The sequence below is a fragment of the Synchiropus splendidus genome, chromosome 5 (assembly GCF_027744825.2).
Source record: "Synchiropus splendidus isolate RoL2022-P1 chromosome 5, RoL_Sspl_1.0, whole genome shotgun sequence".
Lineage (NCBI taxonomy): Eukaryota > Metazoa > Chordata > Actinopteri > Syngnathiformes > Callionymidae > Synchiropus > Synchiropus splendidus.
Genome location: NC_071338.1, coordinates 17,848,521 through 17,975,923, shown reverse-complemented (window position 1 = coordinate 17,975,923; position 127,403 = coordinate 17,848,521). Strand labels below are relative to the sequence as shown.

The window sequence follows — 127,403 nt, the reverse complement described above, 5'->3', positions numbered from 1 at the left end:
GTTGACCTCATGAGACCAGAATCATATGGAGAACTGGCCTATGAACACTTTAAATACTCAGCCTTGTCAATCTGAAAGCTACACAATGAGTCTGTGCCTTCGTCAGAGGACCAGATCCATTATCTGTAATGGAAAGTGACACACACACAGTTGCTGCTGAAGGCAGGTGTGGGGGATGAAGGTAGGCAGTCAAAGGAAGAGGATGGATGTGAGAGAAAAGAATACTGCAATATATTAGTTTCCTCTGGAGTCTATTATCTCCTTTCTAATGCAATTCTACAAGGGGTGAATTGTGCTGCTGGCGCGGAAGGAGCTGCCTACCTTCACCCAGTTGGAGGTCCTGTTGGCAGATGTTCACTTCTGAAATGGGAAACCCATTCGTTCCACATACGTTGCCTGTGCGAGTCAAATATTCCTTCCACATATAGAACTGCATTTGTCATTGTATTTGTGTGTCACTGTAGTCCATCAATCCCCCCAAACACATGCCTTTGTTGTGTTATTTCAAGCCTTAAATTTTATATTTTAAGCCTTTAAAGCCTTCATTTTATATTATTTATTCCATTTGATTTATTCCGTGTATTTTATTTTTATTTGCCGTGCTTTTAATATAGGTTAATATTAATAAATTAGTATTTTCATTCATTTTTCACGCCACCAAATTTCTTTTTTCACTGTATATGAAACCTGCTTAATTTAATAATTTAAAACAATTATCTGACATAATTTTGCAAATAAAAGTCAACTCTGCTATCTACAGCAGTGAAGGATTACAGTAAGTATCTGCTGAATGTGGTGTAATGTAGGAATTATATGAACAATATATACAATATATTATATTTTTTTGTCATTGCTTCCTCGATTGTACTGAGTCAGAGGAAATATAAGTGAGAACTGCATGTCAACAGAAAAAACAGTACAGAATTAAAATGACACCACCACTTTTTTAATGTTACCTTATAAAGATCTATGTTAAGATATACATTTTATTCGTGTGTAAAATGGTGTTTTCCCCATTCTTTGTTTCATGTGTGGTGGATTGAAGTGAAAAGTGTTTAGGTGAAGTGTCACCCTGTAAACTCACAGTTGGTTACAAGCATTAACCATGAGCTCCTGATCTTGTGACCTGAAAATCAGACACCACAATACACCCTCATTTCCAAACCTCTTTTTCTTCTCCTACTGGATGATTCCCACTGACAGTCATACTTATCACCTTCATGTTAATTTTGAACTTGAGCGGATGGGTAAATGGCTGTAATCGGGGTGATAAGACGCAGCCTGCACAAAGCCACTGATGCCTGCAGGCTAAATTTAGCTCAGCTCAGTTTCATATTACGTGATTATTATGGTTGTCTGGATGCAGCTTGGTGATTCGTGCGCTGCTGCCAAGATCAATGTCACGCATCAACATCCAGGTAGTTATTTTCTGCCAGGTAGACATCAAAATGTACCAGTTTTAACGTGTGTCAGTTGCGTGCACAGTGCATCCAGGGACTAAATAAGTACATACTATTATAGGAATCATTTTACATTAAAATGATTGAGACCATCAGCACACAGGACAAAATATGGGGGTGAGGAATACACAACGTATCTCTTGGCATATGCAGATAAGCAGTGAAAAATAGTGTCTTGTTGTGGGGACCCTGCTTGATCCCTGTAAGGTTTGTTGGCCAACAATTGGCCTGTGACACGATGAGTCTTGGTGGAAATAATAATAGTGAGGACACTTGCACTGCAGGAAATCACTCCCACCCTCATCACTAAATCGTTGCTTTCCCAAATAAAGTACAACCTGAGTAAACTCTGTGACTTTCCCCATCAAAACACCGATCAAAAGTAATTGTTCTGCCAGTATCTGGACAGTAATTCACTCCCGATGACAAGACCATGAAATGAATTTATGAGACAGCCTCTTATTATTGAATGGCTCCCATCTCCGCGGCTTTAGTGCTGGAGTGGATCCAATTCCAATGCACTTCGGTGTCGTCAAAATTACTCTGAGGTGAAGTCTCAGAAACCTTTGTCTTTAGAGTCTTTTTATCTCTGCATAACGGAGAACAGCTCCCAGGACGGCGTCAAGGTAATTTTTCTCAGCGCTGCTCGGACGCATAAAGAGATTAGTTTCATGGTCCCAGCGAGGTTTCTGTTCTACTCCAAATTATGACGGTGACCTTGACCACGGCGAATATTCACCCCCAACTTCAGCAAGAGCTGTAATCTGGCTGTTCAGAACCAGACAGGGCTTTGTGTGTCCCATGTTTGTTTTGGGGGATATTAACCCAGCGCAAGACTTCAAAGCAAGTTTTGGACAGATCAAATTCCTTCAGTATGCTGAGAATGTAAAGTGGCTGCTACTCATTGGATCATCTGTCCGTCCATCTGGAAGCAAAATACATGTATGATGTTCAAGATGTGGATATTGAGACCCGGAACCTGCTTTTTGTTTTCACATCATCCTGCGGGTTTTCTAGTCACAAAGTAAGCGTATATTTATCAAGAAGTCGCAAGAATTCAGAAGTCAGAATTTGATGGACGTCATTATCTTCTCTTCTGTCTTCGACAACTGGATGCACCAAACTCAGCTGTGATGTCATGGACAGTTCCCACTTCCCACTTGGAGCTGGAATGTAGTGTATATGCACAATGGTGCGTCGATGCAGTCCCAGGAAATAATCAGCCCATTCACTTCCTTCTTGATTATATTGGCAGTGTAAAAAAAGACTGCAGGAATATATTCGTATTTTGAATTTTAATACCAGTTTTGGGGATACAGCGCGCCTGGACGTGACATTACGCCTGTATGTACTTTATATTGTTCGAAACGGCGATCTGCACGTGCTGTTTTGAAAACCAATCCTATCTACAGCTGCCCTCTCCAGTTAACATATTGTAGCAGTGCAAGAACCAGATTGAAAGACGGACCAGCAAGTTAGTCAGCAGACACTGCCCACCTGCACGTTTCCTCCAAAAACGTATCTCTAAAACTGCATTGTTGCACACACTGAACGTTACACCAATATGCGAATGACATGCAAACAGCGCAAAACCCGCCCCTTCTCACTCTCCCCTCTGCCCCTCCACGCTAAAACAGTGCCACCTTGAAGATAATTTGAAAGATGAACATTGATACTGAAAAAACGAATATTGGCTGAAAAAAATGGATGGAAAAAATTTAAATTGTGACATTTTTTTATTGAGAAAAATAGAACGGCATTAAAATAAAAAAAATGTATAATATATAATATATAGAATATATTTCTATATTCTTCTTTTCAGCCAATATATTTTTTTTTCAATGCCAATGTAAGTAGTCCCTGGTCTAACCACATACTGTGCCCAAAGGTGACTCCGTACTGAAATGTCCTGCAGAAGTAAAGGGGTGGACTTACCAGAAAGCATGAAGGAAGGACCAAGCCAAACAAACACACAATGAGTGTGTTTCATGAGTCAGGAGCATGTTTCCTCTTGGAACAAAGAAGTTAAAGCTGTTGTCCATTATCTGCCGATTTTGTTCAAGATTTGTCATTTATTAGGTGTGTAAAAACAATTGTGACATTGGATGTGGCAGATTGATTCTACAGTTCTGTCTCTATTAACCCCTTGATGCCTGTTTTCAGCTGTGGGCATCTCACTAGACTGTTTTTCAAAGGTCCATTGAGCCGAATGGATATAATGATACAGTCATTGTGGGTTATAATAATAATAATAATAATAATAATAATAATAATAATAATAATAATGCCAATTGGGAATGTCATATGGCAATAAGGGGATATTAATAAATCCAGACCAGCACACTTGTTTTGTCCTTCTAGAAAGACAAGTCAAAAACTTTCGAAAAACCGACAGCAAGACCATCATATAAGTCCAGTTCTCCATTCAAGTCTTCTTGAATATCACATGCGCTAAAACCGAGCCAGAGGCTCATACATTCTTGAACAAGACAAAAGCAATTTCAAGACCTCAAGATTAAGCACCCTCAACTATTTATTTTGTGGGGCTCATTATTAAAACATTGCAGCTGTTATTTACACCGCAGTGGAGGCAGCCGGCAGGAGTGTGCTCCTCCTCCTCCTGTGCCTCACAGCTTTCTGTCTTTATTTTTCCGTTCTGGTGATGTGCATTTTGATCTGCTAATGGGATGGATGATTCCTCCATGTCTGCCAACCCACTGCTTCCAAATGAGCTGGCTGGAATACAGCAGAGGAGCCTTTGTAAAGTCTCTTATTAGCTCCAAAAGACTATCTAAATATCTCTTTGTGTATATGGCAGGTGGATGCTTGACCCTGTCCACAGGTTTGGCACTAACAAGAGAACACTATCCACTTTCAAAATTTAACCTGCACTGGAACCTTGGAAAATGTATTTTACATTTCTTTTCCCCCCTTTTCTTTGCCCACTTACTTCCTCTGGTTCTCCAGGCTGCTTTGTGTTTTCCCGACTCAACCCTGGCAGATGTCTCCTTCATGCTCCTACTGCACCCAGGGCTGCAGTCAGTTCCAGATATGGCACAAGCAGGTTTGTTGTTCACGCTCCTTCGCAAGTCAGACAAGCTGCCTCTTATGAGAGAGAGCGACACAGAGTGTTTATTGTGCCCCAAATACATTTTACATTGCATTAATTATCCCGCAGAAGTTCCAGCACCGGAGGCATGAATGTGGCTTTTTCATATCAGCGTGGTCATAATCCGAGAAGAAAATGCAGGTGACTCAATGACACTTTAAATACACCAACCACTGGGTTTCAATTCAAGCACTAATCTCCTTCTGTAGCCGATCCAGAACACGACAATCATTACTCAGAGATTAAGGAAATCTTTGGTTTTGGCAGCCAAATGGGCCGAGCATAGATTTGACCGAGCACACTCGTCTGATCCACTTCACACTCAATAGGAAAACATTGCCTCACAAAAATCCCACTCTGTGTTTCCTGCCATCAGCCTGAGCTGGTGTATGTCAAGAGTCACTGGCGAGTAAAATGGTTAAGGATGGGCTTCTTCCTGGGTGAAAAACTCAAAACAATATTTCTGTTTGAAAAAAAATTTTTTCGTTGCGACTTGTTTTGCCTGATGATTAGTCCTGTAAAAAAAATTTAAAAAAATAAATAAACAAAATATTGTTTATTTTGTATCAGTATGGCACAATAAATCATGATGGTGGCTATATTCAAGTTTTTATATGAGCTCTATATAAGCTCTATAAGAGCTATATATAAGCTCTTTAAATCTCTTGAAAATATTTGTATAAGAATTTCAATTTCGACCAGCTAGATCATTTTTGGCAGATATTTAAAAAGGCCTCATGTTAGCTCAGTGATAGCAGTTTTCCATTTTATTTTAGAGCCACTGAAGATCTTTTTCTACTTTAATCCCTGCCTTTTATTTCTGTTAGAAATTGGTTATAGTATGACGAAATTTGGTTGTGCAACACCATGTTTACAAATAACACAAGATGCTTATTTGTTGTTTACCCTTCTCCCTATTTGGCATTTTTTCCTCATGTCCTGTAACATCCCTCAAAATTTGCCTCAAAAGAAGTCATAGTTGATGCCCAGTCTGCCCCTAAATGTCATGCTTTTCTCCCTCACTATTTTCCACAATATGAAATACCTCCTCAATTAATACATGAATGACCATAATTGCTGCTTCTTTTGCTAACAGTGCAGTACCAATGAATCAAGGTTGAACTCTTTAAGAGTCGTTTTTCACACAGAGTTTGGGAAACATATTGTTCATCCCAACAGCGTGTAAATCAAACCGTTGAGTGGCCAATATAAACTGCAGTTTATATTCATGGCTTTGCTCTTCATTGTTTTTTTTCCACGCTGAGATTAAAGTTGTATTTGGTGCTGTAATAAACAGCAGCTATTAGAAAGGCTGCTGTGGCTATTACTGGTCCTTTGTTGTTGCTCCTGGACTTTTACTTTTAAACAATATTTCTGCGAGATATGTGGTTAATTAATGGAACAAAAATGTGGTTGCTCACATTTTTGAAAAAACGAATAGACCACTTGTACATCCAGCAGCTAAATCACGACTGTTATAAACCTGATCAGGGTAAGAAGTGTACACTTTACGCATAAAGGGTGTCATGTTATCAAGGCTCAGAGCAGGAAAATATATCAGTCAGAAAGTACCTTGAAACTTAGCTGTGTTAAACAAGACTGGCGAAGGTTAATACGACAAAGGTCAACAAGGTTTAAGTGTGTAGGAGGCGTAGGAGGAAAGTTTCGAAAAGAAAAGTATGAAGGACAGATGTTAGCAAGTGAATGAACGGACAGGTGATGCTAAAGTCTTGTGAAAAAAAAGAAGGATTGTGGAGTGTATCACTGCTGGTGAATGAGTCTGAAGATTTCATTACAAGGACTCAACTTCCGAAACAAAAGGTTCAACAGCAGCTCCAAGTCTGTCACCAGTGTTTGAAGATGTAGTGTTTTTGGAGAGCCAGACCATTTCGACTCTTCTTGTCATTTCAGAGAGCACACCGTGCTTGTTGGCACAGGAATCATGGCTCAGTCACGTCAGTGTGCTGAGCCTTGTATCAATTGTGTTCAGAGCAGGGACAACACTGCCAGAGCGTTCCCTTTTCGGAGTCAAGTGGTGGGTCAGATCGGATAAAACCCGGTTCTCCTCTCCTCTGATGCATTCTAACACGCCGGCTGGCAGGAGCGAGCAAGTGAGACCCTGGGGAAAGCTTCCGCGATGAACTGTTTCTTGTCTGCGGAATGATCAAGCTGGGTAATCTTTGTCTTCTATGGAGGACTGTTCTGCTGTGTAATTCAGTATTTATCCTAAATCCAGAGAGAGGCAGATAAAAGCCCAAGACTGGGGCGGGAGGGAAAAATGTCATGAATAAAGAATAGAATATGACTGAATTGGGAAGAGGGTTTTCTGAAAATGCAATTTCAAGAAACATTAACGTGATGCTAATCTGGTCTCTGTGAGAATTTCAGTTTAAACCAATCAAGCAATGAATCTTATCTGTGATGCATTAAAGCCGTGCTGGTGACAGAATGGAGGCTGCAGATTCAGTTTGGAACAAAGTGTGTAGACCCACCTCGTGAGTGCTGAAACTCTGTCATGGTCACCAGAAAACATGATGTGTTACATCTCAAATGAAGCACATGAACACGCAACAGCCATGTTGGAAAAAATAAACAGTGAAAACCTGACATTTTCTTAAGCAAAGAGTGAATAAGAAAATGCAAGTGTGTGTGTGATGAATGGCAGCAATATTTAATAAAGGGAGTAGCAGCTACAATCACAAATGTAGTTACATTACTTTTTCCAGTACTTCCAAAGAAAGGATTTTTTAGGATTTCACTTTTATTTGGTGTGTTAATGTTCCAACTGCATCTTCAGTTGGAAATACTGCAATAATTGATAGTTTGTGTCCAGCAAAGATAAGAATATATTAGTCCGGTGTGAACCATGTGAGGGAAGCAACACAATTTCAACCATAAAAAAAACCTCAACGTCCATCTCGCTGAAACAGCACAGCAAGGCAGCGCTAAAGCATCGCGTACAAGGAGCAATTCCTTGCCTTCGATCTCATGAGGACTGCCCACTTGGAAGTCAAAGTAAGAGCCTAGAAAATGTTGGCATTGGCATGGAAGCTGATGATCCCAGGCTCTTTACAAAGGACCTCATCAGGGACAAGGTGGGATACAATGAAGATTTTGTATTAGATTCTGCTCAGAGAATCCGCAGTTTGTCCATTGAGGGTGCCAGACCACACCCCGAATTCCAACAGGATGTGATGTAATTCAAGGTTCTCAAGGCGGCATGACTGGCCTGAAAAGTCACAGTAAACAGTCAGACCAGGATCACATTCGACCATGATTATCCACAGATGGTTTATAACAACAGGAGGAAGCAAGTGGCAATGAAGAAGAGGGTCCTGAGATTGATGACTGAGTCACGCGTCTCTTCTCTACATAGCTGTGGGTTAAGTTAACAGGGAGTCATGTGGAGATCTACAAAACCCCAGAAGAGGCTTTTCATGCCCACTGCCGCATCACCAAAGGAAGCAAGCAATGAAGAGTACGACTGACTGAGAGTTACACAGGTAGAAACCTTCTGAGGTCATAAAGAATGGTCAAGCAAGTTCAACAACACGGTCACAGAGATGATGATCAGCTTCTGTGCATTACTGCATCACTCAATCTACACCCAAGTTTACTTACAGGACTCTGGAAATCAAAGTGGTAAGAGGTGCTCAAACCTGTCAGGGAAAAGGAAATAGGGGCAGAAATTACAAGAACTTTTCTTCTCTACGCTCCTTTTCGATCCCTCAGCTCAAGTTGATGATAAAGTTGTTGTATGGATGTTGAAGTGGGATTAAAATAAATATTCATTATTCTTCTCTATTATTATTGTTATTCAGTGGCGCCAGATGTGTTTTCTCTTGAAAATTCCATGTTCATATATGGCTTCTTGTTCTTTGTTCCCGCAAAGAAAATGTGATAGTTTGGTTATTTACTATGTAATTTCTTTATTATTACTTCAATTGCTCTGGAAGTTCTCATAGCTTTTCATTACGATTTTCGGCTAACAACACCAAGGAGTGTGCTCTTGGTCCAATCCTATTACGGCCAGCTTTACCGAGGTCTCTTACTGGCCGTCAAGCAGTGCAGCCAGTTAGCTAAGTGAAAATGGAGGGGTCCTGAATTAGCCACATAACTCACTTGTGTCAGACTAACAGCCCCAGAGCCAAATCATTTTGTTTACCCCAACCAAAGCTAGAAATGTTATAGCTGGCGTAAAGTAAAATTCTGTTTTGTCACGATGTGTGTTGATTTAATAAATAAACTCGGCAAGCGGAGACAATAAATGTCAACAGTGATTTGCAAAATGTCTAAAAAGAGGCCTCATTATGCACAGGATGGCAATTTATGGAAGATGAGAGAGCAAACATATGTCTGTGCTCCAAGGAATAAATACAACGTGTCATTTGTGTGGCGAGGCACTCGAGAGATGTTGACACCCAGCATGATAATAAGCATGCTATGTTTAGCGTCCGGAAAATGAAAATTGTAAACACATTGTGTTTGTGTCAAAATTTAATGTGGCAGACATTCACATATGGATTTCATTGATATTCATATTTTTTGTTTACCAGTTCAGAAACTTGGAAAAAAAAAAGCGTGATCCCATTTAACACATGGAGCGCACAGCCACTGAGGCTTGAACATATTTATGTCTTTATTATCCAGTAGTGGGTTAAATCCATTTAATTGCTCGGCTCTTGAGGGAGCGAAAATTGAAAAGCCAGGTTTATTTCATAGGTCTCTATTTTCAAGGGACTTCTTGCCGTCTCTAAAGCCCTAGCACCATTACTTGTCATGTAAAAACCAATTACAATCGGTGCCAGGATGAAATGTGTCATCAGAGAATCCATTAACACGACATGCTCAGACCTCAATATTTACAGTCGCCATCCTACTTTCACGGCAGCAGGGCCTTTGACAGCGACTGGAGGACAATTAAAAGACACTGGTTCACCTGTGGGGGCTGCTTCTGCAGGATGTTTGTGGAGATCAGACGTCTGCGGAGGTTTATACGATAAATATTTTGAAATACATGAATAAAAATGTGAGTGTTACAAGGCTTGCTGGAGTGTTAACGGGTGGTTAAAGATCTGATCCACACTTTACAGTGGGGTTTATTGTAGATCTGAACAGAGTAGGCGTGGCTGGGGTGAGGTGATGAAATGGCAAGCCCCTGAAATGAAGGATCTTGGGCCCCTTTGAAACATTCTTTTGGGAATGATCACAAGCACATATAAATGTAGCTGTTGCACAGTGCAATTCTAGGTACGTTCACACCAAATTGGTTTTAAGCGGTAAAGTCCATGTTTAGTCGCTGTAGAGTGGCGACAAACTATATTGGAGCAGGTTTAAGGCGGCATTTGTCCAAGAAGCGCTGAAGTTCAACACATCAGAGGCCAAATTTGAAAGATTCCGAGAGGGAAAATCCCTCACCAAGACATCAACTGGTGAAATGGAAGAAAAGCTGACCATGGTCGCTCACTCACTGAGCTTATATTTACTCAGAAGGATATGATAAACCTGGAGAATCTTTTTTTTTTTTTTTTGCTTTTGACACTTACTTAGATGACAAAGGGCTGCTGTGCAATTCTGTCTCTCTGCTCTGTGTAGCCGAGTTTCTGACTTTAGATCCGACATGGTGACACTAGTTGCTCTTATTGTACCAACAGTACAGTGGTCCCTGGCTATCATCGACCAACGCAGCTTCACCTGCCTCTGAAATCAGGAGAGGCAAAATTATTGGGCTCGGCTCTGGGTCCATTAGACCCTTCATAACCACCAATTTCTACAGAGTCTACCGGTAGTGGAGTCCGGAGGTGGGGGTGTGCAGAGGTTTTTCAAAAAGAATAAATGGTCAATTTGTCGATTTCCACTGACTGGTCAGCGACAGTTCTATTTTTGCAGAACTCAGCACAGCAGTGGAGACAACCGTTCAGACAGGAGAACAGCCGGTGAAAAGCCTGATAAATATGGTACGTTTTCACAATAAAACACTATGTGTAGTCATTTTACTGTGAAAGAACAGTGTAACCATGATATATATGGTGACTCTGCAGCAGAGAACGTAGCACTTTGGTGACGACATGGACGACGAGTTGTACATTTTGGAGTTTGAGTGTCAGCCTATTGTTCATGACACTCGTCATAAACTATAGAAAGACGTTGTGGGTTTGATGGTTCTGCGTGATCACGATTCTCATGTGGGCTGGAGAACAACCACTTGGCTCCGCACCGCTCCACTCAGCTTCCCCGTTCCCGGTGGAAATTGAAAACTCCCCTGTTGTACCACGTCAACTCGCCATTCCCTTCGCTACCACACCTGGTGGAAATTTGGGGTTAGTGCTTGTTGACTGGCGAATGCCAGCGACTGCTACTTCCATTTCACGTCTTCGTCTTTTGATGAATATTGCCTCACCAGAAAATCTGACTTTTCACCAAAGTCAACGCTTTTCAACTTAAAAGTTTAATGCTACAGTGTGCTGCTTGAAACGGGTGACACCCCTAAATGTGTCGGTTTAATCCCCAGATCTTATGTGACCGTGCGTCTTCACTGACTTTATTATGTAAGTCGGTTGCATCCGATGTATTTGGTGTGAAGACAGAAATCTAAACAAAAAAAAGTCAGAAAAAAAAACACGGAAAGCATTGTAGTATTAAAATGTTTATTATCACCTCTGTATTACTTTTCTGTATACAAGAATGTGTAACAAAAGCCAAATAAGCAATCCATGAATATTTTTTTTCTCCTTTCTTTTTTTTTTTTTTTTTTTCTTAAAAACGGTAAGGCATGTCTGCTTGTTTAACCAACAGCTTCTAGATCCCCAAACGCGCGTTGGACGGCGGCGTGCAACTGACGGCACAAGAAATCTTTGTTTGCTCATCAGATGCCCGAGTAGCAAATCACCACAGTACCACACTCACAGCGTTATGTTTTGTAGCAAAAGTGCGGCACACAAATAACATCAAAATGTTCTTGCATAACACATTCTTATAAAACCCCAACATCCTCTACTCAACAATGATTTTAGGAATTCACTTTGTACAGCAAAATGAACAAAAGAAATGAAAAACAGAAGGTAGAAACAGAGAAATCAGGGTGAGAGCGCTGAAGCATCTGAGACGGAGACACGAGTGTGGCCCGGAAAAAACACCTCGACTCAGACGACAAACAAACAAGGCTGTGTTTCCTGCTGTAATTGTTTGACTTGAACTGAAAGATGGGGTGTAGCTTCTATTCATTCCTCAAGGAAATCAATCTCAGGTCTGTCATGAGTACAGAGCTCTCTTCACAGTCATGCTCGTGACAGCTCAGCAAAAACAAACCAACCAAAAAAACCTCACCGCTTCATTGCTACAATGCATCATTGCATCTGTCTAACTTACAAACAACGGGATCCATTTTGGTGTGGTGACAATGACCAAGTGAAAATTGAAGTGAGGAAGTTCAAACTCTAATATTCCCACCTTCATGATGACAAAAGCCGTAGTCGTAAAGGGCTCAAAAGGGATTTTGTTTTAGTGGTGGTTTTGTCAGTTAGGTGGTCATCGACCATATTTCTGTTCACGGGGACGTCTAACAACTCTGGTGACATTTACTCTGCCATAATCATGCACCTCTGATTTTATTTTCTTCCATGGCAATAAAAAAGGACGATGGCTTGAACATCCATCAGACTGCATTGAAGATCCTCCTCTTAGCAGAGGCCATGTTTTTTATATGAAACCTCTCTGGTTGCAATTATCTAATATTCAGAACCGAATCCCTGGTGGGGGTGAGACAGAACAGTTCCGACTCTCAAAGGTTGCTGCACATCAGCGCTTATAGTAACTGACTGACTCACAGAGTGCTGCATTCAATATTCAAGGCCGAGGATAGTTGCATGTTTTCTTGAGATCGTTGCAGGATACGGTGAAACGTGATGTCGATCACACAGAAAAATGTCGCCAGTTAATGATGCAAACACAAAATAAAACACCATTGACTTGTGTGGATTCAGCACGGAATTCAGGCTGTGTAAACATCGCTCCCAAATCAAATCACAGGCTTTTTATCTGCACTGCTCAAATCATATAATCTCATCCCGGCGTTTCAAACATATGCACGTTAAACAATGTGACAAAGCGTCTGTCTGTTGCCATCAGTGAGTGATTGTCATTCATGTTTCAGTCGTGAATTCCCGACGAACTCGGCTGGAATAGAGTGTACATCCTGCACATGTCGACCTCACTTTTGATTTGCTATTCACCTGTTTCTCTGAAAAACAGGACAATTGAACTTGGCTAATGTTGCATATGTATATTAGTGGGTGTTTATTGGTTAGCAATAATGCATCAACATTCAGAAATGATGAGTATAAATTAGATGCTAACAACGGACAGACAATTTTTTGGTGACAGTGATCTTCTTTCTTATTTGATATTCACTGTCTCAGAAGGGCGCAGAGACACTCACCTGTCTCTAACCTCTCTGTGAGTGTTATATTTTAGGAGAGAACTGGAGCTCATCACAAGCACGTGTTAAACATACTAGCTTCCCACGGAAAAGACACTTCTACCCAGAGTCTGCAGCCAAACCTGCTTGCATTGCCCTTGTACTGTTAAGAGTCTTACTGAGTTGCTTGGGTTGCTTTACAGGGTGGAATAGCCTTCAGAAAGTGTGAAAATGAAATGTGTGTTCTGATAAGAAAATGAATAAATGAAAACAAAACACACCCTGGATGTTTTGTTTGAGTTTGGAGGACGACTATGTTGGCGTTGCTTATTCATCTTCTCTGTAGCCATTCTTTCCAAAAGTCACAAGTTCCCTTTTTTAAATGTATTTTAGGGTTAGTTCAGCAACCCACACAGACCTTCCAAATGAAATTTCTAGATCTCTGAAGAGTTTTCCCTGCGACTGATAGTCATATGTTATTGCTGGTCAGGTATTTGTGGCCCAGTTCGAATCCCATTTACCACTCTGACTGGGTATTGTGAATTTAATGAAAAGATGTAACTGATCAATGATGCTTTTCAATTCATCTCAGCGCTCATACTTCTGCTTTTACTTGGTATGAAGCGCATTGTTTTGGAGGAGTGTGCAGCAGTTTGCATTTGAAATGAAGGAACCCACAGGCGTAACAAAGCTGTCTTACTCATTTGTGTGAGACGTGTGGGTGGCACTGGGACTTGCAGGAGCAATTTCTCTGCACAAGGAAGGTCCACATGACGATGGCAGCAAAGGAAATTTTCAGCTCCATGGAGTTCCGTTTGAGTTCTATGGGTCTAAGCTGGTATGCTTGAGCGTCAAGAGAGCTCCAACTAGGAAGCATTGGTTTTTATACCTGTGCTTCATGGTATATTAAGAGATAAAGGGGCAAACAACATGAAGGGGAACACAAAAACACCCCTTTTGTTTTTAAAAAATAACAATGGATGAGTTTACGATTCCAATTGATGAGGTTTTGTTGAGTCCTTATCGGTGGAGGCCTTCTCTCTACGTGATTTGGGTCTGAGCTTGTCATTGAAGCATGATTTGAACCACTGTTATTGAGGATGTTTTTTTTACAGTATTATTATCATTATATATATATTTTTTTTAATAATAATAATAATTATTATTCACATTTTGTGTGTATTAGTGGAAGTAAAGTACTGATTGGTCTCTGGAACAAGTAAAATTAACTTTTTTTTTCATCAATGGTTTATAATTTTGTAGTCAAGACGGTGAGAACACAGAGTCCAAGAACAAGGCCGAAACTAAATAAAGCATAACAAGTCCATTTGTTTAATTTTTTCAAATCACAAATGGAAATGCTTTGTTTTGTGTCCAAACCGGTCTTCAACTCCCGCAGTTAGTTAGTTTATTTTTTGTTTCAACCAAACAAACACACATAGTTTCACCAGTCAGGTGTCTGTAAACAGTTGTTAGTCTGGTGCTGCTTGTTTCAGCTGATACCTGCTTGGTTAAACTTGATTGGTTGGAACTAAAACCAGCATCCACTGTGGCGCTTTCTGGAATGGTTTGGCACTTGTTTTTGTTCTTCCTACAGCTTGGTCTGGGTCTCTGTCTGCTCAACAGCACAGGTTCATAACGTGACCAAAAAGTATTTTGTTTAAAGCAGTATCACAAACAGAAGCGTTAAAAAAGACCCATCCTAAATATCTTTGTTATAATCGTGGAAATTGTATTCCCAGAACTATAATACATCATTTGCTCTGTTTCAGGTTTTTGATGTCATTTATTCTGACAACTTGTCTTAGGAAAATGCAATTGTGAGGAAGAAGGAAAGAAAGGTTGTTTCCTTTCTTTTTTCCCCCATTGTTTCCCAATGCACGGCTGCCAAAAATAGTGCGAGGATAACGCCTTTGGGCTCCATGGATTTGGGTCATGGATACACTTCTCATGCTGAAATGTCATTAAAAACTTATTTAATAAAAACAACAATGGGTACCAAAACATTTATGACCTGAGGCCTGTGAGTTCCGACTCTTGGGATATTCAACAAAGACTTGGCTAGTACTTGTGGGAGTGATACAATATGTCCTTCTGTTAAACGCTAAAACAATATTACTGAAATAGAAATCTTGTTGTCTTGTTGCACATGAGTTGATAGAAGTTTGGGTCACTCAACAAACAGAACCATGTCATGGCTTGTTATTCGTATTTTAGGTGATCAGATGAAGCCAGTAGTACTACAGTACAATAGACTCCATAAGTATTGGTAAAATACAATCAGGTAAATTATCTGAAAATATAGATCTTTATAGTATTAGTGATGTAGTTTTTCTATAGAATCATGATCCACAAAGACAAAATGAGAAAGCTGTGCAAATAAACATCTCCTTGTGCAGCGCTGAAAAGAGATAGGCAAATGTGTAATCGTCAGGTGGCTTTTGGAAAGTTTCTTTCTGAAGCCATGTTGATATGATAATTCTGGAAACCAGGTGAAGCACTCTGTGATCATAAACCAGCCGATCTAAAACTGCCATCTGGACTATAAACCTGAAATTGGTCGGCATCACTTCCTCGCATGCACACTTTTTTTTCTTTTTGAATGAAGGGGGGATGATGAGCAGTTTGACTTCAATTTTGTGGCAAGAAAAAAAAAGAAAACTCAAAGATCTTCACAGAGCCACTGGATGATTTAACCACCAAAAAGTGACAGGTTTAAAAGCAACTTCAAAACCATGAAAAAGCGCTACTTTTCTTTTCCAGAGATGTGGCAGCTGGTTCAGTGACGGCTCCAAGCATTCTTTGGGGGACGAGCAGGATGCAGCACTTCCAGTCCAACAACACAGTCAGCCATTGTTAACAAGGTTTTCAGAAGGTTCTACACAGACCATACTGTATGCAGCAGTATAAAAAAAATAGTGACCACAACGCACTTATGTATTATCTCCATCCAAACTGCATTGCAAATAGCGAAAGGGCGGCGGCGAGAAGAAGCGGCGGCCATGATCCGACGGCGCATGACCCGCCTGCGACATGTTCACCGCTTCTGTCATCTCCGATCATGGGAGCTTCTGTTCCGACATAAACAAATTCTGTCGTACATCCATCACTGCAGCCGCTGCCGCTGCCCGAGGTGCTTCCTTCATCACCTGCAACGACAAAGTGCCACAAATCCATGTCAAAACTACACAAACAAATGGATTCATGAAACAGAAGTTGGTTTTTTATACAGTGACAGTGAGGTCTGTTGCACTACAGAGGGTCAGTCAGAGGACAAAGCGTCTCTGCGAAAATGTGACAGCAACAACAAATTAAAACGAGACGCAGAATGCGAAGACAGTAGTCACGCAGAGACACATTTTATTTGCAGCCATGAGAGTCTTCAATCTTGTCAGCTAGAGCGGAGTCACAGATTGAGAAACAAAGCCGAAGATGACAGTTCCTCTGCCAAAACACAAGTCTCTTGTCAATCATTGTCTCTTTCGGCAGAAATACAGCATCGCATATCCTAATAATGTCACTCTCATTCTGAATGTGATTCACATGGAGGATGATCATATTTTGTACGGATGAGACGTGGCTGCCACACACTGACCTCAGACTGTCACGCATGCTCCCTATATACTCACTGGAGTCTTGAAAGTAGATGTCGTTTCCGTTGAACGCGTTCCTCAGCTTATTTGTCATCACGCGCAACGCCATGATTTGCTGTCGTATCAGACTGTCCGGCCGAGTGATGTCCACGTCCACCTCCGGGTTGTTCACCTGGTTGGTGAGTCCTTCTTTCACCACTTCAGGGAAATATCTGCCAAAAAAAAGCCAAACCGAAAGGAATATTCAGCTACAGCTGGCGTAAGGCTGAATCAAACCAATTCAAAAATAAATAAATAATGACTCTCGTGATGAGACTCAACGCTGCTTCTGACTCGCTGAACTATTTAAATGCTGAAGGGGAGGAACACAAATGAAAAGTGCCTTAGTGACATTTCTAAGACCAGTTGCATGATCTGCATCCCTCCAGATTATTATACAGATATAAGATATAATACAGATTATATCTTGACAGGAACTGAAAAGACGAAGGCTTGTGCTGAGGCAGATTAGCCAGCAATTGAAAGAAAGGAACTTCCTCTCCAACCTGAAGACATGTGAACATGTCGAGAAGCAAAAGCCACCGAGCTGTATTAATTTTGCACAGACAGAAATGATCCAGATTCTCTTGTTAATGTAAGTCACTCAACCGCAGGGGACCTGTCCGAGCGACTTGAGTGTCTTTTAAAATGCCGGTCCCCTATTGAGCACAGCAGAATGTGTCTGTTTGCATAAAACTCTCTGTGATTTGAAATATTTACATCCCAAACATGATGATCCTAATGGAAACTGCATGTGTCCTGAAGCACTGAAGTGACAGCTGACAGCAGGAACTTGTCGCTGCACTGTTTAACTCCATGGAACTGCTCACATGCTATAATCACTCGCAGCCAAAGCTCCACTACCTCGTAACATCCTGTCCGAACGCTCAAGACTCAAAACAAATTTGTGATCCTGAGTGAAGAAGGAGAGTGCAGTGTTTATGCTTTCTGTATTACTACAACCTGCCAGCAGAATCAATAGAGGAGGCTTTTAAATGACAGAGGAATCACTCAGTGTTGTGTCTCTCTCTTGTTTGTCTGCTTGTGTTGATGGACAAATCAGGGATCATTTCACCCCCACGCAGCGCTGTGAGTCTGCTGTTCATGCAGACACATAACACCTGTTAATAAAGATTACACCAATGACAAACGCTGAACCAACTAACTTGAATCGCACAACACATTGCACTTTGCTCTCAAAAAAAACCCTACACCAAGACTTCAGACGAGGAAGAAATGTATAAAGCAATAACTTCAAAACGGAGGATCATCTTGATGGGCGACTTACTAGATCACAGAGAGGTCAGACATATTGGAACTCGATGATAGGTGCTCTTTAAGTTGATAAATGTTAGGTAAAAGTGTATAGTAGTGACAGATAACAAACATAAGCATTCAAAAAGTAGGTTGCGATGGAAAAAAGTATTTTCATGTGATCTGTTTTGAGGCCGTTTCCCTTGGCAAACTAAAGCATGCTTCTGCGACGGGGTCTGTTTGATCATGTGTTTTCCTGCAGAATAACTCCAAAAGGCATGGTCGATAGTGGGCTGACTTTGAAATAGAATTCTACAGGTTGGTTTTGGTTTAACAGTATACATTTCCCCATTGATTCCTATTGCTTCTGCTGTCAGCCACGTGACCAGCTCTGGTAATAACCTGAAAAAACTGGAGAACTGAACTTTCTAAAATGCAATTGGGTCAATAAAAAATTAACTTTTAAGCATCTTTTATGACACGTGCTCTGACACATTCCCAGAGATGTAAGGGGTCCTGGATAATGCATGGCAAATAGCCATAGTGAGAAATAATATTCATTTCGTTGCAAGAAAATACACTATTTTAGTAATGCAAAAGTTGTTTCATTTATTCAAGTGCACGTTATGCTTTCATAAGGACTCGTGATATGCCAGAGGTGAGCGCTTTTCTTGTTTTACTCAAGCCTTGTTTGTGACGGTTGGTGCTGCAAGCAGCCAACAATGCGAGGCTGCGTTCATGAGCAGGGGAAACTGGAGCCAGACAGCAAGGGCAAGCAATTCTTTTCAGTGGATTCTTTGATTTGAATATCCGGCATGTTTGATATAGTAATCTGTTCAAGACTTTCCCACAGCATCAAGTGAAAGAATGCCTTAACTTGCTGTTACAACATCACTGTGTTTTATTATCTCCCAGAACTTCATTTACTGAGTAGATTTAGAACGATGGCTAAAGTCTGCTCTGGCATAAACAAGATGATTAACATATCTTTTATTGCACCATCTGTGCGTGCTGTTACTTGGAGAGGATGGAAGTGACGGGGAGTTGTATTTCCTCTGCCAGCGTCTCTGGTTTGCTGTCAAAGTGAGAACGACTTTCTGCACAATCTCGTGTGTGGCTGCAAGATACTTGACTTGCTGCAATGGTGATAAGAGGTGGCTGAAACTTCACAGTCCTCTGGGTATTAAAGTCTCGCGGCTTAAGTCGTTTTCCATATAAGCACCCACCATTGTACTCTCAGAGAGGGTGTTAATCTGGGAACACAGTGGGGTTATTTTAATCCGGGCTAGTAGATAACCACATGTGGTGGTTATAGGGTCGCTCGAGCTCCTACCTGCCCTTCGTGTGGCTGTTCCAGCACTGCTCCTCGTCTGACTCTGCCAGCTTCCCCTTGGCGCATATGTCATCCGGCAAGTTGGACCAGAACCTCTTGGACTTCTTCAGTTTCTGTTTGATCTCGATCACCTGCCGTGGGCCAAAACAGGGGGGAGGCAGAAATAAATCAGGGAGAAAATTAGTATTTTAATGCCTGCAAGATAAAAAAAAAAATTCAATTCCCAGCACTTTCTTCGTTCCTTTTCCTTTTCCTTTCCCCTTTTCAGCTTCACATTTTTACCTTGCCTCTGGAAGTAAGAGGAGAAAAAAAATAGCCAAAAAACAAACAAAAGAAAGCAGAGATTTCAACTGGGCCTGGACCAGTGTCCCCCACAGATCGGGTCAGACACATCTTCTGCTACTGAAAATGGAAAATATTCTGATGATCAGTCTCCTAGTAGCCAAGGCTAAAAAGGATCTACATTTCTAACTGGTGGAAAACATTCAGTACATTGTCTAAGATCTATCCATCCATTGAGACCACAACCTTCTCTTGGTAGGATGTGAGGAAAAATGTGCTTTTATAGATCAAACATGACTCAGAGATTTTTTTAAATAAACTGACCAAACAAAGTAGAGTCCAGCTGCCAAGCTTAAGACACTCACCTTGCTTTGGCTTCACACACTCATTTGTTTTCATGGAATCATAGTCAAGTCCCACAACCCCAAAACAATCCCTACACTGACACACAAATCCCCTTCTTGCCCCCTCCCTCATCCAACAGACCACTGTGGTTAAAAAACAAAACACATCATTGTCCTCTGAAGAATATTAAAGCAAGCCGTTCTTATATGTTAGTGCGACGTCATTTTTACTCAGGCATCTAATTGTGACTCATACTTTGTTCATCTGTGAATCCGGCAGTGGATTTGATAAGTGGCACGTGACGTTGCCACCAACTGATTCCATCTGGACTCAGCAGGAAGTCCGAGTGGGAGACCAGTAGGGAGGAGATGGAATGTGACGACTCTCAGAGCGCCTCCGTAGTTCGACCATGATAGTAGATTGCTTGAGTATTGTCTCAATATTTTACCAAATTTAACTAAATGGATCAAAAAATTAAGGGCTAATGAGGGTTTTGTTTTCACACATGGATGGTCACCATCGATCATGTTCATTGAATATGATCGAAGAATTCAACCTGATTCCTTTTATGTTGTTTTCTTTCTGTCCTATCATCTTACATAACTGGTAGATTCTATGTGTAGCTCTGTATTATTAATGTTTTGGGTGAAAGTCTTCAAGCCTCTTCCTTTTTCAGTGGAAATAAATCAATTTCAATGGTTAGGCTTTACAAAATGTTCACATCATAAGCGCTTGAAAACATGTCTGCACACATTTATTTGACAGAAAGACTGTCCTTTTTATTTAAAATCATTTTCCTGTGGGCTCCATCCTGCAGCACGCTATTGATAAAAATCCCTTTGCTCTTAAAGTGTTAAACTTTGTTATTTTAATTTTCCAGTCGGCACACAGTTCTTTTTCACACCCTGTCTTCACAGCTGGAGAGTTATTCCGTTTTCCTCTCCAGATAATTTGCTTTTTTACGGTCACACAGTTGTGGGTATTTTTATTTATTTATTTATTTTTATATTTTCTCTCCACCAGACATCCACATGGTCAAAATAGACCGAGTCCACATTTGAGAGAAAGAGTGTGCTGCATTCTAACTGTAGTTTTTCGAAGATAATATGGGTACACTTGATGAAAATATGTTTTTTGTAATTGAACTGAATTGGTAGTTGGGGTTCACGTATGGACAACTAGAAGAGTGTTGTCTTTACTGGACGTATAGATTCTAGAGATACGTCAATGTCAGCAAACAAGTATCGTATGTAAACAAGTAGTATGTAGGCTTCATATTGAACAGTTCCAAATCACAGCGTCTGCTTTCTAGCTACCTATATAACAGATAAAGACCATCTAAATCTAAATCTAAATGTTAACTTCTAGGTAACGTCACTTTCTCTTGGCGACCCAACAATGGGCGTGTCCTGAGAGTGATGTCACTGTCACCCATGTGACCACCTGACAAGCTAAGCGAACCCAGCGCCCATCAATTCAAACAAGATCTAGATATAAGAGTTACATTCACACCCTGGGAAAAAAACTGCTCAAGCAACCGATCCTCTTTGTCATGGCGCAATATACTGACGTTGGGAATGTGGACTTTTGCATCCTATTTTATTGTGTTCCTCAAGGTATTGTGTAGATGTAGCCAGCCAAATTATTTTCTTCTTCAGTTTAGTGGCTGTGGCTTGCAGATATATTGAGCTCAATCGTCTGAAAAGTTTGGTAGTTCAAAATCTTCACATTCACGTCACATATCGTCCACCGGTAGCCGGATACAGGACAGGTTTTTATTCCAAGCTGTTGCAGACTGTGCTTAACAAGCCCCCAGAAGTGCAGTGGTCAAAATCTAAAATAGAAGTTCAACAGTTATAGACGTTTGGTCTTTAATTTCACAATGACCTCATGAGTCTGGCAATCAGCGCCTTTTTGTGACCCAGAGAACGTACACATCTGAAAAGTTAAATGTTCATGAAGTTCATGAGATTAACTATTTATCACCATTTTTCATGTGAATTTGAACTCTCCTCCAGCGTTGAGCCTCATTATTTTGTTCTTCTGAAGATGGCTGGGGTTGTAGAAATATATAAAAGGATTGAAGTACTCTCAGGTGTCTGTTAAGAAGACAAAAATAGATCAAAGAAGTAAAACCATGGTACCAAAAAAGCCAGATTAGGGATTTTATTTTCACTGGGCACTGTTTTTTTTCTCTTTAAATCTGCTGGTGAAACAACAGATCACGAATGTATAGAATTAACTAATGGACATGGACACAAACACACACATCACTGAGGAAGAGCACACAGTGAAGCCTCAGGTCTTTGTAGGACATGAAAGGAGTACCAACAGGAGGCCACAGAAGGACACACATTTGAAGTGGTAATCGTGGCAGCGAGACAGAAAAGCCTGTCAGCTTAGACGCATGCTGGTAAGAGATCATCCACAGACGTGATGTCCTCAAGAGGAAAATGGATTTTAAAAGCTTGGTTTTGCTCCCGGTCAGTCTGAACATACAATAAGTCTGCACTATCAAACCTGAATTGTGTCAACGGAAATACTTTTTTTTTTAATTTAAAAAAAAAAAAAACTTTTTTGAATAAGGATGTTAAATGTTTAGTGCTGCTACATCAACTACTAGTAGCATGGGGAGATCCTTTTCGGTATTTATTCCATTTGAGAAAAAAAAAGTGTGAACTGCTTTCAATGCAAAACTTAAATATGAATAAATGTTGATTCAAATAATAACATGGCCTGTGAATTCGTCCTCCCAGTCACATCTCATTGACTCATGACTGTATCTGCCACACACCGTCTTCGAATGGTGGGCGGGTCACACGCAAATGATCGTCAGGTATCAGTCAGACGGCAAAGCGCTGACTTGTAATGTGTTTAATGTGAAGTCTCAGTGAACTGTTTGGTCAAACAGATCGGACATGCAAGAGGTTTGAAAAGTACCACTCCCACTGTCTCCAAAATTGAAAAAAAACGCAAGCATTTGGTGGTGACCTGGACCGATTGTAAGACAGAAGATCTTGTAGTTCAATCGTGGCAGAATCCGAATCCATCACTCAATAATGTATCTATTTTGTACAAAACTCATTATCGAAAACTTCTCTCCTGCATACTTCTCAACGCTTGCCTGCAGAGCCAAGAATCCAAAGAGGATCTTCGCTTGTTGTTTTTCTGCCCTTCAAGGATAATCAACTTTTAGTGCAAGACGTTCTTCTTCCTGATTTTTCTGCGGATAGTCTTTAGAAACTTTCATAACTTTGAGTCGGCGCACAGAAAAACATACGTCATTCAGGTCTTTCATGAGCATGAATGGAGAACAGATTGTTTTGAATGGTTAACATTTTCATTATCTGAACATTTAACCTTACAATCAGATATTATATTTCTGAAATGGTGTGTCTCATTTTCATGTTTTTTTTTAAATCTGCGAGATCAATAAGAGGTTGATTAACTTGTTTATCACTTTAGCATGGCCATGAAAAGTACGCAGTAATTCTGACTTAAGTAGTTGCCAAGGTTTTTTGATGAATCATATTGTCTGTTCTGGTAATGTTGAGGAAGTAAAGAAAAGTTACAGCTCAATGAACCATGGACTGAATATTTTTCTAAGTCGTCCCAGGGACGATCATTATGCCTCAGTTAATAACAGTGATTTTCTGGTCGTTCGCATGCACCCAAATGGTGAAAGAAATATTACTCTCAGTAGGCATTGTTACTTACAAGGGCATGATCTGTACTGAAATATTACATATATATTTTCTTTCATGTGAGTTAAACTGCAACTAGCACCTTCCCTCAGCCATTACATTGTGGCCTTGCCCAATGGCCTCCTCCCTCATGCCTGCATGGACAAAAACATTGGAAGAAAGAAAGAGGGTGAGATCCTCATAAAACCTGTGAAAAAAAGCACAGCTTTCCTAATTTCACAAGGAAAAGGTGACGCTCTGCTTATAGACTGATGCGTGACTTTAATCATCTTCCAAACAGACAGCTGAACCACTGCAAGGCAACACCTCTGTTTTAATTTCATATGGAAACTCAGGTCACACAGGCAGTGTAAGGCTATTAACCGCGGCTGAAGTCTGAGGAAGAAAGCACCCACCACAACGCACACAGGCTCTTTTCTATCTGGCTCGCGCTAGAAAACGGCATGTTGGGTCAAGGTAAATCTATCCACTGAAATATTCCTCACGCTCAGCCCTAGAAATTCTCTGCAAGTAATATTGAGAATATTAAACATGTTTTGAAGTCGGATATGTGCAGCAGAGGATGAGAATGAGAGAAACAGCAGCTCATCTAATGCACCACTGAGACTGACCGGCAAAATAAAATACTTGGAATCACACAAGGGCCATAAAAATGATGTAAAACACTAATGTTGACCGGGGAAAAAACACGACGGCGACATACACATTTCCATGCGTTTATATGGACAAATAGATCACCAGAGCCACATGGATATTAGGGACTGGCAGAAAAACAATAAAACAAATATTAATATATAAAAAAAAAAAAAATCCTAAAAATAGAAATTGTGGTTGATGGAAAAATATGTGGATAAATATAATATAATATAATATAATATAATATAATATAATATAATATAATATAATATAATATAATTTTTTATATTTACTCTCCATCATGGTTGTTTTGCTCATGACATCACATAGTACAGTGTGGTGCACCAGGAATTGCTTTTGTCAGATGAAATAATTTCAATGAAGTGTGAATAGTTCCCATCCCAAAACAGTACATTAGACATTGAATTCATAGGATATTGAATGATGGGAAAACCATATCAAAAGTATGATTTGTCTTTTTCAATACTTAGTAAATAGTATTAACCACAATTCAATCTTTGTCTAGTTCCCACTTATGTCTCTTCAATGTCATGCACTGACACAGTTACTTCACCGGGCTAGGGTTCGGCCATAATGCTTTCAGTCTGTCCCTGGTGGACTTGAGTTCAGCCACTGCTGTTGAGCTTGTCAGAGGCAAATGCTTATGAAGCAAACCGTCTGCCTTATCCACCCACCTATCTCCTCTTAGTCACACCCTGCCGGTGGCTCCAGTGAGGACAAGCTCTGGATTGAACTGCCAAACTGGAGATTAGTGGACTTTCTGCTAATCTCTTTCCATCATGTACATCCTGCACCACACACACCGAAAAGCTCTACCAACTATTAGGGCAGGAAATCAATGATGAAAAACAGAAGGTCAACAATAACAATTTGGTTGGAAATCTGATTAAGAGCAGGGATTTACTTTGAGCAAATGAAACATGGAATGATGAACTGTATCAGAGGGACACAAACCTCTGTATTACAGGATTGTAGCGCTCCTGAATGTATGAGCGGGAGGAAATAAGTCACTGTTCGCTCCTGTAACAGCTCAGTAGTGGGACATGGGGTTCACTGTGTAGAGGCTTCCTTCTGTTTCACAGGAGGAGGAGGAGAGATGCCATCTTCCTTGACTGCTTGTCTCTCAGAGTTGTTTGTAATGTTTTGTGAGCTGTGAAAGGCTGTAGGCTCCTGTTTGTGGAGAACTATTGAACGTACTGAAAAGTGTCAATATGCACCTACAGTTCTCATTGATACGGGTTCGTTCAGTGAGCAGATGCATCGTTCACCACAGTCTCAATGCATAGCCAGTGAGCACCTGCAACATTGCTTTAAATCCATAAACATAAACGAAGGCAGGATCTTCAAAATACACCTGGATTTTAACACTCTTCTACAGATTCCCCAGCTGTATAAAGACATCAGACAATCATCTACATAAAGTAGAACGTTCTCCGTGGGACGCTCTTTGTTTTAGCTCAACATATTCACGGTAAACAAACCGTGACTTGACTAATGTCAGCCCAGATGGATGTAGCCGATCCCAAGAGTAAACAATGAATTTCAAGAAATAGGTCTCACAAAGCAGGCCCTCTTTTCTGCTGTTTTTTTTTTTTTTTTTACTAATCCAAGACTGTATTTTTAATTCGACAGAGAAACATTGTGTGCAAAGTACATGCAACAAATCTGCCAGCAAAACTTCAGTGGAGCACCGACAAGGTGAGGCGCTCCTCCCATTTAAAATGAGAGCAAAACACTCCTTTGTTACCCAATGTGGTGACCCGTCCTAATAATTCAGTCAGACACCAGGAATATATGCTGCTTCATTTTGTTTGCCAAGCGAATATCAGTGGAAACCAAGGTACATAGAGAGGGATAGAGTATATTCAGATGATCAACAAGACTTTCACAGCCAGGCCACCCATTGCAAATGACATGTAATGATTTTGAGAGCAAGAGTGAGCTCTGAAAATGAGGACCCTGTTTCATGGAACCCCATCAGCCCAACACCAGGTCAAAATAATGCAGATCAACACAGCAGATGAGAACTCAAATATTCCTGCTTCTGTTTTGTCTGACGATCCATCGGCTGGATCTAACTGGTTGTTATCCAATTATACCATTGGCGAATGAACAATAACTGCTGCAAATAAACTCCGGTGAGGGAGTAGTAAATCACTCCTAGCAATGAGTAGTATGGTGCGTTATATTTGCGTATATTTCTTTTAGCACAATCCTTCCCTGGCATCTTACTGTACCAAATGTTAGAACAACAAAGCAAAAAAATGTAAAATGAATCTTGAATTCATCTGCAAAACTATTAGATGAACCCTACTGTACGAGTTACGATCACATCCACTTCTCTGACTGTTTGCATGTTATGAGAGCTGATGCATAAAAGATGCATGAAGTTGTTAAACGTTCCTTGGCTTTCAAGCTAAAGTCAAGAAGCGGGGGAGACAGAACTGCTCCGGTTTTAACCTCCTTTACCTCGGTAAACCCTTCCACTCAATGAAAATAAAAACTCAGGACGATGAGAGACACGAGGCTCCTGGGTATTTGTTTACTCAGTTTGTCACAATGTAGCCTGAGGTGAGCTCAACTCTTATCTTTTTTTTCCTCTACTGGTTTTGCCAAAGTCCAATTATACTTATCCATACTTATTCAACCAGCCTGCATGTTAAACTGATTGTGTTACTAGCAGGTCATCATTTTAAACTATTTATTGGTTTATTTGTTTATTTAAATCCTTGCAATGCTTCAGGTTTATGCTGCAATAGCATTCCTTTGTGTTGAAGGGGTCCAGTGGTATGTCTTTTGTTCACCTTTTAAATCAAATAGTGATAGAGAATCGGCATCAAAATGACCATTATGTTATGTTATGTCATGTTAGTATTTACAAGAGATGTTGGAAGTTTACAAAATGGGACACGGGCTAAAACAATGACATATACCTTGGAGTCTGCACTTCCGCAATGCTTTGCAATTTCATGGCGACACGATCAAGTTTTCAGTCATCAAAAATATCAATCGCCGAAGCAGTCTTCATTCAGCAAAATCTGCTACATGCTGTATATGTAGAAACTAAACGGTCTGCTGTGAAATATTTGCAGTAAAGTGACCAGTAGAACCTGGCTGCAGATGCCATCAGTCAGATCCTGACTGGAGGAAATATGTGGTCTGGCCAAACTGGGTAAAACAAAGTCTACTGAGCAGCCTGATTTTAAAACTTACTAAATAGATGAACGTTGTTCTTCTTAATACAGCTGCTTAAAAGGATATACAGTGGTACCTCGGTTTTTGAACGTCCCGGAATTCGAACAAATCAGAGTTCGAACAAAAATTTCGAGATTTTTTTGCTTCGGATTTCGAACGAAAATCCAGAACTCGAACACCTCCAAAAAAAGCTGGAAAAAACATAACTTGCTCGGACCGATCATCTTTGTTATTGTGTATAACGCAGCCTCTGAGTGCAGACGTGTCCCGTTAGCTACATTTACTGACTGTTTTTTCTTCATATTGAGGTGTAAAACCATTCCTGTCTCCACACTGGACAGTGGTAGAGTGTCACAGGGGAGGTGCTCGCTCTGCACACCTCAGAGGCTGGAGCGCTCACTCCAGGTTTTGATGTCCTGTTGTGGGCTGGAGCTGGGACAGGGATGAGGCGAGTCTGGGACAGAGCGTGACTTGGTTTATGACTTTGTCACAGCCAAACTGCACAGAAGCGCACATTCAGAGCTGGACACGCACCGGGCACCTCTTCACTTCTGGAGAGACGTCACTCACTCGGCAACCCCTCCCACACATTACATATTGGAAAAGCAGAGTAAAAAGGGTTTTCCTTCCCATGTAGTCAGCAAAGTTGCGAATAGCGGGAGTGACGGACATGAGGAGTATCATGCACAGGTGGGAAAGCAAAAAGCAGACAGAGATTTTGGAAGCTCTCTTCACTGAATTACATCGGCTGTCAGTTATAAATCCAATGTATACATCTAATGTAATGGTACTACTTTTCCAATATGCCTCATCTAATAAAAATAGGAAATGTATGCAAAATGCTGATGTTTAAAAATAGAAAAATGAAAAATCAAACATGACAAAAGTTTCCATGCTGAAGCTTTGATGTTCTGGATGAAGAACAGGAGGACCCTTTTTTTCAGCGCAGTCACAATCACAGCTACTTTGATAACTTTATTTTTACACTTGTCTCATTGTCTCTGAGGATTACGTCGCGCCACCGTCCTGCCATGATGTTAAATCCAACCTATAAATGTCAGGCATTACTGACATTGGAGCCTGTTTAAATGGGCGGAGCGAACATTCAACTGTAGTCCAACAGCCACAGGCGACAGAGGAACAAATACCAACATTGTAGAAAACAGCAGATGGACTCGCTTCACTGAAACAACACAGATGAGTTGTTTGGTGAAAAATGGAAAGCTTACACTTTGTTGCATTGTCCTCCAGACAACCCTCTGGGAGCAGCAGAGAAGTGAAGAAGAAAGAGATTAATTGGACGAGCGAGACATAAATTAGATCAAACAGCATATACAGGCAGCGAACAATAACAATCTTCAGTGATTTACTGATGTATTAACGGCTGTGTTGTCGCAACAATAACAAGGGTGCGTGAGTCCTATCAAGGTTAGTGCAGGTCAGTAGACGTCTGTGAGATGAAAACTCTCATCAGGAAAAGTAGTTGGAGGATTAAAGACACGATGAACAACACACATCTTTGGCTGTGGTGCGTATTTTTGTGACACACTTCTGGCTATACAACACAAAAGTTCACCGTGTTGAAGATTCTGTGTAAACTGGAAATAGTCAATGATAGTTATTTCTCTGTAAAACACTGTCATCAGGGTGATCAGTTCTTGGTATGGACTGAGAAGGATCATGCGCATGCCCAGCAGAAAAATGGTTTGTAGCGTGTCCTCCACCCTCCACAGCCTCCACCTTTCTGCAGGATGTGCAAGACAAACACGAGCAGACTTGCAGGACTTAACAGTTCTGCTGCTCCTGTCTGGGTTGACAGATTCCACAAGACACTCACAGAGGTCTGGAGGAGACCGTGCTTTTATGTGTGAGGGCAGCTCGGCTGAACAATTGTAGGACCGGTGGTCTCCATGTCGGGATTAATTGGCGCATGGGACATATCCCCTGTTTTATATTTGGCATATAAAGAAGGACAAAGAGAAAGGACATGTTTTTGTGATGGTGAGGAAATTCAGCAAGCCACTCAGGGGCAGCAGCAGGAGCAATACAGGGAGGCTCCGGGAAACACACTGAAGCAAAAACGTCTGCAGCTGGGATCGTGCTTGTGACTTCTCAGTCATAAAGGGACCGAGCCAAGCATCTGAGCCTTTCAAAAAGGTTTCAGATGTTCACTTCATTTCATTGTGAAACATTTTTGAGATCATTTATAAGAGTGAGATTTAGTGTCTCCACACCCTTGAATGGAATCTTGGCCTCTTGAATGCCAATTTTTCTGCAGAACACTCCCTCGTCTGATCGCTTGCTCCTGTTTCTGTAACTTCTCCCCCTTCATTTTCATGCAACTAGTCAGTGCTTCCCTTTCTTCTGAGCCACAATCTTTATGCTCTTACGCTTCATGTCTGTTTAGGACCAGTATTTTCCAATTTTCCAATTCCAATTGCAACTTTGCCTTTGAACGTTTTTTGTTACATTACTAATCTGTTTTTCCCACATTGATAGTCTCTGTAATTTTTTCTGCGTGGGATGATGCAAATTACCATGTTTACTAAAACAGGAAGTTAAAACTGCAATGACACAAAAATGTGTTTTGTTTCGAGACAGGTCCATTAAAAAATATTCCATCTGATGTGGGTGCATTTATGACACAATCTTATTCTGAAGTTTCGATTAACCTTCGCTCTACTATGTAAATGCAAACATCTCCTACAACTCCTCTGTGGTGACAACCAACTCGTGACAAGTGATTGTCTCTAACTTATTGCCATAGTGTGGCGAAGATCAGACTTTTAAAATACATGAAAACAGGCTATACAGTATGAGGGAATTCAGATTTCTCCAAGTCAGACTCCGCTACCTGGAAACTGTGAATGATAACTTGGCCGGCATGTATCATTCAACCCGGACCGGGCGATCTGCACCTGCGCAATAGTGAATTTATGAGTGTGTGTGTGTGCAACAAAACACTACAGGCCTCACGTTCTTGTTGAAGATTAGTACCTGCGGCATGTAAACTGGCACGAACTGCTACAATCAGTCAAGTCGAGCTATTGTTTGAGTGCGGCTATTGTCTTCATGAAAACCTGGTCACAGCCACATATTTGAGAATTAGTTTTTACACATCAGTAAAAGAGGAATGAGTTTCCTAACATACCAGTCTCTCCAGGCTGATTCCTGAGGCTGTCGTGGGTCTCTCCTTGGGTGTGTACGGTCGAAACCGACTGCTGAAAACGTCTGATATTCCGCGTGTTGATCTGCCAATCGTCACTGGTTTGGGCTGGCCACATCCTTGGAAAACCTTACGAGACAGACAACAATTAGAAATAGGTAAATGACAATGAAGTTCATTTTGTGATAGTTCATAATGTTCAATTTTAATGAAAGTTTTGCTTCCAAAGTTTGGACAGATTATCGACATTCTCTGTCCATAAGCGCCAGACACTTTCATCACAGCACTTGTCCTTCTCTCTGATCGAAAAACAATCCTGAGTGGAACTTGAGTGGAACCAATGCCGCCGCTGAGTGCTTGACTGAAAAAATGTGCCATCCTCATGGGAGAATTGAACTTGCCACAAAAGGCTGTTGATCTTTATAATAGATATTGATGGTGTCCTTTTTTTTTTTTTTTTTTTTAAACCAAGGAACTGCAATTCAGTTTTTCTACCACTGGACTTTTTCCAAGTACACGTGCCCCAAGATATGACCTAGAACAGAAAGCTGCGCTCTATAAAAGCCAGGATTTTTGCCAGGGTTTAGCAGCACAGCTCTACAGATCTGTCACTTTAGTTCATATCTTTTGTTTTAAAAGGAGTCGAGACAAATGTCAAACGTGGTACGCACCCAAAATGAAGCTGCAGGCGTACTTTATTTGGATTCTATTTCATTATTTTAACTTAATGTTCTCATTACAGATGCCGAGACTGTTCAACTCTGCTTGTCAACTCCGCTGTTGCCTCATATTTCACCATCTCCAAATGACACCAATCCCTAGGCCCTCGACGTCAGATACTTCATCACTCCTCTGCTGACCAGCATGCAAATATGTTGTCAGCCAAGAGGACCAGATAAAACTCAGCACACCTCTTCTTACAACACATCCTCATTCTCCTTGTGTAATATATTCACACTGGAAAAGTGGACTTTAGCCTTCTATGCTGCCGCCGAAGGCAGCCTTCATCGTTGTATGTTGACGTGTTCGGCTTTCAATTGAACCACATGTTTGCCTTTCACGGCATTTCCTGGGGGTTATAAATAACAATTGACATTGAACGTAATCCACTGAAGAGACCATCAGAATGTCTCCCCCCCCCTTCGCCTCCTTCATGCAATCCTCATCCCCCCTCTGAAACGCTGCATGGTATGGAAAGCGCTTTTTACTCCATTTCAACTCCTATGTCAACATGCAACATGGACGTATCGTCTTTGTCTTCCGTAGTAAAGTCCACTTTTCCGATGTCAATATATTGCACCATGGGAGTGAGGATGGATTGGTTCTCAGTAGCCCTTCACAGTTCACTGAAGCTCACGACTATTGCACATAGTATTGTTGGTCAAATACAGCAAAGACAACAGCAGCAATGTAATGGGATGCACATCTTAAAAGACCAGTTGAGATATGAGACCAGGATCACATGACCAGACTAGAATTTCACTGAATTTAATTCGTTCCAACAAAACTATAATGACAACATATGTGGCTGAGGCTTTTCATTTAACTGAGCCACAAAACAAATAGAGTTAAAATAAAACTTTGAAGAAGCAAATTGATATATTTTTTTAACTCACTGGAGATTATTATTATTGTCAACTTTCATTTTGAAATCCATGACTGTCAGCCTCATTGGTTCCATCACCTTGATGACCATGTACCTCATGGACTGACCGGGACACCTTAATGCCATCTCTCACCTGTGGTCATGTATTATTATGTCCTCCAAACCCGCCTATTTTTTGGTACTACTACATGCAGGGGGAGACAAGGTACTAGATCCCTCTGGAACTTGAAATAAAAAGAGCTTATTTTCTCCGTCACACCTTTCTATTCACACTCTCTGGCCTGGTCTCCAAGTAACACAACCAATTGTAGACACTGCTTCCCTCTTTACGAACAAATGCATCAATGCGAATTGCTCAAAACCAATAAACATTTTTACCTTTAATTTCTACCTGTAAAGATCCCAGCATTAGAAGTTATTTCTGTGCACCTCAGGGAGCAGTCGCCTTATTCTCAGTAACAAGAGCAAGAATGGCTGTTGGATCGACAGAGCAGGACCTCAGCACATTGATAGATTACTGCACAAATATGGCTCTTATTTTTTGGCCACTTACAAAGCAAGATTGTTTATGGGAATGAAAGCAACATGAGAACAAATCTTTTCTTAATTGATCTAAGGACTGATCAATATAAAATTAATTAAGTTTCATTAAGTGAATTGCTCCAATTTGATCTCTGAGGACACTGTCGGATCAAACCACATGAGAAAGTGTTCACACTCGTGTGTGGTCCTGCCTGCTGTTCCTCGCCTCAGGATGTGATCAACTATCCGCGGGTGCTGTGTCTCAGTCTTGACAAAGCCTTGTCGTTTCTGGGATATTTATCAATTCTTCATTACGACTCCTATTTCCTCCCCTCCCTGCCAGCAGACTGATTCTGCATGTGGAGCTTGGAATGAGACACAAAGCAACATATTCCCTGAAACTTTATGATGGAGTGAAGGATGAATATGGCTAAAATGGGAAGGAAAAGATTGTAATCTCAAAGCAATCTTAGGCCCAAACACAACCTTTCAGGGACGGAGCATCAGTCGCATAGACAATGACCAAGGTGGCAAATTGTGGTGCATTCGAGGTGAGAACGAATGTGACATGAAATTCATGCTGACCTTCGTATTCCATTCATGCAAGGAACTTCAACAAAACAAATCAGTTTTTCAGGCAGTTTTCCTTGAGTCCTCCTTCCCCACTGCTCCCTTTCCAAGATTAAATTGAACTAAATTAATGTTTTGGAACGTTTGAAACAACTCAGATTAAAAGCACATTATACAAATGATGTCCCATCATTTATTCCAACTGCAAATTGCTCATCAGTTTAACTACACGACACCTGGAAACTTTGGTGAGGAAGAAGATAGAAAAAAAGAATAAAAACAATAATGAGAGACAGTGTGAAAGAGAGTGTGAGTGAAAGAGAAAGAAAAACAAATCTGATTTGCAAAGTCATTTGGAAGATTGTTGCTGTCTCTTGTAATTTTTTTTTTTTACAGGCTGAATTTAAAAACAAAAAAAGCTAAACTCAATAACTATCCAATTTAAAACATGTGCTATTGTATTTGGTCACATTGATCACGATGCTGCAGTCCTCGTGCACAAACTTTGCTTTGTTAATTACTCATACATTTCTCTGTTTTGGATGAAATTCTCAGTTGTGTTTAGATTTCAAATGAGCCTGAGAGAGTTTGAGTTGTTTTTTATGACTGAGCTTGTTGGCGTCTACAGCCCTGCGAATGCACGGTATTGACCATGTTCTTCAGCACAGAAAGTCCACAGCTGGTCACCCTCTTTTCGATGCTCCTGTAGCAATCCTGTCAACCATGTTGATGTTTTGTCGGTCTTGTAATTTAATTACCATAATTATCGTGTCAGAGTGTCTGTGTAGATCCTTGTTGATGAGCCAGTCAGAGCTGGATATGTTGATCAGGCGATGAATGTTGAGCAGATGAAACTATGGCCAGTGCTGGGTTCCCACAGCTGTATGTGTTTTTTGTAAATCAACTTTATACAGACAAACAGTTGAAAAAGAAATATTGTTCAGCCATATTTAAAGGTCAATTTCACCTTTGTTTTTTTGTTGTCTTTTCAAATAGAAAAACAAAGAAATAGAATGGAAATTTTATGAGTATTTGCCAGACACATTCTTCAAGACTCCCGGTCAACGCTCTGGGAGTATGAATACATCGACAGTTTGAAATGGCTCTGTTAAGTTCCAACACTTGTTCACAGAGTTGGTACCTCCGGTTCCATCACAAGATGGTGCCGGTGTTCGACCCGGTTATGACGACCGAGCTTCACTCTCGACTGTGTTACAGTGGAATTTATGGTAGTACATTGAAACAAAATTGTACTGACATATTTTGTACACACATAATGAAAACGCTATATTTCTTTCTGATCATGTCTTAGTGGACTTGATGTTGATGCACCTTTAAGGTGCAAACATGCAACATTTCAATCCCCAATCATAATAAATGATGATGTGATCTCATAATAATAATCATAATAATCACAATATTGCTGCAACTTTTACTTAGCACATACTGTATACTGTAATCCTACATACAGATAAAGCCTCTGCTGTCCTTGGAAAGCAAAGAAAAAGTAATTCACAGTGAATATAGATGCGTTGTCATATATTTTTTTTTCACATTGAATAGTTTGGAGTTACTACTGTACATGTTTAGGTTGTGGCCTCGATTCATAATCCAAAAATCTTCTCCACTCCCAGCATTGTTATCATTCAATACACTAGACACCGTCTTTGACCTCTAGCTTCTTCCTGTTCTACTTTTTTTTAGTTTATTCTTTTCTTTTTCTCACAGTTGTGTCTGACTTGTTTGCTTAAAAGAAACATGAGCTGGAATAAAGTGGCACTGCAAGGTTGAAACTGATGCCAACATGAAATTTAATATATATATAATTATTGCGGGTGATGCAGTCCATTTCATCATTCAATATAGAGTTTTGTCAACTGACTCGGGACTCTTTTATTCAAAATACACCCTGACCAACATGCAGGAGGATGAATGAATTAGAAAAAAATTCAATACCTTGGCAGAGACTTGCATGCTGTTTTCCTGCATGTTCATAATTGCGTCAGAAATCTTGACATCCATCGGCTCAATCACAGATTCCATGTGAAAGGGTCCCACTAGTCTGTCTGCCACCAGCAACATGGCATCTGTAAAACACAACAGCATCAGGGGGAGTTAGCTTACAAACACAGACTGACTCAAACACACTCATGCTTCGAACCTGGTGCACTCAACTGTTGGCTCCATCATGTAGAAAAAAAGAGCAGCTGGTTTGCGTTGTTTAAATGTGTAATGTAAGGAGAATGTAATTACCATAAAAATGCTATTAACGTGTTTTGTGTTGTATTACATGTGTCATTCTGACATGGATAGGAGCTGTGAACCATGAAAACATACTTTGCATCAACTCACACCAAGAGTTTAATATTCACTATCAAAGGAAGGCGCATACATTCGTTTGACCATATTGCAAGTCCGACAGTACAGTTGCAATGTGGGTGTTATTACTTGAAGAGTAAATATGACATGAAACAGCCATGTTTCTCCTTGATAAATATCAACATACAAAAGCCGAGGAGATAATTTCACAAATTCACAGCAAACAATCAAGAATGATGTTTTCTCTCTGCACAGGAAGTGCCTTGACGGGAAACTCAGTCCCCCCTTATTTGAACTTAAATGAGTTGCTGACATTAAAAAAAAGAAAATCACAGTCTCAGGACTAACATTGAAATTAACTCCTCATCCAGCTTTGAGCTCAGTGCAAGGCATTTATCTCATTCAGGATCACTCATTCACACCCTGTTTATCGGGTGTGTTGTCAGAGAAGACAATATATGTAAAGGACAAACCAAGGCTGAACAGCCAGGAACGCTGCATCAAACCTCTAATGATTTTTGTGTTAAGTGAGCGACTGGAAACTTTGTCACTCAGAGAAAGCTTTGGAGCTTTCTAACATTGACATGTAAGATCAGTGGGGTTAGTCAGGTATTGCTTTCAGAATTACTGTAACGGCAGCCACCAAGGAAAACCAATAGCACTGACTGCTGCCCAGACCAAAGCGAGTTTGAGCTCATGCCCTCCGGCATGCCTCTCACACTGACTGTCATGAGACCGTGGAAGCAAAGTCTGCCTCCTTTCACCGGCTATTGACAGGGCCTGGCGTCAAGCGAGCCTGCTTGAGTGAAAGGAGAGAATTAGAGGACAGGTTGGGAACAATGGCGGGGCTCCTTGGCTGTTTGTTCAGTGTTAATTTAACTGTCAGTTTCCGACCATCAACCCCAAATGAACCACTATGTAAGAGAATGCCTGACAGAACATGATGAAACTGAGGATTAAAAGGACAAAAGAGATTCATGGCTAATGTTAATTTTTTTCATTCCTATTCAGATGGCAGACAGAGAAACGGTTAATTTTCTTTCAAGAATTAAGTTTGCTATATTTGTTACTGTAGTCGTTGGATCTTATTCTTGACATATTCACATGTTTTTAGTTTTACAGAAGTGTCCTTTGGCCTGAATAGTTTTATGATGTGGTTTAGCTACTTAGAAAAATGGCTATGAAAAACTGAGGACTTCGGGATTTTTGACAAGATAGAAGTCGTATAAGTGAAAGGACATCACCACAGAAAAATGGCTCCCCTTAAATCAGTGACCAAGGCAGGTTTACGATGCTGCTTACAATGCTAGGATTGATCAGTCAAAACCGGGTCTTGGGCACGCTGCATCGGCCATGTTTGTAGTCTTTGACACTCTTATCAATGTTAAATAAATAGTTTGATGCAAGGCTTTTTTGTAGACTTAAGTAGACTTTTGTAGACAGGTGAAACTGGCAAGGTGCTTAAACTTGCACCGAGACGATAGATTGACTGCGGTCAGTGAAGTGAGGTGAGCGTACAGTTTCTTTACCAAAAAGTGAACTCCCTTGGAAGCCATTTATTTTGTTGCGTTTGTCTTGGTATTGCCATTCATTTCAGTGCGTGTGCATGACAGGCTAAGTGAGTCAGTAAATAACATGGTGTAATTGAATTATTTTGCCTCTGGCAGCTCCCGGTCCGCACAGGCAGCAGACTAAGTGAAACCTGACCCAGACTGTATGGTCCAGTGAAAGGTGACGTTTTATTTTGAAGAATTGAGGGTTATGTGTACGGCTGTGTGAACGGTGAGACATGATGTATTTACAGCAGTTCCTGAATCGCATATGTTCTGAGGACATGCAGAACTTAAGTAGCTATTTCAACAGTGTAACTTACATGAGTGAAATGTTCACTGATGAATAGACAAATGTTATCTTTAGTCAGTAATATATTTTAGCACAGAGGTGGACAATTCAATTTCCTAAAGGGACACATTAGAAACTGTAACGGTTGTGAGGGGCTATCATCAAAAGAAAGACAGCGATGACTACAAAATACGGTGGAACAATATCCAAAATGCATACTTAAGTATCAAGGACTGTAAATATAAACGTATTGAAATGTTTAATTTCATATGTATTTATTTTGACTATAAATCCACACAACTACGGACCAGACGTTGCAGATAAAAAGAAAAACCCACAAAAATGGCGAATGAAAAGAAGAAAATTTTAGTCTTAAAACGAAAACATGCTATATTTACTGCTGAAGAGGTGGCGGTGACTACAAAAGTAAGTACCAAAAATAAAAGAAAAATATGATAATATATATTGTAAGAAAAATTACAACATATCAGTTAGTTTTAGTCTGACGTCAAAAAGGCCATGAAAGTACAGGCATTGGGCCGCATATGGCCCCCGCTCCACACTTTGCCCAGGTCTCCTTTAGCAGGACAAAATATGATAGTGATATTGAAGAATCTTTTAAACAGTTTTCCATGCATTAAAATGCTTTACTGCTAATATATTAAAACAGCAATTGGTTTGAGTCACAAAATGTCTTTGTGATGATGAAAGTCTGACCTTGTGATCCAGGCAGTTGAGGCTGATATTAACGCCTTGTTTAATGCATCATCTACCCTGTTGCCATGCGAATCATCAGCTGCAGCGCTGCGCCAACAGAGCCGCCACCTCAGTCTGTGTCTTTGAAGAACACTCTTGTTTGTTTACCCCAGAGTCTCAGATTGGACGTGCTGCTTGGTTAGATTTCCATCAGGAGCTCACTGCAGGTCATCGCAGGAGGCCAGCCCCAGCCCTGTGATGTCGCCGGCTGTCCAGGCTGAAAACATACCTGCTCTGACCAACTGCTGCCTAAAACAGCTTCGCGGGTGTCGGATCAAATCGACTCTTCTAATGACAATATTCATTCATGTGTTTGAATATGTAATTTGATATATTAATTGAGTCGGTGGGTTTGCCACATTTGATCATGACTCATCACACTGCCGTCTGAAGATGTTCAGTCAAAGTCAAATGATTCATGCAAGGTCATTACTACTGACTGGATTTGAATGAGCACAGTGCTCAAATCTAAATGGAATCACCTTCAAAGTGGTGACACATGGAGGGCTGTAGGTCAGTGAAGGTCTGCTGGATCAATGACGACCAGTGATATGGAGCTTCATTTATTGTTGCATTTTCTGGCTGTGATAAATTGAAGCCAAGTCAGTGATACTGAATAATAGACACAAAAAGAGAAGTACGTGAAGGAACCTGTGAATTAGCCAGCAATAGTGACGCAAACATTTTGTTAACGCATTAACAATTCTGCCTGCTGCGCTCGTATTCATTATTTATCTGCCGTTCTCAGTGTGTGAAGACCTTCAGAAAGTTTGCCAACACAACATTATGTGGGAATTTTCATTGGGGATTTTGAAGTACCCCATCCAACTACCTGCAGTCCCCTGGGAATTTCAACTCCCAGAGGTTGTTCTCAGAAGACGTCCTGGCCTGAGATAAAGTAATAGAGTCGCTAACTTGCACTGCACACAAGCTAGTATTGTGTTTCCGATCGGAAAATAAAAAACAACAATACAATTTGTATTGTTGTTACATGGTTTGATGCTCATTTAAATGTATTTAACATTCCAACTTACTCACAATTCTGTATTTGATATTTGTGTCACACTAGTTGAATTTTGTGGTTGTTTTATTTTGGTGGGCTTGCTCTGGTCTTCCTGTGTGCGCCGCGTCTGAATTGGCCTTGTCCCCCTCTACTTCCTTCATTTGATGGCCCCTGGTGTCATGCTTTGTTTCACCTTCATCTGCCCCTCCCTTCCTGTGTCCCAGTGTTGGTGCACTTTCATCTGCCCTCACATCTGTGTGTCACGTTTCGTCAAGTCCTCAGTCATGCCACCGTCTTCTTGTCAAGTTTTGTCAAGTCAGGCAACAGTCGAGTCCCGTCTTGTCTAGTCATGGGTTTGTCTTGTTGTCAAGACACAGTCTCCAAGTCAAGCCACGTTCTGTCCAAGTTAAGCCAAGTCTTAGTCTAGTATATATATATATATATATATATATATATATATATATATATATATATATATATATATATATATGTGGCTCATATACTAGCACATGAGCCACATTCCCAAGTTCTTCAAGTACAGATACACAAAATGTGTCGACTGGAGTCAGTATAAAGACAAATTTAAAACAGTTGTTCTTCAAACATAGATGTACAATAAAGAGCGATATAATTCATGAATCCTAATCCACAAATCTTGGCTATGAAAAGTGTCCTTCCAGGTTGAAAAATAATACGACCATCAGGTAGGTGTCCAGTTGGCACCCTAAAAAGCCAAGCAGATAACACTGACTTCTCTCGATGCCGAGGAGCAGGGCTTATACTTTGAGGCTCTGCTGAATGACTGAGCTCCCACCCAATCTATGGGTCACTCCAGCAACCAAAAGTTACTGCTGCCCTTCCGCTCTTCTTCTTTCAGTACAGTGGTCAGATTAGTTTTCCTAAACTCTACATCAACAACTGTGATTATACATGAATGGGGTGTTACATGTTGATGAAAGTTGTGCCATGTTTGCTGAAGGTAAACTGAATACCAGGCAATTTCATTCTAAACTAATGCCTTTACGTCATCCTTTTTCAGCATTTATTGTCGTTGGGAATTTACCATAGACTCCCACGATGTAGTTCCAAAACTGTAAATAGTTACTGTTAAGACACAAGTGAATCCAGGAGGATTATGGCTTTTTTTTTTTACTGGTAACTATGGCAATGCTTGAGTTGAACAAGTGGCAATAAAGTGAAAGATGGATGGAACCAAAAGAGACTGTGTGTGTACTGGGAAAGTAAGAGGCAGGTGAAGAGTCAGCTGAGGACGGATGTTGGGAAAAGTGTTTTTAGGAGTTAGTGGCGGAGAGAAATGAGGGAAAATTGGAATATTTTTAGCACGTGCTCCAATTTGTATACTTTTCTTGAGCAAGTGGTTTGATCATTTGGTCCAAAATATTTTGAATGCGGGTGCAAACACAGCAATAAATAAATAAATAAATATTGTGGAATCTTAGGCGAGAAAGACAAAAGTTTTGGGTTTGCATGTCGACCATGAAAGCCTGGAGAAGGAACTGATTTTTTCAATACAATCCGAGGATGAACCTTTTTGTGACAATCTGAGGACGGCACGTTTGGAATGTCTGTGGTTTGGATTTGGCTTCATGTCACTGGGATGATAATTCATTTCTGACCCTTGGACGACGAAGGCTGCTGCAGTGCCGTTCCATAAAGCTCATAGCTGATCCAACAAATTCACATGTTCAATGACGGCTGCTTTTGGTAATCATTTCATGCTCTGAGAACGCCCCGAGGACTCTAACTGGAAAAGCTGTGGATTAGCTTTTTCTCTCTGCACAGTCCTGTGAGTTCGCTGACCTTCTCTAATGATCCCAGGGGCCCAGCACAATGAGGCTTAGAGACATGCAATGAAAGATTACAAACATGTGTCTCCGCATCACCAGGGCAGTGATGCAGTTGTTCTCACACAATGGCTCGCAGATGTTCCAATCAACATGTTTTAGGAGCTAAATCTTTGCGGATCTCGAGCATCAATTTAGACTTAAAGTGCCGCTCCAGACTTCTAATGTGGTCACACAGATACAGACAGATTTGAGTTGCAGCAATGAGTCAAATAACTGGCTTCACAGTGTCAACATCCTTAGTGTGGAGGAATTTGCTGACTTGTAAGTGCTTACAGCTGTCAATGTTGCTCAATAACCTCAGCGACTAAACTAAGGATTGTTTGCAGATCTCTGTGCATTTTTAACCCGACAGATACGCCAGTTACCTTCTTAGCAAGATGAGCCCAGGTGCGTCTTTAGTGGCCAAATATTTTAAACTATTATTGGATTGGTTGTCGTGCATAACTGTCATGTTACAATCACAGTATTTGTTACATAACACATACACGCATACACACAAGTGTTGCATTCCATGCTAATCACAATCTTGTTTGCACGTACAAAATACATTTGTCCTTGGCATCGAGGGGGAAACATTGTCGTGTGCCAAACTCATTAAGACGATGAGTACTAACTGTGCATCTTAAACTGAAGCAAAGTGTTATGTGCTGATGTATATCGACTGGCTTCTAGGTGAGTGGCTGCACAGATATGGTGAAACACACATCTGGCACAAGGCAGGACCAAGGACAGCGCTAAAACGGATAACTTAACAAGACGGTCAGTCATGTCAGTATAGTCAATATATGAAACGAAAAAAAAAAAGGAAGCAAGAAGCTTTGAGTGGCTGTCTGATCCTTCAGCATGTCATATTTCAGAGTCTACATCAGTACAATTGAACAGTCTTGGCCAGAGGTGGCAATTACATTTCCTACAGGGCCACATTATAATCTGACCGTTGTGAGGGGCCAAAAAATACTGCGGAGCATTTGAATATAAATCCATGGCGCAGATGTTCATTGGAAGAAAGATTCATTCATTCCATTCATTTCCAAACTTTCTGTCAATGTATTCAAGGAACAAGAAAAACAAAAAATGTCAAATGAAAAGAAGGAAAAACAATGAAATTTTAGTCTTCAAACAAGAATGTTATGTTTACAGTTGAACTATAGGTAAAAGAAGAAACAGACAAAAGAAAAAAAAATACTAAGTATGATGAATAAGTATGACATACCAGTTGCATAGTTTTAGTCTGACCTCATGAAGGCTGTGAAAATACAGGCAAAGGGCCACATATGGCCCCCAGGCAGCACTTTGTCCAGGTCTGGTCTTGACTAATGAATTAATCCAATTTATCAGTTGGAAAAACAAACAAACAATATACATTTTGCAGTGGTTGACGAATGAATTTTCTGCTCTCCAAAGACACTAAAATAAGCGTAACCACCGCATCTCATGCCCCCAAAAGACATTTGCTTGGAATTTCCAGAGACTTACAATACAGTGCTGACATCCTTGAATGTAAACAAATAAACATTTTCACTGGCCTTAAATTCTAGAAGTCAAAATTATGATTGAATTGACTTTAGTACTAGATTTAAGGTCAAGCTGAAATATTTTTTTTCTTCAAAAAATATATTTTTTGAAGAAAAAAATCATATTACAAAGCAAATTGCAGGCAGGTAACAGTCGTGTCAGTAGTAGAGTAGATGCAAGAATATGAACTGTGAATAGCACATAGCAAAAATGCATATACAGGTAAAAAATGCTACTTAAGATGACGATTATCATTTAAAAGAAAAGCCTTTTGTTTTTAAATACTCAGCTTGACACAAAAAGGTGATCATTTATGAAAACACTGCGTTTAGATCAGGCATGAAGACACCAGGATCCAGTATGACAGATTGTGTGCTTAGTTTTGCAGCGAGCCATCTATAGCATTTAAATGAAAGCTTTGGCAGGCATATCTGTCCTCATAATTCTCCATCGCTGTCGGTGAGAAAAAAAACAAAAAAAAAACGATTGGCTTCAATTCTCACAAAGGAGGGGGTTGTGGTGAGATCCAATTACACTGGGACAGAATCCATGCAATTAAAAAGAAATGAGCAAATAAAATCAATGAGGATCACTTACACTGTAGTGTCAAAGAACTCAGCTGTGGCCAGAAGCAGCTTATAGCTTAATTATGATAAATAATGCGAGTTCAAAGACACGGCAAAGTGTGTGAAGTGAGGGAATACAATGGCAAATGACTCCTCATTAAGAGCATCTGCTCCACATATTATTAGGTCTTCAAGGGCTCCATCAGCAGTCCTTGTATGGATTTCAGGTAATGGTGTCACTGTACACCTTTTGTTCCACAATTATCTGACATTTACAGCGCAGATCATGTGAACACAAATCTATGTCAGACGTCAGTTTTAAAAATGTCATCTAAAAGATTCGCCTTGACTTATGATGGTGCTTTGAAAATGTGCATCAGAGCAGAAAGACAGTCGGACGTATGATGCATCCAGAGACTCAGCAAAAAAAAAAAAAAAAAAAAAAGACTTGATAATGATATTTCTAATGTGAGAAATCAAGATGGGGCCTCAGACTAAAATGCTCATGTGAGCAGCCCGTTTCACCTGGGGAGTAGACATGACTCATACCCCAGTAGTGTAACTGTCCATGGATGAACCGTTAAGATATCATTACCTGGGCTAAGGCTACATTCTGAAAGTCGAAAAGCAAATTATTAATGTAATAAGTTTGAAGAGCTGCATCAGAAATTCCAATTTGCATCTCCATAACCCAGACGTGGTAACTCAAAAAAGCAATTTGACTGACTGAGCTGTTCACCTTCAAGGTGTGATGGACGTCAATTTTCATTTATCGATTGTGTAGAATTTTTTTACTCCGTGTGAGTTTGAATGTTTCTCCTCTATGTAGCGCTAATAGGTAATCATACACACACAAAACACAAAAGTTACATGGGTTCAGTGATGATACTGCCACCTACTGTACAATTGAGCTCATTGTGTTCAATGATATTTCAATTAAAAAAAATAAAACAAACGCAAAACAACCATTGTGGGCTGAAATTAGTTGTAAGGTGGAGGAATGCGCTCTCTTGAGTGCCTTTATAGTACGTGTATTTGTGCAACAGAAAATAGTTGCCATGCCATCAGACATACTCCAATGGGATACCAATCATTTAAAGTGTCTTGTCACGGTAACTGTTTGACAATGTACATTGTAAACTTGGATAATTGTTTTTCAGGGCAACTTTGTTCATTGAAAAACTCCTGAGGTTTACCACCAACGGAACCTCGGAAACACAATTGTGAAAAATTGTAGCTACTGACACTTGCCTATTTTAGCATGTTATTTGCAGGAACAAAAAAAAAAAAAACTTATTTGTTTAAAATATATTTCCAGAAAGGGGTGGGCAATATGGCAAAAATACATCATGAGTTTATTTATTAATTATTAATAACTGTTTCCATTTTATCACAATGTCTTTTGAATGATTTTATTCTAGTTTGAGGAATTTCCAGACATGTCTAACATTTTTTGCCTCAACTTGCTTCATAACAACAATGATTCTTTTGAGTTTCACATTCTGGAGCGCATTTGTTTCATATACTTTGTCAATAAAGTTTTGAAGAGAGACGTATGTTAGTTCTGTTAGCTCTGCAGAGCAGACTGTCTTATCCTGGTGTCGCGGGTCCGCCAAAGAACAATCCATCATTCTTGAAGTTGCACATTTGACTTTTGAGTCACGTCAGCACAGATCTATAGTGTATTGAAAGAACATGTGATCTCCTCACCTTGGTGTATCGCCAACACGTTCTAATTGCTTGTTATTTAATGTCATCATATTGTCCACCTCCATCTCCGGACAGATTGGGTGAAACAGGCTCATTTCCTGCGGCACATTACCAGTTGAAAAACACTGACTCAGACAATCACACTGGACACAAAACTTCTCCCTGGAAACCTTTATATGTGTGAAATGAATGGTTGAGTCAGTGGGGTAACGGCATGTTTGCTCCTGAATCTGGGTTTCTCAAAACAGTCTGATCCTCTTCTGCAGAAGTACACACTGCGCAGGCAAGATGAACGGTGCGTTGCTATGGTAATTAGTAAAGGATGAGACCCAGCGGCCCAGTTTGTCATTTGTAACTGTCTACTTGGTGGAGAACAGCATTAACCATGGCTGTCTCACAAGCCTGTTCTGTATTCTGGACGGAGAGCCTTGATCCCTGAGGCTTTTCCACTCCGAGGTTTTTGACCACCCAAGAGACTTCCAATTGACAGTCGAACATCTTCATGCTTCACTTGCATTTTGAATTTGGTCGGTTTTCAGCAGTGTGACTAGGAGAGATCTTTAACTGAAGTCCTCCCAGTAACTTCAGTCAGGAATCTGCTATATTCACTGGACTGGTTGTAACTTAAAGTTGGTGATGTGATGAAGTTCAACTCATCTCGTCCATTTATTCTGTTCCTTTCCGAAACCCGAAATGGCTTTTTACTGCAAAACTCCATCAGGAAGTACAAAGACTCTCCGGAGCCCCTTTGAGGCAAAGCATCTGAACAAGGTGCTGACAAGAAAGATGATAATGATACGCGTGTCACGATGTGGCGCTGGCTAATTTGTCACAATAGCTGGTGACGGATGGTTAACGTCACTCCATCCTTGGCGATATTCTCTTTACAAGAATATGCAAAGGCACACACACACACAAAGGCATTGATATTGCAGTTGCTTCAGAGGACATGACTTAGGCTTTACTAACCTTCTGAGGCTAAAAAATATCACACTGGACAGGCAGTCAGTGCAGAAGCCTCCGAGCAGCAAGGTCTCAGTTCCGAGTCCAGCGTGTGATTGTTGGTTCACTAGAACCTTTGAATGTACGGTATGTTCTGCTAGTCCTTGCAAAGACCTGCCATGGGAACTCTGGTTTCATCCCACAGTCCAAAAATATGCAGCAGTTAATAGGTGATTGTGAGTAGGTCTAAATGCCCATAGATGTTTTTTGGGCTCACTGCTCAGGGTGTCCACCACTGCAGCTAAGACGTGGCTCCCATAACCTCATCCTAGAATAAAAAGAATGATAATGACTGTAAAAGAAAGAATAAAAATGTGATATTAATCCACTAATGGCCCAGCCAGGTGATGTTTTGCAAGTGTTGTCTGTGTGACAAGTTATTTTATGAAACTACTAACTATATATTTTTTGCCTGCCTTCACTAAATATGCAGGGATTTTGCCTCAAAACTGTTTCTAATTGATATCTATATATTTAAAAACAATTGAGAAAGACCTCATGATATATTTTTTTTCTTATGTGACGCCATTCTGCCATTAAATTATTTGTCATGACTGCATAAAATGCATAAGGTCGCAGCTAGAATAAATGAATAATGACTGTCAGATCAATCCTGCATCACATCAGTACAGTAACTGTGTGTGGCTGTTGTGAGCACCAATTTAACGCTCCATTGTGGAAGGTCAAAAGCACAGCAACGCCGAACCACTCAAAACACACCACATTTACCAGTCTTATTTCATCCAAAAGCTCAAACAGATATTTACTTCTACGTAAGCATTTTTATCCTGAAATGAACAATGTAACTTATGAGGATAATCACTGTAATTACTGTATAGCAGATGGTATTCACGATCTTGTTAGGGATATCAATGTGTGCACTTTTTTTTTTAAGATGAAAGACACAAAGGATAATCAGTTGTAAACAAACAACTCTTTGTTCATTTAAACAGCCTATGAACTCGTGCAAGCGACCTGACTGTTGTAGCGTGACTTCCTTGTTTGGCAGCTTTGTCTGAGGTAAATACACATGCTGTCTCCATGTTGTCACGGTTGTTTTATCACAGGGATTATTTTTAAAGCCACCGGGATGACAGTCACCGTGATCTTTTATCACCACTTTCAACACACAGCAGAAAACAAGTGTGATGTCTGTTGTTGAAGAGAGGAAGGGAGAAGTTTTCGTCTTCAGTGATTGTGTCTGTTGTGTCTTCAAGCACATCTGTGGAAGGCATGTTTCAATGTGAAGAATATGGACTGGTATTTGTACGACGTCATAATGACGGACGTTAACATGTTGTAGATGTTGATGTAGTACAAACATTTCTCTAGCTGGTGAAGCACTTGATCAAGAACTGATCATGAATGAACTGATGGTTAATGGATGAATAAACCGAAATGAATCAGACACTTGATAACCAGAAGCCTGTGTGTTGTGCTTGAGGGAGCAGTTCAACAGTTAACACAAAAACTTGACCACCAGCAACTGAAACTGAAACCACCAGCATATTGTGGGCTGACTAAAAACCATACAGCAATAGCAATTCATCACAATTTACATTACCATGTAATGCAGTATAGAGTATTTCTTTCATTAGGAATGTCATAAACAGTGTCAAAATAGTCAGAACATGAATGGAATGTTACAAACTACAAACTATAAAATTCCGTCTGATGTTTCAAAATACCAGTTTTCTACCCATGTTAAGCTATTTTTTAACCAAAAACACACGTATTAATAATTTCTTACATTCACTATTGATCTCATTCTCACTGCATTGTGTACTATTATTTATCAGTGTCTTTAACTCCATTTTAAAGTACCATTCTGTATGTATTTCTAAAATCATCCCTGAATTTTTTTCTTCAGAAATTGTGTTCCTATCATGCTTCTACATTGCTTGACGCATTGAAAAAAAAAGCAAAATTCTAAAACATAATCATATAAATTGTTGAACTGCCATTAATATGTAATTAGAATAAGTCATTAACTATTTTAAGATGCAATATCAGTCACCCTTACACACTTCAACCGAAGAACTGTTCTTTCCACCCTACATCTGTCTCACTGAAGTTCCAACAAGCAATATGTACGTATATTCAGCATACATTTCCAATGATGTCAAACTCCAAACAAAATGCCATCTCTTCTCTCCTGTGGTCTTTCCATTCAATAGTATTGATGGTGACATTTAAAGCATGGACCAACTCCCCGAGCAATGCCACTGAGCGTTCTTTTAAAATGGAAGCTGCAGCCTCTAACCCAGCCCCGTCCTGTGTCAGATGATGTGAAGAGATGACAGGGACTTTGTGCACGCAAATCCATAATTTTCTGCGCCGCAAAGATGTGCTTCAGTGGCAGGAATTGAGCTGAGGTACATTTAGAGGTTCTCTCTGAAAGGCAAATCAATATTTCTTGCAGGCTGCATAGTAAGCAAGTTGATGTTCTTCATCTGAAGATAATGTCAGAGAACGCCAAAGAATTTGTTGTATAATTTATCCCTGAGTTATAAAAATACATGCTAACAGAACAAAAACAATAAAACAAAACAAAAACAAAAAAAAAACAGACCAGTCACCTCAACACTGTCGTTCTTAAAAAAAAAAACCCAAGAAAAAACAAAACAGAGATTCATCGCTCTGTTGCCTTTTCTATTACTGTCAACCTCCACATCCCTTTACAGCGATGGATTTGCTTTTTCACAACTCCTCAAGACACTAACTTTTTAGCACGTGTCATAAAGCTGAGACATCTCATTCAGCAACAGAGGCCTCTGCTGATCTGAGACTTCAAACATGAAGCGCTATGGGTGCCCTCCATGACAGGCTCATCACAAATCAGCCAAAAGCTCACAAAAGTTCACTCTTTGAGAATGTCGTTCAAACTGTGTTGTTCCATTTAAAAAGCATTCCCAGTCATTGGGCAGAAGTGTTCAGCAGTAAAAAAAAGAAAAGACAAAATAGCACCGACCTACAGAAGATCCAGAGGGAACAATCTATCCGCCTTCGTGGGTTCCATTGAGCAGGAGGGTCTTACAGCTACAAGCTACTTGCAGTCTAACTGAGGCTCTTTATTACTCACCACGCTCAGCGGGAAACACCATAGAAAATGTGTTTGCCTAAGATCAGCTCTCCTCTATCAAACCCAAACAGCAGGGACCAATGCTTGAAGCGCTATACGTCAGGGCTCCAGCAATAGAAAACAACATTTCAAATTGGAGGGAAGCGAGAGTAGGGTGGCACAAATAAGATTTCTGTTTTGTCTCCGAAAATCCGTCAGGGCTGCATTGAACTGGCACATTCTATTGAATTCCCGCAAGTCCGATAAAAAGGCGCCTTTAAGAAGTAGCATGCAAACTTCAATACACTCCTTCAAAGACAGATCCCATACAGAATGTAAGTGGCACAGTCCAGACACACCAAAAGTCACGTTCTTAACTTTCTATTGGTTGTGTGACTGTATGAAGAGAGAGCCTGGGTTAAAATGAAAAACAATTTCCTAACATCTTATAGGTAAAAGCACAGAATAATGTCACAAAATTTCATTTTGACACTGATTATTTCATTTAAGGTATGCTATAATGAAAAATAAAAGTATTGTTTTGATAGCCTTATTGGCTCTGATAAATAAATAAAATAAATAAAAATAAATTGATAAAATTTTTACAATAAAATAAAAATAAATTGAGAAAAAAAAGGATTAATAAATATAATAAATATATATATAAATAAAATGCTAAAAATAAAATCTGTTTGATGGCTGGGTCAGATTACACAATCTTCATGACGTTCACCAAAGATGTTATGATTTATTCTGCCACACTTTTGTGTCATTGACGTTTATGATTCACCATGTCACACTGTGACCATGGGTGCACCCAGGGCTTCTTTATCGTGTTTGAGATCTCCATGGCAACAGTCGTAGAGTGAGTTTCTGGGCTTGTTCAGATGGTGTTGGAATCTCCATCCGACTCTCGACATAAATTTGAGAAGCCACACTCTTTGTATGGATGTCGTTGAAGGTTGCAACCGACAGGTAGGAAAGTAGGTCGCATGACCAGACCCTCTCCTCTGCCCGTCAATGTCGTGCGCCACCGTTCTAAATCTGATCCGATGATGTCAAGGCGTCAGTCACAACATACTCGGGAAAACATCGGGCTGATATGGTATAATCTGACCACATCATTACAGGAAGACTGCATCAGATTTACAGAGATAAAAACAGGTGGAAAGTGTTGCAAATGCACTTGCTTTGTACACCAAACTGGCGCGTACATGTATTGAACATGAGAAACATCAATGACTCAATGAATAATGAAAAAACTTTTAATTACCAATGAAGAGATTCCATTCGGTGTCCAGGTCGGCCTGGTTTGCCAGGCAGCCCCTCATCACGTTTTGACAGTAGTTGGGACACGGCTTCAGTCCCGGCATGCTGCGACAGTACGGACAGTAAAGCATCCTTGTCAGAGCCCGCAAGCAAGCTGGAACTACATTCACCTGCAAGCAACAACAAAGTAATAGTCAGTCATTGTGGACAACATCGAGACTCAAAAGCAGTATTGAAGCTTGAGGGCGTGACTCCATATGATTCACACATCTTGGTGAATAGAACTGAGGATGACTTCAAATGTGAGCATGTTCTTGTCATGCCCGTCAAAATGTCAGTGACATGTCAAATTTTTTGTGTGTGAATGCACTAAAAGGTCCCAGCCACACAAGTCAGCGCACCCGATGCTCAGATTGACAACAAATAGGTGCTTGGCAGGAATGTAAATTCTGAGCTGAATGAATGCGCTGCCTTCCCACACGGTCCCAAACTGTAACTTCAAACCCTTTAATACGAAACAGCATTGAACAGAAGCGCATGACAAGTCAGGGTTTACAGTGCAGCTCTGTCCATCTTGATACACTGTGAAGGCTGTGGCTTTTGTTGTTCAGCCATGTCATTGCGCAGGCTTGAGTGAAAGCGACAGGAATCTCACATCTGCTTCCTGTCAGGGGCGGGGAGGCAGAAGGAGTACATCTGATAATTGGCCTGTCAGCCTCCGTATTCATGCTTGCCTTTAGATTCCATCCAGCATATGCTTACAGAACTGCTCTAGTCAAGGATTCAAGGGATATTTACAGCCAGCACGAAGAGAGACAAGTTTCTGAGGCCCAGCAATGAGCGAAAAAAGCAAAAATATATAACTATAATGAGGCCGATAGTACAGTTAAGGATGTGCTACCCACGGTTCAGCTAGCTGTGGGGACAATCCATAGTCAAGTAGTTCTGCTCTGGACCATCTGCATAGCCTTCTCCATTGCAGAGTAGCTCCTATGCCACTTGGTGATGCAGTAGCTGAGGATGCTCACATCACATTACTGTGGAAGGACAGGGCTGATCCATCGAGTCCAGCAACAAGACCAGGCAGGGCATGTGCTCCAGATGAGGTCCGCAGCTGCTCATGGAGGTGCAGGGGAGAGGGATGATGCCTGCTACTTCTGTCGACAATATCTATTTTTTTTTTCTCCACATTGATGCAGAGGCTATTTTTCTACTCCAGTGATCCCGGTGTGCCACATGCTCTCTGTATTCACTCTCATCATTGTTGTCCATGGACCCCAGCACTGCTGGTCATCTGCAAACCTTGCTACATGACAGCATGGGTTCTTCGTGGAGCAGTTGTACGTCAGCTGGCGAACAGCAGGGGGCTCAGTTCTCAGGGTGTTCCTGTATAGATCTCAATATTTCTGGAACAATTCCAGATATGGAAGTATTTGAAACCCAGTTGACATTGATTTGTCTGGCTGCAATGTGCCTTCCTATTCAACATTAAAAGTAGACAGTGTTCAGTCAAACCCTTCAAAACACCATGTCCACAACGGCAGCAAACTATTGCAGCCTGTGTTATCCGTTGAAGAACACAATTACAGTCAAAAAGCCGATGGTAATTTTGATAGATGGATAATTAACACACCACATTTTTTGTTGCATGATATGTGTGATTGTTTGTATGTATTTTCTAACACAGTAAACTACAGGACTGTAAATTGTGTGTCTAGAGGCTGTGCTGCAGACATCTGTTTTTGTGGCAAGTCAAGGTATAGATTTGTCCAAGCATTCATTATTATATCATTATTATTATATACATATTAATATTTAAGATATTTATTTCAATGAAAACATGAACCTTGTGAATGAAACTGGCCAGGAAAATATGGGCCGGCTGATACTATATAGAACAGACAGCTGTTGAGTGGAGGAGTTTCTGCATCGCTAGATTCAATGCGTAGACATCCATTTAACATTTGAATTGACTATGTGCACAATTACATGTAGAGCAGAGATTGGCGATATGGACAGGACAAAAAATAATATATTACAATAAAGGTTGTTGGTTAAATTCATCTGTCTGCTGTATCTCATGAAAAACCTTTTCACAATTCTATCTCCAAAAATGGTTGTTTTTCATTGCCTTATTGAAGATATCAGTAATACTTTGACTGTTTTAGAATTTGTTGATGGGCCCTAACTGATGCCGAGGTGTAGCATTAGCACTGCCTGTGAGTGTGTGTCCACGATCAGTGAACCCGAATCGGGGACACGGAAGAGGACGATGCTGCCAATACTGGAGCAGATCTCCATCCAATATCCACCAATTTTCAACACGGTGTGTCGCCGAGGCGCCAGCACAGCGGGAGACACCAATGGTGTCGATATGAACCGAGGCAGACGACCGCGTCAGAGAACCTATGAGGACCACTCCATCTAATAAAATAAACACAGATCCAGAGACTCAGAGTCGACCAGTGTCCTCATCAAAGGTTTCCTGTATTAAAAATGAGCTTGAAACTACAATCGTGAACCAAAAACCACGTCCAATGCAGCAAGTGTGCCTTGGCGTTTATCAAATTTATCGTGAGATGCAAAATTCTCATTGCGGAGATTGTGTTTGGCGGTATACGACCAGGCCAGCTCTATTTCTTGTTGTTACCTTTGGAGTTAATAGGTCTTCATTCAAATTTATACTGGTGTTATAGATTTCCTCAATTTGTACATCATTTTTGGGAGATTTCAACCTATATTTAAAGAAAACATATATATATATATATATATATATAGTTATATAATTTATTTAGGGTCCAGAGTAGGCAGTGTGAAGAAAACATGGAGCTGCATCACATCCTACATTATGTGCCTCAGGACCTGCGCAAAGATTCTGTTTGTGAGCAGTCAAGAGGAGCCAGCAGGTGAAGCTAGGAAAAGTCTTATCCAGCTCTTGGAACACCAGCGCCCTGCAGGAATAGGTCTCCTCATCTCACTCTACAGTACTGTCTGCGCATCTCGGGGCATGTGACGCCAACGTCAGCAGCCTCATCCATATCAGTTCAGTATCTGCACGTCAACAGATTCCATGGCAGCGAAACACAGTCAGACTCTCAGTTTTAAAACAGTGGTCCATGCAGTCAACCCTGAGTGTGACTTGAACTCATCAGAGGTCCTCCGTGATCATTTCTTAGCAGTTAAACAATAACAAGTGTTATCAAGTGGACTTTTTCATCCAGTGTTGATGTCTTCCTCTGCGACTTATTAGGCATGAATCAATCGATCCACCCACGATGATCATGAGCAACCAGTTGGATTTCTTTCAACAATACACACACCGGGTCATATACTTTGAAATCGGGCACTTTAGGATTGCTGACCTGCGTTTTGATGCGGGCTTAACCGCGATACATGTACGAAGGGATGGACCAGATGAGGGCGGCTGCAGAATGGAGTGAGATTAACTTTTGATTATTAAAATGAAATTTTTACCACCGTCAATTCAACAAATGTCCAAACTTCCCCAATTGTTTCCTTCTTTCTCTTGAAACTTCTAGATTGGCTCCGTTCCTTTACACATCACAGTTCTTGGCAGGAGCGATTGTCTCTCCCCACACATTAAGATTTTTGGTCGGCAATATTAAACATGTTTAATATTTATGATCGAAGGCTTTGACCGTTTTTACAGCCAATCATCGGGATAAATTCACTCTCAACATAGGATTCTCCGGTGAGACAATCTTCCAATAATCGGGCGTCTACCATACTTGGTCAGGAAAGAGAAAAATCCGGGCAAAAACAGGCAGATTATTCAAAGTATTATTGTATTATTGCTGAGGGAATCATTTGCTTTAATCTGTCCTCTATCCAGGACCTGTTGTTTGAGTCAGGGAAAAAAAGGCGGGTCTTCCACCATAGACCAGCTCCTCATACGTGGGCACTTGTAACAGCTGAGAGCCAGGCTACCTGCCGCCAAGCTTCTTCTCCGAGGCCAAAGAGACGTTTAAAGAAACTTGCTTCATTAAAACCAGCATGGAAATTGGTCACTACCAAGAGCATTACTGTGGTTGTGAGATGTGACATGCAGGTAGTATAGTGAAAATGGAATTTATCGTCAGTACAGTTGGAGTTACTGGGGATAGATGTGACCAATTTATTTTCCAGGGATTTAACAGCATTGAAGTAATGCTATCTACAACTCACCTTGTGCCCTGCACAAAGGGGGAATCTGATAATCTTGTTAGCATTTATTTACAGTTCAGTGAGAGGGATATAACGCAGCAGGCAGGAGACAGGCCTGCCGAGAGTGAAGCCTCAGATCCCGATCCAGATTAACCGCCTTATCTTTTGGTTGACATGAAAATTCCGTAATGGCGGAGAGCTAAGTGTCCGCACATGTGTATCGTGTTAAAACACGTAGGTAGGACAGCAGGAGCGGCCATTAGCGCTGCCTGACTCGCTGCTTTTTACAGATTACGTTGAAGACAGGCTCCACAGCTACGCCGGGGCCCTGGTGTGAGCTCCCACTTCAAATACTGCAAATATCATTAGACAAGACAAATGGTTGAACAAGGTCGACAAATAAATAAACACAGAGGCCCCTTCCCTTTGTAATGGGAGATGAATTGAAATGACACTCTCAGATGGCATCATACGGGGTGTTGTCATGCACATATGGCCTCAACTCCCTTCAGGGGGAACGGAACAGCCAGTGCACAGATGATTGAAATTGCTTTGTGCCAACAAGTAATGGAGTCGTGAGTAATGGCAATGACTTTGCAAGCGGCCGTGGCCAATCAAAGGGAAGACAAGAGGGACAGCGATCGTCTTTGCCCAAAAGAAGGTGCCAATAGTTCTGTCATAATTATTCTGACGGTGTCAAATGTTTCACGACGATTAGGCACAGATGTAAGACGCCATGTCTTGCCCCAGCGTCCCAAGTCAATGCTACAGTCATTTGTGTTGATGACAGTAGAAGTCATCTTCCACCGTCTGCTTCGGAGACATACAAAGTTTGCGGCCATAAAAAAATATATATTTCACTGCGGGAACTCGGAGCAGAGCGAAACTTTCATTTTATTTCTTTCTCATGCTTTATGGAGTTAAAAGTCCACTGAACCAGGGAGACTTCTTTTCTCTTTCCGCGGCTTGAAGCTTGTACAAAACACCAAACTATCCAGGTTTATTTTGTTACAAACACACGAGGAAAACACCTTCATCTCTGCAGTCTAAATAAATAATGTGCACCTCTTTTTGGCTGAACAAGATGAAAACTTATAGAAACAGCTACTGATCTCAGTACTGATATTTTATTGGTCATAAGTGGTCCCCTCAGAAATTCCGAAAATGTCAACCAGTTCATTCAGCAACCAAGATCGTATGCGCAATAGCTCAGTTTTATGCATTAATAAAGTGCTAATTGACAACCTTGTTGCGAAATACATGTACTTGGCATCTGACTACTTCAGTGCTTAACATCCTGTTTCCTCTGCATTGATCAACACCTTTTTTCCCTTGAAAATGAGGCTGTCGTCTTGAGCCACTGTGACTGTATGATATGATATTATAGGCAAAAAGTAAAAATAATAAAATCACATGTACGGTACATTTCTTTGCAAATATTTACTTTAGAAAAGTGATTTGCCTTATATCCCCCCAGAACTATTATGTTAAGAGTTGTGTGTCTCTATTATGATAATAGTTTAGTGTAACTTGCTGTACTGATTTGTAACTTCACTAAACATGATTAGAACATGGTATTTCTTGCTCTCTTCTGTATTTTGTGACCAAAGTATTTGGTTTATTTTTGGATGAGAAGAAACACTTCATGTCACAGGCCAGGTTGAATTGCAGTACAAAGAACAGATGCAGTTTAACTAACAACAAGTAACAGTTAGTTTGTTAAGTGAAGTAGTTGTACAGCAGATAGTTTAAACTGACTAATGAAGTTGTGGCACTTAAATATAAAATGTTTTTCCGATTTAGAGTAATAACATCAGGATGGTGACTTGAATATTGCGTATTAACCTCTTCAGAACCAAGCTTTTCTTGAGTTTTGCTTTTTGCAATTTGAGACAGGAATTACTTAGAACAGTAAAAACTAGACTTTGTCTTGTAAAGAAAATTGTATTTGCAAAAAAGATCTTGTTAGTGGACAATTACAGTAATATTCACTTCTATAACTAATACACAGTATGTCAGATTTCTTTGTCATATGAAGCTGGAGACTCCATTGTACATACTGCATGTACATTGAATTCAGTCTCAAAACTAATTCTGTTCTGTTCCCAACTGGGAGTTGGTGTGGCATGAGTCCTGTGTCTTTGTATATGTCTGCATTCCTTCCTTCTTTTTCCTCACTGAAATAGCTCTAATGTTGTTGTGTCACTACAAGATGGTGCGACCGGTGTCCCTAAATGTGGCCAGTCGATCAACATTTTAGTACCGCGGCAGTGAAAGACTAAAATGTCATCGGCACATATGTGGACTGGGAACTAAGAGGTTAAAGATGTACTCCCTTAAATTCGGACAAAAAAGGGTAAGAGTGGCCATTTTGATTCTCAATACATGCTGTTTGTCTTTAGCTCTGGTGCTCCAAGATGAAAAAGCAGGGAAATATTCGGATACGTGACTACATTAAGTCATAAAAGTGAAGTGCCTGAACTGGGCCCACGGGGTGAGACATTTACATTGTCTTGGCAGTGAGACACAGCATTGACTTGTGCTTTGATAGTCTCTGTTTATTACTAGCCGTTCTACTGACACATGCATGAAATATTACATTCCAAAAATGTATGATAAAATGCATATGAATATAATGATGAACTGAGCATGGACACATTACATGAAAAATTGAATTAGTTCATTGATCATTACAACCTTGAAATGTACGTGAAAAAAAAAGAAAAAAGATGAAGCCAGTGGACTGCGCAATATGCAATACAACAGCTCTTACTATTTCCAGCTGGTTGCAAGCGCAAGGTGTGAATTCATTTATGCTTTTTACTGACTTCAGGGTTAAAATGCACCTGTACTATGAATGGAATGTACCTGCAGAGTGCAATGTTTCTTTTCATGCTAACACTGTACAGAAAAGCACGTCGGGCTGCACCATGACTTTTCACACTTTGCCCTTAGTTGTGAGAGAAAATGTCAAATGCAACAGTGAGAGTGTAAATGTCTCATGGAATCTCCTCTTTGTATGTCATGCTTTAATTCATTTATTTATTGAATGGAATTAGTACCTTCTTTGGTTTGTCATGCTTTTTGGGTCCGTACATATAATATAATATAATATAATATAATATAATATAATATAATATAATATAATATAATATAATATAATTTATTCAAACAGAGCTTATATTGACATGAATAACTGCCTTGCCTTTGCACTATGCTCATTGTCTCCTCATTCACTTCATTTTCTTCTTTACTATATATAATAATATAATATAATATAATATAATATAATATAATATAATATAATATAATATAATATAATATAATATAATATAATATAATATTATATTATATTATATTATATTATATTATATTATATTATATTATATTATATTATATTATATTATATTATATATGTTTCGGTAAAGCAACAGAGGAAAAATATATGAATACAGTTTAAGTTCTTTGGACTCTTGTATTTTCATTGTGGGCAAATCAACACATTTGACTGCATCTCTGTGACGTATTTTCACTCTTACTTAGCATACAGACAAAATCTGAAGGGAACCTTGATCTCAGTACTCATGGTGGCCAAACCGAGAGTCACACCAGCTTCTTGTTCAGCTTGCGATTGAATTGCCTGAACATCTGCCGGACGGTTTTTACTCGGCATTCCATTTTCATTTTATGCAACACACTCTTTAAGAGCCTGTTGCAGTGAACCATCACATTAATATACAGCAGTAACAGTTGTAATTTCAGGAATAATCTCTGGTTCATGTTTTGATCCCACTGTAGCTGAAGACTGGCAGAGCTAAAAATCAGTCGAATCAATGACCTGACAGTGTCATCCAAGCGTGCACATGTGAAACAACAGGCTGGTGGGTTCTTGTGGCAGTCGCTGCCGACACAAAATAATGTCCCCTGAAACGTTATCTACGTTATGTGGCATGTCCTGCGACACAGTAGCAACAGTTTCCTTTATTCACCCAGACAAGCGCTAACATGTTAGAAGCCATTTCCATGCTGAGGAACCACGAGGCAGAGCGTCCGATGGGCTGCTCAGCTCATCTGGGCCTTCAATCATGCATACGTTATGTGGTCCCACATCCCTGCTGTTAAAGGTCTGCAGTCGAGTACAGATGTCAGGCACAAACAGGTTTACTTTGGCTGACAAGTAACCCTTGGGCAAATGTCACAACATTACGTCTGACAACCCCACTAAGTGCATGCTAAAAAAAAAAAAAAATCCAGGTGCAAAAATTCAGTCAGAAGACATCATGTGGATTGAAAGAGTCAGGACTTGTGACAATCCAATATGAACATTTTGTCTGCATCCCATTGATTTTTCTCCTTCAATTTAAACCGACCCGAGAGAGAGTCGTGTCCGTCACTCCGCATGATCGCGCTCATTTTTCTCATGCAGTCTATGTCCACCGCAGATGAGAATCTTTTAATTAAAAGAGACACGTTTAGCGCAGCACATTTCGCCGTGACGTGCCAACCTTTTTTGAGCCAGTCGCCATCTGCCGTCACAGCGCTGTGTCGAGGCCTTATCCCCTGCAAGCTGTGTGAGGCTCGCGCCAGAGACGCAGCTGATTCGCAGGAGGGAGGTTCATTGGCGGCAGCTGCACAAGTTATTCCCGGCAGAGTTTTACAGATTTTCCTTTTTTGTTTTATCGTCCAATATCGCTGCGCATCTACACACAGAACTTGTGCTTTATGTATGACATCATGCATTGATTCATTAATCCAGACAGAAGCAAAGGGTATAATTTAATGATCCCTTTATATGTAAAACACGGTAACAACTGCTGAATTGGCAAAAATGCGGCCACAATAATGCAACAAACTTGAACAGGATGGTAAGATACAGAAACAGCATATACAAATATGCTCAATATACAATTTTTATCTGAATCAAAAGGACCGCAGACCTGTGTTGGGTTGAGCAACTGATTATATATTGAAGGAATATTCTCTCCTTTTAATATTTCAGAATTTGGAGTAGAAGATTAAACATTGCATCTGGCACAATATACAGACCTGTGTTGGGTTGAGCAATTGATTATACATTGAAGGATTATTCTCTCCTTTTAATATTTCAGAATTTGGAGTATAAGATTAAACATTGCATCTGGCGACTTGGTGAATTTGTGTGGTTAATCCTTCAATGTCAAGTCATGTAACATTGTCAGTCAGTAATAGACATTTAGACATTTACTGTAGTCATTTTAAAACTTTTGCATCAGTTAATAATCATCTTATTGCAACACGAAATGTATTTCTACGTCAGTGGCATCATCAATTGCAAGAGAAAGGAGTTGCCACGGCAGTTATATAAAGTGAGAGCCCAAAAAGTCTGCGACAGCATTGTCCAAAACAATAGCATGTCCTGCTGCCCGGTCTTTTCTGTTCTTGAAAGCTCACTCTGTTATCCACGGCAGAAAAACGTTCTGCCAAAGCGTAAGATTTTGTCGAGATGCCTGTAAAAGGGTTGTTCAATTGTCAGTTCTTTGAAATGGACGATAAATCTTGTGAACCAGTCCAGCTGGGAACTGGATTTATGTTCACCCAAGCAGGGGGGTGGTGTCGTCCATGCAGGCAGGACTATGATCAGATGATAGTGAAACCACATTCATGAAGACAAAATGACGTGACAATTTTTTCCTGACACACTAAAGTTGCATGTCAAGATTAGGAAGTGCCTCACAGCAATGTTAAACAACCAAACAGTGCCTGGCTGAAATGAGTCCATAACAAGCTCAAAATGACATTTTAAGCCATAAAATACACCGCACAAATCCCCCAGTCTAAAATACCCTGCTTCCTTCCATCATCATGACTAAGTATCTTCTGAGGACCGGACCTGCAACACATGCTGTCGCTGAGTGAGTGATAAGTGCTGTAAATCCTCAACTTTAAACCATTCAAATGCTCCAAATCCCCGCAATCTTCCCTGAGCAGGTTTTACTGTGGCTGGACTGTGTTTTAAGTGCCCCGAGATAAAACTCTTAATGGTCATCATAAACTGTAATCCAAAGAGATTCTGCTTTTAATCCAGAAAACCGTTCGGTACAAGTCAAGCGCAATCCCATTTTCCCCGGCGATATCCTTCGTACATGAGCGCGGCCAAAGCTTCTGGTCGGCAGTAATTATACGTGGCTCATCTTGTCGGCGTGTCATCTGGAGCACGAATACGTAACGGGTGATGGCTTAGAGTCGGCACGTCTTTTTGGCAGCATCACTTTTTCTTTGACAATTCTTTGATTTATTTCTCAAGGGAATTCAGAAATAGCCTTCTGAGCTTCACTGCTCATTAAATTCTGTCAAATATTGGTTGGTTTCAGGTGGGAAGTCTTCTTTATTGTGGCACTCAAAGGACAACCAACAGCCTTTTACAGTTTACAACGTGAGTAACACATGGTCATACCAGCAAGGCAGAAATAGACTATTATATTTTTGTGAGGTTATCAGGGTCTTTTTTTTATACACCTTACGTTACTTTTTAGTGGAAGTAAATGTTAGTGGAACACATGACTCTGCATTACAGCATACAGGAAGAACAGTGAAGGATAGTTCACCATTATTTCAGTCTTTGCAGAGAATTTTTGTATTTTATATTTATGTATTATCTGTTATTATATATTTTTATTATATACAACTAAATGTTATTTGAGGCTAGTAACTGATTTAACGTTATTACTTTTTTAGTTTTATTTAATATTTTTCATTGCTTAATTTTCAAACTTCAAATGCCCATATACTGTTATGTACAGGAGACTTTGCACACTGTTTTTCCTTTCACACTCAAAGGTGATTCCAGCAGACACACCTGCAACCTTGGTCAAAGTCATTTGTCGCGTTGAAACTTTTCTTCAGTGGTTTCATGATCGTGCTGCGCTCTGACAGTGCTCGGCAACGTCACCTCGCTTCCTGTCTTCACTTCATAATTGATGAGGAAGTAGGAAATGAGGGATTTGATCTGGAGCGAGGGGTTAACAGCCGGGGCGCGTACGACATGTAACTTTCACGTCACTCTTAATCCAAGAGGAAGGAATCGTTTGAAGCAGAAAGCTGGCCAAGAGTTTTCATTTGATAAGACCGGCTTGACTTGGCAAGGTCATTTCGTCTCCACTTGTCACCAGATTTTTGTCCTTCATTTGAAAGATAGTTTTATTCCAGCCCAATGGATGCCGTTCTCAGTTTCCATGAGTTAAAGTAATATAAATTACACGTCATATTTTCAATTTCAATCATAACATCAATGGCCAAGTCAACTGTTTAGAACACCAAACACCTTCCAGCGTTATCTTTTATTTAAATGACAAACAAAAAAGATTTCACTCTTGCGTTTTTTTAGGCACCTTATTCATGTCATTGTAGCGAAGTCCGAAGTGTATTCACCTCTGGAGTGTGGTTGGTGAAACCAGATGAATTAGCTTCACAAACAAAGAAGCTAGTGATGACTTCTAATACACATCCATCAAATAGAACTCATTTTCACAATCGACAATGGTGAAAACACAATGAGAGCATTGCGGATTCTGCAGACAAACTGTCAGCGGCAACCTCTGGAGAGCTGCTCTTTAATCTCCACTCCTCTGACCGGCTTTGCTCTCTGTGGGTGATTCTACTGCAACGCTGGATTCATGTAAGAAAAAGCCTGACACCGTGGCGCTCTACACATCCGTGGATCAATAGGAAAAAAGGAAAATCATAGTCATTTGAAATCAAAATATTTGTTCTTTATTTCCCAGTCTTTTTGATTAATTATTTGACTGTCATCAAAAATTGAAGCAGCACAGGCTTCCTATATGAGATGATAAGTAAAGATAAAAATGTGCATGGAGTTTTAACACACAGCGTCCTAACCCTACGATACATTAAATAATGTAAAGAATTTGCTCCTTGAGGAAATAAATACAAATATATATTTTTAATTATGTATCAGATATGTATTTCTTAATAGTCTATGGAAAGCAGGACATAATATGTAGAGCATCTTCAGACTGTGTAGCTGAGAGAAACATCAATATACTCCCGACGAATATACATGCAACAGAATTATTTATACAATCTTGAAGCATGTATTTGCTACAATAGAAGTGTCGTGAATGAATGTATCTTTGATTATATCAGTCTCAACGCTGTTGGTTTTACCGTTGTTTTTAAGAAAAGCAGTGTGTGACCTCCAACCGCCCTTCATTTTTAATGTATATTTTAGTACACATTCATGTTTTTTTTTTTTTGTTTTTTTTTTTGTGATTGGGACCCACCGATTCACGAAACACAACTGAAGAATCCGCACACACTGAAAGTGGCATCGGAACCCACTTTTTGCACATGATGATGACAACGTGTGTTTATTATCAATGAATTGTGAATAGATTTCAGTAAAACATACAGTAGCAGCGGCACCAAACGACGACAGCAAAAGCATTAGAAGAGAAAATGAGTCTCACCTTGGCAACTCTGTTGGCAACCTCCCGACCAACCATAAGACCTTGGACAAATGTCCGAGCAGATACGAAGGCCCTTGTGACCTGGGAGTTCACTCTTCTGGGAATATCTCCAAAGGGCTTCACTTGATCCGTGTATTTACTGACACACTCCAAGTAATCGTCTGTGAAGTGGTACTGGGAGTTGAGCAGTTGAAACAAGCGCTCCAGCAGCCGGGACCAGAAGTCATTGAGCATCTCCTCCAGGTTGACATTGCCCCCTGTGTAGTAGCGTTTCAGCTCAGTGAACAGGTCCTGGAACACCACAGAGTTCTGCCTGTACAGTTTCCCATAGGCCTTTTTAAACATGCTGCTGAAAGACTTCTCCGAATTGTCCAGCAGCTCCAAGAAAAACTCTGCATGGATGTTGGAAAGAAGAGGGGGAGAAGGAGAGCATTAATACTGGAACAGTGGATGTTTCAATCAAAAGCACAGCCGACTACAGCTACAGCTACAGTGATCTCATGTGAGTGTCTACAGCAGTTGGTGCAGATATGAATTGACATGGAACAAACTTAAGCAATGTAAATGTTTCATTAGCACATAGCAATAGCATATATTTACATCAACGTGAAACTCTGGAAGTCTGGCTGGAGGCAAACCAGACATCTGAATTCGAAGTGAAGCTTACAAAAAAACTTTTATTTAGGGCTTAGTGTGTAACTGATTTGGGAAAAAAAACACTTTCTTTTTTTTTTTTTTTTACAAAAATAGAGGAAACAAAAATGAAATATTCTAAAAAAAAAAAAAAATACTGGCACAAAAATTGAATCCCATGAAATCACACTCACTATCATATCATGATTTGAAATCAAACAAACAAAAAATCTACTGACACAACAAAAATGCATCTTGTTAAGTTGTTTCGAGATACATATTTGTATATAAAATCTGTGACAAAATTTTGTGAGCTTAAAATAATTCAAAAGATCACAAAAGAAACAAAAAAATAGACAATATGTAATATTATGTGAAAAAAAGATAAAGATAAATACAACATGTTCAACATTAATGTTAGATACAAAATAAAACATAGTGTGATGACATATTTACTACTACTGTAGTCTTTCAGAAATACAATGGTGAGAACTGCGCTAGACACTACAATGTTTACTAGCCAGTGCTACCAATGGTTAGCTGCAGTAGCCGGTATCATACCATTATATCAAAACAAAAACAAAACGATTTGATTCTAAGAGCAAAGAGCTCACACCTCAAAGGGCAAAAGTTTACATTAAGTTATCAGATCTGTCTTTGCATTTTAAATGACATTAAGCTCACAGGAAGTGTACGTCATAACACCTGTGTGTGCAGTCATTATATATATATATATATATATATATATATATATATATATATATATATATATATATATATATATATATATATATATATATATATATATATATATATATATATATATATATATATATATATATATATATAAAATTCTCCCAATGGGTGGATTGATTTATCTTTTAATTCTCCTCCTCTGTATTCCCTGTCATTATCTTAGCAGCAGAGAAGACAGAAAGGGAGAGCAAAAAAATGAAAACTCAAGAGACAAACAATTCTTATCAGTCTCTGAAGCATGAATATAGATGAATGCATTATCTATAGGTTGAAAAATAAAAACAAAACCGTCCACAAGTCCAGTATCAAAGATGTGGGGGAGCCTCACCAAGGCTTGTCTAATAGGATTGCATGTTCCCTGACTCTCATGAGTGGAACGGCTGTGAAGATCATACGATTTCTCTTCATGCACAGAAGTCAGGCATTACTCCTTGACTCGTTGTAAACAAACAAGGAGCATGATAATATATGCAGCTGTGTTTGCAGGGAACATGCTTTGATTACGGACCCATGCAAAAATACAGCACTGTATTATCCCTTCTAGCTTTTCTTCCTATTTTGCAAGTACAAGTGACACGGTCGTAGGGCAGGTGGCGATGCAGGCAGTTGGTAAACTGCAGTGTAGTTTTTACATTGGTATTTACCACTTCCCCGCTACACACAAGCCCAACACGCTTTAAATGTGGGCAGACTCTGGAGTCAAGGTTTCCTCCAGTCCTCATTAGTTTTAACAACTTGTTCAGCCAAAACCCTCCATCACGCCACAGAAATGGAGCCGGCTGTGAAAAACAGGTAGCAGACTAGTCCCTAGTCACTCATTCTAGTTTCGCGCTGCTGAATGACCTGCCATTACACCTACATTTGTTTAAATATTGAACGCCTGCAGGGCCCTTTTCATTCCATTTTTCCAATTAGGCCCAAGGACATGTAAGTCCCCAGTGAAAATCCCACCTGGAGTCATATCTTTGCTTCTATAGAGAGGAGGACAAAGTCTCATTTGAAAGAAACATGATATCAAAGATGCTAGACGCTGAGAATACATTTAAAACAGCGTAAAATCGCCTTTGTTTAATCCTTTAATTGTGGCCATATGGAATTGTAAGCACCATGAAAGACTTGTCTTTCTTGTCCAATTAAAAGTGTCCAAACAATGAAACTTCTTTCATACATACATCTGAGATAAGATTGAGGCAAAAGTCTAAAAAAAGGAACGTTCCAATTATCCCCACATGCATTTGTAAATCCAATTAATTTACTTTAACAGCTGCAAAATGAGGATCGGGTGATAATTTGAATGGAATTAAATGGGTCATGTGATTTTTCCTGCAACAGACAGAGGGAAAGTCACAGAGTGGAGAAGTTGAAACGGCCAACAGATTGATTGAGAAAAATTAGCAATGCAAAACCTTTTTCGGTTTTTAATAATGTGAAAGCCAAAAGTGGCTCGACTTGACCGGAGAAATTCCTATTATATTCCTATCACTCATCCTGCCCCCGCCCCCAAAATGACATCACATGAATTTGAAAACACAAACACAACTCTCTTATATAAGTAAAGAAAAAAAAAAGATCACACACAAAACTCTTTATTTGCCAACTTGATTCACTTTTGGTCTCTAGTCCAATATGCAGGTTTATTTTGAAAAATCTCACTCATTACTTCTCAGCCTTGTTTTGGACTGGCTGCCAGCTTCACCAGTGACCTCCTGAACATGGATGAGATCGCTCCCTCAGATACCAAGATAAGAAAGTGGATGGAGCATTTCCAATCCAGGCATCTTGGAACATGGAGATGATCTTGGCAAAGCCTTTTCTTTTTAAGAAATGGGCCACCTTGTGCTGTCGTCATGCACTTCCCTCTTGTACTGTCCACCCTTCGCTGGTTAGTTGAACGTCTTATTTTGATTGATAGACTGGATTTTTTTGTTCAGTGAAAGCACTTCATGCAACTTCTTCATGATGGGAAGTGAATGAACATTCATTATTACAAGTGTACGCCTTTATTTATTTATAAACAATAATTGAAGCTCATGTGAGCACAGGGTGCAAGACAGTTAAGACGGAAAGCTGTGTCTTTAGCAAAATAAATCCAAAGACAGGTTCATATTTCTCCGTCGAGCTGCTGGTGTTTCCAGTGTGTCAGTTTACCAATTTGTCAACGCGCTCAGAATCATTTAGATGAGCAGTCATGCACCTCCCCAGACTTGTCATCAGCAGCGTTGGATGCTGATGTTTCACTGGCCTCACCTTGAGCTGTCATGTAGGGCTGCAGCCATACGCATTTAGCCCCAGTCCATATTTTTATGATGCTTGGGTGCCAATTTGACTTGTATCGCGAGGGTGATTTATTCATTGAATACATTCTAGTCTTATTCTAGTTATAAATGCAATATCTTCTAGTCTTAACTAGAACACTGGAGCGCAGTGTCATGGGTGTATCATATTTCAACAGTTTTAAAACACACAGATCACCCGATAACACTGCAACACCTGAAGTATAAAGGTCGATGGATCTGAGCCAAACATCAAGCGTCTCGTGACAACATTTTTATGTTTTAATAATTTATATTAGAATTCACCATGAATGAACATGTCCTACCTGACGGTCTGGCTCGGAGCATGACTAATAAGGAGCTGATAATTCCCAGCACGGACAAAAGCGGTCTTAGATCTTGCACTGCTCATCAGCGTGTCATCTCAAGGGAGGAAAAAGCGGGACAGAATGTGGGCTGGATTCTCTTTTCTGCCTCATGAAATGAATTGAAATCATTTGGGAATGAGCCTCTAATTACAGATTAAGTGAAAATGGACTCATATACAGCGCAAAAGTTTTGCTCATCTCTTACACCATCCACAAATTTTAAATTTGGCTAAGTGTAACTATATATTTTCAATCTATTACGTGCTGGTCCCTTTAAAGGGAACATTTGTCAGAATTAGTTAATTCAGCAAAAAAAAAAAAAAAACCTCCAGCACCCTCAATTCATCCAAACGTGAGCACGGCAGTGGAAACTGATAGCACTTTTTTTTACAAAATGAATAACTTTATGGCAGGGTAAAATTCCTTTGGCCTTGAGGGATGCAGTCTGATGTGACTTTCTTTCAGCCACAGCAGAAATAGTGTGATCACTATGTCTTGAGCTGACATGCTGTCACCGACTTATCTTCTCGTGAGGGTTAATGTTTTGGGGATGATCCTGGCATTGTTTAATTTTAATATTTCAATAGGGATTAAAGTGACCAATAAAAACTGTCTTCAATTCATAACAAACTTATCATTGAGTTCAGACTATTCATCATTCTGTAGACATTTTTCCAATACCAACATCCATCTTTTCAGACAGATTTGTAAAAAAAAAAAAGAAAATGAAGAGGCTTCGCATTTTTACTTTAGTTATAATGAGGTCATAATCTTCCTTCTATGTCCTCAGAGCAACTGTGTTCTTGTTACATGTCCTTGTTACGGTATATACTTTTTTTCCCCCTTTTTTTAAATATAGCTAATATTTCCAGTAAACACAGCATGGTGTGCTTTTCTCATTGGTATATTCGTGAATAATTTCAAATGATCAGTCACATATTTGAAGGTTAAGAAGATGTGTGTTTTTGTGTTCTGCCAAATGACAAGACAGAGGAGTCTGGAATTAAATTTAAACAAGTCAAACAAAATGGGTTTTAATGCAATGGCATTATTTGTTTAAAATGTATTTTATTAATTATCAATCCATGTACAGCATATACTGTATATCTTTGTATATACGCTTTATTTAAATATTGTGACTACAAATAAAACCTTACAAGATCTTCTAAAGTGGAGAATATCTTGCCCACAAAACTATGTAAAATTCAAGTACAGATAAAATATTAAGTAGGGAAGCACCAAAAATTGAACCATCGAAAGAGAACACCTGATAAGATATGATATGATATGATATGAAACGCCTATGGGCAAAAGTGGGTCTGGGCTGCATATAGCGCTAATAGCGACAGTCACATCACAACAGTGGGGCTTAATAGAAAACAGTGTCTGTTTTGTTACTTTTGTGAATAACAGTTATATCTATAAATGCAATTGTGTGAACAATATTTTTTTATTTTGGTGCATCCCTTATATAAAGTTTTTTTTATTATTAAATTGCTTTATCCTCTATCCATCTATTTTATTTGCAGTTTTGCTCAGACCTCATGAGGGCTGCATTAACACCGGCAAAGGGCCGCACGGAGCCCCCAAGTCGCACGTTGACTACCATCAAAAGCAGCGGAGATAATAATAATAATAAGTTCTGTAATGAGTTCTGTGACCATCACTTTCAATAGATAGTGAAAATGTACCGATGAATATGACCTTTCTGAATGAACACCAGTGTGTTCCTCCACATATGGAGCTTAAGTAACAAGCTCTACAGCAAAAGCCAGTTTTCCACTGAATACACATCAAGTGAGATTTGCCCAGGACCATCCACCTGCGACACAGCAGCGTGGAGTGTTCATGTTATTTGCCTGTGCTACGTTCTGAGTGATACATTAATATCATGAGACTAGGTCACTCAGAGCCTCTAAACTTTGATGACAGCGCATCTTCTCCCGTGACATTGTGTGCAGTGATACTGTACACCTGAATGGCTGCGTGGCAGAATCCATTCTCCTCTCACATATGATGTATATCGCGATGAAGCTGACAACATCAATACCAGGCTCTTATAATTAAATGTGCCCGCTGAAGGATACAGGGCAAAGGGAGGGGGAGTTCTCACAGCCCATCAATCACAGAGTGGCAGCTCATTTAAAACATCTTTAAAATTAAAGTTGCACCCACCACAGACTTTTACCAAGAACAATTGTGTTTTCTGACAGCAAAGGGAATCTCTGCTGAATTCTCCAGGATTGAGGTTGAGTGTGGCGGACCTTCGTGGAGCAAGCTGACAAAGAGAATGGAGAAGGAGGCCGCTCTTAAAAATATATCACTTTGGCTTAAGTTGAGGCGCAGTGAGTGCGGGATGTATGAAGAGCCGGGGGTGGGTGACTGGGAGAATTGGCGGCGCGTCATGAAGACATCAGAACGGTGCTGATGCTCAAAAATGTCAGCTGGTTGCTAAAACATCTCAATTCAAAGAGGAACAATTTGTTCAGCAAAAACATTGGCTATCAATCACTGTGTCAGTAAAGAGGAAACCAGGTGGATGTTCACAACAAACGGGGATGTTGGATCAAATACACAAACAGAGGCAAGTCTGACCACGTTTGGGTGCACATTAGACTTTTCTTTCTCAGTCATCACATGGACACTAGATTCACAATTTACACACCCGATATCAATGTTTTTGACGGATTGGGAATTGCTGAGACGATGTCCAATTCAAGTGCGAAGAGTCAGAGCTTCATGTTTTCAGATGAAATCTCTTCACAGTCAGCTGCTCTGTGAGTTCAGTACAAAGCGTGGAATGGACTTCCTGAACAATTATAGAGAGGCAAGACACGTGCCTAAGGAAGTCCAGTCCACAGCAACAGCAGCCAGTTAGCAAACACTAATGCACCCGGAGCAAAAACTCCCTGACTCCAGTCCTGGGATGTGAGGCACTGAGTCAGTGAAAACCCAAAGTAGACGTAAATAAAGTGGAACACTGGCGTTCGCTGACAAAACATAACATGAGCGTGAGACAGTGAAGTGAGGCGTCGCAGCATTCGATTTGCAAACGCAGTGTGTCTCTTTAAATTAGTCAAATATCTCAGACGCTGGACTTCAGACGTCTGTTATACATTACTTGTCGGTCGGAAAATGGGATTTATTTATGCTCCCAGAGCGAGTATATGATGTTTTGCTGGTCAAATTAAACAACGTCCAGTATCCATTCACTTTCTACGTAGGTCTGTCTTGGAGTGTGTACAGGTCCAACTCTTGACACAAATCTAGATACTATGACACTACTCACTTCTATTAACATTACAGAAACATGAATTCCATTTATTGAAAAAAATTAAACAGAGAGCGCTATATGGGTCACAACCAATGTTGAGATGGAAAATGTAGTTTATATCTTCGAAAAATTCTGACAGGGATCAGGAATAAAACACTGGGTGTCATCCTCACAGTTTACAGATCTTATTATGCAAATATTGGACCTAAAATGAACCTGAGTATTAACACGGATCCATTGAATCATCAAATGATCAGTCAAGAACCTGCTGAGTCAAATAATCAACTCCATGCTTTGCTGAGTGAAATCGAAGGGACGGACAGGGAGTTTTATCCTTCCTACACTTTCCTATATCCCTATATTTCCTATATTTAGTCTACTATCATCAACAACCTTGACAGTCAATTCTTACCTTAAGCGTTAAGAAGAAGCCCACATATCCAGTGCATAATAAACAGCATTAAGATTCAGATTTGCAATAACTGAACATGCATGTGTTGCCCACACTGGACTGCATTGCAGCTCAAAACGGTCTGTCTTCATTCCTTTTTCATCCTGAGCACAACAAAGCAGCTATCTTGAGTTTTGTAACCCAAGTCCACAGACAGAGTTTGTGCGGGGGGAGGGATCGTCCACAGAGGAAGAGTGATGAGGCTGTCAGAGGGCAGGGCAGGTCTTCTGTGAACTGTGTGAGGTGAGTCGCTGACTGGCAGCTGTGGCAGGTGATGTCATCAGGGTGCCAGCATGCTGATGTGGAGGTGATTGGTGATGAAGTGTGTGGAGGATTGGTGTTCTGCGGTGGAAGATCACAGTCAGGGCGACAGAGTTCTGCCAATGTCACTCATATTGTACAATGAGAGGAAAAAAAGAATATACTTTATAGTAGTTGTTACACAGTTTTATATTATATTATACTGTAAATACGTGACGCACAAGTATCACATTTACTGAAAAATAGTGAAATAATGACATTTAATGGCTCTTCTGTAGAGTATTTTTCTCTTTTGAAAAATATATCAGGCTTAAAAAAAAAGATGATTATGTGCACATTTGGCTGGGAAATGGACTCAAACACCAAGAATTCTGTTCAGGAAGTTTGAAAGGGTTTTGTTCAATTACTGTGGTGTTTTGAAAAGCAGATGAAATGACTAATGCAAACAAATGTTAAACCCCGAAATCACTATTCTCTAAACCCTACTGTTAAATGTAAAAAATATAGCCATCATTTTGCACGCCCTCACACACACACACACCTGGCACGCACTGAGCGTTTTCTCTGGCCTGTGACCACCTAGATAAGAAGCCCACACATACTTCTCAGTGCCCTGTTATTAAAGCCCAACACTGTGTGCACTCAATTTAAAATTACACAGTGCCACTGCAATAATCTCCACACAGGAATAGATACATCCTACCCTGGTGACAGTTCAACTTCTACACAGGGAAGAATGGTGAGATATTGGCTCGACTGTGGCTGTAGTTCCAGAGAAATGTGGAGGAAAGTTTCCCTGGATAAAATCTGCCAGCCTGCTAAATCCTGGACCTGCAATTGGTTGAGAGTTTTGACAGTGAACAAGCTGCACGGTTGAAATATGCAGAACTTTGAACAATAAAACAGCCAAGTCATTTTTTCTTGATCAGGTTTACAGTCACGAACGGAGGATTATGCTGATGAGCAGCTCAGCAGCTGACTGCATGTTGATCATTAGCAGAATTAATGCAAACTTTGCCAGGCTTGTGGTGGAGGAATAGGGATTTGATTTTGGCTGATGATTCTTGATTAACATTAATTTCTCATTTCTTAGAGTTAAAATGTGATTGAAAAGCAAAAGAACGCAGGATGATGTGCAAAATAAGAAACTGCTGACACCGCTGGAAGATTAAGAACTAGCTACTGACAGATGAGGATGATTCAAAAATGATTCTTAAAAACTGAAACGTTTGAATGAAAAACTCCAGATTCATTAGATTATTATTTTGTGAGATTAATATTCATGAATGCATCTGAGATGACTGATATTTACGTACAGGGAAGCTCAAGCGTCTGCATGAATCCAAAGCTACAAAGTAAAAAAGTAAAAAACACAGCGAACTGAACATCATCGCTCTTTTTTTGATAATGCATCAATAGCACTTGTCTCCCCGCTGCAAGCACATTCTGCAATCCCATCCAAAACACCACCATTTTACTGTCATCCGGACCAACAGATCAGCAATCTATTTGCCTGCAAAGCACTTTGAAATTTCCCTCAAATAAAAGCTCCCTCATAAATAAACATGAATCGTCTTCTGATATGGTGAAGGAGTGTCATGATTAACAACAACAAGGTGAAGAAGGCACAGAGAGACCAGAGATCAGCGCAGTTACTGACAAAGAGGGTGATGAACAGAATCTAATCATTCATTTAGTCATCGATTTCCATGAACTTGTTTGCTGGAACTTATCAAAGCTGAGGGAGAGAAATCATGAGCAGCAGTCATGAAAATGGATTTCTCTTATTCTTGTCATTGTCAATACTCCTTATTATAATATATATTTTTTACATATAATTGCATAGTTTGATGATATTTTTGCCGCATGTTACAACTATCTGTTTTCCTTCTAGCTCTTATGTGCTTAGACTAACAGTTTTAAACGTATTCTGATAAAAATACATTCGACATCCGGAAACTTGGACCACTAGCGATCTCTCAGTGAAAAATTGATGAACCACTCTCAGTAGTTTACATGAGAACAAATTAATACCATGCTCAAAAACGTGTTGCTCTTGGCAGCAGCTTTCTGGCCCATCAGATGGATTTATTTTTTTGGAGTCTTCTTCTCCCAGACAAGGACTTCTGTTTGCTCTTGAGACTAGAAAAATTTAAGCTTCGTTTTGCCGTCTGTTCGGTAAGAGGTCCATTCTTAATACAACTAACATCCGACTTACGACCTGCTCGACCACGGCCAGCAGATGCTTATTTTTTTAAATTCAATGTCTGGCACCACAGCATGTAGCAGCCTGGCATGGTGTACGACAGTTACGGCAGCACAGTATCCCAGCATCTCACTCTCACACACAGCCATCTACCACTACAGTAGTAGCTAAGTCGGATTTTACTTTTACTGGAGAAGAAATACTGGTAGGTGCGTTAAATAAATGACATAATAAAAAGACACAGTTTATGGCTTGCTGTGTCTTCATCAGATTAAACAGCTATGGGTATTTGCCTAGCAATATATTCAAATGTCAGGTTCAAAATGTAGACGTTGAAGCATCTTTTTAATCCTGAATGTCGAAATATTTGGTCAAACTGGACTGTTTTGGTCCTTATCAGCTTAAGAGCAGTACAAACTGTTGCAGTACATTATGAAACACAAAGTTTGAGTGATGAGTGTGCTATTGAATGTGGGCCATCATAATAGACATTATGAATGTGTGCAGCTGGCCATATATATGAACATGTGACACACCTGGTATAGTTCACAGAGCCCAAGTCTGACATCCCTGGTTTAAACAATACATTAGTCTCATCCGCACTGGGAGCCCTTTTTTCAGGAACTCATCTTTGGCATTTCCCATCAGAGGTTGCCACAGCAAGTCAGCCTCCACCACCTGAGCCTGTCTTGCACGTCCTCCCAAGTCACGCTGCATGTCCTCATTTACGCCCCTAAGCCCATTAGTCGATGCTAATTATCCAAAGTCAAGTTTCTTAAGACCTTCTGAATTATACACATTTCAAAGCACATCAAACGATAATGTATAATTGGGAAAATGGAAGCGCATTGCTCCACTGCTTGACTTGCAGTGCTCTGTTAAACGGTGGTTATTAAGGAAGGTATTAGGGAAATAAAGAAGAAGCAAAAGATGAGCTCAAACTGAACTGATGGGTAGTTTGTCTCAGAAAAGTGTGGCCCATGCAAGAGACGTCTGAGTGAGTCTCTGAATGTGACCATTTCATGTCTGTGATCTGTGGAGCTGCTGTGCTGAGTGGGCACTTTTTCCAAGTATCCCAGTAGATGTAAGGACCAGGATGCTGTGGCCTCAAAAATATTGACTTGGAAGGTGACAAGTCGTTGTCCACAGACTCTCTTACTCATAAATGATTAACGGTGATTCAATAAAAATTCTGAATTAAAAAGTCTTTTTTTTAAATGCTGCTACTGTAATATAAAACACTTTTCTGTACAACAAAGTTAGTCAGTTTCTATTCATAGCTGATAGAGTAAGTTAAACCAAAATGTTTGATGAAAACTGTTTTGACACAGCAAAGTCTGAAACCACACGTTGTTGTACAGCCTCTATAAACTAAAAGTTTGCAAACTGTGATGCTTCTTCAAAGTCAACTTTTTCGGGCAGGCAGGGAACAAGGCAAACATTAAGTAATCTGGTGTTGCACCCCACCAAAATCTCTGCACTTTGGTCTGACAGATGGCTGGAATAGACACTGTTGGGGCTACAAAAAAAGGATGATGGCCCACAGTTCTTTGCGTTCAAATGATGCCTCAATATTCAACTAGTGTGCAGTTTCTCTGTTGGAATAACAGCCTATGAACGGTGTCGTCCACCTCACCTGTTTCCCTGTTAAGGTCAGGGCACCAGGAATAAGTTGGAAACTGAATGGACAGAACGCTTGACCACATAGAAATGAAAAGTACGGCCTGTTGCTATGTACAGTAATGTACTTTTCACAGATAGAGGGGGAGATTTATGTGATTAAGAATACTGTGGTTAAGAGTGGAGTAAGGTGACATCTATCATCCTCATGTACAGTATGACTGGATATTTTGTCCTTGAAAATTATGCGAGGATTGCAATTATTGTTTATGACTGCTGACCATAAAATGTGTCCTTATGAGGCATGACTTGTCTCAATCTGTATGCGTAATCTGCATCCTCGAGCCAGTGCAGTTCTCTTCTGCTGGACCTATAGCCGTTACTGGTAGAGACCAGCATTAATCCTGGAGAAAGTAACTGTATCACAAAAGGCCATGGAGAGGGTCAAGAGTAAATTACCAAGAAGGACTCCAGATCATGTTCTCACTGTCCGGAAAATGATGGCAGTTTGGAGCTTTGATTTCAGGTTTGGACCTCAGGATCACATTGGTCAACTTAATCTTGAATCACAACACTCACACGCGTAATTTTTATTTTATTTTTTTGTTCCATCAGCCTTTAACTCTGTACCAATTCTCCATGTCAATAGCCCCTCTGTGCATAACTTTGTGCGATCAGCCAGGAGCGAACTTTGTGGAGTTCTTGTCTTTATCTGAAGCCTCTAAAATGATTGTCCTTGAGGAAATTAATTACCTTGCTGCGCGGTTGCGCTTGTGTAGAAAGTGATTTCCCGCTAATGAAAGCTGAAATACTGTCATCTCCTCAGGTGTCTCTCATTTTTCAGCCTAATAAGTCGGGTGTCGAGTCACACGTTGGGAACCACGCATGTTGACACGCGACTGAAGCGCCTTTGCAACAAATGCAGGCATGTTTGGAAACTGCAACCATAAGATCTTTATTTAAATAAAACAAAATGCAATGAGGACTAACTACATCAGACTTCAAAGGTGAAAATGAAATATTAAATCTTGGCAGATGTGTCAATTAAAGCACCTTAAACCAAATGATCTGTCAAGATAATTGAGATAATGAGTTCTTATCATGTTTCATTGCATCTGATTAGCGAAGGCTGAAGTTGCGGTCTGATATTTCTCTGGTTACATAACAACGTCAGCTACGATTCGCATCATGAAGAAGAGGTGCGTCAGGCAGGTTCATCAAAAGACACATCGGAGCCCATCGTGCATTTGAAAGAAATGCTGCCTTTTAAGTGAAGGTTAAATTACCAAGGTATTTTTAGACAGGGATTCTACTTGAGGAACTCGGACTTTAGAGAAAAAAAAATAAACTAGAGAACTGAAGAGACCCCCACCCCACCCCCACCCTCCTCTTTACTTGTGTACTAAGCGACTGCACTGCGCCACAGCTCTGCAGATTGATCCTCTTATTTGTTGTGAATAGGACCATTCAGCCCCAGGCTCAAGCATGAAGGGATGAAATCCTCCACTTTCAAACCCTTGTGTTCAAATCTAAGAGGGAATGACAACGAGTTTTACCAAGGCAACTGTGAGCCGTGATGGGCATTAGCTAATAATGGTGAAGTGGGCAGAATGGCTGCACGTCTGAGAGAAAAAAAACAACCAAAAAAAAAAGATTCAGTGCAGCGCCAAATTGCCTTTGAGCATTTAATAATAACCTCTCTGCTACAATTTCAAACTTTGAAGTTGGCTCTAAAAAAAGGCTCTCATCTTGATCCATTAATATTAGCATTATCTTAATCTGGGATCAAACTCAATGACAAGAAACACTGTTACTTGTAGTGAACTGTCTATAACTGGAAGCAAGAACTGCAAGAACAAATCTTAAATCAACAAATCTTATCAACCTTAAAAAATACACACACAAAAGGAAAAATCAGAGGCTGTTGCACGCTAACAACATTTCATTGGCCACACAGAGTAGCGCAGAAATCTTGTTGCTTTTAAATCCCACATTAGTTTCCACACAGTCCCCACCACTTTACATTGTCTGAGATGTCAAGCACTGTGATAATGATTTCATTGGAAATTGATGATTTAATTTATTACATTTGTTGGTACCGAGATGTGTTTTTTTGGGAGGATTTCGAGCTGTGGCGCCTCAATAACCCAAAGTGGATTATGGAGATTTGCTGATTTCCAATGCAGAGCTGTGGGCTGTCATGGCGTTGGTGAAAACGGGTCAAGACAATCCTGGAGGGCATAAAAGTTCGAGTTTTCTTTCAGCCACCGGAGGTGTGCAATCTATTTTGTTTACATTTTACTGACATTAAATTGCACACAGAAAGGACACAACACTTTCATACTCAAGATGTTTTGGATTTTTTTAAAATACACTCATATACATTCATTGTTATAGCAGAGGTTTATTTCAACCCCACATCGAACATACAACTCTTTTCATCTCAACTTAATCTGGGTAATTTCTGCTCCATGTTTATTCATTTTCTTTTCCCAGACATATTGATATATTGCTGTTTCTTAATGAAGTCCAATTTGATTTTCAGTGTCCTGCCATTAGACTTAAGTGAAGATTGGTAGATCCAATAAGGACACAATTACTGATCCCTTTAAGAATACGAGTGAATCATTCATCTTTTTGACAGTGTCATTGCACTTCATTGATCATCACTCGTTGACTTCACAAGGATTCTGAAAGCGTAATACCCAGTCATTCTTGTTCATTTTCCATAGGCGATGTGCCAGTGGGCTTGAATGCTGCATCGGGGTTTTTCCACATTATCATCTGAGAACTCAACTCTCAGCTTCACCGGAAAGAGACTATGTGCTTTCTGTCTTTATATACCTGTATTGAGTAATCGTGGTTTGACATATTGATCTGGTCTAGTCAATGGTGGTGATGTTCCTAGCCTTCTATACTGCCTTTGAGAACCTTGAATTTCCTTCTCTCCTGCTGAAATTTCACCACAATGGGCCGTGGTCTTTGGCTCCCACAGTGGGTCGTTTGATCCACTGTGCAGGGTCGATATCAAGTTCCTCATTGTATCCTTTCTTATCCCTGAACTGGTTCTCCGTATATATATATATATATATATATATATATATATATATATATATATATATATATATATATATATATATATATATATATATATATATATATATCCAGCTGTGTTGGCTCATTGCCACATCCTCACCCCCATGACGTCATATATTGACATTGGGAGAGTTGCATTTTGTGTCCTATACTGATGAAAAGGGCATGTTGCTGAGGCATTGGCAGCATGACATGGACAAAAGACAGAGGTTGGGGTTATGTAAGACATGGCATGGCGTCCCCTTCATCCTACGTACATCAAGCAACGGTGCATTTTAGTCATGGTGACTTTCGGTACTGTCACTATTGATAGCAACTGACATCCAGTGGGATTCAGTGAAGGGAGCTTCACTGAAGTATCACAGAGTGTCACTGTCTCACAGAGAACTTTTTTATTCTGTTTTTGCGATTCCAGTCTTTTCCATCTTTATTTTTTTTGTCATTTGTCTCCTGCTTGACAATTTCTTGATGTTGGCTTTTAACTATAGCTGCCATCATTGCCTCCAATTGCTCATTTTTGGATGAATTTCTCCAAACCATCTTGATTCTCCGCGATACGCTTTGTCATGAGCTTCACTATCGCAGACTCAACTTCGGATCACTCAATGGTTTCTTCCATCAGACTTTGTTCCAGGTCTGTTTTCTGTCAGTGTTTGAGCCGATGTCTCAGCATAATTACGACAATGACTGTCATTTCCCGTCCTCAGGGGTCCAAGCACCCTGCCCTGCCCTACCACAATCTTTTAAAATAGTTATGTCAAATCTACCCGGTTCTTTATTCTGGAGCCCTGTTTTTTGCAACCATCCCATCTGGTGACTTTTTCAGAGTTGTTCATTTGACGACGTTGTCTGTGAATCTGGGGAATTTCCAAATCCTGAGGCAGATGTAAAAAGCAACTACAGACAAATCTAGCAACAGTTTTTGAGGGGGATTGCTGCATTCACACTGCGGCACATCTCCTCCTGCTGGTGGCAAAGGTACTGCACATGTGAGATAGATTAATGTAAATTCGGCGATGACATAATTAAGCCACTTTTCATTCCAGTGGTGACTTTCCTTTTTGGAGGAGACGGCAACTCTGAATCTCATTACATGGACGAAAGTAAAGCAGGCTGTCCTTCCATCAAAATTTGTATGTAAGATGCTTGCCTGTTAGAGCAACAATGCGTAACATTTAGACATAAATAGATTATTTTCAGATTTCCTGAGATGACAGGTTTCATTTTGAACAGTCCAAAATAACAGAGTCCGACTGTCCAGGTCTCTTTTAAAAGCTCCCTAGGAGTATGTAACTTTCTCTGAGCGAGCCACCCGGAGGTGTGTTCTGTGAGTGGCATCACAGTTCCAGCCCCAGTCCCACCACAACACTTTACGGCAGATGGGCAGAGCAACCTCACCAGCGAGCTGAGATCCTTCGTTCACATCATGTCAAGTGTCAATATAGGAGATGCATTTACAGCCTGGCAATAACTGAGAGCTACAAAAGGCATTTCATCTGATCCTGAAGTGGCAATGTTTCTACTCGACTTGTAAGTCAATTTTGTGTTCACTGTTGTCTCTGTTGTCATTAAACAAATGTGTATATGATTGTTGTTTGTATATACATGAAGTTTATATATGTTTGCAGCGAAACAGATGAACTGCAGTGCTAAAACGGTATAGATATGTGTATAGTCTATATTTGTGCATAGTGAAAATAGTTTTTCAATAAATTGATTGCCAGCGAAAATGACAAATTCTAACACAGTTATGGATGTCTGCTCTTCGTCGTATTGCACTGTCTAAGCGCTCAGTGAATATATAGTTGGCCAAACCGATTAGCCATGATGCTAATAACCGAGCTAGTCATGTTGGTCAATATATTGTGGTGATACACAGTGTATAACAGTGTACTGGACTTGTAAAGCATTCTTTCTGCTTACCGCGGGTCTTGGGTGTGTTGCCAAATGTGGGGAACTTATTTGTGAGATGATAACTAACGTGTAAGGGTCCGTTACTCATTTTATTGCGTTTATCATAGTGTAGTGTAGATATAGCCAGAAAAAACAGATTAGCTTCGACATTAGCTGCTAGTGGATAACGTCTGTGACTAACGTCCGCTAGCATTTATTAGACAGAAAAATCGTTTCGAAATCGATTCACTGTCATTTGCAGTGTTTGTGGTCCAGCTGGTGTGTAACATGTTATCTCTCTTGTTCTATCTGTAGATGCTACCGTTGAGTTCTCTGATCTGAAGACCTGCTCGGTGCTGCTGAGAGACGCAACCAGTGCCACATTTCATCCTCCCTGGCGATTGTTCTGGAACTGATTGAAGAAGAATAGTTTCTAACTCTGACGTCTGTGTCCACAGTCAACTTGATATAAATGTGTGAATTGACCTTTTGATGTCCACGCTCTGATCGCCGTTTGTCAGCTCCTTGTTGAAACACGTGACAGTCATAAAGTCAGAGGAAAAACGCTGCTCCTTCATTCATCTTTATTATTCTACAGCGCTGTAAACGACGGTGGCGCAGCGCGGCTTAGATGAGAGCCGATGAGATGAACATGAAGGTTTTCTGCATGTGTTCACAGAAGAATCCTGTAAAAAACATCACAATGACTGATGTCCGTCACGGACCCGTGATGACTCTTACGGATTTATTTCTCATAACTAAAAGATAGTGGGTTGTTGTCTCTTCCTGCCTCTCCTCACTGGCTGCATGACAGAGTTCGATCTCTGATGTTGAATGATAGATGCTTTAGAGTTGCCTTTGAAAGTATAAGCTGGTCAGTTTTGTGTATGTTACTTTCTGTGATTACATTTTTCGCTGTTTTGCCACGGTCTTTCCTCATAAACAAACGTGGGTTGTGGGACAGGACCGGAGACCTCTCTCATCGAACACACAGCCGCTGTAACTTGCAAGCTTGGAAAACTACAACCTTATTTTACACGTACTATTTACTCTGTACCTGTCTGTTATTGACTACTAGTTCCTGAACTCGTTGAAATACAAGTCTACGTGTGTACACACAGATTTTAATCAAAAGAACCTGTTGCCAATCTGTCCTTTAAGTATTAGGAGAGAACTTAACAGATCTTGGTTGACCTTTAAGAAGAGCTCTGCAAATCCCACCTCATATCACAGGCCGCACGAAGTCAAAGGAAAGTTTAACATGATGATTGAGTCCAAAAGGCCAAATCACTTTCATAAGTGGCATTTTGATGACATTTCCTCGGTCTGTTTAACCTTTTGTGTGATTCATTTTTCTTCTTTCTGTGTAAGTTGTTATCTGCTGTGGCTGATATTTTCTTCCATGTACCGTTCGTGCCTGCTTGGCAATACAAGCTTCTATAGGAATCCCACACTTATGCGATGTGAGAGTAAATGATATGTCTCTTGGTCACTGCAATGCTGAGCAAAAACATAGGTGAAAATTTCTTGAAAACAAAGTCAGATGCACTTTTGCTAGATACTATTGAAATATTTCCAATTCAACAAATGTTAAGTCCTGCTGAGGAGGAGATTTTATGAGCCCGGTGTCTGTCTGTTCGAATGAGATTGCGCGAGTGCTGCACTTGTTTATCACAGTTGGGGGGGAAGAATTATTGTCAGCAGTCAAGGAAAGACTTCTGAACTGAAGAGATAACGCAGACTACAAAAATGGGCGAGAAACCAGTGCATAAAAATCTAATACATGAATGATACATTTGATATGTACTGGTTTCACCCATGCCAAAAATAATTAAATTATGCACTTTCCGCAGTTTCATAATCTCCCCCAAGTGTGATCTTCATTTTTCATTATTGGCTGCAGCATGGCACTCTGTTTTATTCATTAAGTAAGCAGAATTTCCCTGCTTCACTGAAACAGTCCGGACCACACAAAGTGCTCCTTTAATTACTTCAGGAATAATTATTTTGAAGCCACTAAAGTGGAACACATTCCTTTATAGCCCACACTCGGAGTGAAACGTTGAGAAAAGTTCAGTTGGTGGAGTTTGCGCTGCAGATTTAACAAGACTGCCGTTGAAACAAGTGCTGCGAGGCAGAGTCATGAAGTTTGGAGAAGTGTAGAAGTTATTCAATATTAATCAAAACTAGTTTTTTCCCTTTCGTCTGAAACGACCCTGAAAAATCAACAGAGTAAGGAGACAGAAGTTCATATTTATTAAGATCTTATAGCGCCACATGGAAAGTGTTTGTCTTTACTTCGCCAACACAAAAACAATAACTGAGAGGGCATAGCTCTGGACACTGACTAATGTGACAATCCTTTTCCGGGACCAAAGACTTTCAATTTTCTTCCTATCAACCTGCTTAATAACAAATGCATGTGTGTCTCATTTGAAAAGCTATTGTCTTCCTGCGGAAGTTAAAGGTGCCATATCTTCCCACGTTTGAGTGCAAATTGAGCCAAGGGTTAGGACTTGGCTGAGTAACTGCATAAAGGAAGGAGGGCACCGGTGGTTGAGCATAGATTAATAGTATGCAAATTGATCAGGTGGATGAACAAGACGTTGAAATGGGTGCAGATTGTGCTCGAAAATGATGTGGATCTAGGATGTTTGACGGCAGAATAAGCAGGTGAAAGAAAGCAGGCATGCGTTGATAGAGAGTTGTTGTTTCTGTTTCTGACCTCCACAGTCTTGGCTTCAGCATAAAAGAAATGCTGCACATCGAAACAGTCTCATTGTTTCAACTGGAGCATGTTGCCCTGTCCTTTGTGCAGAATCCTTGAGAGACCATGTCTTGTCAGCGGAAACCTTGGGTCACATTATTTACGAAAAAAAAGCAACAACTCATCAAAAGACTGAACAGCAATACTGAACACAACTCATCTTTTAAAAAAAATGTAGGAGTTGGAGCATCTGAACATCTAATTCCAGGGTATACATTTTACCTCAGACCATTTCTGGATCATTAACAGAGCGCACCCCATGGAGACCGCCTACACGTACTCGATGTAATTCCTCCAGAAATGAAAGCATGCTGGTCTGTCCTCTCATTAGTTCGCTACAGAGCAACATTTCAGAACATCTTTTACCACAGATATTTTCAACCTTCTTTAAGCCATGACACACTTGAGTCAATGAAAAAATATGGAGGCTCACGACCAAAGGAATCTCAGCCAACGCGCAATTGGGCTTAGTCGAAAGTCCTGTAGAAAATCCCATATTATCGGTGAAAAATTGAAGCTACTGAGACTCGGCTATTTTATTCATGTTGCAGAAACAAATAGCAGAAAATGCATTTGTTTAAAAATGTCTCAAGAAAAGGGTTGGCAATATGGGAAACTACATTGTGATATATATTTCTTTATTTTTAATAACTTTTGATTTCATCACAATCTCAAAAGAATATAACCGAATCCATGTGATCTTTTCACGTTGATAGATTGTCACAACATTCAAATTTTTCATGACTTAATGACATCATATCACCCACCTACACATCCAGACAAGTGGATGAAACTGGATCATTCCTGACACTCTCTCACAACATACTAGTGTGCCACACCAGGTTGAAAAACACTGTTCAAGTCTAGTATGTAACTACAAAGATCAGGAGAGAAAGAACTGGGTAGTGAAAGCTTTACACGGGATTGTCAGTCTTTACCATCAGCTCTGTCCTCGATGTTTGCTTCCAGAAGAAGGTGTATCACAGTGGATACCTCTGACTCCGGGAAACTGACACTGCATACCGCTTTGAGCTTCTTATGCCAGTATGAATACTGTCGTGTGTGAGTACATTGGCAACAGAATCTTGAATTGCTGAAATTGACTAGTTGCCAATGAGGATATTTTGATCAAGTCAACAGTTTCTCAGCAGCATTTTGAGCAGAAGAATTACTTTTACATTGAAACCCTCTAAAACTGCATCAGCTGAAGTATTGAAGGCAGCACTGAGGTCTATCATCTACCTGGCATGAAAAACAAAAAGACCCTCAACAAGAACCTGTGCGGTGAAATGCCTACCTGACATTGTGCTGTGTTTCTGCCCATTCAAGTTGCCAAAGAATGGTGGTAGTGAGGCGGAATTTGATCTGTCTGAAGTGTCACGTCTGGGTATCATTGCTGTCTGGCTTGAGCTACCACAGACGGGTCAAGGACGATGGTCACTCTTCTTAGAGAAAATCAAAAAGTGACATGAACTAGTTCAGGTTTAATTTGGATGCAGTTTAGACATCTGCTGATTTGTTTTATAATGGATTATGGGAGAGAGAGGGGGGGAGTAGTAAGAGGCCTGTGATATGATATGCTCCCTCCATTAACCAGTGTGTCTGTATTAAAGCCAGAATGTGAACTGGGAGAGAACAGTCAAAGGAGCAGATGCATCTAAGAAGTTATCCAAAATGGTTCGTGATGACCTGTCAGTCTAAGAACATGAGTGTTATAGTTATTTTTCTTAATACTGAAGTCCTCAACAAAAGCATTCACATGGTTGGATGTATTCTGTCCTCTCAGACCTGATATCTCTCTCAACTGTCACGCCACATTCTGTTTGAGGCTCCACTGCGGCTCTTTCTGATCTATCGGGAGAAACTCTGGCTTCTTTGTCTGTGCGACGCCTGTCACAATGGCAGTGTGAGGCTGTTTCCCAGACGTATCGCTCTTCAGGGGTGTTTCCCTCAGAAAGCATCATAGTCTATTCCACATGAGGAATCTCATCTCTGACTACCCGGCATGAACAAATGACGGTGGAATTCAACTTGTGGCCCTGTCCCCTTCCTTATTCATATTTATCTGCAGAATGTCTTCTGCTTTCCGATGATGTGGTGTGTTTCTGACTGCTTTGTCAGAGTGATTGATGGGTAGTTCACCGTGCACTCTCCCATCACACACTGCGCATAAATAGCCTCTCCCCATTCCCCAGCTCAGCTGGTCATTCAGTTTCATGTTCACCGAGCACTTCTTCCCTTGTAAAAATGGTGTGTGCCACAATTAGGTTGTGAGTCATTGGTTACAACGTCCAGCCACTGATGCTGAGAGAGGCGTGCTATCACATCAGCGCAGGAGAACAGACACAAGTGTGAGGGCTCGACGTGTCCAATGGGAAATTCAATGCGGCAAAAATAAATCTAAAACAAAAGCAGTCTCTGAGTACATCCAGACAAAGTGGTGAATGGTAGGGCTACATGTGACCTCATGAGGTCTTGAACTGAAGTCACTCATGGATTGCATATTAATGACCAGCTTTAATTCTGGCTCATATTTCACTCTGAGACCTGTCATCCAATATAAGTGCCCACGCTATCAGCTGATGAATAATCTAATCTCTGCCCTCGCTCTAAAGTGCTGACCACACACGTGCTTTCTTTTCTGTACACGTGTCACAGCGTTTGTCTCACTAAACTACTCCAAATGTACCTTCACTGATGTGGTCAAATTCATCTTGAAATGTTTTCAAAAACCTACGTCCAAGACTGTGTAATGGTTTATGCTGGGATGTGTTACCGTAAACATACTGAGACCGTTCGGGTACAGGGTCTTCTGTCCGGTCGGCACGGGAACCGATCGAGTGCTTTAACATGTGTTCCCACATAGTGTGCGAAGCGTGTGCACACAACTGACAGCAAGCTGCATGACAGCCAAAGCAAATCAAGAACCCAGGCTGGAAAGTCCCTAGTGGTGGCTCTGGACATTGACGCATGAAGGGTGTAGCCTTGCACACTGCGATGACATAGTTGCTGACATTTGAAGCCTCACATTTGGCTGTACCATGTGACCGGTTCAGGAAGTGGATAATGCTGTTCATTTCCAGATCCAATTCTCTATTCCACTGTTGGACTTCTTTCAGTTAGTTTAGAACCATTTTGCCTAGTAACATCTAAAATCTTAAACTGTCACTTTTGCAGTTCAGATGTTGTGCTTTTTATTTATTTACTCATTTATTTTTACAAAAAGACAAGAGAAATTACCTCACTTTCTTCCCCCCCAACATAAACATGCTTTCACTGCCTTTTATTTAGTCTATTCTCTTGGTTGAAGGCAACAGAATGATTCTTATTTATTTCTTTTGATTCAGCTTTTTTTATTCTTATGGGTAATACAAAAAACAAAAAAAAGAAAAAAAAATCATTGATCATTCATGTTGAACTTCCTCCACAAAGCCCACCTTGGCTGGTTCATCTATGAATGATAAACATTAAAAGGAAAACTGCACGATCAAGAAGAATACTGTGTCAACACGCCCTTGAATTGTGAAGAGGTATATTTTGTGTAACCTTCTTCTGATGCTCACCAGTGGGACAAAGTTAACAGAGTCCCGGCCTTGCAGAGCCATCCATCCTGAAGTACAAAAGTGACATGAGGCTGCGGTCGGTGCCAGATGATGGAGGCTGCCACGGACTCGCCACTGAAGTACTGCTGGACAAACCCCATTCCCTGCGTCCTATGGGAATTGCAGTCTTCCTGACATTCACTTAGTATAACACATGGACACCAAAACAGAGGTTATTTATTCATGAACACTTCCAGGAACTCTGCATCCACATGGTTTTAAATTTCATCAAGAAATGGCATGAGACCGTCACAAAGGTTTCATCTTTGTCATTGGGCTCAAATCAATGTGTGGTCAATGTCCTGACTGTGTGTAATTTTGGGTCATCTCCCGAGTAATGAAGGTCTCGTGTCATCACATGGGTTCCACGTCCTGTACTCTCCTTCTTAGACCTCCCATTTGTTATGCGACTCACCCCCAGTCGAGCAGTCTGTGTGGAAGCCGTGTACCTTTCATTTGGTGAGTTGACATCATTACCTTGACAATTTGTGGAAGAGTGATGTCACACTAGGGATCGTAGATGCAGGTCGTGTACATTCGAGACGAAGAGCAACTTTGCATATCAAGTCAGCAGCAACCCGCATCGTAATAATAAGACAGTGGACACCCAAGATCTTCTATAGTCATTTTTGGGAACTTGGACAAAGTGAAACAAAAAGCTTAAATGATGTCAGATTCCTTGACTGCCTTCAGCTGAACGTCTTTGTTAAACATATTCATTCTATGCATAAATTAATAATGCTATCTATTATATTATGCAGCAAGGATAATAGGAATTACAGATCAGCCCACAAACTCAGCCAGAGATGGTGGAGCTCATCCATCAGCACCATAAAAGCTGCCCAGCTCCTACTTTGCCATTTACAGTAGCACAGGGAAAGGAATGAATCAGGAAATTAAATTAATGAACAATGTAAATTGGAAACCGCCAACTTTTAAGTGTTATTGTCTTCGTTATAATGAAAAGGGTAATTAACATTCCGGTTCACGATTTCAAAATCTAACTAGGGCAAGTGTAATATAATGAGGACCTTTGAGATTTGGACTTGACGGAGCCATTTGATGTTAGCTGTATGAATTGTTGGCATTTTTACTCGGTAAGCACTTCAATGAGTGTCAAGCATTGATGTCAGCTTGACGGTGATGTCTTGGGATGCTAGCGGAGATGTTACATGCCCGTGCTTGAACTCTGGCTTTGAAGCCTCCAACTTTGAAGGACTTGATGATTTACATGAATTGTTGCCATCGCTTCAGGTGACCTCACTGGACTCGCTGGCTTATATTCACAAACCCTGCTGCTGAGCTATGACGTAATCCAAAACTATGATGTGATCGGTTTTATTAAATTGAGATCACGAAAAATTACAACGGTTAGCGCCACATGCGTGGAAGAAAGAGCCACTTAATCGGACAAAAATTTCACTTTTGCGAAGCCAGCGGCAGCCACTGGAAAAGACACAAGGGTATTAAACTTGCAGAACAAAGACCGTGGGAATTTTTGAAACCGCAGCCATCATTGACTATGAAAATGCTAGTTTTTGCGTCTTTTAATCAGAAAAAATAAAATACAACACGTTGGTGGGTTACGGAGACGCAGCCGAACGAAAGTGTTAAAAACATCATGAGAAGTAAATCTCTCTCCAATTTGCCTCATCTGGTCCATGTCTTCATTTGTCCAGCCGGATTCGCGACTTTTGTTCTGCAGGATTTCCCGTGAATAAAATATCGAAAACCACCATAATCATGTCCATCTCCTTATGTCATGTGTTTTCCACTTGTTTAAATGTTTCAACTTTGTTTTAAATCACGAGAGATTCGGAAAAAGAAATCAGTATTGCAGGCACGGCGGCTCTCACTTAGGCCAAGCAGCATTCAGCAGAAACCCAGGGGTAGTGTTTCAATGATCAATTTTGTATTTAAAAGTGGATTATTCAAAGTGAACCTATGTTTCACATTTTTTTGAGATATCGTGTTGAGTGTTGATTTTATTTGCAGTCACAGTTAGTGATGTTCAATTCCACTGATTTGTATTTTTGTATTTATAAGTAAGGGCAAAACCGATACCGATACTTATAAAATAAATTGTTTATTGTTTATTTATTTACACTGAAAAAATAAAACATTTAAATAAATTATTAAAAATAATAATTAAAAAATATAAATATAAATCGACCTCATTGATGCAAAGAACTGAACTGCATGGTTTAACCTTACGTGTTTCACCATGTTTGTTGTTTTGCCACAGTTGTTTTTCGACAGACGTAACACACGGCATCTGAAGTTGCTCCACACTCGGCTCCGCTTACGGACGGCCATTCGAGAGCACTGATCACGATGGAGTCTTGACTGTGACTGGCGGGAAGGAGCATGTTTGGGCTGCACTTACACATAACGGGCGGAAGAAAAGTAGTTCCCACCAACCGTGTGTCCAGACAGGATCTCAATAGTCTAGTTACTTTTCATCATGTTCGTGTTAGGGATATACATTACCTTGAATTACTTAATTATCGAAAGTATCGATATTTTGGTATGAGAATTGATTTTAGAGAATCAAGATCCGCTATCGGAGGTATCAATATTTCAAGATTGATCCGCACATCGCTAGCCACAGTATATGAGGCGATGTAGCTGGATGACGCTTCATCAAATGAAGTATAAACAATGGAAAAAAAATTTTCAACGAAACTCACTTTGAAAAAAATAAAGAAAGATGGTCACTGCTGCTCAAATACTATTACTACGACATCCTACTGCTACTACTACTACAACTAGAAAGCCAGGAATCCCCATAATTTGAGCCATCTCCAAACTGAAGGCTGAGCTCAACACAATACGATGTCTCAGACAGGCGGCAAACTGTTTGTCTCAAGCAGACGACACCTCCAGAAGACTGTTTGTCTCGCTAGCACCCATAAGGAACCTTCGGCAGTCATCCACAATTTCAGGTCTTATGAGACTGCCGAGAGAGCTGCCATGACTAATATTCAATGGCTTCTCTCGTGTCAGCAGCTTGTGCACTAGAATCAGAACCTCTGGGAGAACACAATGTGAAGTCTGGATTCCTCAACTGGCTTTTGGATTGTGGTGTGAGGAAGACATGGTGGGAGCCCTGAGAGTGAAAAACACATCAAATGAAGTGGCTTACTGGCTTACATTACTGAATTCAGGTATGTCTCATTTCTTTGGATTAAGCTACACAAATGGCCAGAACAATCACTAACAGAATTAGCTTGGTGAATGGAAAAAATAGTCATGTGTCATTTTAAATGAGTGCGAATACAACCTAATATAACCAAACACAAACAGCACTAGGCTGAATATGTACTTTATTAGCAACTAAAATCCATATTTTTTTAATTTATGTCATTTTTCCACAGCAACACAGCTAAACAACCTTTTCATTTTTGGAAGCGGCAGCAGAGACACAATGTCAAATGCCACAGCTGTTTTTTCTCTCCCTGTATTGGCCGGCTTATACGGTCCATAAGGAGCCTGAGAATTTGTCAAAACCACAGATTAGAGAAAATGGGCTGTTGTGGGTGCTTCATACTTGGTTTAAATCGGGATTTGAAAAGGGATTGTTGAAGTGAGTGAGTGAGGGGAACCGCAGCTCTCAGAAGCTCTACTGGGGCAGCATCAAAGAACACAGTCAACCAAAGCTGCTGCACAACCCAGACTTTAGTCAACCAACCACACACACACACACACACTAATCTCTGGCCTGTGGAGTTCATGTGAGAAGAGAGAACGATGAATCACAAACCAGAGTGTCGAGAACCGCTGTCCGGCATTAGCTTCCATTAAACTACAAGGGATTCACGTATCCAGTTCAATAACAAACATGTCTTTAAAAACTTCACATTCCATTTTCATCAATAAAGATAATTATTCTGGAAGATGCAACTTATTGTTCTGAGAAAACAAAATAGTCAATCTATTCTGGATGATCACAGACGTGTTGTGTGGAGCAGAAGGCTGTCAAGTGGCATCTGAGCCGGAAACCTTCACCAGGAAAACCAAGCCAGTGATATGCCTTGTCATACATTGAAGAGCACTTTCTCATTTCCAAACGCTGAGTCACAAAAACAGCCACAACAATGAATTCATTCAAAGTTGAAGTCCATGTCATGCCTTTCTTATCACACCTGATTAATCCCTTCAAGATTCACTCTCCCTCGCCGAAAATATCATCTTATTTTCCGGGACTCAGCAGTGAGCACTGATAGCATGGGAAACTAATAAGACAAACCTTTTGGGAGTTTTCTCCACACTGAGCTGAAAGTAATACAGTTTCTTTTTCCTTGCAGTGCATCACTTGGACTGCAATATACGTTTCAAGCTGAGAGAGAGTGGATTGCTGGGAGATTGGGCAATCAAAATGCCAAAACTTGAATCCGACTCTACAACAGTCGTGGCTTCAGGATTGCTCACAAATGCATCAAAACCCACAAGACTCAAAAGGAACCGGTCCCCTATCAAAAATTAAGTTACAGCTTTCATAATAGCCTTCTAAAAATAGCGAAATGATAAATTAATGAGAGGTTATTTAAACCCTGTAAGATGGAGAAAAGCTCGGTGAGAGACTAGTACGAAAACTGGCACTGAGCAAAGAACATTGAATTTCCTGTTTAAGGTAATTGTTACCATGTTTGTTTTTTTTATTGACTTGAGCTTTCATCGCGGTTGAATCTATATTCAAATATGACACTATTATCAAAATTGTCAAATAAAAAAATAAAAATAAAATGCTAATGAATTCAACTAAACCTTACAAGTATAGAAAGTGTTCAAAAAGCATGAAAAGTATCTTGATTTCAGATTTTTAAAGGAACTTTCCATGCTAATAAACAGAGACCCATTTTTAAACTACTTCCCCAATGCCTTATTAATGACAAAAACACAAATAATTCATCTCCGGGTTGCATTTGAGATGATGGGATACGACTCGCCAGAAAACGGATGAATGTGTCAGTCTTAAATATTAATGTGGCGGCATATTAGCAAAAACATAAATTGCCTCATTTACCGTCAAACTTTTTATGTGCTGAGACAAACGTTGTCCTCATACTGCGGCTGCTCTCCTCCACCATGTTCTCGAACTCCAATTTGCTTTGCTGGCTGAGTTTGTCCTCCATGTCGGTCGTGCAGCAGGTGTATCCCTGAGGACAGACTCGCAGGTGTTCACCTGTGGTGGGGGAGAGAAGGTATACGGTCAATATTCAAAACAGTTTTTGTCAGGGAAGAAATATGCGAGACAGATTTAATCGGTACTTTGTGACAGGCTTTCAGCTAGGAGGGTGTTTGCAAAACACGAAAACTGAACGGCTGTCCATTTTTAGTGGCGTGGACCTAGTTAAGAGCCTGATTTGTGATATTTTTTTCTTTGTGATATATATTATATAGCTTGAATTTAGGTTGTCCGGACCTTAAAAAAGGAGAGATTCTATGTACCTGTTGAGGGTAACACGCTATCATACTATTAGGTTTCTTATTAATAACCAAGCAAAAGTGGGAAGCTCTGATAAATCATTTGCACTAGTGTTTTATAATAAACGTTTCATAAGCTTGTTATACTTTCATATCACATTCAGCACCATTTTCCTCCACAAATCAGTCTCACGCGGAGGGACCACGTTTCAACTCTTTCACATGTTCACACGGCAGATGTGGTATTTCTCACGCATAAATACAACTTCCACCGAGTGACACCGCTGTATGTGAAGTGGAGCGTGCAGCCACTAGTGGCTCTGAGAGCCCCCTCATCCTTAAGAGCAATACTTTTTGTCCGACATTTCTGTTAAAGTTGTGCGTGAGAGGTCAACGTGTGCGTCTACACTGAGGACAGACACAGTGGAGTGAGAAACAGGGACGAGATGGACCTTTGCACGGCAGAGTCGCCAGCCTACATGCTGGCTAGGAGGAGAAACTGAGATAAAAGTAGCGCAGTGAAGTGTATGAAAGGAACACATTCCTCAAGGCACATTTATTTTAACTCCATCAACACGAGCAGGAAGCAAAACAACCCAATAATCCTGAGACTGTCAGGCTGCAGTGGCCTGAGGTGGACCTGAAGCGTGTCTCGCAACTAATTCATGAGTTTCATCTATTAGAGAAAGGATAAACATTTGTATAAGGCGTTTCAAGTTCTTTCATGTACAGATCCACATTGAATGTATAATCTGACTTTAATATCAGCATAACTCATACGTGAAGATTATCCAAATGATCTGTACGTGTTGCATAATTATTCAGTTATATATGACAGCGGCCGCAGCCACCATCGTCCAACTGCAACAGACCACGTCGTAAACCGGCAAAGCATCTATTGTTCACGTTTACTTATCAGCCATATTACCACAAGGACTGGAGGAGTGTTTTCAGTAAGTAAGGTAACAACCAGTTTTGTCAATTTGTTCTACTGTGACTACAGGGCTGCCAACTGCATTAGACGTGAGACTCACTCAAATGAGGCATGTCTCATGCACTCTTGCCACACTTTTCATTTCTCACACACTTCTAGCCAAAGCAATTTATAAATGCATGACATTGTGTGGTCCTCGAAACAAAGGGCACGTCCAATGAAATGTTGAGCAGACCACCACCATGAACACATGAAGTCTCACGACAAATTGTTCACAGATATTGCCAGCTCTGTCTGTGAGCATCCAGCATCCAGGGGTTAAAGACGTTATTGGCCCTTTCCATTGTACCAGTTCGACCAGTGGACGACCTGTGTCAGCTTTTCCATTTCATTTTTTCAAAGCCTGAGCCAGCCCGAGTACCCTATAGAGCTCACAAAGCCTTGTCACATTACACATCATATAGTGAACACACATTAATATGTGATGCTTCTGACACAAATGAAGTAACTCCAGCTTTTGCTGGTACATTTGTGTAGTGTTGTTTTGAGTCTTGGCAACTATTGTCTTGGTACTGTATCGAGCAGGGGTCACCAAGGGAGTAGCCACACAGGCCATTAAAAAAAAAAAAAAATAATTTTCATGTAATAACCATCTTATTATGTTTGATTTTGTCAGATTTTTCCTCATTGGCAATTATTGTGAAAAGTATTTGAGAGGAATATCATTTACCATCCATTGTTTATCGTGATTGCAGAAGTGTGTACTGAACTGATCGTAGCCTTTCGGGTCACACAGTGCCTTTGGAGTAGCTCACAGTTTGGTGACCCCTGGTATGGAACAAAACTGTCCCCTCCAAATGTTCTGAAAGGATGGTTGGGGTTAGGTGTTGATGATCTTTAGCTGCCTGGCATGATATTTGAAAGTATATATAGCACTCTGTTTGATAAACTTGGCATGCATTGCTGAAAATGTGGGAGAGGGAGTCGAGCAGAAAATAAGCTGTGAGACACTCTTAAAATTTGAAACAATCTCAAATATTATCATGAAAACTTGTCATCGTGAATATGCGTGTGTGTGCGTTTCAAAATGTGTGGCTGCATAATGCTGAGACAAACAAAAACATCTTTTTTTTTTCTCTCGACAGCTTCAATATGTCAGTTCTCAACATTTGTCAGTGTTGTGGCATAAACCAATTTCGATCAGTAAGAACAAAAGGTTCCGTTGTGGATGCCATGTCTGTTCTTCTCTTATTCACAAGAAAATAAATCCACGGAAAATTAAAAACAAAATCATGTAGTCCTCCGCGATCAGCTTTTGCAGTCAATAAACTGCCTCACTCACACCTGTGCTACTTCACCCAGCTGTCCCTCATGACTTTCCTCTCCAACACTTCCTGTCACCAGAATAAATAGACACAACAAATAAAACAACACTCCTCCACATATTCACATTAAGGAATTCATATTTGGTTATTCACCTTTCCCGCCCACTGCAGGTACCTGAGTGTACCTCGCATCAAACTACAAAATAATCTTGGAACCTAAAGAAACACTACCAAATATCTTTATCCTTACCCCAGTTCTTTTTCGGTTGTGAATTAGTAATGAGATTTAAAGTGAAAAAAAAGTGGCACCACACCATATAAGAGTGTGCTCTGGTGCTCTGGCAGCTGTGATCAATGGCAGGTCATGAAGGGGGTTACTGAACACATTATAATAACGTCAATCATCCATCGCCACAACTCACACACGAAACAGAGTGAAGTGCTGTGAAGGCGCTGACTTCCCCGCAGGTACAACTCTGTCCTTGAGCAGGCGTTGAGCCCTGACTGGCTCATGATGGGCAGCTGCACCGCCATCATTGTGTGTATATTACTGTGAAAAACTCACTCACAGGCAATAACAGGAGATTTTAATCCTGAAAGCATTTCACCAAGACTTGACCTGAGAGCGAGGTGATGGAAGCACTCATGTTCACACCTGTAGGTTTCGGGGTGTGACCTTGCTGTTGGGAGTTACTACTGCATTGTTCTCTGTGGTTGAACTTCATCAAAAGGGTTAGCATATTAAAAGTCAAATCCTCCGTTCATGCCATTCATAAGGCTTAAATATCCCAATAAACTAAACAAAAAAATAAAATAAAATAAAAGACAGATAACACTTTCTGCAGACTAGGTACATTTGCTTTGTTAACATTACTGTCACATCATGCCAGATATACTGCAATTTGGAGTAACATACCAAAACACACGTTCACGTCATGAATGCCAGTTATGGCCATGTATCATCTGTGTATGAAGCGTCTCACAGCCAACATTTTCCCAGGTTTAATGAGATGTTGCACCAAACAAATCACTGATCAACACCGACATAAACGCACATATTTAGCAAGCAGTTGTCAACCTTCCCCATGTAAACAGAGCAGTCACAACAGAAAACAAGGACTGAAGTATGTGTGCCGAGACACACGAATGAGCTACCAACAGCTCAACACAAACTAGTGACCTCTAGGCTAAAGCACGAGCCTAAAGAAATGGATCAAGGAAAAGGTCAGAACATAGATACTAGCACCTGCATTTGAAGTTGAAGTATCAATGTTTATTTTGTGCATTCATGTTTATCTCATTCGTATATATTGTATCATACTATTAGTACCATAATATTAGTTCTTCAAAGTCAAGTCAGCGATAGGGCTGCAGCATTCTGATCATTACAATGTATCATAGTCTGAACTACTATGCATGGTTGTTCAGTACTTAAGTTTTTTAGTACCATTTTTAAAAAATAGTGACTTTGGTGTGTGATTTTGTGTGTGGAAAAAAAAGAAAATGGAGAAAAATCAGTATCGGCCTGTTGAGACTTTCAAAGCTCAGCAATCGTGCACCTGTAATTATCATGACAATATTTTTACAATGTCACATTGACCAATAATGAAAGCATAATTGGTTTTGTTAAAATACTTTTTCCAAACGGTCAATATTGTGAGAACCTGGTCTGAAAGACACTTACAAAGCACTTTAAAGCATTTAGAGTCACCAATTAACTAGTTGAAAAATTTCTCTGGGAGGTAACCAGAGTCCCAAGGGGGACACATTCACACACTTGGGAAGAGAACTCCACACAGAAATACCTGTGTTCGCCTGAGGCCAGTGCCGCCTCAGCCCGAGCCTCCTGTGTATTGTCGATGTAGAACTGGCCACTGTGTCATAGTGCTTTGGAACAACAAGTGAAAAAAGAGGAATAAAGAGTAGCAGATCTGTTTTTGCTCGACTGAAGCTGAGGATATATTCACCCGTGAAAGGATGATTTAACTCCATATGTTCACAATATTTTCCAGCACAATAAATCCACACATGAATTGATGGACAAATCTGTCCAATAATCACTCGACAGCATATTTAAGCGTTTTGTCTTGAGCTTCCAGTAAAGATTGGAATTTGATATTTCCCCACTCTAGGGATGAACAAACACATATAGAGTGAGGGAAAAGGCATTTATCTGGGTGGGACTTTGGCTCTCTCGACCATGTCTTTCCTGTTCGAGCTGACCGCTGCGCACCCAAGAAAGAATTTACAACCGTGCTGTCAATACACTTCACGCTTGCTAACCCACAGTTGTGTTGAGACCGCCCAGCTCAGTTAAAGTTGTCAGACTTCACAGCAACAGTATAAATACAAATAAAGACCAGTGAGAGCCAAATATACCCTCAGACGCCTTGATAAAAAGCAAACCTGTGAAGCAAATTAACAGCTGAGGCGTGTGCTTTGTGAGTAGCGTTAATAATATGTTCCCCTGACCTTTGATGAAGACTATCATTTTGGGTATTAGTACCAACTAATTTCATGCTGTCTTGGTCAGATTGCCAGTCCAGCGAAAATTAAAGAAAGCGCTACAAATAAGAATGCGCTCGGCTGCATGCAGAAAACAGAGGCGCAATGAATACAAATGTGAAATACTCCCACTTACTATTCATCCTTGCTATGTGATGGTTGAGGGTAAAGGTGGGAGTGAGTGGGAGGTAAGAGGAGCAGTGTAAATTAACAGTGAACAATTCTCTGATTTGTTTTGGGTCGAGGAAAAAAAGAAGACTTTCTGAGTCACTGACAATGTGAGGCTGTGCTTTTTTCTTCCCCATATCGGATGTCAGGGTCGGGTTAGGGTAAGCAAAGAGGCCTATACTTGTCTATCCTTGGGATCCTCCTCCACTCATTGCAGACCAACACTGGGGGGATCACAAAGAGACAGACACTCTTCCAAGCACGTCTTGTTGTATAAACCCTTCTCACTGTTTCTGTCATTAAAATAGGTGGTGTGTGTGGTTTTCTTTCATTGGTTAGTATTCTAAACTCGCATACAGTGAGGGACAGAAGGAATCAGAAGTGACCGGCAAATGGAGAATAGCAATGAGGAGCAACACACCATCCTCATTACAGTTGATACATCACTGACTGGCAATCTTTGCTCTGGGCTTTCGTCATTTGTGAACAAGACCAGGAGATACTCCATTGAATTAAATGGCTACGGTGAACAGGGGGCTTGGCGATGTGGCAAAAAAGATGCCTATTTATTCATTTTTTCATATTGTTTGATCTCAGTTCTTCTTTTTTGGATATCAATGGCCGATTTAATACATCTATAATGCAAACAATAGAATACAGACTTGACAGTTTAAAGCCGAGGTGGGCAATTCCATTTCCTAAAGGGCCACATTGGAAACTGTAACGGTTGTGAGGGGCCATCATCAAAAGAAAGACAGCGATGAATACAAAACATGATGGGAAAATATGCAAAATATATACTCAAGTAACAAGGACCAGACGTTCAAGATAAAAAGGCAATTTATTTCAAAATAGATTTTCAATATTCCTCCAATGTATTTTGATGAGCAAGAAAAACACACAAAAATGAACAAGAGCATGCAATATTTACTGCTGAAGTGTTGGTGGTCACTAAAAGAGAGAAAAAAAACAGTTTTAGCATGATGTCCAAAGGGCCACTAAAATACAGGCATCGGGCCACATATGGCCCCTGGGCCGCACTTTGTCCAGGTCTGGTTTAATTTATACAAGTAAACAACAAATCAAATAAAATGTTTATATGTCAATATGAAGACCAACACAGCCTCACTCCCGTGATGTCATGCATTGAAGTTGGGAAAGTTGCCTTTTGCATCCTATATTGACGAAAAAGGCTGCCTTCAGTGAGGTTGAGATTAGGCAAGGCATGGGATGGTGCTCCATCCATTCTACATTTAGCGATGGAGCGTTTCCCCGTGCACCCACCCTTGCGCATTCCTGCACCCCTGCAGGTGGTGCTCCTCACGCTCCACAATGCATGATCCACACCTACAACTGGAACTACAGCGGTTTTCGAACGTCCCGGAATTCGAACAAATCGGAGTTCGAACAAAAAATTGGAGATTATTTTGCTTCTGATTTCGAACGAAAATCCAAAACTCGAACGCCCCCGAAGAAAGCCGGAAAACATCACGTGCGCGGACCGACCAGCTGACCCCCGACGCGTTTTGTTATTGTGTATAACGCAACCTCTGTATGCAGACGTGCCCCGTCTGCCGACTGTTTTTTCTTCATATTGAGGTGTAAAACCTTTCCTGTCTCCACACTGGACCGTGGTAGAGTGTCACAGGGGAGGTGCTCGCTCTCCACACCTCCGAGGCTGGAGCGCGCACTCCAGGGTTTGACGTCCTCTTATCGGCTGGAGTTCAGACAGGGATGAGGCGAGTCTCGGTGGTGCACATTCAGAGCTGGACATGCACCGGGCACCTCTTCACTTATGACGTCACTCACTCGGCAACCCCTCCCACATGCAGCGACCACACACATAGACGAACTGCGCACTCTGCATTCACTCCTACAAAAGCCTATTTTAAGGCTTAGAACACTTTATTTCTTTTTTCATTAATTGTGATGGGAAAAATCGATTCAGATTTCGAACAAATCGCTTCTGGAACGGCCATCTGGAACGGATTGTGGTCGAGAACCGAGGTACCACTGTATATGGATGTGATACATGTTTTTTTCCTCTCTCCCCGCCGTGCATGATGTGTCATGGGCCCACGAGGGATGCTCCATGCGGCCCCGCGTGGAACGCTACGGAAGGAAAACGTTCTTTTAGTCGATTGAAACACCCACACATTACATTCTACGCGGAAGGCTGCCTTTTTTGTCAGTACATGATGTAAAAGTCCACTTTAACAATGTCGATGTAGTATGCCATGGGAGTGAGGATGGGCTGAAGAACAAGCTCCATTCAAGAAGTGTAGAAAAATATAACCGACCACAATCTCCACTTGCCACACTCAGATCAAATCACAGGACTTCATACAGTGTCAGAACCGGTTAGCCTGGTGGCTAATGCATCACAAAGACTGCACAATCCTACTTAAAGTAAGTCGCCAGAAACACCAACAAACAGCCTGTTTGCTATATTGTTTGAATACATTTACACAATATTCAGAGCTCACCACTCATACAACAGATTCTACAAACTATACTTTGAACTTCCACATTTCCCAGTCTTCGCCGTCATCATTTAGATTCAGAACATGGTGACCACTGGTGGTCAGGCAGGAGAGGTGCATCCAAGTGCTGGCAAGAGTTTAATCGAGAAACAGGGTGACTGATGGCTGATGTTTGAGATGGACCAACCATAAATAAATCATGACCATATAAGAACGTCTTCAGGACCACTAATGTCCGTTGAGGTGCCATTTGATGCAAAGATTTTGCAGCAACAGCTTAAAACAAGAAGGGAATCTATCAATGTTGTCCATTATTTCAGCATAGCGTGTGGACGACATAAAAGACATAACACACCCTTATTCACCCTTGTACACTTCTGTTGTGAGAGGGGACGATTAACAAGTAGAGCAGGCAATGATTAATGCGTGAAGCTTGGGTGGTTGACTTCGAAAATGGCAGCAGATGAAGAGGGACAGTCGACAGTTGGCACAGAAGCAGAGCTAGCATCTGCTAGAATTCTCAGCCAAATCAGAGCTACGACAACATCTCTCATTGGTGATGAAGTTGTTCACACTTTTCCAAGCAGCTGAAGTGGGTCACCATGTTTGGTGTCGGGAAACTTCAGAGTGACAGTCGGGCATCAGTGTTTCCAATGTGCGATGAATTGTGAAATTGCTAGAGTTGCTGCCTGTTTACATGTGCTGGCCAACTGTCCAAGGTGCCACAGGTCTGATGCAGCTGGGACCAACCCAGGGCTACCAGAAGTAACTTCAAGTTTTCAACAACTACAAAAAACAAAACATAAAATATATAAATCACTCAAGAGACCAAAACATTACTATTGAGGAATCCATATTTTGCTTCGCAATTTTCTGCATGAATTTGGACACTGATCAATAGTCAAGTATATAGATCATAGTCAACCACACATGAGAATTAAGAATGAGATGTCATGCCAACACACATTAAACCAAGAGAGTAGGAAGCCTATTAAACATGAAACAATGCTTTCATTTCATTAAAGTGACTTTTGGAACCTGTATTCATGTTGATTTCTATATGTATTTGATACTTAGTATTATTTTTGTGGGGTCACGTTTAGAGCAGCTAATGTCTAAAAAGCTATTTTTAAGCAACTTTAGCCTAAGGTTTAATATGCGTGTATTAAGAAAAAAAGTTGACGTCATCGTACACTTCCTTCATAACGCCTGGTGGTTCAATGGGAGTGACGTATCTTTGAAGTTTATGGCTCGGTGCCACAAATGTGTTCTTAGTGGGTCATTAAATAGCTTGGAGAAGATCATAAAAATTGGACCGTGAAAGCAGATGCTCTTGACTCAGAACAGATCTGACACCAGAGAGCGGATAATAATGGATCATTTAACTATATTTGAATGTTTACAACCAATAATAAAGTGTCAATAAAATTTGAATGCGTTTTATTTTAACGCTCAAAGACCTTGAGTACTTGAATCTATGTTGATCTTCTGTTTCTGCAGCAAAAAAAAAGAACTTCACTATTATTTAAAAAATGTAAAACCAGATTACTTAAAAAAAATAAAACAATAAATCCTTTTTAAAAACACACAATGACCATCCTACTAAAGAACAAAACAGAATCAGTGCCCTTCTGTGTTTCACTGTGAGGTGCTGCATCAGTTGACACATTATGTTGATAACAGTGCACCTCTGCGACACATTTGGCATTAGAATGACAAACTCACACACAACTGTACACAATAAATGAATACATCCAGCATGTCAGAATAATGAAAGCTTTCCAAAGATAGTGTGCCTGTTCTACAGCAGCATTAAAGAAATGGTGAGTGATGTCTTCCTAATTGGCATATCAAGCTGTCTGAAAGTAAAAGCCTTGATAGACAGAAACACATGAAAGAGCCTTCGGTGCTGTCTCAGCATTGCTGTGTTAACATGTTTGAACTGACTCGGGATGAATCCAGTGAGACCAGAGTCACACCGTGGCTGTTAATCAGCATGAAACATTTTCAGTGATGTGTCATGTAACAGTCATGTAGTTGAACATGTGTTGAGCTGAAGCTGCAGCTGTGAACAAGGAAACAAGCTCAAAAAACTGTGATGCCAACCAGTGTGGCTCAATGAATATGACGACGTACGAAAGGGAGATTCACATTCGGACGTAACTTTTATTGTAAATGTCCAATCCAAAAAAAGAATTTTGTGAGGGGTATCGTGTGTATCCTACATCTGCTTGCTGTGAAATATTTTGAGCCAACTCCCTGCTGTCATTGCAACCCATTTTGAACCATTGGTGTTACTTGTCCTTTTTACCCCAAACTCAGCAGACAAAATGTGTGTGTTTTCCCTACCTCAACCTGCTGATGCAGAGCTGGTGGTGATGCCTATATTTGGGAATGCTATTGAATGTGCGCGACTTCAGCATGATCGACAAAAACTTGAAAAAGCTCCTTGAATATTTTAAGAATTTAAATAGATTCTAGCCTTGGTTCTAGTATTTTAGAGATTTGCATGGCAGTAATTGTCCTGACTGTATTATAGCAAAGCATCTGGCGTGAGAATCATGACAAACATACATCTGGCAATGTAATCTTATTAATGTTATAACATTTATCTAAAATAATCACTAAACTGGCGTCCAGAGTTGCTTCTGATAATATTAAATATAGCATGAAGAAGTTATTTTTGGTGAAATATTATTCTTCAAAACCAATACTCCAGTGGTTTTGCTTACTTTTAATGGAGTAGTTTTTGATAGGACATCTTTGATTTAAGTATAAAGTTCAGTACTCCACTAATATAACTCTTGTTTCAATAAAATTGATTTGTAAAGTTATATAAAGTCATATATAAACAGACAAGAACACAATCTAGACCACAGCACTGTTGACTTACTTGTTGATTTTAGCAGAGCTACGCTCAATAAGCGAGAGAGTGCAGTGTTGAGTGGATCACATTTATTACCATTGATCCAGCAGATCTTTACCTCAGTCTCTTTCATAACCGCCTGTGGAATATTGCCTCTCCACTCTGAGTACTGAGGTTCTTAAGCTCAAATGTGCAAAACTCTGAGCCGGGCAGCTGAAGAAAAGGTAATTTCTCTCGACATTCCATTTTAACAACTTCGTTTTCCAGGAAATAGACTTCCAACGATAAACATTCCTCCCTCAGTTACCTATGTATTAGACATTTATGCCTTGCTGGGCAACCTTTCAGTTTATTTGAGAGTGCCATGATTTAAATGTCACCTGTTCACCTAAATGTACAGTTTGTCAGCATAAGACATGTTTATATAGATGACATAGTTATGGGGTTTTATGTTTGCTGACAAATCATTTTCTGAAAAAAAAAAAAAAAACACTCTCACTACACACAATATTGACTCCACTTGCAGATTTGTGGCCAGCAGACCTCTCGCAGAATCTCAACTCAGCCCTTCAGATCAGACATGTTTCAGCATCAACCATTTACCGTCTACTAACTGGCAACTTTACTGAAGTTTCCCTTTTTAATCCTGTGTGATCACAAGTGGACGTTTGTGCGATCAAATCACTTGCAAAGGCTCGAATGATGTGCTTCGATAACACATAGCCTTAACTGTCAGTGGAACTTCGCTAATAGACCCGACTCGAGTATGCGACTTGGACTCAAGTCACTGAAGTCTGGACTCGAGGGCAAATAACTTGAGACTCCACGCTTGATTCGGGACTTGTGTCACGCAAAGTTTGTCTTCAGGCGAATAACAGCGAGTGGCCACATCTGTGGTTATTGTATCGAAGAGGCTGGACCGACCTGGAAACATCCAGATCCAATCACGTATCAGAGCGCAATGTTAGCATCAGCACCGTACTGTAGAAGATGGAGTCACTTGTCAGCTGATACGCAACTGAAAACTATGATGTTGCTGCAAAACAATAACGGCAGACGTGCAGAGTGTGGAGTGCTACACGCGTAACACTGTAAATATAAACACAAAATATTATGCTCCTCTTCCATTTATAATGAGCTGCAAACAAACACAGATGTGAAGACCTCACTCTATAATGAAGGTGCGCCTGCTTTCTGTTTGTTTGTTTTCATTAGCAAGTTAGATATGTTTTCGAGTACACTAAAAAAAAAGGTAACACTTTAGAGTGAGGAACACATGGGTGAAATCACAAATCTATTCTTATTATTGTATTGTTATTGTTAATTACTTGTCGACATGCAAATAAGTAATTCATTTAGGGTAAAAAATGTTCCATCTGACCAAAGAATTGAGACTTGACTTTGTCTTCCAATATATGAAGTGAGCATCTGTGCTACGATCACTATGGACACATGCAAAAACGAAAAAACAAGGCGTGCCTGTGCTTTCTCTACTGAAACTCATACGAGGCTCGAGGCAAGTTTGGATAAGAAAAGCCAACTGCTTCTACCCAGTGAAAGGTTAAAACATCTATCATCCTGATAGCAGCTTAGCGGCTTAGCCCTCCTTTGATTCAGGCCTGCCCTTTCTTTGTTTGGGTTTCACCACAGAAAGGGACTTTTGTTCACCGTTCAAATATAGTTCAATCATTTAGTCTCAGAGGATGAAAACCTGATGAGTGATTGACTGCTCAGATGGCGTCTGCAGTTATTCTTGTTGCCAAGATAGTATTGATGAATCTAAAAATAGTCCCTTTTCTTCTTGCCTTAGCTGCAGTGCAATTATTCTGTTTCTAAAATACAAAAAAACAGATAACCTGCCTTGGGTACAAGTCATCTTTGTAAGGTTGCATGCATGTATACCCACGATGCACCATCTACAAAGTGTCTGCATCCATTCATCCATCCATCCACCCATCCATCCTTCCATCCATCCATCCTTCCATCCATCCATCATCCTTCCATCCACCCATCCATCCATCCACCCATCCATCCAACCATCCATCCATCCAGTCATCCTTCCATCCATCCATCCATCCATCCATCCATCCTTCCATCCATCTATCCATCCATCCACCCATCTATCCTTCCATCCACCCATCCATCCATCCATCCATCCTTCCATCATCCATCCTTCCATCCACCCATCCATCCATCCATTCTTCCATCCATCCTTCCATCCACCCATCCATCCATCCATCCATCCATCCTTCCATCATCCATCCTTCCATCCACCCATCCATCAATCTATCCATCCATTCATTCATCCATCCACCCATCCATCCTTCCACCCATCTATCCTTCCATCCACCCATCCATCCATCCATCCATCCATCCTTCCATCATCCATCCTTCCATCCACCCATCCATCCATCCATTCTTCCATCCATCCTTCCATCCACCCATCCATCCATCCATCCATCCATCCTTCCATCATCCATCCTTCCATCCACCCATCCATCAATCTATCCATCCATTCATTCATCCATCCACCCATCCATCCTTCCACCCATCTATCCTTCCATCCACCCATCCATCCATCCATCCATCCTTCCATCATCCATCCTTCCATCCACCCATCCATCCATCCATCCTTCCATCCACCCATCCATCCATCCATCCATCCATCCTTCCATCATCCATCCTTCCATCCACCCATCCATCAATCTATCCATCCATTCATTCATCCATCCACCCATCCATCCTTCCATCCATCCATCCATCCATCCATCCATTATGGGGGGAGCAGTCCAAGTCTCCTCAGGTGACAAAAGTAACAGTGGAAATACGCATAAATATATTGGGAGCTTTCCTTCTCAATAGAGTATCTGAATTAATTATGATGCCAGTCACTGGCATCATAATTGTCATGTGACTTTTGTCAATGCGATATTTATTTTTGCACTCACTATTTAAAAAGACTGTATCTTAGAAAAGAAAATAAATAAAACTCTTGATCCCTAAGTTTGGAATGGGGATAAATTGACACATCTAGTTTTTATGTTACGATGTCACCACATCCTTTACCGATATTCATGAGATCCACTGGTAACACTCGTCTTCATCTCTCAAGCTACTGCGCTATTAAGTAGCTCCAACCTCCATAGCCTCCCTGTACCACAGGGACCATTTTCAAACTCAACTGACTCCAAAACGTTCATATAAACCGGCCCACACATGCTGCTTAGATTTAAGTTACAGATGTCAAGTAAAGTAGTAACTACATCAGGCCTCACTTTTTCAGCTGAGCCTGTTTCAATACACCAACGGACTTTACACCAGTGAGAAAGTAAAGGGAATCATACTGTATTTAAGCTTAGTTTGGGTGTAGGAAAGGAGCGAAATGGACTTGAAACAATACCGAAAGTTGCTCGACACAGTTTTTCTGACATTTGATTTTTTTTTTGTGAAGTTTGCAAAGTAAAAGTAAAACTAATTAGTGTGTTTATTGACATCTGTCTACAAGTTGAAGAGGGGGGAGTACATCAAGCCTGATTGATCTTACTGCTGCTTTGCCATCTGGATCTGCTCCTCAACACCCAAATCACCTACTTCAAGCCATTTCCACTGAGGCTTGAGACCCAATTTGAACCTGTCCAAAAAAGATGACACGAGAATTCCCAGCATTGAACTGGCCATATGTCACCACACATGGTGATGTGCTCTGGGATTTTTGTAACTTTAAGCAAGTTCCGTGAGTTTGATGAACCCGGGCTTGGTCCGGCATAATCCACTCTATTTACAGCAGTTATCCTATAAAAAAAATCCAATAAAGTAATGTCGACTGAGATGTTTTCAATATGTGCTTTTACCATATTTATTTCATGTGCCATGGCCACATTTTTATGGTGATCAATAGTATTCCTAGGCTAAGAGAACAGCTTGGCAGAGGTCTGCACTTTTTGTGTGCTGTGTGCGTTGTTTTGTATTGTACTATGAAGACAAAAACATTTCAAATTCATGATGCTTATGCATCATACATCCTGCACTGGTAATAAAGCGTGGTTCATATGAGTATAGAAATCTGTACCTCAGTCTCTGCTCTGTACAGTAATTCAAACCCAGAATTCACCACGTCAGTGTTACATATGTTGCTGTATAGAGCCATTACAGACCTCTCACTATTTCAATGGCTACCAACAGCTTGAAAGAAATTATTCTGCCAATGTGAAAAAAGTTAAGATGAAAATTTTAATTACAATAATTTTCTGTGCTCTAAATGAAAATATAAATAAATAAAATAATATAAATAATTTAAAAAATGGTAAACTAATACTCAATAAATCAATATATAATACTATATATATAACCTCAGGCCTGACACAGTACATTCAAAACAGCCTTTCTTCATACATTGAGTTGCAGGAAAAGAAAAAAAAAGAAAACATACCTGACAATTCAAGGTTAGATGGTATATTGAAACTGAAACTGAATGGTTAGAATGTAATTTCTCCAGGGTACGACTACACTTTAAACTCTTCACTTAGTTGGTTTGCAGCTTGCAAATGCAACAAAAATTGAAATTAAAATGAAGTATAAAGCGCCCCAATGTGGGGATAAAGAAGATATATGTAATGTATGTGTGTTTAAAGTTCAACAACTTGACTCTAAGTACTTTTGTTTGTTGGTTTGTCATCGGGTAGTTACGAAGAATAAAAGAATTTTGCCATGCAGTTATGCTCCGAAGCCATTTCAGCTGGCTGGTGCATGACTCTGTCCGAAACGGAACAGCTGGTGGTCTGAAGTGCCTGCGGGGAAGCCTGAGGGAGGGAGATGACCAGCCCACTCATTTACCGCTAGCTTACACAGGGGACAGGAAACAGCGGGACTCTGGGAGCAGATAGAGTTCCAGCACCCTCCAGGAGCAAAACAACACAGCTGTGCCAAGTAGCCTTGCAAAGGCCTGTGTGCTGTTTGACATATGGAAATATTCAATGATCAACGAGATGTGAGCAAGAGGACACAAGTGTCTGTAGAGCTTTTTGGATCTTAAATCGTTGGATGTAACCCTAAGAGAGACAGCAGCTTTAAAGGTGTATGTGCGCTATTCACTGATTTATTTTCACAAACTCACTCAACAGACTTGAATCCACACAATTATTCCGACTGTGACGGTATATATCTTCAATATACATACAGTATACAATATATCAAATGAAAGTATTTCCACCAGCATTGCGCATGATGTTCACAGACCTTAAAATAAGTCACCGCTGAACTTTTTTTTTTTTTTTTGTTAAAGTGCGTTGCCTGTTAGACACTCTGCTCTATTGATTTTGATATAGCCTTCACGCTGCTTTGCTGCACCAGACTCACCAGGGAGGAATTCTAGCTCTTAAAACGGTCTCAACAGTGACACCTGAACATGAAAAACATTCTTTTTTTTAAACCTGCCACTGGTGTCGACATTATTTGACGGCATCAGAGGTTTCCATGACAATTTTGGCACATGCTGTTTATCTGTGCTTAATGCTTGTTTACACTCAAATCTCCATGGGGTGGTTTATTTAAGCAAATCACCTCAGCCGTGCGACTGAAAAACAAAAATAAAAGGTCCCACGTGTGCAAAAAAAGGAGTATTTGCATCCTTGACACCTCGTTGCGATATACCCATGTGGCTTTTCTCAAAAGCACAGAGCAGCTCGTGTCTCTCGCTGTCTTATTGCTGGTGTCATGCTTGAGACTTCTATTCAAAGACGACCCCCTGAGGAAAATAAAGCTCCAGCGGGCAGACAGAAAGACCGTAAACAAAAAGAACACCTTGTTAGGTAACATAATAATGAGTGATGCTAGGAAACACATGAAGACGCTCTGCGCCAGAGGCTGAAAATAGAGGTGATTACTTTTGTCACAGAAGGTTAATGCCGGGTTTTGAGTGAGTGCAGGTCAATCCTGGGGGTCTACTTCACGCCGACATCGGCTGATAAACAGCGTCCACTAATTAAAACATCTATCCACAACACTCCCATGTCAACTGGAATGTCTCCAGTAAATCCACTCACTGTGAGAGTGAAATGAGAGATGGAGTCTTTCCACAAATGTCACCATATGTAATGCCGTATGGCAGAATTTCTTGATATCATACTTTTTTTTTAAGTGCATCTGACATGACATTTATAAACTGCTGAACTACAAAAAGAGAACCCAGGATCAAAGCAAATCTTTTCTGAAAAGTCCTCTCACCAATAATTCAAAACAATGATCTGAAGAACAACAGAAGCCTTCATGTTGACTGGACAGCATTTGACATAGCTGTACCTGCAACATAAATACTCCCTTCTTCATCCTGGCTGGACACAAAGAGTCGGACACTTTTTTTTTCAAACCTTGCCATTTCTCCAGATCACCTGCAGACCTTCCATCACTGTGTCCATTAACCTCTGCTTTAGCCTTTCTCTTCTAGCTTTACCGGGAAGGCCTTTGAATTCTTCTCCCAGTGGATCTTAAAACCTTCCCCTCGAACAATCTGGCTTTCCCCCTGCTTTTCCTCAGTCACTCTTATTTTCTAAAAACGTCAGCAAACTCTCCCTCGGAGCGAGCAACATCACAGCTTTCAATGATGAAGTTAAGTATAAGGAACCCTAGAAAAAGTGGACGAGGCAAAGCATTTTTGGCAGATGTAATTCCCAACTGAGAGGAATAGACCTCTGCACATCCCACTGGTGCTGTTTCCAGCTGGAAAGAATTCCAACCAGGTAGGAAGAATTTCTCCAGTCACATACCTGCTCACCAAGAGGTCATGACTACAAAACAGTCAGGTTGCTGCTCTGACAGACCATTGAAAGCCAATTCTAGTCTTGCCTACGGTGCCTTTACATACTGCCATACTTGTAATAAAATATTCTAAATGATCTTTTCTGGAGAGTGAAGCAATCTTGCTGTATTGGCTAGTAAAAAATACCCATATTACTTTGTATTGGATTGTGCTTTGTGGGGTTCTATCAGCGAGGTATCCCTCATGAGCAGAAGCAACAACACTGGAGGCTGCACTTCCCAGATTAAAAGAGCATTTTTCAATGACAATTCAAGTTATTTAAGTGAAAGTAGGCTAAGTAGGGTGCTATTAAAGTATGCGTTTACTGTGGAAGATCCTGTGAATTAAATTATTGTCTACAAATGTACTTCTGCACAGCATTCGGCATGTTAAAGAGACTAGAAAGGCAACCAAAGAGCAACTGCATCAATGACTATACTAGCTTTGACAACTCCTTGTAGAGTAAATAAATCATCTTGTGGTATGTATTCATTCACAGGTACGTAGCAGGTTGTGTCATGTAGGTGCTTAAACATGTTTGTGAGTGTATTGTGGATGCTGGCTGGAGGGTTGAGTCACTGCATGTGGGCAGTGCGGTATGGTTGGTGCCTTCTTGCCTCAAGTTAACATTATATATGTTTTATTTAATACAAATAATATAAAGAGGTGTAACGTATGAATGAAAACCAAACGAATTATTACTCTTGTACTAAGAACTGATCTATCATTTTACTAGGAAAGCGTTTGCTTAGCTTAATACAACAGCGCTTTCACTCCAGGCTATGTACAACAATGGTCCAAATCCACCATTGTTAACCTTTCTTGAGCTTATTGCTGTAATTTTTTTTAGGTCCTGTCAATGCTTGAGGCAGCACATCACTCAACCCCCTTAATTACTGCACTTGATTGAGAACCAGAAGAAAAGTGCTTCAGCAGCCTGCTGCACCACGGTCTTTTCATGAGCCGCAGAAAAATATGATGCTGAGGAAGGGCTGTCGACTGTACTCTTCAGGCATGAATGCTTTTGGAGCGCTATCAGATTTTTTTTGTGTTGGGAAAAAAGAAAAGCCGGTTGCCAGCTGAGCTCAGCTGTTCAATAACGTATGCAGCACAAGATCACACAGCCAAACGTCTTCCTAAACTGTATCAAATGATACAATAATATAATAATTGTGATGTCAGTTGTTTTTATTATTGCCCCCATTGTTCACCAGTGTTGAGAGTAGGGCTGCAGCTATCAAATAATTTAGCCATCTTGTATTCTACCATTTTTTTTTTTTTTACAATTAGTAATCACATAAAAATGTGTTTTTCCAAAGATAAAAAATAAAAAATAAATGGCCATCTGGCTTCCTCTTTCAGATAGTTTATTTTTTTAACACAAATAAAATAAATAAATAAATAAATACATATTTCCCATGAAGTTGAAACAATTATTAGAAAGTGGGCGCAGGTCTGTGATAATAATATTTTGAATGTTATTTGTTAGCTTGGCTGCTTGCTCAGGGTACCATGACGACGGTCTTATATGGGAAATGTGTCGACTCATATCTGTGATGATTTTGCTGAAAAAATAAGAGAATAAAAATCAATTATCACTAAGAATGAATGACACATAACACATGACTATTCTATCTGAACACAGTTGTCGCATGGTGGACAAGACCGTTGACAAGACCGTTGCAAGACAGTGTGTCAGGGAGTCAGAGTGACTGTGCTGTTGTGATACTCCTACAACAGTAGAAGTAATTGCAACCTTGGTTACAATAGCGGTCTGAATTCACAACCTGGTCTACATCCCCTGGGGAGTGCATACTTGCTCCAAGTTTCCTCAGTATGTTATGCCCTATAAAATCTGGGGTTTTTTGTCTAGCAAAAATGTGGAGCTGTTCATCCATACCTTCAACCGCTAGCTATATCAAGGAGAAGAAGAAATTTTGCAACCCAGATATAAGTCAGAAAACATGGAAACAAAGTACACAGTAGGTCCCATTTAATTTAATAAACAGAGTTGAGGAAGCTACTGTAGTTCAGCTTACTTGTACAGCAGTAGAAGTTATTATGACCTGACATGTAACTAAACTAAACAAATCAACCTATATTTAATGAGATCATAATGTACACTAAACAACACATTTTCCTCAATACTGCATTATAAAGTACATTCACAAAAGCCAACACTACATTAACAACATTTTAAACTCATTTAAAAGTAACTTTAAAAGCCATTTCAGCTGTGAGACTAGTTTGACTCCATCTTCAAGTTCCACAGTTCACTCAACTTCTTAACTTCACAGCGCTAACTTTTCACATTCCTGAACAGTGTAGCGACACATTCATCTGTATCAGACTAGTGTGTAAGGCAGGTAGATCAATTGCATTGAATATGCAGCTAAGTCTACCTGGTTTCCTGTCCACGACTCCAGTCTGGATGCCTGAGATAGAGCTGCTGCAGCATCGGAGACATGTTGTCATGACGATGCAGCGAACTGTTGCACTGGACACTGGTTCACTTGTTTTGTTTTGCTGTCGAGTACTCAAATGACTCGAGTAACTGTTTCACCTCCTTCAAACCTGGCAAAAGCCCCTTCAAAAGCGTTTTCCAGTCCAGTCCAACTGGTCTCACACACTTAACCTTTCAACAAGTTTTGCCATCTTCTTCTCTGCAATTTTAATACTATCAAGTTACAGTAGTAGAACTCAATGATACATAATAAAATGTTTCAATTCAATGGGAAATAATGTTACATCCACCATCAAAGAAGAGCATGGCTGAGGTTATGATAATATCCTGCATCTCACTTGGTGGCTCTCGAAGAGAGGCATGAGACAAACAAGGCAGAGAGCAGTAGGGGAACTAATTAAAAGCCACTTGATGGCAGCATGTGCAAACACCAAGATTGGAAAAAAAATGCCCACAAAACACTTCTCTAATTGAAACTGGACTCAAACCATGAGGCGTTCACTTATGTGGAAGACCGTGCTCCATGCTGCCAAACCTATGAATTGTCTCCACGACAAAGTGCTGTCTAAAGCCATGAAAATTAATAATATTCTGCAATTATTTTAAGAGGGTTGTGCACAGTGTTTGGGGACTTACTTCACCAGCAAACATTTTTTACCCGTTACTTTAATCTAATGTATGTAAATATTGACACAGGATTATTTTCACTCCGCTGAAATGCCTACTGTATACATCAACATGCAACACAGAAGGCTGCCTTGGGCATCAGTATGGGACGCAGAAGTCCACTTTCCCAGAGTCAATATACATTACGCCATGGGAGTGAGGATGGGTTGATTACTTTATTGGTCTCGTGAATATTTATACACAGAATATCACTGGGTTTGTTTTCATCATCAGTCTCAATGGTCTTTTTTTCAGTTAATTGTCCCACCCTCCACTGAGGTACCAAGTACTTGAATGGACTACCGTATTTTCCAGACTATAAGCTGCTACTTTTTTCTTGCGGTCTGAACCCAGTGGCTTATACAACAATGCGGCTAATATATGGATTTTAACTACGGATGCTCCAGTCTATCAGCCACCGATTATGAAAGGTTGATGTCGGCGTGATCGCTGAATGCCAATCACAAAATCCGATCACATGTGACAGCCGGCACTCTATTGATGTACCGTCCGAGGTTTGTGATGTGTCCGCTCCTCCTTCCCTCCCTGCCGACTCGCCGCTTGCTTGGCAACAACATGTCTACTGTGGAGGGTTTTTTTCAGTCTGTCATGTAAAGTTAGCATCCTGCAGCACATGCACGTTAAAACGCCACGAATTAAATACGATATTTAAAACACCAGCAATTGATGGAGCACAAAAAGTTTTCTGTGCTCCATCAATTAAGTTAAAACTCCATGAACCAGCAGTCACTCGCGGACACTGAGCGTGACATTCGGAACAAGAAATAATCATTAATTTCACCGATGACCAGCCTCCCTCGGGTGTCGTTTTAAGACGGAATCGTCTGAATTTGCTGCTGTTTTGTGTGTGTCAGATGCCACGTTCTTTGGCCACCTGAATCTGAAACTTTTTCAGAGTGGGAATTTTCATAAAGAAGGTAGAAGACAGCTGCTTCAGCTGAGTGCTCTCCCTGTCTCTCGTTTTTACAGTCAAAAGAGCGTCATGCTGGCAAAAATACTGAGCCTCGTCACATCAAACTGCTGACATCACAGGCGTTTTATTTGTCTTTAAAGCGCTCAAATTGCGCTGTTTTCGCCCGCATGTCCGCAGCTCTGCTAACAGAGAAGATCTACTGGAGGGTGAAAACAGTGCTTTACACCTCAAATGTAAATAAGATGTGAGGAGTTCATGATACAAGTTCAGAACACTGCTGAATTTTTTTCACGAGTCAGTCTCGATGCTGGACCCTGTTTTCAAAACTAGAATTATCACTGGAAGTGATCCTCATGCATTTTCTGCGGCGCAGAAGCCCCAGTGCACTCGCAGCCTATGGACTTATGTACGAAAAAGATCTATTTTGCTTCTTAAATTTCATGGGTGCGTTTAATATTCAGTTGCTCTCTATAGTCCAGAAATTATGGTAACAGTAGCAATTTGCCCTTCTGATATATCGTAACTGTTTCCGTCTTCTTAGTAACGGTCCACAAGATGGGACACACTGTTTCTCAGCCGCCAGCATTCGTTTGAACTGTGGTCAGTGAACCCATTTTCCATGATTGAGAATGGAGCCCCATAACAGCTATGCACTCCGTCTCATTGGAGCTTGAATGTGATGAGGCACAAATGTGATTTCACCTTTGACCTTTTCTAGAGCGCCAACCCTTTTGACATGCAGTAACAGTATTCCACAGCTCATACGGTTGTGCTCCTTGCATGAAAACCGGAGGAGCAGAGTGTGCACCTCAACACACGCCAGTTAAATGGTTCTCTCTGCAATGTCACGACTAAACCAGCAGCAAGTAGGTTCACAGATCTAAAAATTGCTTGTGGAAACGTCTTAAACGTTTTGATTTCTCCAGTGTTTCTTGCAGCTCCTTAAGAGTGTCACTTGTGTGGGTGGTCCGAGCATTGCTCACCCCACAAGCCTCATGTGCGATACAAAGACGATAAACCAAGCCATGTGATCAGCTGAGGGACAATAGTGAGTCAGGAATTTCAAATGATTTCACAAAATTCATCTGGTTGTGTATTTTCTGCTCGAATCCTTCAATAATGAACAATGCCTATACTGCTTTTGGTTTCTTTCTTCCTATCATGGTATGACAGAAAATAAAAAAAGGAAATGTGAGAGATTAATACTTCCAAAAAACTGAGTGAATAAAAAGGATAAATGTCCCATTAAGATGAATCTAATAATACATCTCAGAAGGAGCTATACATAGATGAACCCTGCAGGAGAATCTCACGAGGAAATATAAAAGGAAACAAAAGAGGCAGCATTAACAGGAGCCGCGGCACATCAAGTAATTTAGTTTCAAAGCGGAAGCAGAGAGCCGACCCACGAGAATCCAGACTGTCGGTGATATAAGCAGCGGCGGAGCAGAAGCTCCATGGCAGGGCCTGACAGAAGCTTTCACAAGCCCTTGTGTTTAAGAACAAAAGCTGTGATAATCAAGCAGCAACTAACATCTGACACATGCTCACATGGGGGATTCACTCAGGCAAGCTGTTTTGTTGGCTGATTGCTGTGTTGCACTGCCAGGCAAGCAACGCTACAATTGACAACACGTGCGGCAAGAACAATCGAATGCTCATCCTGCTGGAAAGGAAGCTTTTCAAACAGCCATTTTTAAATATCTCGAGTGTCACTTCAGGGAGGCACTCCATCTTACATAAATGTGCTTGACGTGCAAATCTGTTCGACAACTCTTACTTTCAAACATCTGCCAGTTTTTTTTTCTGTCAACAACTTTGTCACTATGGATGCACTTGTGAATCTTTTAACAAGAACTTTGAAAGTGTTTTTTTTTTTTTTTTTTTTTTAGACCTTTGAATTTCTGTTCTGTAAAAAAGGAAAAGTAGGTTAGCGAACACACGAGCCATTTTCAAAAGTGGCATTTCCAATAACGTTTTACAGGAGTCATCAGAAAGAAAACTAGACAATCAAGAGAAGGATCTGACCTCGTTCGTCGAGGCAAAAACTGGGTTTCTCAAGCTGTTTACTCTGGTAATGAGTTATGTGACTCAGCAGCACGGGGCTCAAACGCTGCTGTGATATTTCAATAATGTATGGCCTGCCAAATTTAGATAGCTGCTGTACGACTGCGGTTATTCAGAGAGCCACACTCAAATACTCATCGCTGAAGCTCAACTTCTGAAACCTGACTCCATAAACGTAAGAAGAAATGGCGGCGATACACTTCAGCTGAAGTGTGATTCATAAAAGACCTCTGTCATAATGAACCGCAGCGAAGAGCCGGCGGGGTCATTAACGGAGGGAAATTGCCAACTTGTGCGTCATCTCATGTGGACATATTGTGGAGGCCGTTGCTTTAGTGTGACAGAGCAAATGACGGTGATAAGGACGACAACACTGCACATACGGCGTCTGCACATTTGCATTTGCTTCGATAATTAGCCATAATTGAGTGCAGCCTACAATCCTGTCTCACCTCAGCAGCTCGAACGCTAAGGTTATTGCGAAGGAACACAATAGCACCATGTCCCATCCATCTTATATATCAGGGGTGGCCAAACAGTCAGAGGCTCAGAGCCACGTTGTTTGACTGTGTTGCTGAAAAGAGCCACATCCAAATATGTGAAGCTGTGAGGCCCACCTGAACAGCTGGTCATGTGACTTAGCGGCAGTATAGCGCGCATATTCATACATTTTACCGTCATCCTCCACGAAATATCAAGCGGCGTAGATAGAAATGTGTGTGACATTTATTTTACTGATATATATATATATTTTTACGTGGCTCATGCCACCAATAACATCGACCTGGTCTGTGTGTGTGAGCGATGCTACAGACTGGAGCGTCTCATCTTCACTCCACTGAATTAAACAGACTTCACAACGATCAACAATGAATAATAGGTGAAACAAATGCCATACGTTTAGTTTAGGCAATGACAAAGTGGAACTAAGTCGTGTAAATCGTGGCTATGATGACGGTCCAGTCTTGGGACTGCGACTCACATCAACCTCCAAGCCGTACTAGAATAAAGTGCTTTTTCTGTTACAAACAAAAACAATGTTACTACAGTTATTCTTTATTGTATGTTGATCAATATTACTTTCTTTTTTCTTTTCTTTAATGTTAACAAGGATACAATGTCATGCAGCGGTGTACTTATAATAATTTTAGACACAAATTCAGAGGCGGCAGTGAGTTGGTGGGCACGAAATATTTACTTCTTCCTGGGGCGGCAACAGAAACTAACTGAGAAGGTATATATTATATTGGTATATAATATAGTAAGTGAAATACAGTAAGTAAAATACATGTCGCACACATTTCTATCACATTTCTATCTACGCCACTTGATATTTCGAGGAGGATCACGGTAAAATGTATGAATATATGCAAAAAAATAATGCAAAAATAATCCAAAAACAGAGTGGAGCCGGGGGTGGAAGACAGACAAAGGCACATCAGGTTAGTCTTGTTTTAAGGAGCTTTGCACCGTGTCAAAACAGTCTTTCATCCACACCGCCTTTAAGAGTTTGAATGAAACGTTCCAGATTTGATGTTTGCCCTTAGATATGATCTCTTCTTTGTCTTTCTGTGTCTGCTTTAAGTGCAACTGTTTGACCCCTCCTACTTTACCGATAGTATCGAATAGATATTATGTTTGACTTAACATGATAGAACGTCTTCTTTGATAACATGACAGAAGGCATGAGTGCAGAGGACTGGAACACAGGTTACAGGTGAATCACTCAACTCAGGCCTAACCTGCCTGTGCAGCCCTGCACTTGGTACAGTTCTGTATTTTGCACACAATGCTTGCATTTAATGCTTGCAACAGTGAGACAACAGCTAGCACTGCTGCCTCTAAGCAAGACGGGTGTTTTCTCCAGTTACTCTGGTTTCCTCCCACGGCCAAAAGACATGCTCACTAGGTTAATTGGACACAGTAAAGCCACCCCTAGGTGTGTGTGTGTGTGTCTGACTGTGCCCTGTGATGGACTGGTGACCTGCCCAGGGTAGTATTGTACTGTAGTACCCAAGATCAGTCTTGGTCTTGAGACCAGACTGACCCTAGCAGAGGCATGCATGTCAGACGCCACATGTATGATGGTTATCAGCTACTTGTTTGGCTTGCATCTCAGCAAATACCACTATGTTTTGAACCAGGATGCTTTATTCAAATGCCTCGAGGATGAACGGTCACTTTAAATTTGAATCACCTCGCTGTATCATTCATGACCTACATCTTAATAAACCACTAACAAATCCCTTGGTCCCTATTCACTATACAAATCTGTGCTCAGCTGCTACACTTGACTCATGATAAAAAAGGTACAAATCCTAATCATTGTCAGCCTCATCACTTATTTCTGACCTGAAAGTGTTGATGAAATATTTATGTAACAGATTCAACACTTCAATTACTGTAAAAGCGCCATCAATCGGTGCTATTGCAATCTTAATTATTTTTTAAAAAGCAGCTCGTACAGTAGAGTAAACTTCTGCTTCCTTTTCATGTCTGACTCGTGCAATGTCAATGAGTGATGGAACATGTCTGGTCGATCAGCACGCGGCCTCTCGATTAAACTCTCTGGCTACTTGGATTCTGAATCTGACAGATGACGGTGAAGACTGGAGAATGTGCCGGTTCAAGTTACAGCACATGCATTCTGTTGCAGTGAGTTATCATCGAATGTCTGATACTAAAATTGGATACTTTCATTCCACTTATCTATTAGACTGTTGGTGTTTTTCACTTTCGTCGAGCCTGTTTGAAGCATTTAGCCACCAAGCTAAGCTGTTCCAACATGGCATGACGTCAGTTCCTTCACCTTCATCTCAGTGTGCCGACTGAAGACTGTTGTATTTATTTCATTTAATTTGCTTCTTTGTTAAAGAGGCACAGTAATGTGTTTTTTATTGTTCGTATGTTAATTGCCGTCTTTTGATACTGTATTTTTTTAATCTAATTTCCTTGTGAAACTGTTGTTGAAAGATTGTAATATCATTAGTTTTCATTATCATTTGCTTCAACTGCCATTTAAAAACAAGATATTTTTAAACAAATTAGTAGAAAATGAAGAAGAATCATCTATCCACAGCATACTGAGTTCAGCAAAAGAGAAAACTAAGGGAAAAAAAAATGTGATTCCACTGTAAATGCAGCATCAATTTTTGTGGATTATGCAACTTGTTTTGCACTCGTCAGGTCAAGCAGGAGCGGATGTGTTGGGAAGATGAAACACATTGTTTCCTCTGTGAAGTCTTTATTTCTTTCAACTTCAAGTGACATACATTTTCTGGTCTTATATATGAATAAAAGAAGCCGTTTACAACGGTTCAACCGCAATATTATCTGGTTAAAACTGTACCACTTGACCTACGCATTTACCGCTTTGGGGACTAATTCCACCTTTTGACTGTGTTTAGATTCAGTTGCCAAAATCCAGTAGAGAAGTTGTAAAGCTAAGAAGATGAATTTGGTCTTTTCATTGAAATTACAATATGGAATGAGGGTTTGACTTAAATAATCTTGTAAAATTAACCCCTCATCTGTTTCAGGCCAAACACTGAAAGTGATTGTTCAACAACAAGCACATTTCATCCCGCTTATTTCAATAAAAGTGAGCATACACCACAATACAACGCTCCATAATCACGGTCAGAATCCGGGAAACACAAATTCTGATTTTTATATTACATCTTAACCCGTAGCCAATTTTAAATATACATATTTCAATAATGCTGTCTTTATTTTGTTGCAAAAATAAGGCATCTCATTCGACATTAAGTGAATGTAACTACTGCAGTAGACGGGCTCATAATCGCACAGGTAAGATACAATTACACTTTGAACAATGGATGGAATAAATTCAAGCTAAAAAGCAGCCGAGAGCTCAATCTCCACCAATGATCATGACTGTCTGACGGCGCCAATTATCATTTCTGCTGCTCTGGTTTTGTCGGCGAGAGGCGATGGAGTGATGAGGATCAGGCGGCTGCGCGTCTCCTGCGCGCATTATATTTACCAGTCCATCTCTCCTCCTGCTCTGACCACGGATTGCCACCACACAGATATAATAAACCTCGCGTGTCTGCTGTAGCCTTGAGGGGCAGAAAACAAATCCATGACCAAAAATACAGATCCGCAGCTGTGTGCATACAGCCCCCTACTGGTGAACAGGCGCTAGTGTCGAGGTCGAGCAGCAGGAGTTGGAGGATCTTCTGTTGAATGCGAGCAACAGGTTACAGCCATTTATCCAAGCTTGATCGCGCAATGCAAGAAAGTCGCTGCATGTTATTGATGGCTAAAGTTGACGGAACTCCCTGCGTCCTCTTTTATTTCAATAATATCACTGACGTGTCGCACAAATAATAGTACAATTTGATGTTTGTAAACGTTGGTAAGATACAGCATTTCGAAATATATTTTGGAAAAATGCAATGTTTTGAGACTGAAAAACAACTGAATTGTGCGTTCAAAGGTTTTATGCGTCAAGAATGTTTTAGAAAATAATTAAGAATAATTTTATACTGCATGAAATAATAATTAATAGAATTGCGCGTTTTTAATAACAGCATGTAAATTCAGAGGATATTAAACTTAAAACTGCTCAATTCAAAACCAAGAAAAGTAAATCGAGATTTGATAAGTCACACATCTGAAATTCAACTGGTGTCAGCGTGGGTCCCTTACATTTATGACACATTAATTTTTTCATTGATTATATACTTTTTTTTATCACGAGTGATGATGGACAGTGTTTTCTTTGCAAAAAGAGGCAATAGCAGGTGGTGCTGTCTGTGGCACTAATGAGACTTTAAATCGTGTTTTTTATTTATTTTTTTTTTAGAGGGACCTGGTTTTGCCGTGGGGTCGTATATGATTGTTCATAGATGATAACCCCGAGATCACCAACGGAGGCACCTGCAGACGTGACACGTGGAGAAGCGTCTCAGCTGCTTTGTTGAAGTTACCTACCTGACAATTCCTGATGCGGTACATCGGCAAGAGGGAAACCTTTGGCGTGATAAGCCTGTCGAACTTCGCTACAGCTGCGCGCTTTGCCCTCGGCAGCCAACGACAGAGACCAGAGCAGCGACAGAGTCCAGGAGAAGAGCTGCAGTCTCCACATCGCACACATCAGTCAGATCCTAGATGCTCGGTCAATGAGGAGATCCGTGAAAGGGGAGAAATCCACACGGGGTCCGCGCGTTCATCAAGGGATGGAGACACTCGGACGTCCTCACTTTGTCCACTTCATGGCTCGATCTGCGTGTATTTCCTGTCCTCGGGTCCGTTTAAGGAGACTTCCAGGTGATGACGGTGGTGGCGCCGATGTCTGTGCCTGCAACTTCACCGGAGATCTGGTCAGGCTGCGGGAAGAAAAAAAAAAAAAAAAGACCTAAGATCGACAACAGGAGGAGCGCGCAAGGGCAGGGCGGAACATGGAGTGGAGCTGCTCTCATCCACGCACTGTCCGCTGCTACAGCGCATCATCAGTGCGCACAGCAGCTCAGCCCCGCACACACAGCAAGCTCAGGGCAAAAGCATGTGGAAGTCAGGCCAGGACACGCGGCGGAATATAGTCCTGAATGCAAGCGCCATGGATTGTCACAATAAACACATTAGTTCATATCTCATGGACGTCTTAAGTCGGTGACGCAGAGGAATTGTGAAGAAAAGAAAGCACCACCACTGCTTTCCGTCGACACATTGTTTTGACATGCAGCCATTAAGGCAAGAATTTGGTCCCGAATTAGAGTCAATTTTAGAACGATTAGCATTTTTGCATGGTAATATGTCACCACTTGCATGATGAAAGCATATTCTCTAACATTGGAATACAGCTCAGCACTTTTTTCTTCCATTGTATACACAGAAATGTATGAAATGAACTTTTCTTCGGTCATTAATCAGCTGACGGTGAGATTTTCAGTGCTTGTCTTGAGAGAGCAGGCTGCTGTGTGACACATCTCCTCAGGTCTTTTCTCCTCAGGGCTTGTCATAGCAAGTCAGTATGGGCTAAAACCTGCGCAGCTCCCAGTCACACCTATCCTCTTCACACTTCACCTATCCTCTCCTTTATCCCCCCTTGATGGTTGTTTTCCTCTTTAGCTTTTAACTTTGTACATCCACTTCTAGCGTCCAACATCCTCTCCACGTGTCCAGACCATCGGAGTCTGGCATCTGGAACCTTATCTCCAAGCTAGGTGAGTGGTCAGCTGACATAAATCATAATATCTGATCTCGTCTTAAAGAAAATCTGAGGATATCCATCTCTGTTTTGCTGCTGTTCTACTTTCAACTTGAATCCCGCACCACTGCCTTACTGTCCCTAAAATATATTTACTTATCTTAACTTATAGTTTCTTTATTTTGTTGTGATATTTGCTTTTGTATTATGGGTATTTATCTGTTTTGTGTTGTTTGATAGCTTGTGACTTTTTTTTTTAGCTAATGCTTTGTGGACATCTTTGATGTTTGTTGTGTACCTTTAATGTCTTTGATATGTATCAGGTTCTTTGTTGTGACATGTTGAATTTTTCATGTTGAATCTCATCTAATCTATAGCGCCTACTTCTCTGATGCACCTGCACTCACACAATACCACACTTTCTACATGGTATTCTGTCATATATCCAACCTATTCTACCGATGAGATACTGTAGTGATGGCGCCTAAAAGAGGCCAAACACCAGGAAATTCTAAGTTTGGTCCCTGCTTTTACCTGTCAGAGACTGCACACATAAAGATAAAGAAGTTTGGTGTTGATCACCCTGTGGAGCAATCCAATAAGATCATGGCCGCGCACCAGACAATATTCTGTCCTCGCACTGATCAGGAAGCTCCTCATTCAAACCAAAAATCTCACACTCTCTTTGTAAAACAAAGCAGTAATATGCTAAGCACAACAGCAATATGAAAGTGAACAGGATGATGGTGGCCTTAGGTATGTTTTCAATGGAAAAATCCTGAATGAAACATCATGGCAACTATGGTAAATGGCAGGAACACGTGCACTGGTCACGTTTCCAAGTTTTTAAAGTCAATTCTAGAGTGAATTCACTCTTAATACACCGCAAACATAAGGTTGCTGTTATAGGACAATCTTTTAAGAGCGAAAGGAATCAGGAGTTGGCCCGCGTTTGTAAAACATTGTCATTGAGAATACTAAAACATTGTACTTTCTTCACAAACTTTTCAGTGAATACATTTGTCTTTTCTACTTGAAAGTTTAAACATACAGCTAAAAAAATACGAGAGAATGTGAAGGAAAAACGGACTTCTCATTTTATCAATAAAAAAGTTTTGTCAAGGACGAGACTCTGAACTTGCTGGACAGAACCACACCAGCAATCTCAGTATTGAGTTTCTGAGCTACATCTTGTGAATTTCTGATAGCTCAAAAACTAAATGTGGGATTATAGATTTTAATTTTATTTAAAATACATAATTGTAGGCGCACAAAAATAGTCATTTGTTCAGTAACAAAGTGTCCTATTCGTCTGGAATGGTCAGTTAAGACCATGTCCAATTGAAGGTTTCAGATCTCAACAAAGTCAAATATATTAAGCATCACTCAAAATGAAGGAGAGCAATAGATGTCCTTGTGTACACGGTTGGGGTTGAAAAACACATGTAGAAAGCAGGAGTTACCTAACATGGCATTTATTTTGTTTTATTTTACCCTTTTCTGTGGAATCAAACCTGTGGCAGCTGATCTCGTGTTTCCTCTGAGCACAAACACTGATGCTACGAGTCTTTGAGACAGTGTAATTTAGCCGAGCCTGTGGAGCGATCACAAAAGCATCCTTTGCTCAGATTCACTCCAGATTTCCTCCCTGACTTTTCCAGTATATGTTTTGATGAGCTTGCTGTGTTTTCCTGGTGTTATCCATTGATGTGCTGTGACTGCTCTCTTCTGACAGACAGGACTATCAATTATAGCGATATAAACTGTGAGCAGCAGCACAGTATATGTTATGACTCAGCTAAGTGGGCTCTCGTGAAATCGAGTGTACGCGGAGTTGGAGGTTAATTTAAAGCACCTTTGGCCTGATTTAAAGAAGAAGAAGATCACTGTTGATTGGACTGTGTGGACTTCCACATCATCACCTATTACAGGTTTCAAAATGAGCTTCAGATAAGGGACGGAACAATAGAAAATGAGGTGATGTAAGGCCCCCCGGCGGGCGGGGTCAAACCTGGACGTCTCACGCTGAGGAAGACAGTTTCAGCCATTGAAATGAAGTAAAATGAATCCAGCTCCATGATATTGTTCTCATTCAAGGCTTCTGTTTGAACAGATTAAACATGAAATCCCTTACTGATGGTTGAGGATAGCAAACAGCGTCAATCTCTGAAACAAAATATTTGGAAATGGCTCAGGATGTAATCCTTTTTTTTGTTTTCCCTTTACACATTTGTGATTTAACAGATTTGCCAGCTGTCGTTTATTTGCGCTTATCTATCTTGGCGGAAAAAAAAAAAAAGAACATCATCGGCTGGAAGGGAATTGGAATCCCAAATGACAGATATTTTGACATCAGAGCCTACAAAAGTCCTGTTGGATAAAACTTTAAAAAATGATTTTTATTTTTATTTTTTTTAGGAAAACCTTTAAACAGAATTCAGAAATGTTCACTATACTAACTGCCGACATCAGTCTCATCATGAACAGGAGAACACTTTGAATGAATATTTTGGTTCTTTGGTCGCTGTCAACTTCATTTGAGCAGCGGGGGAAGCAGACTATTCTACTAATAAGCCTTTCTAATGAGGCCTGGGGATGATGGCTGGAAGGTGATCCCACCAGTGGATCAATAGCTCCTCACTTGAAGTCAGCGCTAGGTTCATCATGACTCATCTGCGCAGCACCGCAGGGGAAGGAGAGCTTCAACGTGCTGAGCAGTTGCTTCCCAAAACAGAGCTAATTGTCAAATATTTGACGTCGCCTGTTCATACTGCATTAATTCTCCAGTACTTTGAAACAATGAAATGTCAAGCCAGAAGGGCCGACCAACGTGGAGTGATCTATAAATAGACTGGTCGATTGATCCTCCGATGGGATCCTTCTATACACACTGATTAACATTGTTGCTATATTGACAGTGATATTTACAAACTTGCATCGTAAGTTTTATGTAATAATACAATATAAAATGTGTTACTCTCTTGGAGAACATGCAAACTCCAGTACTTCATTTCATCAGCTATTTATGGTGAACAACATGCTGCAATGTAAAGCAAAGCAGTGACTGTACGCAGCTGCAAAAATAAGGTCACTGGTGCACATTAGCACGGCAATCAATTATTAAAGATGCACTCATGATGCGCGGGTGTTTAGTACAAATACTTACGGGAAAAAACACCATAATAGCCCGGTTTGTGACACAGTTGCGAATGATTGCAGAGAGCCTACCACCTTTTTTTTTCAATTTAAGGTTAAAAGTTACTTATGGCATATTTGTTTATTTTACTACACAACGTAAGTAAAATAATTTATTTTTTTAAATTATTTTTTTGTTTTGTTTTGTTTTGTTTTGGTAATATGTATGTATGTTCATGTGCTCTATTTCAGTCTCTATTTCAGACTTGTTTTCATTCTTTTTTTGTACTTTTCTCCTTCAATTATTGAGCAAAGTATCCTTTCTGGCATTGTATTGTGGTCTGTTGTACTGTATATTGTGGTCTATTGTATTGTGTATTGTGGTCTACCATTGTAATTGTAGTTGCAATTGTAACATGTCATATCTACTAAAAAATATTAATGACAATAATCCTAAATGAAGATGTCAAACCTGCGCCAAACTCTGGGCCTGTGGGCCAAATCCAACTCATGCTCTCATGTTATGAGGCCCGTGAGAGTTGAAACCACATCTGCTCTTGTCTGTTTGTTTAAGAAGACACAGACAGAAACTCTCAAGACACGAAACGTGTTCCATAAACGCATTTCACTATTGTACGATTGTCATGATGAACTGGAGCAAACTGTCGTTAGAATCATTTGTCACACTTTGTTTGTTCAATAGCACAATGAGGGAGAAATATTCCGACAGCGGTGCGAGGGATCAAGACTATTGAGAGGATCATTGCAGTTCCTAATGATTCCAGATGTAAAGACAGAATCAATACAGAGCCTGCTGGTTCAAATGCTAATTCACAGTACGCCTCTTGTTTAATCATCTTTCCAGAAGTCAGCAAAGGTCACGTCAGAAGAGTCAACCCGTTGTTGACAAGCGCTCTGGCTATAAACAGGCGGACCTGCGTGACCTTTACTCTCTTGTCTACACCACGGGTTTCCAGAACCACGCTGGGTTCTCAGAACCTGTCATGGTGTCCGAGAGGTGCGAACACGAACACACTCTTCACCGGAGATATTTTTTTTGTACAAGAAGTTTAAACATGACGACGGTGGTAGAGCAGATCTATCTGACTATTTTCTGCAAGATCATTTTTAAAAAATGCGAGTGTATGAATGGAAAACATTTTCTGCCAGGGAATTTAGTTTCTACGTGACTTCACAACAAGAAGAGCTTCAAAGAGACGAGCAGAAATGTTCAAATAAAGTGATAATTTTCCCACCTGTAGTTAAACAATATCCATTAACTGTGAATACTCTGCCTGGGTGCAGCTTCCTCTGATGTGTGCCGGCTGCCTTGAGGAACAAAATATTTCAAAGCATCTAACCCATCAAAATGACTGACAGGCATTTGGAGGAACTCAAACAACTGACAGCCAAGTGAGGTAGAAACGAAAATCAGAAAAAAAAGACAGTGTTGCGCTTTATGTTTTACCCTTTTTCACATACACAGTCATACACTACACTTGAAATTAATGACTTGGTACAGGGAACACACAAACAATATGACCATAAATATAGGACTGTAAGAACAAGAATCTTTAATTCTTCTGTTGCAATTAAATAATACCGAAGTGAGATAATTATTACAGTCAGTGCTTGCTACATACGCAATGAAATGGATTATGAATCACACTCCACGAAGCATAAATTATGTAGATTTATTCCCATTATTTCTTTGACATGCAGCATATAGACTACTCCTGTAGTTTATCTTGTGGCACCTTTTTACCTTTTTTATTATCAATAATAAATCACACAAATTATTCATTCTGCTGAAAATCAGTGTGCTGCACTACAGAGGGGGAAGAAACAACACTTTGGAGTCCAGTGGCTACAAAAAAGCACCAAAAAGAACTGGTCAGTATTAAACGTCCAGGTAGATAAATGAATTCCGGGTGTTGGTAGGAAGCAGCAGGAAAGTGCAGCTTAAATGCTCATCAACACCGCAGAGCTTAACTGGGGTTATTCATCAAAACATGATTTTCTGTCTGTAGCTTTATTTATGTGTTTTAATAATGGATTAGGGCACGTTTGTCGGGCTGAGATATCCACCGCTTTGGTAAATCTACTCACTGAAGTTCACGCGGTTGAGCCGCGAATAAGAAAGTGCAGCTGAGCTGGAAAACAGCATGAGGACTCCACTGATCTGACAGTGCAACTTTATATTGTTTGCACAGAGGGCAAAAACACACATCTACTGACATTGTGGGGACAGTGTTGCATGTTGATGCACTAGGTTTTCAATGGAAGCACATGCTCTGCCTTCCGTGGCATATCCTGGCGTCGAGGGCTACGCAACGTTTAAAAGACAGACAAAGGTTGGGGTTAGGTAAGGAATGGATTTGGACCCTCTGCCTTGAAGGCTACACTCCATTAAAACTCCTGGGTGTCTATATGCTACGCTGAAGGCAGCCTTTGGCGTCAGTGTATGACGCAAAAGTCCACTTTCCCAACGTAACTATATTACGCCATGGCAGTGAGGATGGGTTGTCTCCATCGTTGATCCTCATGCCTCCACCTTTCTCTTCTAGCTCAACTTTACTCTCACTACAGTTCACTATATCATCCACAAACTGTTTAAATCTGAGATGTGTCTGCAACAGATGAATCAAACCTTCGTGCGATATGACGATATAAGATCGTGGATGATTTGAACATGTTGACAATCAGTAGAAACCGTATGGATCATCTCTGTGTCTCATTCTATAAAACTATAGATCTACGATGACGCACCGCCGCTGACTCTCCACACTCTTGTCACTAGTGCACATCGTCCTGCTACACATTCACCGTTACTGAGTGAGTTAGTTAGGGCTCCAACAGTTTAAAAAAAATCCTCACGGAAACCCTGGTACCATCTTGATAGAGTTCGCTTAGTCTGTTTCGTACATAGTTGAGGTGATGCAATGCCCAGTGTGTAAGTGGATACTATTTCTCCAATTTCACCATTATTTATGGTGTCATAAATAATGGTGTTATGAGTTTGAAGTCCTCACTGAAGGCCTAAGTGTGAAATGCACGCCCGCCACTGTATTATACTAAGTTCCATGTTCACTGAAAGCCGTCTTTTATGTAGCAAAAGTGCTCTTTATCCAACTGTCATTGTGTACCTTGGTTATGTTTATGTTCCTTGCATACGGCAGCAAAATCTGTTCTTTGACTTAAATTCCCTGTTTTTTTTCCCTTTATGACTGTGTCACATACAGAAGTGGTCTGGTTGCAAAGAACAGAAACTCACAAACTGGTCTCTAAAATAGATGTAAAATAGTGATAAAATTGAAATTTGCCTCGTCACCCACCCCTAGTTGATAGGTTGTTGCATTTCATCCTCCCTGAACTAAAGCAAATGTACTAACTCTGATACATACAAGTTTTGTTTTGTTTTGTTTTGTTTTGTTTTGTTTTGTCACAGGAAAACACGATGGACGCATTAT

General features: G+C 40.4%; 1 protein-coding gene across 2 annotated transcripts; it reads right to left on the bottom strand.

Moving 5' to 3' along the window:
* Window positions 1-11,301: 11,301 nt before the first annotated feature.
* On the bottom strand, window positions 11,302-120,011 carry LOC128758729 (glypican-6-like). 2 transcript variants are annotated; one of them, XM_053864998.1, is made up of 10 exons: window positions 119,583-120,011; window positions 91,018-91,176; window positions 62,792-63,183; window positions 50,167-50,332; window positions 35,208-35,338; window positions 30,539-30,682; window positions 28,617-28,646; window positions 19,205-19,335; window positions 16,615-16,790; window positions 11,302-16,134 (listed from the first exon to the last, which is right to left on the bottom strand). In XM_053864998.1, the coding sequence occupies exons 1-10, from the start codon at window positions 119,743-119,745 to the stop codon at window positions 15,926-15,928; spliced, it is 1,701 nt and encodes a 566-aa protein (XP_053720973.1). In that variant the 5' UTR covers window positions 119,746-120,011; the 3' UTR covers window positions 11,302-15,925. The 2 variants fall into 2 exon arrangements, with proteins under 2 accessions (XP_053720973.1, XP_053720974.1); XM_053864999.1 differs by lacking the exon at window positions 28,617-28,646.
* Between the last annotated feature and the right edge of the window lie 7,392 nt (window positions 120,012-127,403).

Excerpts from the sequence above, each read along its gene's own strand:
- LOC128758729 (XM_053864998.1), bottom strand. The coding sequence starts at position 119,745 with ATGTGTGCGATGTGGAGACTGCAGCTCTTCTCCTGGACTCTGTCGCTG. Across the intron at positions 50,333-62,791 it reads TTGCCAACAGAGTTGCCAAG|GTGAATGTAGTTCCAGCTTG; the intron begins GTGAGACTCATT and ends TGTTGCTTGCAG. Across the intron at positions 35,339-50,166 it reads CGAATGGAATCTCTTCATTG|ATGCCATGTTGCTGGTGGCA; the intron begins GTAATTAAAAGT and ends TGTGTTTTACAG.